Here is a 102,052-nt window from a genome sequence, read left to right on the forward strand (position 1 = left end):
GAAGAAAGCACCCATGTGTTGTACTGCTATAAAGCTATAAAGCTATTATTATTAAAGCTATGATCCATGTCTGAAACATGTACTCATGTAGGTCCTCTCTTATACGTTAAACTCAAAGAATGCTGTGGACTTTTAATAATATGTTCCACTTCATTCTCCATGAGCGAAAGGCAGCAATCGTGTTGGTGGTTATTTTGCCCTATTTGTTCCACAAAATGCAGTTCACATGTGACCACAGAGTATATTATGGGCCAAAATGTAAACATATAAGCCTCCACAAAGTTTAGGCAGCACATGGATTTATGACCTGATTTCAGTGGTATGTCAGTAATGGTTCTGGAAATTGGCACCATATGTATCTGTGAATTAAAATGTGTTCTTTAAATATGAGAACACAGAAGCCTAATCCTACGTTTAATAAAAAAAAATTGTCATTAGAATTGCTTAAGAAAGAGGGGAATTAGCTCGAAGCATAAGCTACAATAGTTTTCTTTCTTTTATTTTTTTAACCCATTTTTTTACTTTTTTACTAAGTTTTACAAGTTCTAAAAGTCAGTAAAAAATATATTTTCAAAACATTTCAAAATGTATATTAATTTATATTAACAATATATTTATATTGCAAAATTTATATTAAGCCTGAAGCAAAGTCACTTTACCTTGATTTAGATGGAGACAGAAAAAGTGATTGACAAGCAAATGAAGAGTTTCTATGAACAGAGTCCTTTTCACTTTGTCCTGAATCCAGAGCTTCCTGTATTGTCTTTTTGTTTCGTATTGATGAAGTTCATGAGATATTGCTTTATTTATTCATAGATCAAAATGATCCACATTGCAGATGTGATTCCTCCAGTTCTTCTGGTTGTTAATGACTCTTCATAAGGTGCAACAAAACCATAAAGGCTTGAGATATTGTTCTCGCAGTTTTGTGGGTTACAGAATTCTTCACAAGCTTCTCTTTCTTTGTTGTTTAATTCCTTCAGAATCCTATCATTTCTCTCCCATCTTTCTTTTCTGGTTCTCCCTGTCTTTCTATCTCTTCTCTCAGCTATTTTCCTCCCTCTCTTGTTCCAAATAAGTTCCAGATGTAGTTATCAGCCCTCCCCTCTCCCTCTTTCCATCTCTCCTCCTCCCGCTGGTCTCCAGAGATCCATCCTTTTCCAAGACCCTCCTCTCCTGAATCTTTCTCCGTCCCCATTTCTCTTGGTTTTGTCCAAACAATCCTGATGGATGTGGCCATCAGACGCACATTTGAGGCTTTGTATCTCTGTGTGTGTCTTTCTGTTTAGACTGCAGATCTTTAATCTATTAAACACAAAGCTAACACTTTGTAGTACCAACAGAAACCTTTTTTTTTTTTGTTATTAACATTTGAAGTTTAATTTATTCATTTGATATAAGAGGAGTAGGTGACTTATTCATATAATTCTATCACACACACATGACATATATATGTATTGCTGAATGCTGAATTTCTTTTAATCTTTTTTTTATTTCATGTAAATGTCAATCAATAGGCTATTAATCACAGCTGAGTGAAATTTGCAGTGAGAATATTTGGCGGAAATCTTGTTGTGCGCTCCATCTGGTGGTCATTTGGAATATAATTTCATTTAGTTGAATATGCCTTACTGTATTTTGACCATTTCAAGGTGAATTGTTTTTTTGTTTTTTGTTTTCTGCAATGATATTTTAAACAATATCTAGCAATGTCTCTGTGTGCTAAAATTTCAGAAATCCCCAATGAAGTATCTTAAAAATATCTTGTTGGATTTTATGTATTTTAAGTATGATATCTTAAATAATAATAATAATAGCCCACTTTTGCACCCTTCCTGTATCACTGAGTGACATTTCTACTTTCCGTTTGGCACACCCTTCCTTTCCAAGATTAGAAGGGTGCTGTCTTCTGATTTTTCTTTTTGATTTAGTGAGGTGTGGACCTGTTGCTAGCTACACCCTGAGCAATATTTTTTTTTGGATCTCTTAATGTAATTATAGGGTAAAAGAGACACAGCTTAATAGTGCTGATTTGAATGTTGTGCCTTAGTAACTTCTACACAGAAGTGTAATGATTATAATTGATCATGTTAAGTGTCTAGAAATTTCTGCTTAACACCAGAGAACATTTAAAAAGACTCTGAAAAGTGTTTGCAATTAAAAAAAATATAAAAATTTATATTGCCAAATATATTGCCATGATCAATATCCTATGCCATAAATCCATGCTTACAGTAAACAAAAGTTTCATTCTCAGAATGTAAGTCTTAAAATCTTAAAGGCTAGCAGTATTGTGTGTCGTAATCAATGAATTTATGTGCACTGTCAATAACCTCATTTCTGTATCTTTAGATGTGGATAAAGATGCAAACTGTGTGATTTTAGCTACATCATATAGCAAACATTTGAAATGGATGAATGATGCTTAATTAATACAGCCATTAATATCTCGTTTTAAAGTGCGGTCACAAATTTTCATTGGTGAAATCCAGTAATTTCAATAGCAATCCATGCAGTCTGCAAATTTGCATGCGGGTTAAAACTTTCCCCACAAATATGTTTCAGTTGGTCATATGAATTCGCCATTTTAACGAATGGACTGCTGCTTGGTTTCAAAGTTAATTTCTATATTAACTGTGATTCACACACCAGCACACTATTGACAATAATTACAATTTTTTACTCTGCAAAATTTACAGAAGTTGCAGAAATATGAGCGCACTTTTAAATATAAACCAACTGATGAATTTAAGGACATCATTAAACGTTGCACCATTACTCATAATGAATTGTGACAGTCAAATAATATATACAAAACTATATTACTTAGTCCTTTTAGTCCTAATTTGTTAACACAAACTACGTAATCATGTTCTTTCAACAGAAGACTTTCAGACAGCTGTGGTGAGACAGAACGTTTCTCCTTCGCTCATCTTCTTCTCTTCCCTTTTTTCAACTCCATTCTGTTTCTCGCCCTCTTCCAGTGTTTGTCCATTCTTGTCTTCATCCACATCCTCATCTATGTAAAACAGAGGCTCCTCCTCGTCCAATTTCTCAGTCTCATTGGGACCACCCCCACCCACTAGACCATTAGATGCATGTCCTGCATCCAGAACAGTGAATGTGCTGAACACCATATCATCTCCATCCTGTTTCCCATTATTAGACATTAGACCCTCCTGTACCAAAGCGTCACATTCATCCCCCACCTCCATTCTGACAGGCCCCGCCCACGCATCATCCTCCACCCCTTTTTTCTTTTTGACCCGTTTACCTTGTCCATTCGTATACATGGGGCTGAAATTCCTTGAGGCGGTTTTCTTTCGCCGCTGGGTGAACACAATTATGCCCACACACAGGGCAAAAATAATGGCCACAGACACTATTATTATTATTATTATTAATAAAAATGTGGATTTCAAGGTCAGAAAACTTCCCTCAGTAATCACGCTGGTTGCTGTGGTGGTGAAATGGGTGGAGACTGATTCTTCGTCAGACCTCGTTGATGGGTAATCAGCAGTATTTTGAGGGAGCTGTGTGGTTGATGATGATGCTGATGATGATGCTGATGCTGATGCTGACGTTGATGCTGACGCTGATGCTGATGTTAATGTTAATGTTGATGGTGATGCTGATGTTGATTCTGATGCTGATGTTGATGTTGATGCTGATATTGATGGTGATGATGATGCTGATATTGATGTTGATGGTGATGGTGATGGTGATGGTGATGGTGATGTTGATGTTGATGCTGATGCTGATGTTGATGCTGATGCTGATGTTGATGTTGATGCTGATGCTGATATTGATGGTGATGATGCTGATATTGATGCTGATGTTGATGGTGATGTTGATGCTGATGCTAATGTTGATGCTGATATTGATGGTGATGATGATTCTGATATTGATGGTGATGTTGATGCTGATGTTGATGCTGATTCTGATTCTGATGTTAATGCTGATATTGATGGTGATGCTGATATTGATGGTGATGTTGATGCTGATGCTGATGTTGATGCTGATGTTGATGCTGATATTGATGGTGATGATGATGCTGATATTGATGTTGATGGTGATGTTGATGCTGATATTGATGCTGATGCTGATTCTGATGTTGATGCTGATATTGATGGTGATGCTGATGCTGATGTTGATGCTGATGATGATGTTGATGCTGATGATGATATTGATGCTGATGATGATGTTGATGAAGTTGAGGTGGAGGTTTCAATGCTGGTGTCCACGGGGTCGGAGACAATGGATGGAGACTCAGTCCAGTCTGCAGGTGGTGTGGTGAGGATGGATGTGGGATTGAGGGCTTCTGATGAATCAGTAGTCATGGCCACAGCTGCTGTGGTGAGTTCATCTGTAGGACGTTCTGTAGGACTGGTCGACTCGGGAGAGGTGAAGCCAACAGTTGTTTCATACTGACTTGTGCTTGGGGTGTCTGAAGTTATCTGTTCAATCACTGTTGTTTCCACATTAACAGGCAAAGTAGAGGTGGACAAAGTTGGGGTGGTCACTGAGGTCAGCTCCGTTTGTACAGTTGTTGATTCAGGAACAGATTCTGGTGATGTTTGTTTAGTACTCAGTGGTGGAGTCCTCTCACCTGTTGGTTCCTCAAACATGGTGTTTGTTTCATTAACAAGTGTTGTTTCTGGATTATCCAGATCCGCTTCTATCTGTAGTTGAATAACTTTATATTCAGGTGCGCCGCTGGTGATTTCAGAACTTAACGTTGACTCCATAGTGTCATTATTTGGTAATGGGATGATGGTGGTGTTTTCATTTATCTCTGTTGTTGTCTCTTGTGCATTAGTGGACTTGAAACTGAGTCCGAGAGCTAGAAACAGAAGCAAATTACTCAAAACAAGCCTCCTGGTGAGCATACTGCCTGAAAACATCACTCAAACTAGAAGCTTCCTATAGCAATTTCAGTGTTTGGGCAACCTAAGTGTTCAGGTGAGCTGATATTGTCTTTGGAGAAACACTTTTGAGCCTCAAAAACTGTTGACTATATGTTAAGGGGAAGCTGTTGGCAGAAGAAATTCATCTTTTTTTACTTGTTCCTTGTGTGGTTGGTGTTTTACAGAGGTAATCTTGGGTGAATCTGGGCCGGAAGTTTTACACAGGCCTGTTCCTTCTTCTTTTTCCCTTTCTCTGTCTCTCTCTCTCAGTGTAGCATGGGCAATTCCAGCTTTCAAATAAACATGTGACAGTAAAATAGACACCGGAAGAAAAAAACAGTTAGTAAAGACAATAAAAAGATAACTCTCAAGAATATGTTTTTTTTTTTAAATATTAAATAAGATTTGGTAATGTTTTTAAAGAAGTCTCTTATGCTCACCAAGGATTTATTTTAATGCTGTCAAATGAATCACATTCAAAATAAAAGTTTTCGTTTACATTATTATATGTAATATGTAAATGTATGTGTATTGTGTATGTTTATTATGTATATGTAAGTGCACACCCATACAACATTATGACATATTTATTCATGTATATATTTATATTCATATTCATATAAATTATATATTTAATAAATAAATGTAGCATATTTTTCTTAAACATATACATGCAGGTGTGTGTATTTATATATACATAATAAATATACACAATACACACAAATATATTATGTAAACATGACATTATTTTGGATGTGATTAATCGTTTGACAGCACTACTTTATTAATATGATCAAAAACTGATTTAAAACAGTAATGTCCTGAAATATTGTTACAATTCAAAATTACTGATTTCTGTTTTACTATATGTGACCCTGGACAACATAACCAGTCTTAAGTGGCAATCATCTGAAAGGTGAATAAATAATCTTTCCATCGATGTATGGTTTGTTGGGATAGGACAATATTTGGCCGAGATACAACTATTTGAAAATCTGGAATCTGAGGCTGCAAAAAAAAAAAAAAATCTAAATACTGAAAAAATCATCTTTAAAGTTGTACAAATGAATTCTTAGCAACGCATATTACTAATCAAAAATTACGTTTTGTTATCTTTACGGTAGGAAATTTACTAAATATCATCATGGAACATGGTCTTTACTAAATATCCTAATGATTTTTGGCATAAAAGAAAATAATTTTGACCTATACCATGTATTTTTGGCTATTGCTACAAATATACCCCAGCCACTTCAGACTGGTTTTGTGCTCCAGGGTCACATAATTAAAGTATAAGTTATTCCTGTGACGGCAGATCTGAATTTTTAGCAGCCATTACTCCAGTCCAGTACTCCAGCCATCACATGATCCTTTAGAAATCATTTTAATATGCTGCTTTACTGCTCAGTAAACATTTACTTTGTTCAGAATGATTCAGAATGCAAATATATATCATTCTAAATAATATTTACTTATTTATTTTTGCTAGAAGGTAGAATTAAGTTCCAATGCTTTTATCCAACTGACGAGTTTTGGGAGCCCCATGAAATTGGCATTGTTTGTGCAACGCTCTACGCTCTGAGCTAAACATCATGTGACGGGCAGAACAGCGGTACATCCTCAGGTTTATTTTAGTGCATATCTACCACATTTACTACAATGCAATTCGAGTGCCAGCATGATGTTAATGTTTCTGTATGCTGCATGTAGTGTTTCTCTTTCTTTTTTGTCTACCTGTCCTCAAGCATCTTACACCATCACAGCCACAAACCGTTTACAGTTTGTCCCCCATTTGCTCCTTTTATGAATAAGTGCATTTGCCACTTACCTTCATGCCTCTGAGAAAAGACACTGAACACTCCAACACCTCCAAGACCAAACTACACACGTGAAATTCTACACACTCCTGCATGCAGAGCACACCGATATCCTGTAAATTTCTCTTCCTCTCTCACTCCTACATGCCCTCTTTCATTTCTCCACCCTCTGAAGAAGTCATATCACTGCTTGCATCTGAGAGAGGCTGCAGCCAAAAGATGATTAAAAAAAACGTGCCAAAAGTGTTAGGTTATGGTATGAATTATTATCTGAGGCTGAAGTAGAAAAAGGGAAGCCAGGCTCGAATGGGAAGCTCTGTGCAGGGTTGACACTTCTGTGGGTTTTGACTATGCTTTGTCTGCACAACTTTGCTGTGTGTTTGAGTGTGTACATGTATATGTGTGTATGTGTTTGTTGGCTGGAGGGTATTGCAAACTTAGAAAAGTGTGAAAATATGTGTCTAAAATAAGGTTTGCTCAAACCGTTCTGAGATGTACATCCTGTCCTTTCCTATTTCATAATCTAAATGACACATATCTAAAATAAATACAGGATTTGGCAACTTTACCAATTGCAACTATCACTGAGGTTCAAGATGGTTCATTTAGGCATTTTACATGAGCACAACATCGTGACTTTGACTTTAATATGTTTTGTTTTGTCTTTTCTTTTCTTTCTGTTGATGTTTAACTTCAGCAGAAAACTGCTGTGACTAATCACTTTCATTTCCTCTTTCTGAACATTTAGCGCCTATTTATGATATTTGTCTCTCACTCTCTTTTTCGCCACTCAAGTACGACGCAAACCTTCATCATCTGTTGTAAAACTTTCAAATGAATGATTCGCACCATCTCAGAATCAATATTTATTTTACTTCACTTTATTTTACAAGATAATCTTAACAAGTGCAAACAAGCACTGTGAGATTTCCAAAGACAATGTGTTATCAGAGATTTCTGCCCCTAGAATTTTTCTTGGGCAAGTTATCGCAAGTCCTGACCTACTGATGGTGGCAACCTCTTTATGGACTGAATAGCTTTTTAAATAATGTTTGCATATCAATAGAAATTGCTTCTTTTTTTTTTTTACTGCATATTATTATTCATTGAAAGGTAACTCACAAATATGTGAATTTCTTTATGTTAATAGAGTGTCATGGCAAGAGAAAGCAATGCTAATGTTTATTTTAGTCTATTTTAATTAGTTTTCAGGGATTGACTTTTTTTTTTTTAACCCCTAAAAAGTTCTGGATATTTCAGCAGTGTATCAACAATGTACTGTATGTGGTTGGTCTGGGCCTCCCCTTCACTTTTCCAAGTAAGAAGAAGTACTGTTTATCTTTCTGGAGTCACTTCACTCTTCTTGTCCAGATTTTAGATCATCTGATGTCTGAGAAGTGTTATTTGACTTACTGACACATGCATTTAATTTCACTCTACAAAAAAAAGTTAGTTGAAAAAACTTGATTATACTTATGGGAAAATGATGTATTAACTTTAATTAATTGGCCTGTGGTTTTATTAAACATAAAATAAGTTCTGTATAATAAACTAATATATAAACTGGTATTTTAAGTTAAGATGACATTAACATTACAAAATAGTGATGTAGAGGCTTCTTAGATTGTGTAGCTTGTGTATTTATTTGTTGAGCAAACTGAAAAGTTTATACGGAGTTATATCTACACACCAAAACAAGTTGTGCATGTGTATGCTCGCATGAAATGGAAGGAACTTCACATTTTAATGGTGACTTGAAACAAAACACAACAAAAATAAAATCAATAAAAAAATCATTCTGTAAAGCAAATATTTGTCATCATAAGTCCCCATGCTTTTACCAAAAACACAAGTTATTGTATCATCAGCGATCAGACTGAGCATGCTCAGCTGCTGTTAGCAGGACCCTCACCACCAAACTTGAGACTGTAACGCTGCCTTCATGTGCAAGCAAAATTTCCAACTTCCCAATTCTGAAGTTGTCACGAGTTAGTTGTGTTTAAGTGTTTTGTTGTTGAAAAGAATAGAAATCAAGGAAGACGGTAGGCTCATTCTTGGCCATTTCTTGAGGATTTTACTGGAGCCAAAATGTATAGAAGACATTTAGTCAATATCTAAAAGATTTTTTAATAAAATATAGCATCCCATTTATTTGCAAGGATATAAACATTACCCACACTATTGTACATAATCACCGTGCTATCTATATAGTCATCTCGTTGGTCAAAAAAAAAAACATTGCTATAGGCAATATGCATCAAATGGTTACTTATGTACTTAAACATACATAAGTTTAACGGTAAGAATAAGCAATGCAAATGTTCTGGGAAAAACAAATAAACCTTAACAGTCACTATCGATGGTTCTCTCCTCCATCACGTTTAAAGCTCATGGCCCACCCAACTCAGAAACTTGTGTATCACAATGATCTAAATATGACTTAGGCCATTAATGTCCCGTTTCTGCTTGGGAAACACACATTTAGGATAATTCCAATAGCATGTGATGGCAGCATAAGCTCTTCCTGTTTCATTCATCATTTAATGTCAGCTTTGTCTATTATGCAATAGTTCAAATAGTTGGTCTTTTTCATTTTTATTTATTGTTTTATCTTTTGGGCACAGCTGAACACAAATTCCTGACGATTAAAGGTGCATGTAGGATCACAAACACATCATTCGGACTTCTTATTCAGACTTTTTTAGTAACTCAAACAAAGGCTCCATCAAAATCCCCTTGTGTTTTAGACATAAGCCTGAAGGCATAGCTGTCCAAATAGATTCCTCTGAAGCCTTTCAAAGTTTGTATCTACGTGTCCTCTGTCCTCTCCTCCTTCGTGCGTCTGTTTGCGTACCAGAACTCAGTTATGTCTTCCACAGTGACTCTAGGCTGAATCCACAAGCTGTTCTCCTCAGTATCCTGTTCCCGTCCTCTCGTCCCCCTCCTCCTCCTGTCCTTCCTGTCGGCCTCCAGCGTGGATCCATTGACGTACCAGAACTCCACTCTGTCCTGAACAGAAGCTTTGGGGTCGGCCCATAGACTCTTCTTCTCACACGTCTGACCTCCTTTTACTCGCCGCTTCATCTTTTTTTTGGAGACCGACAGACGCACCCAAAGAAAAATAGTAATTCCTAGAAATATGGAGGCGGTCATTGCTAAAGTCCACAATATGAGGAAACAGACCAGCTTGGATGGCCAAGAATGGTTTTCTTGTTTTGGGTTCAAACATGGAGGCCTCACTTTGTTTTCTGTGTCATTTGTGTTTGCACTGTAGTTTGTGGCATTCAGGCTGTTGTCAGTTGTGAAAGAGACGTTGATGTTGGTGGCGGTACCACTGGGTGTGTCTGGTTCTGTCCGGTTTTCTCTTCTTGTGGTTTCTGTGGGGTTTGTGAACCTGTATATATTCCCCTGTGTCGTAGAGTGAGTTGAGTTGATCTTGAGATGAGTTGAGTTGAGTGAGAGGGAGTCTCCAGCTGTTGAGGTGTGGTCTTCAGGCGCATCTGTAACCATGGGGTAACCTTGTGCTGTTGTGTAAGACGGTGTGGTCGTGGGAATATCTGTTTTTTGCGGAGTTGACCAGTTGTTAGTCACTGTTGCTGTTGTATCACTGACATTGATTGTATTCGCTGTTGTGTCATAATGTGCCTTGCTGTGTTCACTTGAGAACGTGTAACTTCCCTCAGTGCCTCGTGTTCCTCGCGACTCCTCTGTCATATTTGTAAATGTGGCCAGGGTGGAGTTAGTTTCATAATTTCCTTCATCGGCGTTCTTTCGCTCATCCTCTTTCTCTGTGGAATATCTCCAAGGAACTGTTGAGACACTGTCGACTGGGTCTGAAGAAGTGTCTGTAGTCTGAACGGTGCTCCTGTCAGAGTTGTAACTCACACTTGGCGTTGTTCCTGTCTCATTGCTGTCATTCTTCTGTGGCGTCAGTGTTGCGAAGTTAGTGGAAACTGTTGTATGACTTGTATTCGCATCACTCATAGTCACATTACTAACATTGGTTACGTTCTCGCCATTATCCATCATGTCATGTTGAGATGGAGAACTGCTGTTCAGTTGTTGGAGGGATGCTGTTTCCTGTGTGGGTGTCACATTTGGGGTTATATTTGTCTGTGTTTGCACTACACTGGGCAAATTGGTTATGGTTATATGCGTTGTTGCAGTCAGAGGTGACGAAGGTGTTGCATAAATAAGGGTATTTGGTTCTGGGTATGTTTTTGTTGTTTCTGAAGTTATTTGTGTGGTATCTATGAAGTCACTTGGGGTGTATGTTGGCTGTGTGCTGAAATTAAGAGCCGAGACGATGAGGAACTGAGTGAACCACACTGTGATAAACAATAGAGTCATCTCCATTGTGACTTCTGTAAAGAGCAAGAGACGACATGAGTACAGACAACGTGACACGAAGACAGGAAAACAAATTAAAACACACTAAAACAAAGTTCAGTTCATCAATGCATTAAGTACCTGTCCTCGTTAATTGAAATGTTTGTTTATTAGTGTATATAGAGACTGACGTTAATATTTTCTATCCCCTAACCCTAAACCTACCCCTTACAGAAAACAATTGTTTACTACTTTTAATATTTTCTACCCTTGTGGAGACCGCAATCCCCACAATGTCAAACATTTCAGGTTTTACTATCCCTGTGGGGACTTTTGGTCTCCACAATTTAGCATAAACAAGTACACACAGACACACATATAGTCTTGTAACATGATAAATGTCTGCTCTCTCACTTGTGATACATATTTATTGATAACATTTTTACTATTACTATTATCACAAGTCAACGCTATAACATTGTTAATGCGGCTAAATAACAGTTATTTTAATTTCATTTGACTGATCTGAAATCCAGGCCTACAATGAACGCAACACGTCACAAAACAGCATAAACTTCACACTTTGCTTGAATGTGCTAAATATAAATGAGAACCCTTAGATAAGCTTCGTCTGTATAACTTAACATTCAGTTTTAGGCATTTGATAGAAACAAGTAAACTCTACCTGATGTTCAGAACTCATTACGCCGTGTCTTCCTGATGCACCGTGATTTCTTCGCGTGTGCTGTGGTGCCTTCTGGGATACTTCTCTCCTCTAGATGAAGCTCTCGAATGACATGAGGAAATGACAGTTTGATCACCATGCCAACAGTGGGATGAGGTGAGAGGTTGGGGTAAAGCAGGATGTGGTTCAGTGACTCCGCCTCTTCCCTCCATCAGTGCTGCTGTGGAAAAAAAACTGAGAACAGAGATGTCAACACTTCCTGTTGACTCATATAACATTCAGATTGATCAGTTGCACATCACTAATGAGGACATCAAACTTACCAGAAAGATGCGTTGACAAGGTGACCAAGATGTCACTGCAATTTTGTGGTGCATGTACGTGTATATAAACACACACACACACACACACACACACACTATATAAACTATTTCCAGCAAATTTCTTAACATGTAAATATTTATTTTAACATAAGAAGTTAAACAACTGAACAAGTTTAACAGGTGTTTGACAAACAGAAATGGAAACATGAATCCCTGAAGATCTGTAAATCCTTTACTAAATGATCTTTAGCAGTAGGCTGAATCTTTACCACACACTTAAAAGGGACATTTCTTTTTTGCTGAATTTAAATACGTAATATACCATATTTATCCTCATTGCAAGTGAATCTGTATTTATGTTTGATTTTGCATAGTTTTGTTCATATTATTCATCCTCCCCATGATGACATCTGCCTATTTTGACCAGCCTATACAAAAATCCATCTATCCATCTTCTTTTGCTTATGCGGGGCCGGGTCCCGGGGGCAGCAGTTTAAGCAGAGACGCCCAGACTTCCCTCTCCCTAGACACTTCTTCCAGGGGGATACCGAGGCATTCCCAGGCCAGCCGAGAGACATAGTCCCTCCAGTGTGTCCTCGGTCTTCCCTGGGGCCTCCTCAAGGTGGGACGTGCCCAGAGCAGCTCCCCAGGAAGGCGTCCAGAACAGATGCCTGAGCCACTTCAGCTCCTCCTCTCGAGAAAGAGAAAATCTGAGAAAGCTTATTTCGATTGCCTGTATCTGGGATCTTGTCCTTTCGCTCATGACCAAAGGTGAGAGTAGAAATGTAGGTAGACCGGTAAATCGAGAGCTTCGTCTTGCAGCTCAGCTCACCACGACAGACAGGTACATCGACCGCATCACTGCAGAATCTGCACCTATCCACCTGTCAATCTCCCGCTCCGTCCTTTCCTCACTCCTGAACAAGACCCCAAGATACTTGACCTCCTCCACTTGAGGCAGGAGCTTTCCACCAACCTGAAGGGGACAAGCCACCCTTTTCCGGCTGAGAACCATCGATTGGACTTGGAGGTGCTGATTCAAATCCCAGCCGCTTCACACTCGGCTGCAAACCGTCCCAGCGCAAACTGAAGGTCCTGGTCTGATGAAACCAACATGACAACATCATCTGCAAAAAGCAGAGATGAAATCATGAGGTCCCCAAACCGGACACCCTCCGGTGCCTGGCTGTGCCTAGAAATCCTGTCCATAATAACAGGACCGGTGAATATAATATAATATAATATAATATAATATAATATAATATAATATAATATAATATAATATAATATAATATAATATAATATAATATAATATAATATAATATAATATAATATAATATAATATAATATAATATAATATAATATAATATAATATAATATAATATAATATAATATAATATAATATAATATAATATAATATAATATAATATAATATAATATAATATAATATAATATAATATAAATATTTAAATATTAAATATTAAATATTTCAGCTTTAAATGCATTTTATTCCGAACTTTTCAGCAGTCATTACTCCAGTCTTAACTGTCACATGATCTTTCATAAATCATTCTAATATGATGATTTGGTGCTGAAGAAACATTTATTAACATTTTTGAAAACAACAACTGCACTGCTTCACACTTTCAGGATTTGTTGATGAACAGAAAGAAATTTATATGAAATTGAATACTTTTGTTATGTTTACTATCGCTTTTTTATTAGGAATTTGCATCCTTGCTGCATTATTGCTTTCTTTCAAAATTGTATTACTGAACTCAAACATTTGAATATCAGTGTATGGTAACTTGCTTTTAATTTTTTTGCATTTATTACATTTTGTTCACCTGCTGTTCCCTTTTTAGGCCACGATCCACCAGTTGAGAACCACTTGTGACTTTATTTACAACTTCTCATTTTTATTACACTTCTTTCTGTCATCTCTATTCATTCATTTATTCTAATCTCTATAACATAAATCTGCTATATTACTCCGTTCTATATTTGTCTGTTTATCTCAGATTCCTTTTTGTCCTTTCATTGATGCCATACGTGCTGTGTCCGTGTTTAATTGAGGATTGTCTTGGATTAGCTGTTTGAGAAAGCCTTAATCTGTTTGAGTCACTGAGACACAGTTTATGAGAGAAGAGCTGAGGCTAATCACAGAGAGTGCCTGTGCTAGTTAACCAGAGAGACGTTCGTGGAAAAGCAGATCTCTTTGAGCAAAGACTTCGGATGGACAGCGAGGCTGTCAAAGACTTACAGAGTGAGGAAGACATGGAGCAGGAAATGTCCTCTGAGAAAGAGGAGGACAGCGAACCAGAGGAGGAAGACGAAGCCGAGGAGGATGAGGAGGAAGCAGCAGGAATACAGGGCAGAGGGGATCTGAGGGACATGGAGGTCTGGAATGGGTTTATTTCGGGAGCAGGACTTGCAGCTGAAGAGGAGGCGCTGCTGGACTGGAAACCAGGTGACCCTGTGACCCCTCAGTATGTCCTCAGGCTACCAGGATACACAGACGGTGAGGACACAAGGTTATTTGTGTACTGTTGTTCTTTTACTGCAATACTCTCTGTTCTTTACTGTTATGTGTTATGTGTTCAGACTACCTGTGCTCCCCAGAAGACAATATCTACAATATTAGCTTCTCACGGTTCAAAATCAGAGACCTGGAAGGTGGATCGGTCATACTGGACCTAAAGCGGCACTGTCCAACAGGTGAGCTAGTGCCTTTTAACACTTATTTTCTGTTTCACATGGGTGATTATGTAGAAGACATGTAACTTGGCTGTGTGATATTTCAGATCGTGTTTGAGATAGAAATGTGTTTATGCTAATGAGGAGCCAAACATGTCATTTGACCTCTACATTATGTGCAGAAGCATTTAAAAAATATCTTGTATTTCAGTATAACTCTCTCTTTTTTCGTTCTTTCCTAAATCAGTGTTATGTTAGTATTGTTTTATTTATATACAATTATAGGCTAGTATTTATTTATATTTTGATTAAGCATTTATTTTAATATTTTCAGTTTGTTTCATTCAATATTGTGTTCTTGATTTTATTATGTGCTTTTGTCAAATAATGCAATGTATCAATGCATCGTATATTTATGTACTATTATAGTATTTATTTACACTTTGAATTACCATAAATATCATGTCATGTTTTTTTCAAATAATACAATGTCAAAGCATTGTTTTTTTTTTTTACTAAGATAGTATTTATTAATATTCTGAATTAGCATGTATTTTTACATTTGCAGTTTATTTTGATTTTTGGCCAAGTTGTAATTTGTTTTAATGTGCTTTTGTCATTTTTATTATTAAGTTTTGCTTTAATTATTTATTTATTTATTTCAGATGCAATATTTCTCATTTTCAGTTAAAATCGAACAAGCACTGTCCTAAATATGGTATAAATTCCTCTTCTTTCTCTCACAGAAATAAAGGATGTCATAGAGCTGGATGCAGGCCGTTTCATTCAGTATCATTTCAGTCCTGCTTTTCTCAGTCTCAGGGAGATTGGAGCCACGTATGTTTGTTTTTGTTTTCTTTTTTGCTTTGAGGTCTTTAGAATATAGACTGAATTTTTTTTTTATCCAAATCAATATTTGCATAATGTGCAATCTCTCTTCTGAACAGGCTTGAGTTTACAGTGGGTGGTAAGGCAGTCAACAAGTTTCGGCTGATTGAGAAGCATTACTTCAGGGATCTGCTGCTGAAGACGTTTGACTTTGAGATCGGTTTCTGTATCCCACACAGCAGAAACACCTGTGAACACATCTACTGCTTACCAGATCTGGATGCACACACAAGTGAGTAACACACACAAACTTACAACTTCTTAAAATTTTACAACTGCATGAAAAATATTCACGTGAACATAAGAGTACAGTGCTGACTATGTTGTGTTATTTCAGTTGAGGAGATGATCAACCACCCTTTTGAGACGCGCTCAGACAGCTTCTACTTCGCCAATAACACACTAATCATGCATCATAAAGCAGAGTACTCCTTCAAGCAGTGAGAACTGAACCTAAACATCAATCACAAAATATGGCAGCAGAAGACTGATAACATAATATGCAGAGTAGTGCTGTATATTTGGTTTCATAAACCATAAACTATAGGAAAAGGCATTTCTTTGTTACTTTACCGATGTTTGTGCTGGAGAGATGTTGTGTTGCTTGCACACTAATAAAAAAAACTTTATCAGAGAACATGCTGGTGATTTGATGTTTTGTCAACTCAGCAAGAATAGATGAGATAAAGGGAAACCCTAATGATTAAGAGAACAAATATCTTGAGGTTCCATAATATGCATGGCTTATTTATTTATTGCAATTAATGTTTGCATTTATTCATTCACTTACGCCAAAGCTCATAGCATCCTGTCTTTTTTATCTGTGAAGTTAGTGAAAATGTACTTGATTTTTACTTAGGAACACATTTCTGTCACCGTCTGGATAGGAAAGTGTCCACTGGCTGCACACTTGAGAATCTCAGCTGATGGGTAATATAGAGACTGTTTGTCTGTTTCTTGAATAATGTGTATTCGGGCTGTCTTTTTGCGACATCCTTCTTTCTACAAACTTTAGAGCATACACTGTAGTACACACTATGAATAAGCAGTGTTTATAAGTACACTAGTAGATAGTCTCAAAGCTAACACAGGGGACTAAAAGCTAAAAATAATATTTAAATCAGTATTGGATTCTCTTCTGAAACAAACTATCATTTCAAATAAAGATTTCATGTAATTGGTCTTTCTGTATTAGATTTTACTGACTAATGTAGTAAAATAAAACACATGAGGCTTATTTTCTGTTCGTTGTTTATTTTTGACAAGTTTACATCATTACAAAATGAATTCAGCCAGAAGCACGCTTTATGATTTTTCCTACAAAATTAGCCCACTATTAATAATTTTTGAAGATCATAAAATAAATGCACTTCCTTTTCTTATTTTTTTATCATACTTTTATTCAGCACAGGGATGCAATACATCTATCAAAAGTTCCAGTTATGACATTTATAATGGTACAAAAGATTGTTGAAAAAATGTAGCACAAAAAATATTATTAAGTGTTTTTAACACTGATGATAAGACATGTCTCTTGAGCTCTGATTTATAATGATTTAGAAAGAACAGGGAAGAAAAACAGAAAAAGTGACACTGAAGAGAAGTGACTGTTCAAAATTCAGCTTTGCTATCACAGGAATAAATATATTTTTACTAAAAAAAAAGGAAAAAGCTGATTTAAATTGCTGTTAAATTGACGTTTTTACTGTATGTTTGATCAAATAAACTTAAAAAAACATCTTACTTTGAAGCACAAACACGCTTGCGTGGGTGAAGCGAGTGAGTGGAGTTATGGGAAATGTAGTCCACAGTCAAACCTCGAACTTTATCGCGAGGTCGTCCCGATGACGTCTAAATGAGCGTTATCTGTTCATTCTAGACAACGTTGCGTACATCGTTTTTATTTTACAAGGATTATTTGCTACAGAATCGCTGTGTTTTCGCTCGCTGTGCCACAGTTGCCCGGTGTTTGGCCTGTAACGGTTCCACTGTCGTTCTCTCCCTGAGCGGGATCACAGAGGTACGTAGCTCTCGCGTTAGTGAAGCTTGGCGAGCCGTTAGCATGCTGTCCTGCTAGCGTGAGAACAAGATACAGCTAGCGTGCTGAAACAACTCAAATACTGTTATACCAGGAAACACTGAGAGTATTTAGTGAGTAATTTTGTTACATAAACACTTAAAGTGAAAGAATATCAGCGGGTTGTTGTGTGGAGGAGGCATTGGCAGCACAGAAGGCCTTGGCCTGTTGCTGGCTTCAACAATGTGGGCACGATACAGTGTCTCTAACGTTATTAAAGCACAGTGAACAGGCTACCTAGACAGCATGACATAGTATGGCACGTTTGGAGTGTTTACCTAGGCTTTAAAGCTACATTTTTAACATATGTTTGTTTACAACACAGTCTCTGTAACGTTAATTATTAAACAGCCCATACCTGCTTTTGACCAAAACTGCTTTACTCTCCATATACATACATCTTTCCAGTCATGTCAGAGAAAGTGCTGAATCTTGGTACTTTTGGACCAATGGTGTTAGTGATTCAGCACATTAAAAGATGCACTTAACGTGCATGTCTGTAGAAAGCCATTGGTTTGCATCATGGTGTGATGGTGGAAAAACATTGTAAATTTGCAATTCTGGGCATTTAAGGGTTGCATAAATTCACTGCTATTTTTGAGACATTGAGTACAATACAAGTCACCACAATACAACTACAGCACAATTATGACAATAAATGTCACTATTTGATCATATAAAATAAGAAAGCATATGTTAAATGTGTCATACCTCATAAAACAACTGTGTAATGTTAATTGAATTAAATTGTAATTAATTGAATAGGTTCCCTTTTGTGTGAACAAATAAAAAAAAAAGGAAATAAAATAAAATAAATAGGCCCTTGATTGCATTTTTGCTAAGCTTAAAAATAGGCCTAAAAGTTTTGGTCAAAACTTCAGGGCATTGTAAGCATTTTCCAGTCACTAGGCACATAGAAATAACATTTAAATTATTAAAAACTGTGTTAGTTGCCTGGCACAATTTTGTGTGACCTAAGCAAGTTCTTTATTTACCCCTATTTAGTGTATGTTAGGTATTATTTGTTTTATATTAACTTGCGGTTCTGCTAGGGTCTCTAAATAAAGATAAATCCGCTCAAGATTGGCATTTTTGCATGGTTAAAAATAAAGTCAGCACATTAAGTTGTCATTTCTGTTAAATCTGTTTTTCTTACATTGTGAATGTGATGAGTTGGCAAACAGAAACTAATACTTCTGTAGTTTTAATTCCATTTAGCGTCCTTCTTCTATTTATTCACTTTATTTATTATTTTTATTCTTTCTCTATTAACTGTTTACATGTTTTAGTGTACTCCAAAAAAAAAAAAAGGACCAAAATCGTAATAATTGTTATTTTCATGGTTAAAGCTCAACATTAACCACAGATGCAGAAGGCAGCACTCATTTATTCACATTATTTATTTATCAAATGCTTTTACCCCAGCCAGGCCTCTTATAGTGTTGTGATGTGCAAAGTTGTTCAGTTCAGTGCTCACTCACGAGTTCTCATGCTGTGTCTGGCCTCTCAGCGCAGAGATGTATAACGGTATCGGTTTGACCACGCCGCGAGGCAGTGGCACGAATGGCTACGTTCAGAGGAACCTGTCCAGCGTACGTGTGAAGAAAACCAGGGACGAGCGCGGAGGAGAGCGGGACGAGAAAGACCGAGAGAGACTGGAGAGCCAGCTGAACAGACAACCTAACGCTGATATCCTCGAGCACCAGAGGAAGAGACAGCTGGAGGTGAAATGTGCCGAGCTGCAGGACATGATGGAGGAGCAGGGGTAAGATCAAATAGAATAGGAGAAAGTCCCTGTATTTTTGGTTGCATTTAAAATTAATTAATCTAGGTTCGCATTGTATGAATTTTGTTCGGAGTCTGTAAGGTTTTTAAAAATAATGCAATACTTTTTATTCAACTGTGACTCATTAAATTTATCCAAAGTGACATTAAAAATGATATACAAAATATCTATTTTAAATAAAAGCTGTTTGAACTTTCTTTTCATCAAAGAGTCCAGTAAAGAATTTATCACAGTTTCCACAAAAAAAAAAACAATAAATAGTAAACAGCTGTTTTAAACATTGTTTCTTGAGCATCAAACATCTAAATACTGTAGTAATGGCTGCTGAACATTCAGATTTGCCATCACAGGAATACGTTTTAAGATAGATGACATTTATATTACAATATGTTTGAACAATAAATGCAGCATTGGCAGTAGGGCTGCACAATTATGACAATCATAATTGATGATTATTGCCTTAAAATTGCGATTTATTATGATTATCACAAATTACATTGACGTTTATACCATTGTTTAATGCAACTGCATTGCTGTATTTTTAGATAAAAACAAACTAGCTGAAAACTAAAAAAAACCTTTAGTGCTTTTCTATATAGTATTAAGCCTCAAATGTCAACTATACATCGGATTGGTTTCTTCTTTAAATAAAAAAAAAAAGAAAGGTATTATAATGTTATACTAAAGCTAAAACAATGGAAAAAACCTTAAGATAACTTGTAGAAAGAAAAAAACGCATCTTAAGCATACAGAATAACATAAGTGTACTTTAAATGATTGTCACTTTGAACGATTGTTATTGTGGTATCCATAATTGTAATCACAATTAGAAATTTGATTATTTGTGCAGCCCTACTTGACAGCATAAGAGACTTTTCAAAAACAAAAACATTTTGAACTGTAGTGTTTTTGTGATTTTTCCTGTGCTCTACACTTGCTTGGGTTTGTGTTCTGGAGAACGTTCTTCAGGAGCAGATATTAAGAGCATGCTGTGTGACAGGTACTCTGCAGAGGAGATCGAAGAGAAAGTCAACACCTTCCGCTTGATGCTGCAAGAAAGACAAGAACCTGCCCCTGCTCCAGCAGAGAGGCCAGCGTGAGTATTACTTCAGATCATCCATGACAGACATGAAGGAGCTTTAATTGCCTTTCTGTGCACTGTTAGTAGTTTTATTCCCTTCCATGTTTCGCTCTTTCTCACAGCGTGACTGAGACTCATGCACTGGCAGCTGCTAACCAGCAAAAAAATGACCGTCTGAGAGAAGCGTTCGGGATCAGCTCTGACTACGTTGACGGCTCATCCTTTCATCCTGACCGGAAGGAGCGAGAGAAGGAGAAGAGGGAGCAGGAGAGGCTGGAAAGAGAGAAGCAGCAGCAGCAGAAGTACCAGTGAGTAGACGGAGGGGAGATTGAAGGGGTCTTATCATGAGGAATCACTTTTTCCTTTATCTTGTGAGATAAAAGAGCTTGATGTACTGTAACTTTCAGAAGTACAGACTTTTAACGTCTTGTATCTTATCTGAGGACTTACCTTCTGTTCTGTCTTTCTCTCATCATTTTATTTCAGAATTATTGAGTCTGATAACTCGGATTCATCTCCTGAGCGAAAAAAGAGCCGGAAGAAGAAAAAGAAAAACAAAAGCAGAGAAAGGTAACCTGGAGAACACTTTAAGCGTTAAGAGTTTTATAAGAATAATATATTAATGAGTCAATTTTCACTCTTGTAACAGCTCTGAGAGCCCATCACCTTCTCCTCGACGAGAGAAGAAAAAGGACAAAAAGAAGAAAAAGAAAAGGTTTCATTTAATGCCCTTAAATTACAATATTCTGTTCATTCATACTGGGACTAGATATAGAAAATCTGTTATGTGTTCAAAAAATGTTTTAGCATTAGAAATGCTCCAGAACTTGAGAAGATTCTGGATAATTTTTTAAACTGCTTAAATAAAATATAAATGTTTGCTTTCAGAGAGGAATCCGTAAAGAGTGACACAGAGAGGTAGGATTTCTCCTCCTCATCACTCTGTTACCTCTGATAACTATATGTATTATAATTGAAATGTTATCATTTGTCTTCCCACAGTTCATCAGATGACAGAGAAACAACCAAAAGAAAAAGAAAGAGTGACAATGAGACTCCTCCTCCCAGTAAGAGCCGAAAACGGCAGAGTGCATCCTCCAGCCCAGCTCACAGGTATCATTACGTGCACACCATGTGATCCATAATATAGTGTGCCTTCAGGTTTTACTCTTTATATTCTTATAGCAATTACAAGAACAATTTCCACTATAAACAAAATGTCTCCTTTTAAATGTTTTTTGTTTTAATTGTCCTAAAATACATCAAATATGTATGCTTGCTCAGCGTTTGAAATTTAGTTTATCAAATATTCCTTATTAGTAAAAGTTCATGTAAATATAGATGCATGACTTCTGTTTTCAGCCCGTCCCCTCAAAGAGGGAAACCACAGAATAAATCAGATTCTCGTCCAGACGAGGGGAGGAAAGGGAGATCACCTGACAGAAGGCGTCGTGGCCGTAGTGAGGAAAGTCCAAAACGGGTGGAAGTCCGAGAGGTAATGTGTAGTTTTGGAAGTCACAGAGGCATATGCTGTAATAATTTAATCCTATTTTATTCATTGTTTGTTTCATCCTATTCTTATATATGGTATTTTCTTTTTAAGTAAGCAATATATTTTTAAAGTAAACTTATTATTTGTATGTATTCTATTCTGTAACAACCAAACACATTCAGATGGTCTTTGGCCTTTGTTGCATCTTCTGTCTTGTATTGTTATTTTGAGCCTCTTGCCACGACAAGCATTAAATTTTAATATAGTATGTCAAGATAAAAAATAGTCTGAATTGAATGCAAGAACTTGTCTTGTAAACACTTGATGGCTTGGCCGAGTTATACAGGCCTTCCTTGAACTAGATTAGTTGAGCAGTTGTTCAAGCAACCCTTTTACTAGTTGAAAAAAAAAAAGTTTTGCACCTCTGTAACTCTTTGTCTTCCCCATTTTTAGAGGTCACCAAGACGCTCAAGAACGCCAGAGCACAGTAGAAGAGACAAAGGCAGAGAACACGCAAGAGAAAAAGTGCAAGAAAAACCTCAGAGAAGACGATGCGACTCCTCATCGCCATCTCCTCCACCAAAGCAGCAGCGGGACAGACGACCACGGAGTGAAGAGAGAGAGAAACCCCCTCAGACAAGAAGACATGACTCTTCGCCCTCTCCACCACACAAGCAGCAGAGAGGGCGGCGACAACAGAGCGAAGAGAAAGAGAAACCCTCTCAGCGGAAAAGACCCAACTCTCTGTCTCGCTCTCCGTCTCCTAAGCAGCAGAGAGACAACAACCGAGGGAACAATGAGAGAAAGGACAAAGGTCAAAGAAGACATGACTCATCCTCGTCCCCGTCTCCTCCTCCACGTAAAGATAGAACAAGAAGAGGACACAGTGGAGAGAAAGAGAGAGCTGTTTCCCCCAGGGACAGGGACACAGAGAGACATGGAGAGAGAGCGAGAGACAGACAGAGGAATAGCGATAGAGATACAATCCCATCTAGTAGAAAAGATGACCGAGGACGGGAGAGTGATAAAGGGAAGGTGAGAGACAGAAACCGATCTAGTGACTCAATGTCTCCTGCCAAGCTCTCACCTTACGCCAACGGAAGGCAAAAAGAACGAAATCATGAACTAGAGAAGGAACGAGAAGAACAGCGAGAGAAGGATCGAAGACGGGAGGAGGAGATGAAAGAAGAAGCTTTGAGAAAAGCCAGAGAGAGTGACGGAGCACAGGAGAGAAACCGCAACAGAAGAGAAGAGATGTCTCGATCAGACAGGACGTCCTCCTCTAGCGGTCAGCCTGAGGACAGACGAGGCGCCAGAGGAAGTGAGGCAGAGCAAGAGGTGGCCAAGAAAGACGGGAGAACAGAGAAGAGTCCTCAAGACCAGATGGACAGACAGATGCAAAAGGAAACGCCTGGGAAGAAAGACAAACTAAAAGCTGCGAGCAGCAGCAGTAGTAGCAGCAGCAGCAGTGAAAGTGACAGTGACAGCTCCTCCTCCTCCTCTTCATCATCCTCCTCCTCCTCTTCTTCATCTTCATCCTCCGAAGATGAAATAAAGAAGAAAAGTTCAAAAGAAAGCGGTGCTGCAGGTAGGTCAGTTTCTAATGCTGTCATAGCTCAGGCTATTGCTCGCCGAGAGAAGGAGAACCGAGGAAGGAATGCAGAGAGTGATGAAGGCAGGAAGATGTACCCTCCCACACAAACACAGAGCTCACCTCCTGAGTCCCAGAGAAAAAGGGACGAGCGGAGGCCTGGCCACTCCTCGTCTCCTTCCACAGGAGTCAAAGATCAGGAACGTGGAAAAGAGAGGTACACTCCCACTAGGAGATCAAGCCCACCTCCCTCACCCCCTCAGAGAGTCCGGGACAGAGGAGCCTCAAGTGGGGACAGGTACACACCTCCAGAAGAAGCCAAATCTCAGAGCAGAGATCGAGGAGGCGAGCGATACACCCCGTCAGAGCTGGAACGAGTCTCTTCACTTCCCTCTCCTGGCAGAGGAAGAGACCGACCGAGTGACCGAAAGAAAGATGCATCACCTTTGTCTCAAAGAGGGAAAGGAAGGAACGACGTGCCACCAATCAAACAGACGGCTTCTCGACCTTCACCAAAACGCACTCCACCACGACAGTACCAGGACCCACAACGCTCACGCTCTCCCAGCCCGAGACGAGGAGCGAGGAGACCATCACCTCCACGAAACTCATCACCTTTCCGAAGGGACCGCAGCCGGGAGCGCCTCCGAGAGCGAGAGAGAGACCGATTCAGGGCAAGACCAGTGGACAGAGACCGAGATCGTTCCAGAGAGAGGAGAACAAGGAGCAGCAGATCTAGGAGTCCCCGAAGACCAAGTCCTCTTTACAGGTTAGTCAGAGAACCAGTTTTTGGAAAGCTAAACTCAACCTTAAAAATAGACAATACCGTAGACAATCTGTGGTTTTTATTTTTGTTTTCACAAGAAGTCTAACAACAGTCAGACTCAATCCAGAAGAACTGTGGCAATGTTTCCAAAACATTTACCTGCAAAGCTCCCTGACAAACTATGCCCAAGTGCATCTAGGGCAAAAGCTGCTTTAAACGCAGAGGATGCTCACACCAAATGTTAATTTAATTTAGTTAATAGAAGTTAATTGATAAAGTAAATCTAGTTATGACATTATTTTTGACAGTCTCCTCATTATACAGCATTTTTACACAAGTGCCTAAAACTTTTAGTTTGTAGCTTTGCAGGTTCTTGTAGAGGTTGCCACAATGTACACTTGTCAACATTTACAGTGAATCAAAACCTTTCATCAAAGTTGTCATAAAAGCTAAACCTAAAATGTGTTCTTGTCTCAGCACAACTTTGAGGATCTTTTTTTTTGATCCACTACAAATTTTGACTACTGTATATATTTATGATACATAGACAAGAAAGAGTGACTGAAAGAATGTGGGTTTGCACATGTTTTGCCAGTGACATGCTAGAACTATTTTAAATATATATATATTTTTTCTTTTTTTTACTGCATTTATTTCATTTAAAACCCATTTCAAGGATCACTTGATGCTATAGAAATCATTTTAATATGTTTGTTTGGTACTTGTGGATGGATGTATTATCAATCTTGAAAACAGATCTTCTCTCTCGGCACCCAGGTCTCGGCGTTCACCGTCTCCTGTCCGCCGGCGCAGAAGTCGTTCACTATCGAGAGAGAGAGAGCAGGAGAGGAGGAGGAACCGAGAGCGAGAGAGACAGCGTGAACAGGAGAAAGAAAGAGAACGAGAGCGAGAACAAAGAACGAGGGCGCCCCCCAAAGATCCCACTCCTCCACGCCGCTCTTCGTCATCATCCTCTTCCTCCAGTTCGTCTTCTTCAGCCTCGCCCTCTCCTCAAAGACAGATGAAGGGTGTGAAGTCTACAGATGCAGAGAATGACAGATCAAGGGAAAGTGATGAAAAGCAACCAGAAAGGAACTTGAAACGTCCGTCTCCTTCCCCTCCCAAAGACAGCCGTCTCCATCCCAACCAATCACATCGTGAACCACCTGTCCGTTCTAGATCACCAATGACCAGCCAGTCACACAGCAGGGGTCCACCTGGTGACCGATCAAGAGGCCAGTCCCCATCATCTGTCCCTGAGCGGCACCACGGACCGCCAGCGAGAGGAAAGACTGCCTTGAACGGGAAACCAGAGAAGGAGAGCTCTGGCCAACAGCAGAAGAGAAGCAGCTCAAGCTCTTCTTCATCTTCCTCATCGTCGTCCTCTTCCTCGTCCTCATCTTCATCATCCTCATCCGACAGCTCAGACTCTGAGACAGAGAAATCCAAAGGGTAAGTGCCAAATCATTCTGCATTTATTCAGTTAAATGTGTGTATATATGGTACCCTTAGTTTCAATGTTTGTTTTTCCAGGGGTGTTAAAGCAAGTACAAATAAAGAAGCAAGCAAGAAGGCCAAAAGCCGAGCTTCTTCATCCTCCTCGTCCTCATCCGAAAGTGAACAAGAAGATAAGTCAAAAAGGTAGAATATTTTGCTTGTTTTTTTTTTTTTTTGCTTTTCTCCTCCGTTAAAGAAATGTCGAATTTTCCACTGCATTTAATTCCAATTCAAAATTGACCCTCCAGGTTTGCATGCAAGAACCAACAAACTTACATTTTCAGTCTTAGGTTACTGAAGTATCGAAAAAACAAACTTCACATTGGCTGTGATTTAGTTAAAGAAGGAAATATGTTTTGTGTGCTTCAAAGTAAAACACTGTGTTCTTTTACAAGAGAGCAGCTCTAATCCATTGATTTCAGATTCTCCGAATGGCTTGGTTTACACACATTCTGTTCCTTTCTGCATCTACTCTGAATCTGGGGCACTTGTAATGTGTGTTTGGGAACACAACATGAACCACCATCCCAGACTCATAATGAGGAGTGCTTACAAACTGCCTGTGGTCAACAAACAAGAAGCTTTATGTGCTCTCTGCACCTTTCCACCAAAATAAAATCCAACTTTTATGAAGATTTTATAAAGGTGTGCTGTAAAATAAAATGAATATTATTTTTCTTATTTTTGATTTTACAGTAAATTTACAATAGTCAAATGTTTTCTTCTTCTTTTTTCATAGTCTTATTGACATAATTAACAAGGTTTTGGTCAAATTGTCCAGCCCTTTAAACAGCCACAGGAAACTTGGATCTCTTAAAAAAAAAAAAAAAAAACTTTTTAAGTGTCAGTTGATCATAAAAAAACTTCTGTGAATAATGAACAAGTAAAACAATTACAAGGAAATTAAGTTTTTTTTTTTAATAAAATTCTGTCAAAAGTTAATAGTTGATAAAATATCCAGATGATATCCAGATGATAAAAAAAGTTTATAAGACAAAAAAAATCTATCTTCCCCCATGCATTATTAGATAAACTGTTTACATGAATTACATCCCATTTCACTGCTGTACTCTGAAACACTGTCTCAATCATTTCCTTTGAACTCTGCAGTCCTCCGCGGCCCAAGAGAGTGCCAGCAGACTCACTGAGAGACTCTCGCTCACTCAGTTACTCTCCTCCAGCAAGGCAGCGAAGACCTGGACATTCTCCAGCCTCACGACGGTCAGTTCTGAACAGATCTACATCTCGTTACTGTCATTTTCAACTCTCTGCTCTGGCTGATATTGATCTTCATTTCTGTTTTCCACCAGCACTGCGAGCAGGAAGTCGAGAAGCAGATCTCCAGACAGTCGACGGAGGAAATAAGTGAAGCCTTTTTTGTTTTCTGGACTCTCTTATCTGACCCTCACTGGACTGAATCATCTCCGTATCAGACGGATGAGACTGGAAATGTGACTAGTTTTAATAGTGATAATTTCACCATTAGTGGAGGAAGGTCTCTCGACACCTGGTTCTTTGTAACTCAATTTATTTTTTACTTTTATTATGGTGTAATTAATGGATAAGGAGGAGCCAGCTGAGACACTGAAGATCTTGACAACTATTGTTCTTTGCCAACAGATGCTGGACACTATTTGTACACACACACACACACGCATGCATACACAAACAAATAAAATCACATGAGTCCGGTGGTTTTCTGTCTGCTACATTGTTCTGAATGTAGATGAGCATCTGTAATTTGGGGATCAGAATGGACTATATTCTGTTCCTGCATATGTGGACTGAGTCTGTTCCTTTTTGTTTATTTGTGGAAAAAAAGTTATGAATAATAAAATGGCAGTAGAATCTTCTTGTCTGTAGTTTGTGGCACCGAAGGAGAAGCTGATGCTAATACACAGCACACCAGAAACCGTACATTCACACATACACAAGTTTATATATCCCTTAAAGCTGAAGTGTACATTTTAAATAACAAAAAAAAAGAAAAGAAATTTCTCGTTGGTAAGATGAACGGTTGGTTCAGACCCATTCTCATGTGTTTGATGTTATTATATCAAGATAATAAACGAAATGTATGATAATAAAAAGTGACCTTTTTTTATTTATTTTTATTTTTGCTTATTTTCCCCTCTTGCGTGTTTTAAGGTTAATCGGGGTTTGGAGAAAAAAATTTTTTAACACTGAATTAATTAAATTGAATAAATTAAATCATCTCTCTTAAAAAAACCTGACATGGTGTAAGCGGTTTCCCACAAACACTGGTAAATAATACAAGTGTTGTAATATTTCATACAAAGACCTTATTTCGAAAGATTACTAAAGTATTTTAGCATATTCATGTTTGTTTACGGTCGTAATAGCTGTAATAACGAATAGAGATCGACCGATATGGGTTTTTCTATAGCCGATGCCGATGTTTAGAGGTCAGGGTCAGCCGATGGCCGATATGTGCTGCCGATTTTTAGGGCCGATATCTTGAAGTTTTCCCCTTCATTTGCATGCTAAAATGTCACACTAATAATAAGTGGATGCACAACATTTCTAAACTTATCATCATTTATTGAGCACTGACTTGAACCATCTCTCGAATCTTAATTTTGTGCACTGCACGGTATTAAAATAAAAAATGTATCCAAAGTTAACCAAACAAAATCAATAAACTGACCAATTATTAAATATATAAAACAGGTAATATATATATATAAGTAAATCATTTGCATTAAAGTTTTAGAGCATTTATCAAGTAGAAATTTTCAAGTTTGTTGGAACATAAATGTAAACTTAAATATACATTTAAATAAATACAATTTTAGAAATAAAAATCAATTAAACTGAAAAATATACAAAAATAAATATATAAAAAATAAATAACAGTAGTGCTGCAAACACTAGCAACCAGCAACATTTGTGTTTGGTATAAATGACACAGAACATCTAAAGTGCATTCTAATTTCAAACTTACATCGCAGTCTGTTCATTATTAAAATAAAGTATAGTCAACCAAACATTTAAAAGGTTAAACTGGTCAGTTTAAATAGACCGTAGTATACCGGTCCACTCTGCTGTTATGCCAAGGAGGTTTTTGCTCATGTGTAGAGGATGATCTTTCCGTCTAGTTTACATTAAATAAATAAAAAATATTATAGTTTAACATTCAGATACATTGCGAATATGGAAACATTTGGATATGTGCAGAACGAGACGTGAGCAATAACCTCCAAATACATCGTCAAACCCGCGCTCGCTCGTCTTCGTTTAAATCGGATCATTTTTCGGATCAGCAAAAAAAAAAAGGCCAAGACAAATAAACATACGTTTTGTCTTTTTTTTATTAACATTAAATTATTAAATTAAAATATATGAAATCAACTTAAAGTGCACATAATATCTTCTTTTTAACATAATAGCCCGACTTCTCATTTTCCAGTGTGCTGTGATGAAGTGAGCAGTTATCGTCACAGAGCTCTCCGTCCCCCTGGACGTACACCCGTCTGTCGTGAGCGCTCGGGATAGTTCATCCACAACTTTTTTCTTCTCCTGTTCATAAAGATCTGGCACAATCTTTTCACTCTAACCTCTTTCCTTCATCATTATATCTGACAGGGAATCCAAAATGCGCGGGGCGTTCAAGCTCCTCCGAGTGTGGACTGAACATGCGCAACTTTTTTTTTTTCATAAATCAATCCGCGGGTCACGTGTGCCGACCCGAAGATATTGATCAATGATGATCCGTTGCACCACTACTATAGTGTGTCATTTGAAAACATTGCAGTTGCGTTTTAAAATACAACAACGAGCACCACGAAACCATTTAAAGAGGCGCATTCAGCGATCTTCCTTGACGGGAAACAGTCAACAAAATAAAATGATCTCCAACGTATGGCGCGCTCTCTTCGTTTTATCAAATGATCATAATCACATCTATTCATTTTATAGTCCTGCTACTAGCATTTTATTCAGACTAAAACCCCTTTAATTCGGGTGAGAAAGCTTTTTTTCCAAGTGGCTTTTGCACATAATAATAATACCGCTGCAGACGCATTTTGCAGCATTAAGGTAATTAATTGATCATTAATTTAAACGACGATCGATCATGGAAATTATCGAATATTGACATCCCTAAATACAAATGAGTTGGATGGAAAACTGGTTATTGTCTGCATCAAACCATGCTTCCGAACAAATGTCATTCACCGTTCTTGGCAGCTCCAGGACAGCTGTCTCTCCGAGCGCGGTGCTGTCTGTGAGCGGGGCGGAGTAACGTCAGAGACAGTTTACTTTGGTAACGTCACGCTGCAGTGTTTGTTAGAGCTGTCAACTTCTCCACCCCATTTACAGAGTGAAATTCTCTGACTACCTTTATCTCCCAGGACTGTTGTTGAATCTTCCAAAACTTTTGGCTTGGGGTGCTTCACATGCAGCAGCAGCAGCACTTTCCACCGCACCAATAACACGGGGCTGCCCGCCGACGTGCCTGACTTTAAATCGGCGCTACTAAACACGGATATCGGCCGATATATTAAAAAATGACAAATATCGGCCTGATATATCAGCCGACCGATATATCGGTCGACCTCTAATAACGAAGGTAATGTTTCTGGTCACCGAGGTAACTGAACTGTTGTAGCGCGCGAGTGAGGCCGGTTGTGCGTTGAAAAGGCTTGCCAAAGATTTTCCAAGTTAAATTAATCCTTTAATAAACTCCAGGAAAATGGGTCCAGTTGAGGTAAGTAATATGATCAGGATCTCATTCAATTTATCAGCAAGCAGAATGTTTTAAATCACCGAGAACTATAGAAAGCATCGTTCATATGGAAGCATATGGGTAGCAATATTCAATTTGGGATGATGATGATTCAATTTTGCAAAATGACAATGCAATATGTAAAATGGCAATGCATTTCTGTATTTACATTTACATTTTCCAATACATTTGTGCAACGTTTGGTGCAAAATGAAAATGAAAATTAAATTACATAACAATAACAATAACAATCACTGCGTGAACAAGGCGGGGCTTGCAGAAGGTCAGCGACTCAAATCTCAAGAAGAGGATTCAAGTGAGAGAACACGGACAAGACAGTTGGTCCATGTACGTTTTGATCATTTCGGTTTATGGCTTCAATATTTCATTCGCACTTGTGGGCGGAGCTGAAACGCTGCTTTCATCTGATTGGTCGAATCGCTCCACCTTCAGCTCGGTCTTTTCATTCTTTCAGGCAGAATAAGAGTCAGTGCGATTGAAGCACTGTAATGTCTGAAACCACCGCTCACTGTTAATTAGCATAATATTTGAATCAGATGTAGCTGGGCACATAATTCGTGCTGCTGAGACCTGCAAATTATTTCTAGGTTGTAGTATTGTATGAATATTGTCCCACTCATAAATACAGTGCAGATAGTTCTCTCTCTTTGGATAAAAGTGAAGTGGAAATAAAAATCAATAATAGACTGAACAGTTCCATGTCTGTAACATTTACCACTCTCATCTTTTAAGTCATAAGGCACTAGGTATGTGTGTGTGACATTAATAAATAATTGTAAAAATTAATATAGTTACATTTCTGAAATAAAAATAGTAAAATTAGCTCTATGCTGCTCAGTGCTCCTGTAGTCTACCCCAGAGCGCCCTCTCACGGCTGTAGACGGTAATGTTTTCTCTTGGTTCTGAATAAATGCGACTTATAGTCCAGTGCGACTTATGTTTTTTTCCTCGTCATGACGTATTTTTGGACTGATGCAACTTATACCGAAAAATACGGGTAACATTATTATTATTATTATTATGAGAGTAATTGACACAGACTAGAACTTTAATGTTTCACCAAATTCAGCTCAGATCTTCAAACTCGTCTGACTCATGTTGCTGTATAACTGGCCAGACTTACCTTCCCAAAAAATCCTATTTAATTTTATTTCATAAATGTAACTATATTTATTTCCACTTCACTGTTATCCAAGGAGACAGAACTATTTGCACTGTTTTTATCAGTGGGACAATATTTATACAATACAGTATATACAACCTAGAAATAATTTAACGGGGTCTCTTGCAAGTCGCAGCCGCACGAATTATGTGCCCAGCTACATCTGATTCAAATATTATGCTAATTAACAGTGAGCGGTGGTTTCAGACATCACAGTGCTTCACTCACACTGACTCTTATTCTGCCTGAAAGAATGAAAAGACCGAGCTGAAGGTGGCGCGATTCGACCAATCAGATGAAAGCAGCATTTCAGCGCCGCCCACAAGTGCGAATGAAATATTGAAGCCATAAACCGAAATGATCAAAACGTACACGGACCAACTGTCTTGTCCATGTTCTCTCACTTGAATCCTCTTCTTGAGATTTGAGTCGCTGACCTTCTGCAAGCCCCGCCTTGTTCACTCAGTGATTGACATGGCGCGAGGGGGCGGACACGTGATCAGCTCGGAATGCATTTTCAATGTGCACATTGAATTTTACTACATTCATTGCGGGACATTGAATGAAAATGCAATCGTAAGTGTCTTGACTGTGAGTGTTAATGCATTTAAGAAAAATAGCATTTAAATGATAATTTTGCCACAGTTTTTGCTTGAACATGTTAGACATATCTAATCATTCTGTAATACATTTTCATTTTAATTTTGCAACTTATAAAGCATTAAAATTAGTATTCATTTTACATATTAAAACTGGTGTATGAAATGGCAAATGAAAATTATGTAATTTAATTTTCATTTTCATTTTGCACCAAACGTTGCACAAATGTATTGGAAAATGTAAATGTAAATACAGAAATGCATTGTCATTTTACATATTGCATTGTCATTTTGCATATTACATCCCAAATTGAATATTGCTACCCATATGCTTCCATACGTTCAGCCTGCAGTGAAACGTTACTCATAAAGTTTTAGCAGGTTCCACAAATTCCACAAACTCATATACATTTTTATATGCCAATAATTGAATTTATGCACAACCCTGGTCCGTGACGCGCTCTCTCTCTCTCTCTCTCTCTCTCTCTCTCTCTCTCTCTCTCTCTCTCTCTCTCTCTCTCTCTCTCTCTCTCTCTCCAGCTGCTGCACATGTCCGTGTTCTCTCAGAGTTTCTCTCCCTGCGGTCGTTTCCTCGCAGCGGGTAATAACTACGGAGAGATCGCGGTGTTCAGGTCAGAGAAGAGTTTGATCATGCAGTTATGGTGGCGTTGTTAGCCAGCAGGTCTCTCAATGTTTGTTGATGTGCGTGTGTAAGCTCTTCTGTCTGTATCTAGTGTGTGTTGATGTTGAAGTGTTCTAGTCTTTCAGCTGCTCTGAGTCCAGATGCATCAGAGGTGAGCCAGAAACCCATCCTTAACTTCACTGGTTAGACTCAGATTGAGTTTCTCACAGAGCATTTTACCTATACGGTCCTTGACTATCCGATTCGCAAACATTACAGTTTCCAGTGTTGCATCAATGACAAGTGAAAGGTCTTTTTGATTGTTTCAGCTCACGATGGTCCGTCCGGTGTGCTGGGAACAGAGAGATCTGGAGCTGGCCAGTCAGTCAGTTTTTCAGAAAATGTTTGTGTATTTTTTGGTGTTTTGGGAAATTTTTTGTTTCTTTTTATTGTTGTGCTTAGTACGTATTGATCCTCTAAAAACGCATATTTGATATATGTTTGTCTCCGCAGAGCACCAAAGCTGCATGGACAAGGAAACCCAGGTATGAGTGAGAGACTGATTCTCATATACTGCAGACGCATTAGATAGTGGTAGATGGGTTTGATGACTTTCATTATTGTGGGAACTACCTGAATCTGGTTACAAAAGGTTGTTGCAATGTCTCGTTTCTTACAGGACTAGTCTTGAAATCCCAGAGATCAATGCAATGATCGTTAACCCAAAGGTCTGTACTTCATCTATTTTTGTTGGTTATTCCTAACATGCTCTTCCTTAAGTAATCATGTTTTGTTTTTTTTACTCGTAATAAATGATTTAGTAAGATTAGTATACATTGCTTAATTTCCATGAAGTTTAATTATGTATTTGTGTATGTCTAAGTACCTTAAAGATGATCAATTTAATGCTCTTTTTTTCTATTTTATCACAGGACAACAGCTTGATAGTTGGAGGATGTGACAATAAAATTCACATCATGGACATGGAGACTGGCATCTTTAAGGTTAGTTTGGTTTTGAAGGCTATGATTTTCCTTCTTGCACTTTCTGCTTACAATATATCAAGGGTGCTTGTTGTCAAAAAAAAATATATATATATAATAAAATAATTATCTAATAAAACAAATGATTTGACAAAGCTGAGCAAGCAGATGTTTTTAAAGAATTTTAAAGAATGAAATATTTTTGTTTATTAATTTCTAAGGTTTTTCTAGCTCTGTACATAAAAAACAACAAGAGATAACATATTTTGAGCTTTTGTTTTTGAGAGGGCAAATGGCACACAAAAATGGTCACTATTTTGTGCAAATGCTGAAAAATAAATTGGGAAAAAAATAAAATATATACATATACACACACACACACACACACACTACCGGTCAAAAGTTTGTGATTATTAAGACTTGTGATGTTTTTTTAAAGAAGTCTCTTCTGCTCATCAAGGCTGCATTTCTTTCAAAAATACTGAAAAAACAGTAAACTTCCGAATTGTTATTACAATATAAAATAATGGTTTCTATTTTAATATCCTTTAAAATATAATTTATTTCTGTGATTAGCCATTACTTCAGTATAAAGTGTCACATGATCCTTCAGAAATCTTTCTAATATGCTGATTTAGTATTCAAATTATCAATGTTGGCAACAGTTGTGCTGCCAAATATTTTTTTGGGAAACTGCAATATTTTTTTAAGGATCCTTTGATGAATAAAAAGTTAAAAAGAACAGCATTTGTTGTTGTTATTTTTAATGTCTTGGCTCCAATGGGCTGCATATTCAGCTTTCTAAATTAACAACTTACAGCACAGTAGGATGAGGATCCTCTTAATGTTCGTTTGTCCTGCAGTCTGTTCTGAAGGGCCACACTGACTACATCCACTGCCTGTGCTTTAAAGAAAGGGAAGAGGAGAGCCTCTCTGGTGGGGAGGATGGTGCTGTGAGGATATGGGGTCAGTGAATGACACTGCACCGTTTCTATTTCCCTTACTCTTCTTTGATGAAGATGAAACCAGGAATACAGAAACATCATTTAATAAAAGTATATACTTCCTCCACCAGACTCACGGACAAATTGCCCAGTTCACTGTATTGAAGTTTTCAAATATGAGGTAAAACACTCCTCTGCTTATGATGAAGAATAAACAAATAAGCTAATCAATTCAGTCATGCCTCTAAGAAAAAAATGAAATCCCACTCTCTCGCTTTCAAACTTGCTCTGGAACGGTGGGTCAGGAATGTGCACTCCCCCAGTTTGGGAAGTGGATTAGCTGTCTTGCTACGGACTCTGATTGGATAGTAAGATGGACTTGTGATTGGTTGGCAGGAACAGTGAAGCTATTGTCTTTATTTGTTCTTGTGTATCTCGTGTCTGATTTCAATGCATTTTTCTGCATCTGCATTGACATGCTTGTTTTTAAATGCATGCTTGTAATGGTGTACTGCTCGTCTGGAATGCCCCTCTATGTGTGCTTAGATGGAATGGCATAATGCCCCTATTGTTATAAAATGCTATCTATTTCCTCTGCGGCTCTGTGGTGGAGGCCCATCGCTCTCATTATGGCACCTCCGCTCCATGTCCCCACCTCTGTCTTCCCTTTGCCCGGCTGTCAAAGGGAAGCGGTCTTTCACCAGGACCTGGTGAGAAGGACTAGTGGTCAATTTAACATGACAGAAAAAGCGCAATTATATATATATACACACAATTATGTAGTGGTTGTGTTGAGATTGTGTCAGTTGGTGAGGGTCCATATGTGTCTTACTGTTTACATGGAGGAACAGAGAAAGCTCAGATTCCCTGCACTCCTTCCTCACTCAACACACTGGCTCTCAATCTCAAAAACACTGAACACAGGGTAGGTGCATATATATATACATCTTCATATCTTCATCGGTTATGTGTGTGGAAAGTAAAGACTTGTGAATGGAGTGATCCTAACTTTTCCCAATCTTCATCTTTCAGGTTATGACAGTAGGGGGCAGCAGTCACCAGCTCGTTGTGTTCACCAACTTCAGTTACACAGCCTTTTTTCTCTGTCATTTTGAGCATGTCAACATTTGTCTGAATTGTAATTTGGTTAATTATTGAATTACGATTTGCTAGAATGCAACTAAACAATGTATTTTTATAAAAAATTGTTTTTCGGTTATTTTTTGCCAATTTTTTTATGTGTTTTTTTAGCTTTACATTTGATTCATGCATTTAACCCTGAAAAGGCCTTTGAAGGTGCACTTGGTCGTTTTTTGTGTTAAACTAGTAAAATACACAAAGTATAGTATTACTCATGTACATATATTTTTTTATTATTATAATATACAAAAATTATGTTGGATTTACAATGTTAATAACTGTATCTTAACTGTATTATCTGAGTCTAAGGAAATGGTGAAGACATCAGTAACAGAAATGCGGTGTGTAGTATTCAACAGCAGCCCTGAAGCCACATGGGGCGAGCCGCTCCATCTAAAATACATTTTATTAGGCTGCTGATACAACTGGAAAATTCATTTCATGCATGTGATAATCATTTTAAACATTTTTCTTAAAGTACTATTCATTTCTTTACTCATAAAACTTTTTAAAAGAATTATTAGTGAAGTCTATTTTTAAACATTTGAGGATAAATTTATACTACTTCATATTTTTAAAAATATTTTAGTCTCTGAACCTATTGGTCTGCCTACATTACCAGTCAAAAGGTTAAGAACAGTAAGAATTTTAAAGAATTCCGTTCTTATTCTTTTTTTTTCTTTTTTTTTAAGAATTCTTTTCTGCTCACCAAGCCTGCAATTATTTGATCCAAAATACAGCAAAAACATGAAACATTTCTATTATTTAAAATAGCTATTTTCTATTTGAATATATTTTAAAATGTCATTTATTCCTGTGATTTCAAAGCTGAATTTTAAGCATTATTACCCTAGCCACATGATCCTTCAGAAATCATTCTAATATTCTGATTTGCTGCTCAAAGAACTATTATTATTATTATACTACTATTATTATTATTATTATTATGTTGAAAACGGCAGAGTATAGATTTTTTTCAGGTTTCTTTAATGAATAGAAAGTTCAGAAGTACAGCATTTATGTGAAATAGAAATATTTTGTAACTTTATAAAAGTATTCATTTTGATAATTTACCCCCCCCCCCCATAAATAAATAAAATAAAACACTCTCTCCAAGCTTTTGTATGGTATAGTGATGTTACAAAAGCTTTTTATTACAGATAAATGCTGATCTTTCTATTCATCAATGAATACTGATTAATTTTTTTTTTATAATAATAGATGTTTCTTAAACAGCAAATCATCATTTCAGAATGATTTCTGAAGGATCACGTGACACTGAAGACCGGAGTAATGATGAATTGATAACAGAAATAAATTCAATTTTGAAATATATTCAAACAGAAAGCAGTTATTTTAAATAGTAAAAACATTTCACAATATAACTGCTTTTGCTCTATTTTGGATCAAATAAATGTAGGCTTGGTGAGCAGAAGAGACTGTTTTAAAAACAATTAAACATCTCACTGTTAAAAAACTTTATACATCATTTCTATACGGCAGTCAATGCATTATGGGCAAAACTGCGGTTCCTGAATGCAGTCCTCCCAGTTCTGTGTGCGGCAGGAATGTCATCAGCTGGTGTGTTGCGACAGAATAGCGCAGTCGATCTCAGCAGCAACAGTAGTGTCATGAGGAGGAGGAGACAGAGGAACTCAGGCACATGATGATGAGGAGGAGAGTGACTCAACATTCAGGTGCGGCGGCCTCAGAGGGGCGGATCTGATCTGATCTGATCTGATCTCTGCGGCCGCTGGGGCACTGTCCGAGCTCCCCACTGCCTACAGGACCGACCCCACACCCGACACAAACTTGGACCAAGTCTTCCGTAGTTCCCCAGCGTGCTCGGAGTCCGTGCTTTAACGCGTTCTCGGTGAGCTCTTCTCTAGATCTGAGTTTGATCTGATTATCTCAGAGACTCTGCGGCTAGTTAAGTAGCTAGCCTAGCCGCGTCTCACAAATCACAAGCGAGGAGTCGTCGAGTTGAGTAATGGACACAAGTTTGATGAGGCGGCTAGAAGAAACGGAACTTAAGAAGCAGACCGAGGCAAGAGTTCAACTTGAGGTCTGGTAGGATCGCGTGTTTTTACAACTGTGTGCGTTAAATCGCAGCATTTGCCCGAATTAGAGTTTCTATGGATACGGCGCGTGACCCTTTGATTTCCATACAGTAAAGTCACTCATCTCAGAGGGACAGTTTGTTTATGATAACCCTACACTATAAAGTAGATCTGCTTCGACAAAATTATTAACCCTTAATATTATTTTCCTTCGAATCGACTGTTCAATCCGGTTGTATTGCATGGTTAAAGCGTCGAATAGTTTCGCTTTTAATTGAAGAATATTTGTATTCAGGAATTTAGCTTTGTTGGCACAGAAAACCGTTTCCTCTTCTCGCCTGATAAGCGGATCTCAACCTAGGTGTGTCAGTTTCACTTCTCTTCCACCTTATTTTGTGTTGAAATAGTCCCATGTTCGTGTTTAACATGCTGCCTCCTTTGAGACCAGAAGTGTGGTGTTTTACTGAGGAACCTGTGCCCTCCTCGCCAGGCCCGCTCAGGAACAACACGTCCCTTCCTGTTTTCATGGAACAGTTTTGGCAGTTTGCTAAATCTCTGGCTTTCTCTTGACTCAGCAGCTGGTCTTGTGCGGGCTTTTAATGATTCTGGCCATTGTTTTGGTCTCAGTTGTAAGGAGATGTGTGTGGGCTCATCTCCTAAACTCAGGGGTAAAGCTGGTGACTGTGGTTTCGATCTGTGTCAGAAAGAGTGTCATCTGTCTGTCAAGAGTGAGAGGAGCTAAAATTAGTTCAGCAGCTGCTGTTCTGCTTAATGGGGTGGGGGGAGTAACATTGTCTAAAAAAAAAAAAGCATAATACCTGTCTTTTCCCTTCCTTTTTTTTCAGGTTTAGGGCTTAAAGGGTCCGGCAGGGACTTTTCTCACTTCCGGTTTGAAGCTGCATTCCTGCAGTGTTTTGGGAGTAGCAGTGATCTTTCAAAGTGTGGGAAGCTACCAGTCCCTGCATGCATCGGTTAGACAGGTGAAATGGGATTGTTGTGACTGAGATGCCATCTGTATATCCAAGAAATCAAGATTTGGAGACGAAGCAACTTGGATCTCAAACAAGCTGCCCTGTTTTCCGGATGATTTGGTTCCTGATGCACTCATAGCTCTGCGTTATGAGCGCCACCAGCGATTAAAGAACCGTTTACTTTGTAATCTGAGTCATTTGATACTTAACCACAACAATGTGGTAATGTGTTTGCACTTGAGGGTGAGGCGGCAGAGGAAACTTCACGTAGATTTTAACTGTGGGTCTCTGATGTGGGCTAAAGCAATGGAAATGTAACTGAAAATTGAAAGAGGGTTTTAAGATGAACTAACAATATTGTTACAAACGAGTTACAGACAGTGCAAAATCACTGATTCAGGAATTGGGATACACTGAAATCACACTGATGCATCATTTTGCACTTGAGATTTGAGGAAAACTGGAAAGACGATCGCATGATGCCCTCAGGATTTCACCCAGAACCCTCCGCACTAAACATCCTGGTACTTTAAGACACAGGAAACGTGACTTGAGGACTTGAACGCTGTTGTTTCATGAGGACACATTTTGAACAGTAGAATGGCGGGAAAAGACTACCATCATCTCTTCAAGTTGCTCATCATCGGTGACTCCAGTTAGTATTGTTCTGCTTTTCATACATATGCTAACAAGTTATGTCTTTTTACCAACTTGGATGTGTAGCCTTTTTTAGAAACCCAGCAAAGCATAGTCTCCATTAGAGAATCATTAATATATGGCATAAAATAAGTGATTATTTCTCTTGATTATGCTCATTGTTGGAAAGCTGAAATGAAGCTACTGTGTGTGTGTCCCTCATCCCTTCAGTGCATCGAGTCACTAGGATGAACTTGGGAGGGATGCGTACCATCAACGTTTTGGTCTATGAAACCGCTTTGTCCTAGATTGATTGGAGAATTATGTCGTTTCACTGGAAAGTCCAGTTATGACATTTTGATTAAACATTACCACAGTAAAAAAGAAAGCGTATACATGTATGAATTATTCATAGTAAGATCAGTAACATTAAAAAAAAAAAAAAATAGGGGGATTTTATAATTTAATGCCATCTTTAGCCATCCCTTTTTATACATCCGCTTTCAGATTAGATAACTTTTGTTTGTAAGCAAGTTTCAGTGGTGCTATCTCACAGTTCATGTTTGTAATTTAACTGTTGTATTAACCACAGCCGGCTCATTCAGTCCATTGTGGCCACTTACACTTACACGCTAACAGTTCAGCTAGTGGCATGTCTCTATAAAGACTGTAGGCTTTGGTTAGGATTCTGGTTGGTTTTAAGGCCTTTGTGACAAAAGGACATGTTAAGATTACCTTGCATGCTATAGATGGACTATGTGAGAGATTTGCTAGAGCTATTTACACTGTGCTGTTGTTTTTATTTACTGTAGGGAGTTATTTAAAGTTCACATTATCAGTTTTGTATGTTTACGTTTAACTGTTCATTTAGTTATATCTAAATATTATAAGCATGTTTTATAAAAGAAATGCTTTTTAAAAAGGTATTATGGCTGAACATTTCACACGTCGCTCTGACTCTGTTGCAGATGTAGGGAAAAGCAGTTTGCTCCTACGATTCGCAGACAACTCGTTCTCTGGTGAGTCTGCTTGGCACAAAGTGTGTGTCTGTGTGAGAAAGACATAAAATGAGTCAAAGGGTCTGTAAATATATGATCTAATTCACTGTTCTTAAGCAAAGCAAGACAAAAAAAGAGAGTGTTTGCTTGAAAGTGTTGAGGAAGTTCAAGTGTTATGACTAGATATAAAAACATGCATCTGCACTCTTCACAGGCAGTTACATAACTACTATTGGAGTTGACTTCAAGATCCGCACGGTAGAGATCGATGGAGAAAGAGTTAAACTCCAGATCTGGGACACTGCAGGGCAGGAGAGGTTCAGAACCATCACCTCAACGTAAGCCTCGCTCCCGTCTAACTGCTGATTAAAGATGTGCTGATCTCTGCCAGTCTTCCCCTCACGTGTTTGCTGTACTTCTCTAGGTATTACAGAAACACTCATGGAGTCATCATTGTTTACGATGTCACAAATCCTGAATCGTTTGTCAACGTGAAAAGATGGTTAAATGAGATCTCGCAGAACTGTGACAACGTCTGCAAAGTTTTAGGTTAGATTTTTTAAAGTTGCAATGTGATGAAAATAGATGTTTTGGTTGTATATTCTCAGTTTGTTGTAGTATCGAAAGCAAACCGTTAATATGCCGTTCCACTCTGATCCCTAACAGTGGGAAACAAGAATGATGATCCCTCTAAAAAGCTTGTGGACACTCAAGATGCTCAGCGCTTTGGAGAGTCAGTTGGTGTGCGCTTCTTTGAGACGAGTGCTAAAGAAAATATCAATGTAGAAGAGGTGAGGTGGTATTTCTTAATTGCTGGGATATGTATTGTTAATTTAAACTCAAATTCATTCTAAAATATCAGTATTTAAGATCGTTTAACCCTAAATTAATTGTAAAAATCCACATTAAGTTTCTCCTTTTAAGCCCAATTTCTTAAATGAATCTAAGCCTAAATTTATTTAAAAGTCCTCAGCATTTATGCTCAGTACTTAACCAAAATATTTAATTTTTATGTTGCCTTGAATGGAATAATAGACTATATATCTTTCAACTTATTCATCTTTGTCTCTCTGTGCACTCTGATTTGTTAAAAGTAATATGTACATTTTTTTTCATGGCTTGTATTCTGTTGTGTTTGCAGATGTTCATGGCTTTCACCCACATGGTCCTTCGGGCCAAGAAACAGAGCCAAAATCGAGCGGAAAGAGAGAGGGGGAGAGAAAAGGACACCGTCCATATAAATTCCCACAGAGACAGAGAAAGGAGGAAGAAAGGGAAGAAATGCTGTTAGAGCAGAAGTGCTAGAACAGACGGAAAGAGGGACAAATCAAACACTTTTGCTACTCTGATCCTTTGGGTCACGTTTTCAGCTGTGAAATGTGACTTTTTTTTATTTTAACACTGCTTAGATAAAACCAAGAGGAATAAAAAAAAACTTGCTATTATGTGCCGAACATCAGCGTTTGTTTACACAGATGTTTATCAATGTAGTGTTTAGTTTTTTTTTTTTTTTACAAAAGGGGAATTGACTGGCATAGATTTACACTGGCATCAGAGGCCTGGTCCAGAAAAGACACTATATACAAACGGTCTCATGTATTCCACTGTGATTAGTGAGAGATGTTAATGGTTGGATTAAAACTGACTCGATATATGTCATTAATGTATGCAAATAATAAGTTAGCAATAAAATATGATTTAAAAAATCACAAACCCCACAACATTGTTAATTTCTAACGTTGTGAAAGAGGCATGTCTGTAAGTGACTTCTGCTGGATTGCCTAAACGCTCGCAGTATAAAATGTTAAAATGTATGTTTTTCAGCCAGAATTGTTCCCCAGTTTAACCTACTAAATGGTGGAAGAACCATTTCTTTAGATTATTTAATTTGACCTCTGAGTCATATGTTTATGAATCATATAAATCATGAATCAATGAAATTCCTGTTTGTCAGTCGGCTCTGTCTTCTTTTTTATCATTTTATTTTTTTAAATGTACCAAATAAGTTTTATATCAAATTACACTGAACTGAACAATACATGATAATAAAAAAAAAAGACATTAAGCTACCAGGGAGTCTACATAAAGAAAAAAAACTTAACATGTAGTGTGTTAAGTTTTTTTTCTTTATGTAGACTCCCTGGTAGTTTAATGTCTTTTTTTTTTTTTAAGCAATCAAATATTTCCTGGAAACAGATTCAAGCATAGACAAGAACCAAAGCAATTGGCAATGTATAGTGAGGACATTACTATGCAAATAATCTCTCCATAAAATGGTACAATGTATCATTCGTTTTGTTTCTGATTAATATTAAAGTTTTTTTTTTCATTGACTCCATTTAGAATTACATTTCCATTACTACACTTCCATTAAAAATACATCACAATTAGATATGCGTTTTGCAAACTTTTGTTTGTGGATGTGATATTTACCATGCAAAACATAGAAATTCAAAACATACTCAAACCTTTTACTTTGGTGTGTGAAAGAACATACAGCATCTTTTAGAGACGGAATATAGTTAACATTTTTGGGGAAAATAAAAAAGAACATCAGATAAAATTTTTAAAGACAAATTACATGTATAAAACAAATGAGCCAAAAAAGTGCAGTTGTTGTCGATGTTCATGAATTCCGATAAAAAATATATTACATGGGTACATTTTTGTGAATTTTAAAGTGTAGCCTACACCTTAAACTTGAAAATACCAAACAAAGCATCTTTCTAATTAATATCAGAGATCTGTGCATTCTAATAATAATATTAATAAATAAATGCGGATTTAATGTTTAGATCGAGATGAAGAATGTTTTTACCGTCAGCTCTGTGTCAGCTGACCGATGTCGTGGAAGGAAGGCTGACGTCACCGCGGACATGGCTGCCGAGAGCGAGTGAGTGTTGGGTCTGCCGATAAATACCGCCAGAAACATGTATTTATTTTGAATTCTCATATAAATCAGTAGTAGTTTGATATACAAACTGAAAATATCTCATTTGTAAGACTAAAACTATTTAAATTACACACCACAGTTGGTTACGATAAAGGAGAGCTGTCATAGGTGACATGCCGTTTAAAAAACTAATAGTACATACCTATAAAAGTATGTAAGAAGATAATTTGGTCCGAGGCTAACATAAAGAATCTGTAGTTAGTTAATCAGACTTAACCGGTAGGCGTTAGATAGTCAATGTCGAAGTAAACAAATGGTCGAGTGTGTTAGTGCTGTGTTTATCTTTGGCCCTTTGGCCATCTGATGTGTCATGCTCAGGGTTGTTATAATTACACTAGTTCTACACGAAGTTCAGCTCACATCTGTTTGACCCCACAGTGTCCTGTCTGAAATCGAAGTGCTGCAGTCCATCTACTTGGATGAGCTCAGTGTTGATCAGAGAGATGAGGGGTAAATATTCGAGCATCTATTGCTCTTTTAGTTATTCATGAATTGCTTGAGATAATAATTCTGTATCATTAAAGCGGACAAAAATAAATCTGTCAAATCCGTCTCATTTCTAGAGGGTGGACAGTCAGTCTGGTACTCTATCCTTCCACTGCGGAGGACTGTCTGTCTCAGTTTGTCCGTCTTACTTTGACAATGGATCTGGACTCTCAGGTTTGTTGGTCAAATTGCTGTAATATTATGGTAATGTTACATCTTTACTGGCAACTTTTATGTCCCTGTTGGTGTTCTGAGAGTATTTTTTATTCACTTCCAGTACCCATATTCATCCCCTGGCATCTCTATTCACAATCCACGTGGACTCTCGGATGATAAACTGCTCAGGTGTTTGATTATTATTACAAACTGCTGTTTTAAAACTTTAAAATGTCCTGTTTATCTGTATACTTTCATATCCGCTGTTTTCCTCTGTTAGTTTACAGAGGAGTGTGCAGATGGAGGCAGAGTCATGTATCGGGACAGCTGTACTGTATCAGCTCATAGAGGTTTGGATTCTTCATTCAGTCCAAAAATACACCGCTTGTAGAAATTCAGGCTTTTATTCCGTAGGATGCATTTAATTGATCAAAACTGACAGTCAAGACATTTATAATGTTACAAAATTCTATTTCAAATAAATGGTGTTCTTTTAAACTTTCTATTCATCAATTATTAAGTAGCATAACATACATTGAAAATAGTAAGAAATGTTTCCTGAGCAGCAAATTGAATTATTAAAAGAAATTGCTGATTAAAACTTTGCCATCACGGGAATAAATTACATTTGAAAATATATTTCACAATATTGCTGATTTGCTGCCATTTATATCAAATGAATGCAGCCTTGGTGAGCATTGGACACTTGTTTCAAAAACATCTTTAAAGAGTGAGGTATGTGCCTTCCAACATGTGTTAGTCTCAAACAGTTTCTCTCTGTCATCCTCACAGAGAGCCAAAGAGATCCTGACCGAGAGCAATATTCCCCATGGAAACTGTGTCATCTGTCTGTATGGCTTTAAGGTCTGCTGTTTTCATTGTAACATGCACTTAGTGTGGTTTGTGGCCTGTTTGTAAAAGTTGTAAATATTGTTGCGCTTGTTCCTCCTCTTTCAAAACCATAGGAAGGGGAAGTGTTCACTAAGACCAGCTGCTATCACTATTTCCATTCTCACTGTCTCGGCCGCTACATCACTCACTCTGAGATGGAGCTGAAGGACCGTGAGAGGGAGCTGGAGGAGGACAAAACCAGAGACAGGACGGAGGAACAGGTGCGGCATCTTTTTCTACACGTTCATATGTTTTCCTTACTTCAAGCAAAATGCTACTCATTTGGTTTTCAATAATTTCCAGTCAACAGTTTTGTGTATTACATTATTACTATATAATTTAATTCAGTGTCAAACTGTGAAAGCTTAGCTAATTGCAGTCCATAAAGAGGCAGTGAGGTGAGCTTGAATAACAGGAAGCATTTATAATATTATGTATTTTTCGTTTCATTAACAGGAGTTAGCTGTTGTTTGCCCTGTGTGTAGAGACCCTCTCACCTATGATTTGGATGCCCTAGTTTCCTCTCCTGCTCCAGTTTTCACACAGGTAAGACACTCGGACACACTGTTTCATTCTCCGTGGATTCGGTGTTTGCAGTTGAGTCAAGCTAATCTGGCCTGACGTTTGTCATTGTTAGAAATGTCAAGTGGACAATGTCACCCTTGTGTTCTGTGCCAAGCAGTACACAAGCACTGCCAAGCAGTGCGTCATTGTCCCGTGTGCAGTCTCTCTTGTTAGCTGACTATGCCAGGATGTCTAGTTGGAAAGCTCAGCACCCTCATGTATGCTCACTGATCACATGTTGTGGACACACATGAATGTTGTGTTTATTATTCTTTCACACACAGCAGGACGATGCAGTCATGGGTGGGGAATTTAAAAAGAAATGGGCAGCACTCCAGAAGGTTCTGGAACGGCAGAAGGAAAAGGGCGGAGTTATTGACCCCGAAACAGAGTCCAATAGATTCCTAATTCACATTAATGAGGTAAATCCTAGATGGAACATAGATTACTTTTTATAATATTTTAGTAATAAAGGGGTCATGTACTGGCTTTGTTTTTTTTATTTCATACTGTTCTTTGAGGTCCACTTATGATGTTAGTAATCAAGGTTTTTACAGTAAAAAAAACATCAGAATTTAGAAGTAAGGGTGTATTCACACCAGGCAAGTGGATCAAATACAATGTAGATTTTTTTTTGTTTGGTGCAGTTGGCTTTCACACTGGCATTTTTTTTTGCAAGTGTAAAATTGTAAACGAAGCCACACGTGCCAAGATCCTCCATTCATTGGACAGAAGTTCTCAAGCAGAGAAAAACAGGAAGTTCAAAAACAGGCTAATCATGGAGATCTTTCATGGTGCAATTTCTATTCTTTAATTGATTTGGTGTTATCAGATACTGCCGCAATATGAAGAAATTTATGAGCATCAAATGAGAATGTCATAAAATAAATGAAAACAGTTACTCACACTTGTATGGTACAACATTGGATTCAATAAAACAGTCGGCGCAGCATCATCCGCGGTAAAATGAAATAAACAAAGGAACAAGTTCTTACTGGTCTGGTGCTTCATTAAAAATAAAGTTCATCATAAAAAGTTTATAATTTTTTTTGTTTCTGCGTAGGCCTGCAATTGTCATTTACCAATTATGTGTACAAATCAATGGGCTAAACAGGCAGTGATTTAGAAGCAGGCACTGATCTTCTGCGGAGGCCGAGTTTAGCCACACTATTACATCATAGAGTGGCACATTCTAAAACCTGCAGTTTTGGCTGATTGGCTTTAATAAAAGCTGTTTTTAGACTAACAAGAATGTTTTAAGTTCTGAAACAAACTGAATGTTTTATAGCACTGTGACATCTGATGATAAAGATCAAGGTAATTTTGATTTCTCAGTTCATGACCCCTTTTAATATTTATAATATTTATAAAATTTAACAGGAGCGATGATCGTATTTAGCTGCACTGTGTTCATTGCCTGAGTTCTCAATGTCAGAATGTGAAAAAATAAATGAATGTGGGATGTTTCCTCAGGGTCCAGCTAATGTTTCTGACACTCCTGCAACGGAGGATGCCTCCATTGCCGAATCTTCTCAGTCACTCCCTTCCTTGTCCCAGGATTCTACCGATGCAACCCAAGCCTCTCAAAGTCATCACACTACGGGCCAATCACAGCGCCTGTGCACTCATGAGAGAAGGCAGCAAGGTGACTTCAAGAGAGGTCGTAGAGGAAGAGGAGGCGGAAGAGGGGGATCAGCACGTCACACGATGACTACACCTGGGGTAGAACGACTGGGCAGGCTCATGCATTCTTCTGATAAGATTAATCATGTCAACTCCGGCCCACTGAACCCCACACCGCGGGGAGGAAGTACAGCACAAGGACAGGAATGTGAACTCGGTGATAAAATAACACAGCCTTTGACCAATGAAGAAGAAAAAAACGTTTCTCAAGTGAAGTTTACATCAGAATCCAACAGGGGACAAGATCTGAGCCAACAAAACGTGTGTATTTCAAAAGATGTGACTCAGACAATCTTACAGGAAGGACGCCCAGAAAGGGAACATGTGGGTCGAGGATGGAAGCGTGGCGGTCGTAGCTCCGGACGACAACATGGACACTGGCAGGAGAGGAACTTCAAGGGACCCAGTCACTGGGATACTTCTGGAAGTGTTTGCCACCGTGGAGGAGGACAACGAGCCCGAGAGGGAGGGGCTGGGCATCATCACAGAGGGGGCGGGGCTTATAGGGGTGGTGGCAGGGGTTTGCATCAGAGAGTGGAAAAAGAATTTAGGAAGGAGGGAGTGCTCTGACAATGGGAGAGGGGAGGTACAGGCAGAGGAACAAGCGTACCTCCCAGTTTCACCAGCTGTACCATCATTATGTCTGTGTCTATAATAAAGTTGTCCACAAGCAGTAAACTGGCCCATGTTTTTCCTTCCTCTCTTGGGTTCGTCATTGTTTTTAGTGAAAATAAAGGAGTAGACATTGCAATTAGGAAGGAGTCTAGCCATTGTAGAAGTTCAATGATGTTTAACTTTTTCCAAAGCAATTGTGAAAATGTCCTAAATCCATAAATCAGAACTTTGAAGTAGTTTGTTCTTTCTGTTGCAGGTTAAATAAGATAAAAGTTAAATAAATAGGATAGATGTAGTATTTAAGTATTTAATTTAGACACATATATATATATACACACACATACACGCGCGCGCGCACAGGGGATGTATAATTACAACATTTTAACAAATTTATCAAAATGTATAATGTGTTTATTCTTGTTAAAATACTTTATATAAAATGTGTATCATCTATATAAGTGAAACAAAACAGAGCACTATTACACAAAACAGACCAGGACTAGATTCGTTCTGCGCATGCGCGAGTCAACGCGGCGTGCGCAATGTTTTCAAATAGACAAAGATGTCTTCCGTAGCGATGTCGATGTCAAACAATCGCCACCCAAACATGAACAATTCATACGATAACTGCGGTTCAGAAGAGCGAATGGATGTTGAAATAGACGTTGGTCACGCTGGAAGCGACCGAGGAAGCTTGGAGACGGGAACGCGAGCGACATGTTCATCAAACGGCAGTGGCGGGGAAGAGGACGAGGCGGAGGCCGCGGATCGAGAACGAGAAGCCGCGGGCTCAAGTACTCCGCACTCCGGGGATGGGCTGTCGCACGTCGGCGGCAGAGAGCAGGAGGTGTCCGTAGAAATCGGGGAGACTTATTTGTGTCAGCGTGCGGACAAAACATGGCGTAAGCTCATGGCGTCAAGCAATGCGTAGTATAATATTTTTTCAGAAATAATTAATTTGCCATTTGTGATTAAATTCTGTATTACTTATGTATTATAATTTAATCATTATCGTTATGAAAACATGATTGAGAAATTCATAAGCGACAGCCCATGCAAACCCCAAATGTGCATGCACATACTTTTTATTTATTCATATGTTTTCTTTTTTTCTTTCAGATTCAGCAGAGGTTATTCAGTCTCGGCTGAATGAGCAGGAAGGCAGAGAAGAGTTTTATGTCCACTATGTTGGATGTGAGTGGAACTGCTTTACAGATGCTTTACAGGTTTGTGTATTACAGATTCAGTGAGCACAAGCTCTGTTTTGTCATTGGCAGTTAACAGACGTTTAGATGAGTGGGTTGGAAAGGCACGTTTGGCCCTGACGAAGACTGTGAAAGACGCAGTGAGAAAGAGTGTGGAGGAGGGAGGTGGAGGTGAACTAGTGGACCAGCCTGAGAGGAAGATCACCCGAAACCAGAAGCGTAAACATGACGAGATAAACCACGTTCAGAAGGTACCTGTCATCACGTCTCTGCACACGCTGATCTGTGTTGTTTCTGAGGAAGGCCACATCAGTCTGACAGCAACATGTGTAATTATTTGACTGCTTGTATTCTTCTCTCAGACGTATGCAGAGATGGACCCCACTACAGCAGCCCTGGAGAAAGAGCACGAGGCGGTACGAGGGGGGCAACATTTGCATAACACTCTTGCTTTGCATCCTCACACTGTTTATGGTGTTTTACATCAATATCAGTAACAAACTATGTCTACCCGTTTTCTGATTTTTATCCGAAATGTTGCTTTTATTTTCAGATCACAAAAGTAAAATATGTGGACAAGATTCAGATTGGAAACTTTGAGATTGACGCATGGTACTTCTCTCCTTTCCCTGAGGACTACGGAAAACAGCCCAAGCTCTGGATCTGTGAATACTGCCTGAAGTATATGAAGTATGAGAAGACTTTCAGATACCACCTGGTCAGTCCACACAATGGTTTTGTTGTTGATTTACACAGTAACGTCTGTTATTAAACCATAGGGGGTGCTATACATCTGTGCTGATGAGTTGAATGGCTTGGAATAGAGTGCAGCAGTGACTGCTTCTGTCAACTAAATATCAACAGGATTTTTCCAGTGGATTGTGGATTTTCTTTTTTTAAATAAGCTTTTTGACCAACAAAGGTTGAATAGAGTGTGTATGTATTAGACCTTAATTCAGGCATTTAACCAAAAGCCTATTAAAAAAAAACACTGACTTCGGTACAATGGAACCGGAAGTGCACTTTCTACAAGTATTTGTTCTTAGATCAGTGTTATTCATTGTCGATCAGCTGATTTTGTGTGTGTGTGTGTGTGTTTGTGTGTGTTCGTTTTATAGCATTTCCGTCTTCCCGGAGTAAGGTTAATGTTCTTGCTGAATTTACACTGTCTTTTGTTTTGCTGTTTCTTTGTTTCTCAATGGCTCCTGTTTCAGTCGCAGTGTCAGTGGCGTCAGCCTCCAGGCAAAGAGATTTATCGCAGGAACAATATCTCCGTGTACGAGGTTGATGGGAAGGACCATAAGGTGAGCCAGATCACACCTGCCATTAAAATGAAGCATAGAAACGAATTATTTTGGGACAGATTTCAAATCCCTATGCAGCTGTACCTTTTCCCCACAGTTTGTTGTTGACACTGTCCTTCTCGGTGCAGATCTACTGTCAGAATCTGTGTCTCCTGGCGAAGCTCTTTCTGGATCATAAAACGCTTTACTTCGATGTAGAGCCATTCATCTTCTACATCCTCACTGAAGTCAACAAACAGGGAGCACATATTGTGGGTTACTTCTCTAAGGTGAAGTGTTCCTTTGGTTTGTTTTTAAAGCGTATCTCTGTATGTGTATCTCGATTAACAATGTATTCTTGATGAGCAGGAGAAGGAGTCTCCAGATGGGAACAATGTGGCTTGTATTCTCACTCTTCCTCCATACCAGAGAAGAGGATATGGAAAATTTCTAATTGCATTCAGTAGGTTTCACCCCTGATTCACCTCTCGGCAGATGTTCCCTTCTGATTTAAGCACATACACTGATAACTGGAGTCATACTCTTCTCAGGTTATGAGTTGTCTAAGCTGGAGAGTACGGTGGGGTCTCCAGAGAAGCCTCTGTCAGACTTGGGGAAGTTGAGTTACAGGAGTTACTGGTCTTGGGTACTACTAGAGATTTTGCGAGACTTCAGAGGGACGCTGTCCATCAAAGACCTCAGGTACACATCCAGTCCCAAATACAAGAACAAACCTGCATGTAAACAAATGCATGAGGTTGCATGCAGAGTTAACTGCCAAGGCTTTGATGAAGAGATCTAACTAATGCATAATGTCTGCACCCACAGTCAGATGACCAGCATTACTCAGAGTGACATTATCAGCACGCTACAGTCTCTGAACATGGTCAAGTACTGGAAAGGTCAGCACGTCATCTGTGTCACACCAAAACTTGTCGAGGAGCATCTCAAAAGTGCCCAGTACAAGAAACCACCAATAACAGGTAACAGATCTGCCCCTTGTTCTATTTTGCTTTGTATATGTGTTAACATGCTTTTAAGAGTTTAAAACATTTAAATTTTGTTTCTACAGTGGACACACATTGTTTGAAATGGGCTCCTCCCAAACACAAGCAGGCCAAGTTCCCTAAAAAGTGAACGTGGCAAAAAGGGAGAGTGAAACCGCCCCTTCACCCAAGATGTTTTTCACAGCTAACCTAAATATCATGTAGAAATACTTTCTCCAAGAGGGAAAGGTCTAAGATTGTACATTTGCATTGTAATGAGTCTGTTATTTTTTTTAAATAAATGAATAGTAATATTCATGTCATTGTTTGTGAGTCATCTTTACTTAAAAATGAACATTTCAGTGCAACAGTATGGTAGACCTACTTCAGTTCTGTGTTCTGTGAGCTAGTTTAATATTATACCAGTCTCCCCTCCATCTTCACACAACTTTTGGATGAAGAAAGTTGTAAAGTCAAGCTACATTATGCTGAATTATTCATTTGGCAGTATAGAATTACTGATTCACATGAAGCACCTGTCTGGCTTTTAGGTGAAAGTTGATCCCTATATACAATATACTGAGAATAAGTCTGTATGTATGTGTGTGTGTGTGTGTGTGTGTGTGTGTGTGTGTGTAAGATAAAGAGGGTCAAATGACTGACCCTTCAACTTGAGGAACAATAACTTGGTTACAGTAATACTTAAAGGATACCACTGATACTGAACCTTATACGGTTTCATTCTTATTAATGGCAAATTATTTAATAAAGCTTTATTTATTTATATTTAAATAACATGTTAAATTATGTGTTCTAGATGCTTCAAGGTGTTTTTGGCAGACTTCTTATAACCAGTTATTTGTGAATACAGTGATTCAAATATGGTTACTCTAGTGATACAATGACAAATTAGTTGTTACTGCTGTTTTACAAAAAAAAAAAACATTTTCTTTAGTTTTCATTATGCATCTAAATATAGAAAATGTTGTTACAAGATGTTATATACATTAAAACAAAACGAACTGTATTTAAGTATTTTGAATATTAATCATTTTTCAGACTGTAAAATACTATTGTGTGGCGTGCGAAAAGATTACTCAGAATTCAGTTCATTGTTACCAAAAAGACTCAATCTAACCGAGCGACACGCAGGACTCCGGCGGGACCTGTGCTCTGCTGATGAGTTTTCTCTCTGAAGAGAACAACGGGCTCATTATTCGGGAGGAGATTGAGACGCGCGCTGTGATTGGACGCTGGCAGCAGGTAGAGACGCACAGGTACTTCAACGCATTCTCTGGCAAGTGAAGATTCCTGCGTGTTCACTCGCTGCTCTTTTCTTACTTCTCGAGCACATCACCTTCTTTGTCTTCAGCTCTCAGTAAATGTAAATGAATGTCGGAAAGACACGAATATGTTTCGTTCTCAGAGCGAGGCATCATCACGAATCTCTAACTTGGCTCGACGAGAGCCCTCAGATGTTCGAGGACGTTTTCTTGTGCGTTAGAAGATAACCTTTTAAAGTTGACAGACTTCTTCATTGTTCGTATATAAGTGACTGGATTATTTTTTTGAATAAAGGACCTCTGACATTACAAGTGAGTTTTTGGACCTTAACTGTTGATAACAATGTTGTTGTTTTTTTTATTATTATTATTGAATTAGAGCCCAATAAGTGTAAATTAGTTTATTCATGAACGTGATTATTTACACAAACTTGTCAAACTGAACAGAATGACTGATTCATGGCTGCAGCTCCTTGTCTTGATGTTAACAGGTAAGTCTTTGGGGTGTAGTAAATGTCTATTGCTAACTATTTGATTCAATGCATTCATTAAATTAATCATTTGTCGTTTTGTGTCTTAAAACATCAGGTCTGTCGACATGTGTGGCACAAGGTAATCATATACACACACACACACACACACACATATATATATATATATATATATATATATATATATATATATATATATATATATATATATATATTGTTGTTTTGTTTTGTTAGTAGTTTAATCTTTGTACTCAAGTTGTTTTAATAAGATTTTTTAATAATCATGAGAATTGAATAAAATTATGTAATTAGCCTTAGTACTAAAATACTGGCACCAAATACTTATTTCAATAACAAAAGTCTTCAAATATTTTTCCAGGTATAATAACATTTAAAGGTACACAGTTTAGTACAAATAAGACATAACTTTCTATTATAAAAAAAATTAAATAAAAATAAATCATTTATAATGTCTTGATTGTTTCTGTATTGGTCTAACGTATGTTTTACTGTTTTCTTGTCACATGACTCCAAATTGTCCTTCTATGTCAGTTACAGTTAGAGTTGGGTATCGTCTGAATTTCCTCAATTTCAAATCTGATCCTTATCGATTCCCAGTTTCTATTACAATGTGGTTTAAAAAAAAAATGAAGTCAATCATTTAGATTTAAATTTAGATTTCACACATATTGATTCTGTGTTTTTTTTTTTTTTATATATAATTGCTGCTGAATACCATAAACAAAAATCAGCTAGCTACATAAAAACTGGACTCAATTAAGAGCTGTTTACACTCTTAAAAACAAAGGTGCTTCAGGATGCCATAAAAGAACCTTTTTGTCTAATTGGTTCCATAAAGAACCTTAGAGTCTAAAGAACCTTTCTGTTTCACAAACGGTATGTAAATTGTAGTTCTCATAATTTTGAAGGAAAAAAATTGACAACTAAACAAAATCTCATTGAATTTATGAATGGAATGATTCAATGACTCACTCAAGATTTACCTGTTTCATTACTTGTTTCATTACTGGATACCGGTTTTGTTTGAACAAATCTTCTGAATGAATGATTCAACAGCCCCTTTTCACCACCTAAAGATAGAAGATGCGCACACAGGAATTGATAGGTGCAAATGAAATTGAAATTTTGCAAGAAGTATCCAATTCCTGACCTTAAGTATCTGATTCTGGAAATGGAATTGATTTTAGATTCCCAACCATAGTTACAGTGACTATATCACTTCAAATTTTATATTAATGATACATAACAAAATAAATAAATAAAAATGGATTTTTAATTTCATTTCTTTTTAAATAATAACAAAATGTTATGCTAAATAATTTTTGTCCATTTACATTATAAATTTGCCAGATTTTTATTTTATTTTATCCAAGTGACTTGCATCATATTTAAAGCCTCATTTAGATTAAATCCAAATGACAGACACAAAGTCCAAACTTGACTTGACTTGACTTGAAACTTGATGTTCAGAGTAAAGGAAAGCTCATTTTTGGTATGAATTTCATTTTCGTGCAGTTTTAATAGCTCAAAAAAGCAGAGCATCACGTCGTCACGTCTTTGACCTTTTTAAACCTTCTCCTTCTTACCCACAAGAGTTTTCACTCACACTTATGCTCCTGTCTGTGTAGCTCCTCATTAATACAGTGAGAAGATGTAATGATACTCCAGGGGCGTTGTAGGGCAGATGTGATCTGGTATACACAGTCTCTGTGTATGTACACTAAATCTCCTCTGACCTGTTCACGTTAAGTGTGCGGCAGGCCTCCGCTGGGGAAACGTATCGTGGGAGGAGCTGAAGCAGCAGCAGGGGCGTGGCCATGGCAAGTGGACATTCAGTTGGGAGCCAAAGGCCATGTTTGCGGTGGATCCATAATTGCAAAAAATTGGGTCCTTTCTGCTGCACACTGCTTTCCTAAGTATGTCTTATATCATATAATCAATGACAGTGTACTGTAGATTATAGAGAAGTTAATGTTCTTTATCTTCTATCCTCAGCCCCTCAGACGTGTCTTCGTATCGCCTGTACATGGGACGCCATCTGCTCAATGGCTATAACCAGTTTGAGATGGTCAGTCAGGTGCAGCAAGTGGTCGTTCCAGAAGGATACTCAAGCCCTCAGGAGGGCAGAGATGTAGCCTTAGTGCAGCTGCGCTCTCCAGTCACCTGGTCAGACAGGATCCAGCCTGTGTGTCTGCCATATGCTGGGTTCCAGTTCAACAGTGGAACCTTGTGCTACGTCACGGGCTGGGGATACACTCAGGAGGGTGGTAAGAATCCAAAAGACATAAGGGGAAACTAACAGATTTTACTGTTTAAAGTCATGCCAAATGATGTGGATTTTTTTTTTCTTTGGAGTGACAGCTGGATTTTCGTCTCATTTCTGTAGTGGTAGGAGGAGGAGAAATAGTTAAAAAGCAAGAGCAATGAGTAGAGCACATTTATTTCACTGAACTATTGATTTTTTTTTTCTTTCTACTTGTTTAACAGTATAGGTTCCACATCTGGTGAAGATCTTTAGGGTTGGGACAAACTGACCAAAAATCACGCTGTGAAAATCAAACTTAAAAAAAAAAAAAAGCAAACCTTGAACAATAATACTTCTCACCTATTACGAAAACAAAAACCTGTCTTCAAAACTGAATTTAGAAATAATTTGTACTTTTTTCCAGAAAATGTAAATATTATAAACAGTATTGTAACTGTTTTAAAACATCTTCCTGAAGCTCAAACAGTAGAGCATGTTATAAGCAACACCAAAATCATGGGTTCAGTTTCCAGCGAACTGAACACACACACATTATCTGATAAAAAAACGTATCATGCCTTCAGTGCAATGCAGGTCTTCAGCTGCCATATGTACAATGTATAAATGTAAATATCCTCAGAAGATAGTTTGGACGCTGACATTACGAAATACATAAAAAAGTTTCTATACAGCTGTCTTCAAGGATGAAATAGACAGGTCAGATTGACCCGCAAACATCCTAATCATAGCAGAAATTTTGCATGAACAGTATAATCGACAACACGACAGAGTGCAAGCATGTTCAGGACCCTGAAAAGACACAGTTTGAAGAAAAACATAAGTTTTCCAGTATTTCTAACATCTCTGAAATCAATCCAGAGCATAATATAAGATTCAGAAGATTTATTTATTGTCCTCAAGAGTGAGAAGAAAAATAAGTTTCCTGATGCCTTGCATTTATGCAAATTGCCCATTGCTTCTGCATTGAAAATATTAAAATGATTTGACATGGAAATGAGAGACAAGAGATAAGACTGCTTTCTGTCAGTAGCGAATACATGTATCACATAGCGGTCATGCAAAAAAGGAAAAAAACAATGTCCAGACAAAGACTTCCAGCTTATCACAGATCTATTCCCTATTTTATGTTATGCTACTTTAACAATGTTTTGGACATTTGGTAATTATTTGCATTTTGGGTTTGTCTCTGTTTTGTCTTTAAATAGTTTCTCTCGGTGGAGTCGGGCCGCTACAGGAAGTGCTGGTGCCCATTATCAACCAGTCCTCCTGCCAGTCAATGTATCAGATATTGTCATCTGATTTAGTAACAGTCAATATCTTATCAGACATGATCTGTGCTGGATACATGGAGGGAGGCAAGGATTCCTGTCAGGTATGTGAGACTATCACACTGCGATTGTACTGACTATCTACCATGTAAATAACATGATTTGTCTCTTACAGGGGGACTCTGGAGGCCCTCTGGTTTGTGCTGGTGGCAATGGGACTTGGATTCAAGCTGGAGTTGTAAGTTTTGGACTTGGCTGTGCTCAGAAGAACCGGCCAGGTATCTATTCCAGAGTCTCCAGCTTCGCGAGCCTCATCCGCAGCACAGTTCCAGAAGCTCACTTTCTCGGTCACGCTCAGAGGAGTGAAAGTCAAACGCTTCTGGTTCTTGGCCTCTCTTGTGCATTAGTACTTTTGTGGGGATAGTATATTCTTTAAGTATATATGCAATGCACATGGGAAACACAGTCAAGTTTTGAAAGTTTTGAAGTTTTGAGGTTTTGTTTGTGTGGCATTGATTTGCCATGTTCTACATGCTTTTGTGGAGCACAAAATGTACCCAATGCTGAGCTTCATATGTATTGCAAATTGTTTTTTTAACAATAATGTAATATGTGACATGTTTTATGATAGAGAGATCTGGCTATCTGATCCTTCCTAAGCACAGATCTAGTTGTTATATACTGTTGTTACTGTGAATTATATTTCTTTTATGCAGTTTCAGTAATGTCACCAAGGCATCAGAACACTGTAAAATGCCAATATTCAACATGATAAATACAATATCATTTTGTATTTCTTGTATTGATAATTTGTACTGAAAAATCTAAATGATTTGATTGCATAAGTCATAATATTGCACACTACACCTTTGTTCAACTGCTTTTACTCATTCATTCAGTAACAGTATTGTAACTTCTTAAATAATTATAGGATTTATATTAAATTAGAATGCCACCTGTGTTTTCCCTTTTGCTGCGTTTTTATTTATTGATGTTTATTATCTTTAGGAAGCACAGTTATAGCCATTGCAAAGGCCTTTGAGAGTTTTTTTTTTTAATGCATCATATACTTTTTGGGACTCACATATACCTAAAGATTTAACCCTGTATGGTACAAAGTTGCATTATGGCAATACTTAATTTCTACTTATTTCTTTTTATTCTGAAAAAAATATATATGGGAGATAAATATAATACAATATGGTAATGAAAAGGGATGGCCTTAAGGTAGTCAATGATGTGCTGTTTTTAAGTCAAATGACATTTGAATGTTCCTCCAAAACACTTTTCTCACGGTCACCCTCAACATTTGTTGAAGTGCTCCAGAAATTGCTCTGTTAACCGTATTTCTGATCATCTCATCTCAAGGGCCATTTTTGTATTTATGGCATCATCTTTGGTTAGTAATTTTTTATTCACAAATCAACATGGTTTAACATAGTTTAACTGTAATGATTGCAGTTATTTATTTATTTGAAGTGTTTATTGAAGTATAGTTGTATTTATGTATGAATAAGAAAATTATTTTTGTGTGTGGCAGATTTTGATGGAAATTAGGATTGGATGCATCAATTTTCTGTGCACTTCAAATGAAAAGAAAAGTCATAATTTAATAGAAAAACTAGACTACTTTTTGTCCATTTTCCATTGGCCTGTTTCCTAAACAGTATTTCCTTACTGTATAATGGTAACTTTAGTGTAAATACTGTGTAAACATCCAGAGCTGAACGGATGATAGTGTGTGACATCATCCCCGGTGCCGCCTGCAGGCTCACACCGACACAACCGCGTCCATCTCCGTGCAGCTGCGCAGTTAATATCGGTAACCGAAGGTGACTGACTGTGCAGCATTGCTCAAACTGGTCTTCTGCAGAAGCTTCTAAAACGATTTCCAGCGCGATTATGGCGTCAAATGGTGAGATCTGTTCAGTGCAATATGATTTCGCGTTTATAACAGTCGCTATAGACTTCCTAAACACAGAAACTGATGCAAAATGCTACTCGCGGTTTTCCGCAAATAGGTCACTTGGCATGGGTCACTCGCTCTTGGTGAGGACATTTAGGGATGCTATGTACTTGTTACAGAAGCGACAGACGTATTTAAACCAATTATGGTTTAATTTATGAAAGATAAAAACGAAGAACATGTCGGCACCCGCCATTTTGTTTGCCGCTCTTTGCTGGCTTGTTCTAGTCCTACTGACCTATATTTGCACCGAACCCACTGTATAACAATTTACATTCCGTTTCAATAAATTAATAGTGTTAAATATGATTAACTAGCTCTATCTGGTGTTTTCGACAACCCACATACACTCGACGCGACAAAACTGGAACGCTTCGATGACCATTAGTGCGTTATGTGAGTGACTGTGAGACGGTTATTGTTAGAAACGGGAGCTTGTTTACTTGTATGAAGAGGATAGTTCATCCAAACAATTGTTACCTTTGACTTCTGTTGGCTGGACCAAAACAAACAAACAGCCAAACAGAAGACAGCCCATACAGGTTTAGAATGACATGGAGGAATAAATAATGACATTTCGTTTTGTTGTGAACTATACTCTCTACCTTATCTTCCTAAGGCCTACTTAGACTGATTTCTGATCTCCCAAATACTTGTAAATGACCAAAATAGCCACAATCTATAATGAACGTTGTCTTTTCCCTTTAGATTATGCCCAAACCTCAGGCCATGGGTAAGTTTACAGCATCCTTCCCAAAGTGGTGACATAATATTTAACGATTGCTCACATTTATGATTAAAACAATAAACTAATTATTGCTGTGCCCAGTTACGGTGGTTATGGAGGACAGTCCAACCAGAGTTACAGTCAACCCTCCGGCCAAACCTACAGCCAGCAGAGCTATGGAGGATACAACCAAAACCCAGAGAGCAGTTCTGCTCAGGGTGGATATAGTTCCAGCTATGGACAGTCCCAGTCAGGTATTAGTCATTAATGCCTCCAATTAAACCAAACATATTGTGAATAGGCCATCTTTAGCTATCATATCTAAATCCTTGTGGTTTTATAGGAGGATATGGGTCTCAGCCCCCCTCTCAGGGCTATAATCAGTCCAGTCAGTCCTACAGCTCTGGAGGCTACAGTAACAGCAGCCAGCCTCCTCCAGCTCAAAGTGCAGGCTACAACCAGCAGTCCTCTTATTCGGGCTATAACCAGCATCAGTCTGCTCCTCCATCTGCCTCTAGGTCAGATTTCAGCTGGATGTCAGTGTGTCTAAAGCTAGTTTTGTTAAAGATAATACTAGTGCTCAATGTTGTTGTTTTTTAGTGAACAGAATGTGATGATATTGAGTGGAATATGTTAAACCCATTTTGTGTTTCAGCAGCTATGGCAGCAGCTCGCAGTCATCTGGCTACGGTCAGCAGCAGCAGCAGGAGGGTGGGGGTGGATATGGTGCCAGTGGGGGTCAGTCTGGAGGATACGGGGGCAGTGGAGGACCGAGCGGTGGATACGGGGGTAGTGGGGGGCAGCAGCAGTCCTCTCAGCATGGAGGAGGGCCTTACAACCAATCTCCCAACTACAGCTCTCCTCCACCTCAAAACTATGGGACACAAACTCAGTACGAACAGGGAGGTGAGCTTGAGAGACTCGCTCTGCATATAGAATTTGGTGGTAATAGGATCTAGAGCTGTTCAGTTTGTAGTTCAAAACCTAAAAATAGAATTGGCTTTTTACAACAAGCAACTCAACTTTGCTTAAATATTTGCTTCGTTTGTTTATGTTGTAGAACTAAACAAGTAATTCTAAGCACAACCCTTATTGACTATTAAATGGAAGAAGAAGAAAAAATAGTTTCCAAAGAAATATTACAATTCTGCATCTTGTTACAAAATTAGTACTATAATAAGCTCAAATATCAATTATGTTTAATATCTTCTGACTGGATGGAATCATGGACAAAAAGAACACACAAGAGTCTGTGGCCACCATATGCTGCGTGGTTTTCTGTTGAATCTGTCAACTCAAATATGCAAACTATAATTCGCGTAGTGTCGTGTAGTGTCTTCCAGCATTTATACCACAACAAATGTAATCTAAATGTAAAAGTAGAGGAAATGAGCATGCACAGTTTGTTCTCCAGCTTTGGTCAATATACTTCCAATCATCAATACAGATCAATTAGAAAAAGCTCTTAACATCAGCTGATAAACTATATGGTGTCAACAAGTCCTACATATCTACTCAAAAAGTTCTTTCGAAGTACTAATGGAGTGTCAGGCTGGAATGTTTAAGGCAGACATGATGTATTTCAATCTCAATGTGTTGTATTTTCTGTTGTAGGCTACAGCCAAGATTCCCCACCAATGAGTGGAGGAGGAGGAGGCGGCTATGGGGGCCAGGATGGTGGATATAGCCAGGATGGTCGAGGTGGACGTGGTCGCGGAGGTGGAGGTGGCTTTGGAGGTCGAGGAGCGGGTGGCTTTGACAGAGGTGGTCGTGGAGGACCCCGTGGCAGAGGAGGAATGGGGTAAGCAAATATTCACGTCACGCACTTTCCCCGTCACCTTCACCACATAAAGTCCACCTGTATGCATCTGCGTTTCATTTAGGAAAAAAACAACAGGTAAAAGGTTAAAATAGAGCCAAAGGTGTTGCACCTTATCAACTGGCTAGGCTGATAGTAAATGGTGGCCTTGACCTCGATTAACTACAGTTAAAATGTCTTGAATTGTGGTGTAAAGTCTCGGTCTACACAAAACATTAACTTGGAGTAAAACTCAATGCAGAAATTGCATCCAATTATGAGCCAGAATGGTCTGGTTTATGATTTATTGGTGATTCTCACATTCATGTATTTACTTAAAATGATACATGATGTTAAGCTGGTACCGGTGTGCTGAATATTTCCATGTCTTCACCCTTCACTAGATGGAACCAGCCAAAGGTTCACATAAAATTATACAAAAACGAATCGAAAGTTGCAATAAATGACCAGGTCTTTATGAATGAATTATGGGTTTGGAAGTGAAAATAAGATGATCATTTTACTACTTGTCTGTGGGAGTGCATCACATCACTTTTGCCTTCACACGTCCACATTGCACATTGAGACCAGGAGTTTAAAACTGTTATAATTGATTATATTGTTTTAGGTTTTGTTGACATGTAGTGTTAAAGTATAGTAAATTGTTTTCATTATGATTTCTCATCAGTTATGCTTTTACTATGTTTTAGCTTTCAAGTACTTAGGTATTTAGGTTTAATCCTATGTTAATATGTTCTGATACGATTTAAAAAAGTTAACATGCAGAGTATTGTGAACGACTGTATTGATTTGGCCTTTTTTTTTTTTTAAATCCGCATTGAAGTGTTTGAGTTATCGGTGTAAATTGATTCGGTATGATGTTTTAATGGGAAAAACCTCTTTCAATCACTACTCGAAAGTGAGAACATGAGTCTTAGAGTGCTAAAATGGTTGCTTGTTTCTGCTTCTGCTGCATTTTTCCCCCAGATACCAAAACCAAAGTATTGGCACATGCATAGTATCAAGAACATACAGTCTTTCACAAACATCCCAAAATTGTATTAAAGTGCCCCGTTATGGATTTTTGAAAAAGACCTTTCATGCAGTGTGTAACAGCTCTAAGTGAATGAAAACATCCTGCAGAGTTTTCAATCTGAAAGTGCACCATGTATAATGTTATTGTCTCTCAAGAAAGAGACACCTCTGAATCATTGAAACGAGTCATTTTTTAAAACGAATCCCAAACCATTTCATGTTGACATCAACGCACACTTGTTGCTTGTGCAGACTTGGGAAAACTTTATTTTGGCTTTGGTCTGAATGAAAATGCTAGTTCATTCTTTGCTACTGGGTGCTGCTTTTGGAGCGGTAAAAATAGCTGTTTCCCCAAAGCACACATGCTTTTGTTGTACACAAAGCAGCACTGCGCTCAGAAACACTGATTATCAGGCATTACAGGCAAGATGAAATTAAAATGAGATCAGTCGATCAATCACCGCAGATTAGCGTCACGCAAAGGAGGGGTTTGTAAAAATGAATCGTTGAGCAAATAGTTTGGGAGACATTGACCATATGAGGTAAAAATGTATGCATATTATAAGATAATGAAAGTGTTTTTTGACCTTGCATGCATGTCAACCTGATGTTGGGGACACCCAAAACCAAATTATGAATCTTTCATAACCCATAATAGGGGCACTTTAATGGGAAGGTTAAATTAAGATAACTGTTTGAAGCAGCAGATGGCTGTGATCTCACATTCTGGTCCACACCTTAAGGTGCTGTCATGTAAAAACACCTGTTCTCTAAATCTTCTCCATCCTCTCCTACAGGATAATTGTGTATTGCAATGCTTTAATGAATCTTTAAATCTCCTCCTAGGCTGTTTTCTACAAGGTTCAGCGATTTAGGCTTATCCTTTTGAAGAGGATAAAACAGAAACACAGGCTCTAGAAAGCTGGGAACTGGGAAAGATTAGTTTCAAGAATAAATTAGGCATGTGTGACTATCAATCAAAAATTAAAAAAACTTATGGGCAAAAAAAAGAAAACGAAAAGGTTTTGCATTAGGGAATGTTTAAAGATCCTTTCAAATCTTAAAAGGATCCTAAAACAGTATGGAACAGTTGGTTTCATCCAAAAGGGGGGAGAGTGGTCACATCAGTCATGTCTCTATTAATTTAAATGCAAAACTGAATGCAGTGTGTGCAGTTTCTGTCCAAAGTAACAGAACATGGATATTTTTTGGGTGAAGGTCCTGGGCTAAAGAACTGATAAAAGAAAATAATTAATTTGGTGAAACACAATGATTGAGTTCACAGATGCACTGCAAATCTGTACGGTAAATAAAATATATGGTAATTATTTTGCGCAAAATGGTTATGATATAGGGCCCCCACATGATTTTGGGAAGGATATATCAAAAGGGTTTCCCAGAAGCCCTAATGGGTTATGGGGAAAGGTGAACCTAGTGAGAGGGGACAGCAGGGATGGGGGGCAATGGGGATCTGGTAGAAAAGATGATGGAGATGGGTGGGGCCTTTCCAGCCTCAAGAGTGAAATGGGGCACAACCCTCATCAACCTTCAATTCGTCTCGCTTCTCTCTCCTTCTCCGTCAGAATGGGTGATCGTGGAGGATTCAATAAGTTTGGTGGTAAGTGACAAACTCTTTAAACAAGGAAATTAAGGGGTTTAAAGAGATCCTGGTCAAAGGGGTGGAGTGGGCATCTGGTTGTGTCACAGACAAACCTGCATTAAAAGACTACACTGAAGTGAAAGTGGTAACCTCTTGGTGTGTGTGGTAAACAACTACGCTTTAATAGATTTAGCAAGAGCATGCTCAATATGGATGGTTAAGAAAGAAATGCAAACTAATTTGAAAACCTTCATAGGAAAAAAAATCTTTAATTCTGTAATTTACTTAACCTCATGTTGTTTAAGTGTAAACAACATTTTCTTCTGTTGAACATAACCTGTAATTAAATTTGTGGGGTGACTTACTGCTATTATTTCATCATTCTTTCTTTTGTTAATGTTGCTACACACTTCAAAAACATCCTCAATATAAGGAACAAATATAAGGAATATTTAGGAATAGAAGTCTATTGAATCAGAAGCTATTGAGCAGACTCAGAAACATGGAACAAAATGGTTAATAACGTGACCGTTTTGGTCACTCCAAGTGTATTGTTGTGGTTTATTATGCACTTATTAAAAAAGCACAATTCTGTAGCTGATGTGCAAAAATAGTCAGTTGTGTTGCAAAAAATACTTTATTTTTTTTTTTAGCACTTTTTTTTTTTTTTCTCAATGCTTGCATCTACTGTGGCAGTATCGTTTTGTGGCGGTCGGACAGTAAAAGTGATGCGCACATACCTTTATCAGCTTGACTGTTCTTACAATGCATGTAATGCCTCAATCATTCAAGTCAATTTGAATGAAAAATTTCTATACACTTTACTGATTTTTATTTTACCGGGACCCTTTTTTTTTTTTTTTTTTTTTTTTTTTTTTTAACAACCACACACAAAAAAATATTGTTAGAATTTACCTTGAAGAATCCAATACGTTTTTTAAAATTTGTTTTGAATTTTGAATCTAACTTTTTGTTGCACCCAACTTATACTCTGAGCACTTTTGCTGTTTAAAAGGTGGATTCAGGTGGCCAACAACTGGATTCTAAAGGTAGTCCAAATCCATTGGTGTCAGGTGGTTTTAGTGTTGTACTTGTCCGATAAAGGTCCTGATGGAATAATTCAACAGGAACAAGTTTATGAGCTAAAACAACAGGAATGGAGACCTGGAGATAGAAGGGGTCCATATTGCAAAGCAGGTTCACAATATATAACAATTTGAAACATGCGTAATATGTTCATAATTGCTTGAACATGATCGCATCGGCTGGAAACCAACATGCTGGTATTCTTCACATGGTTTCTAACTGGTAACTACGTCAAATGGCATCTAAAGGTATAACAAGGAGTTTAAACTTATCTGGCTAGCTCAAATACAATTTGATATGCAACCAGATCCAGTGAAAATTGTCATGGGTTTCGTATGGAAAGAATATTTGCTGGAGATGGTGGATTGTATGGGACACTTCAAGATCATTTCAAAGCTTGGGGTAAAGGAACATCAGGCTGTCTAAAACAGTGAGTCATGGTCATATTTCCTAATACTGAAAGTACAACATATGGGTTTATTTTTTTATTTTTTTTTGATAACTTAAGATTAGACTGGTAAGATGGTGGTTCATCGTTGATCATCGTAATCTTCTTAAAACGTCAGTGGTGTTGGTAACTATTCTAAGGGTTTGCCAAATTACTTGCAGTTGTGAAAAATGGTTGCTTAACCTGGGAAAATCCAATATCTAGATGTGCTCAGAAAGCAAAAGCAATGACACAGCCCAGTGTCTGACTGTTTGGAAATCTGCTTTTGTGGGATGGAGGATGAGAACCTTATCATATGGCCAATAAATGTACGGTCATTGATGTAATGTGTCCAAATATCACGTATTACTGTGATGTGCAGTGCTGATGATGGAGTTACTCCTCATTAAAAAGGTGAATGATACTGGTTGCAAATTGGTATCCAGTGGTATTTTAAGGTGGAATATTAAAATTGGCTGTGCATGTTTTAAAGTTGACCAAATACCTACAACTAATAAAGATGACAAGAAACCAACAACAACAAAAGACCCAATCGCTGCTCTGCGCTAAGCTGACAGTAAAAGTATGGTTGCAGGGGTTTGAACTAGACGGTTATTGCATGGTTTCCGCTTTGCAATGAGGGATTAGAAGCCACTACATGGAGTTGTCTGAGATGTATTTCGGATTGCCTATGAGTATAAATCAAGCTACAACTATTGGTACAGAAGGAAAGAATCTCCTACTTGAGACCTCGGACTTACTCAAATGTTGGCCAGTTTTCATCAGTTTTAAAAATGTGTCTTGTTGGTTGGTGCTTGTGTGGTGTTCCTCTCTCAAATATCCAGCTACAGATGTGCATCAGGTCTGGTTTTCTATATCTGGAGCATACATTATATATAACTGATTATGGTACAGAAGTATATGACCGGCAAAATGATTAAGACTGAGTAATATAAGTGTGCGTAATTTGTGTATTTGTGTACATATGTAATATTAATGACCGTTCCTTTCACTTCAAAGGGCCCAGGGATCATGGAGTTGGTGGGCCCAATAGTAAGTCAAAAACATAAACGTGTATATATTTCTTGCATTATTAGACCATTATCCAGCCTGATTATAAATTATTATTTTTTTATACAGTGCAGGAGCAGGATAACTCTGACAACAACACCATCTTTGTACAAGGTCTTGGAGACGACTATACCGTGGAGTCCGTAGCAGATTTCTTCAAACAGATCGGCATCATCAAGGTGGAAAAGAGAGAGAAAACTGTCACTGTGCAGCAAACTGTCTTTGCATAGTTCTCCTTATCTTAATGATTTTGTGTTCTCACACAGGTCAATAAGAAAACAGGATTACCCATGATAAATCTGTACACAGACCGAGAGACAGGGAAGCTTAAAGGGGAGGCTACTGTTTCCTTTGATGACCCTCCTTCTGCAAAAGCAGCCATTGATTGGTTTGATGGTATGTTGCTCAGAGTAGATCATACTACCTTTTCCCTAAAACAAGTTTATTTCCATTTGCTTAATTTTTCCTGCACATCGAAGTCGCATCTTTCCTCCTCAGGTAAGGATTTTAGTGGAAATCCTATCAAGGTGTCCTTCGCTACCCGCAGAGCTGAATTTGGACGCGGCGGCGGCAGCATGAGAGGGGCTCGTGGTCGAGGAGGTAAGATTATAGCTCACTGTGGTGTTTTAAATCATCTCCTTTTTTGTTTAGTTTTCCTGATATGGTTTTCTTCCCCTCTCGCAGGGCCGATGGGCCGTGGAGGATTCGGGGGTGGAAGAGATGCTGGTGGTTTCCCAGGCAACAATGGCGGCGGCAGCGGTGGCCAGCAAAGAGCAGGAGACTGGAAATGTTCAAACCCGTAAGTGTTGGTTTGTAAACACTTACCAAATTGTTTACGGTTACATAATACAAATTATATACAGTACACTCACGTAACGTATTAAATACTACATCAAACATCAACTGGCGGCTTTAACGTTAACATTATTGTAATGTTGCTTTTCTCTCGTGTGGGCAGAACTTGTGGTAATATGAACTTCTCGTGGCGAAATGAGTGTAATCAGTGCAAAGCTCCCAAACCGGAGGGAAGTGGAGGAGGAATGCCACCGATGGGAGGTAAAGAGAAACATTTCTGCCGAAGAGAACAAGATGCTGCAGTCGTGTGTGACCGAGTGAACTCCTGTGTCTGTTTTTGTAGGTGGTTTTGGTGGCGACCGGGGCAGAGGCGGTTTTGATCGAGGTGGTTTCCGCGGCCGTGGTGGCGATCGAGGGGGCTTCAGAGGAGGGAGGGGAGGTGACCGCGGAGGATTTGGATCTGGCAAGATGGACTCAAGGTGAAATTACTGATGATTTACACTCTGGCACATGTTCAAATGTTATTTAGTAGAAAACTGATTTTCAGTATACGCTGTTCATCAGTGAAAAATGTATTTCATTGCCTGCGTTGTGTGTTTTTCAGGGGTGAACACCGACATGACCGCAGAGACCGGCCTTACTAATGGGAGCAATTCTCTTTAGACTTTAATTCGATGTGTGACCAGTATTCACTTCACTTCAACATGTATTACCTTGTTGCTCATGTTTTGTGTTGTATGTTGTCAAAGTGTTTTTGTTTTAGTTCTGGTAATTTTTTTTGTGTGTGTTCTCTCTATTCTGATATTCTTGATCACAAATTTTGTTTTTTCTCTCTGAATTTGCTGGTGTTTAAATCACAGTTGTAATATTTGTGCAGTTTATTAAATGTACTTTCTTTTTGAATATTTTTTAAAACCGTGGTTTAAAATTCTAAACTTGTAATGTGACATTATTTCAACATCTTTTTATCCTATCTAAATTCTTTATCTATGGCATTAAGAAAAACAAACAAATGTTTTTTCTCTAAATATAATGATCAAATCAATTCTCAAAATAATATTTTGTTTAAATTCAGGTTTATTATAGTCGAGTAAAACAAACATTTATTACTTTTCATTACGTTTATTTTCTTTAAAATAAACCCAACCGAGAGTCATTTAATAATAAATTCACTTCATTTCCGGTGTTTGCCAAGTTTCAATTTCATTTTCATTTAGTTTAAAATATAATTGAATAAAACCTATATTCCTAAAAAAAAATTAAAAAAAAAAAAAATATATATATAAAAACAGAAACAGTCAAAATATCAATAAAACCGATCATATTTAAACATCAAATTATACTAAAATAATTACTTAAAGATTAATGGCATTAAGTTTTCACAACAGTAATCTATTTATAGTTTAAATTATAGGAAGGCATTTCACTATGTCAAGTGACAAATGATGGTGAGCTTGAGGTGCGTCCCAGTTACTCAGTGCACACTTGTCTATAGAGAACCAGATGGCTATAAAAGCATAACATGACTCCCCTCAATAGTTATTTCTAATCAGTCCTAGAACAGTGATACTGAAGGGTGAATGAAGGTGAGACCACAACACAACAGTTCAGTTCTTGAGGAAGTGTGAACTCTCAGACCTCCAGCTTGCACCTCAGGAGTGTGTTGTTGTCAGGTTGTTGTGAACATTGGCATGCAAAAATTAGGAGCCAACAAAAGCACAGGTAAAAGAAAGGGATTATACTTACCTACCATTAAATTTACAACCTCACCTCAAGTTGTGGCCTAATGGTTAGAGAGTCGGACTCCCAATCGAAAGGTTGTGAGTTCGAGTCTCGGGCCGGCAGGAATTGTGAGTGGGGGGAGTGCATGTACAGTTCTCTCTCCACCTTCAATACCACGACTTAGGTGCCCTTGAGCAAGGCACCGAACCCCAACTGCTCCCCGGGCGCCGCAGCATAAATGGCTGCCCACTGCTCCGGGTGTGTGTTCACAGTGTGTGTGTGTTACATCTCACTATCAATAAATGTTGAATTACATGTGAGATGGAGCAGCACCACCTGCTGTCCACTAACGTGTAGGGGTATCTGAACTTCTGGACAGAAGAATATAAAATATGTGAAATGTAATTGAATAATAAAGACTAAAAAATGTGATTGGAAAGCTCGGATATTCTCGGACTTGTGTGCTATGTGTAGGTTATAGTGTTTTTTTCTCCATATCTGAAACACGCATGCACCAATATCGTTACATTATGTTGTTCAATGATTAATAATCTCATAATCTTATAAAGCCTCGCAGGAGTCTACGGAGTATAAAACATGCTGCAGAGCTACTTTATATATCACAACTTTATATTTCTTTGTATTGTTTCTTTGACTAAGTTATTATATCGCGATTATACGAGTTATTTAGAAATGCGAGTTACATTTAAATAATTCTTATTATTAAAGTTTATTTTGCAGCTCGTTTTACTCCCAAATTATCGGTTGTATTAGTAGCGCATAACTCCTCATTTATAAGCACCCTTTTTCTAAATGTGTTGTTCTTACCGTTTAATAAAGTACAAATTATTATTAATATGCCGTGCAATTGTTATTCATCTTAACAAAGGTCTTGTGAATAGAAAAAAATCTTTTAAGCACAGGCAGCTATTTCAAGTACGCACTTCGATGACGTAAAAATTAAACGCAAATGCAGATTCGCTTTAAAGAAGTCACGCTTACATCGGTCAAAAATATTTAGAGCAGTTCTGAGAAAAGTAAAGGCAACAAAATAGTTTAATTTGAATGTAATTAAAATTAAAAATTTTATTACAACAAATACCCACAATCTATTTCAACGTTATTGGACAAATATTAGATAGCAAGAGTCACGTAGCCGGGAATAATGTGGAAAGTGCGAGTGCCAATGCAGCGGTTAGTATTTCTAGTGACTGATGGCGAGCAGGCGAGGCTCTCAGGTTAGTTACGCGATGGCAGCTTACTGTATTATGTTATTCTTTTCAGTACATTTCATTTTCTGGCGGATTTTAAAGACGTATGCTGCATCGATATATTACCGGAATACAAGCGGTGCTGCTTTAGAGCAGATTTAGGGCGCATAGTTCAAAACGGAGCCAAATTTGAACTGAGGATTGTGTGTTTTTCTGCGCCGCTGCAGGCCTAGCGTTAGCTGTAACGTTAGCGAGCTAACGATCCTCCTCGAGACGCGCGCTCCGTGCTGTGAGTCCTTTGGTACGCCGTGTAGCAATAATATTTTTTTCGTTTTGGGAATTGGTTTGATTTCGTTTGCTAGAACTATATTTGGCATTGGTTTACTGTCACATCATTTTGAAGTTGAAGTTCAGCTAGCTCGCGCTGGGAGCAGCTAGCAGCTTCAGTGTTTATGTTAGCTTGTTGTTGTTGCTGTTGCTGATGCTGCTAGTCGATGTGTCAGATAACATTTCTAATACAAAACTGCAGTGCTTTAAGTTTATCACTCCGTAAATCACAACGGGGAGCCTTGCTTTTACTTTCCACGCTCTATTGCGTGTGATAAATGTGACATTTAAAGTTGAAAATGGCATATTTATCTAACTCCAATATAAGGGACGTAAAATCAGCTTGACATATTGACTACAAAATATCAGTCAGTGTCTTAATAAAGAGGTGACAACAAATTACAGCTCCTCAAATAGAGACCTCTTTGTGTGTGTCGTTTGCTTCTATTGTTTTGATGATTACAGTGTGAGGTTTTCACAATCATGGTGTCTGCTGCTCTTCTGCATGTGGACTCTGATTGTCAGATTAAATGAGCTTCTCTTACTGTGACTTCACCACGTTGAATGCTGTGAGCCTCTGCACAACATCTTGCTCTGGTCTCTTTCTCTGCAGTGATAGCATGGATCCGGACAGTGGGGCGGACACCCAGAGAACTCTCAGTCTGCAGTGGAAGAGCTATAAGCTCGTACAAGACCCAGCTCTCCGACGGGTGACTCAGAAAATCTACAGATATGACGGGATTCACTTTAGTGCACAGGTACGGACATGCATTTTTAATACACGACGACTGCCAAACAGAGCACACTTGCACACAAAAGTGCATACTTATGTAAAGTCTGTGTGTTCTGCTTGTTTTTAGGATTCAGGATTCCCGCCTGTGGGGGACTTGCGTGATCCAAGACCCCGCAGAATCTGGTCTAGACACACAGAGCTGTCGCTGCCAGTGCCCAAATTCAAGGTATGCCTCTCTTTTATTATCATTTATTATGATTTTCTGGTGAGCACTTTGTGCTTTTCTGTTTTTGTATTGTACATACTAACCCCTTTCTTCATTTCCTTCTTGTTCTTCATAGTTGGACGAGTATTACGTAGGTCCCATACCACTCAAGGAAGTGACGTTTGCGAGGTTGAATGATAACATCAAAGAGCCATTCCTGGCAGAGATGTGCGCCAAGTTTGGGGAGGTTGAGGAAATGGAGATTCTGTTTCATCCCAAGACTCGGAAGCACTTGGGCTTGGCCCGCGTCCTCTTCACCAGCACTAGAGGGGCCAAAGACACCGTCAAACACCTGCACAATACTTCTGTCATGGGAAACATTGTCCATGTCCAGCTAGATATCAAAGGTGTGCTTCTCTCCCGATTGTTTTTGATCATTAATATTTTGAAGTGCTGTTTAGAAGTTCAGGGTCAAGGATTTTTTGTTTTGTTTTGGCAAAAAATGCTTTTATTCAGCAAGGGTGCATTAAATTGTTCACAAGTCACAGTAAAGACTTTGGTAGTGGTACAAAGGATTTTTATTTCAGAGAAATTGTTCTTTTGAACTCTCAGTTAGGCAAATGTGTCTATCATGGTGTCTATCAATAAATGTATTGCAGCACAGCTGTTTTCAATGATGCTGATTATTTAAAAATTTTCTTGAGCACCAGAGCAGCATATTGCAATGAACGTTTAACACTGTAACACTGAAGACTGGCTCACTGGCTGCTGAAAATTCAGCTTGTTAAACACAAAAATAAAATGTAAGTATGTCTCAGTATTAAGCCATATTGTTAATCAAATAAATTCTGCCTTGGTCCAAAGAGACGTCTTTAAAAAAACATGATTAGATATTAAATCCTGATTGCTCTTCTTTCGCCCTGGTGTCATTTTAAATTACTCTTGTTTTCATCTAACTCTAATTAAAAATTAATCTTCAAAACCACAAATAATTTAATAACATTATTAAATGTAATCTTTAGAAAATCTCTAAAAGAGTATCACTTATTCATCCTTTACATTATTCATTTGTAGCATTTAAAATGTTTGGTTTTACTTTAGGTATTTATCATACATTTATTTAGATAATACAGAATAAATAGTACTATCCTGTAGAAGGCTGTGTAGCTGAAACGCGTAGATTTACACTTTCAACAATTTTAATGACTTAGCCCAGATAATGAAAGCATTTCTATCTTTATTATACGAGTTGGAGTATTTAATCTTTCCAATTTCATATTTACCTCCAATTATCCAAAGAGCACCGGTGTCTACCTCAAGAGACCAGAGCAGGATTCTCGCCTTCTGTTGTTTTGCAAAAATTATAATATGTTTGCATCCCTGCTCGCAACGAAATGTCCAAATTCTATTTAGATCAATGCTTGTTTATATCCTTCCGTCTCTTAATTTCTTGAAAATATGAAGCATAGTGATAACAAAAAGTGGGAATGTCCAGCATTGCATGATGGAAATAAATGCACAACACTGTAGTTAAATTTATATTGTGTGTGTCTTCTAGGCCAACAGAGGATGAAGTACTATGACTTAATAGTGAGTGGCTCATACACCCCTCAGACAGTGCCGACTGGAGGCAAAGCCCTCACCGAGAAATTTCAGCCCCCAGTCCCGACTCAGCCAGATACGGTGAGCACACAGACGTACCTTAGCTCAGCCACACTGGAAAGAACGCTTTGCTTTCCTATAAGTGTGTGTGCGGTTACCAGCCAGAGTTTCTTGGCGTCCTTGAAGAGCAACGGCCTTCCTTGGATCGAGTTGTCTTGTAGTTTATTCTACACATTACAGTCACTCTCAAATACCCTGGTCCATGTTATTATCTTGACCACAAGTGGACCACAACAGTTCTGAAAGACAAATGGCCATCACGCCCCTCAGTGCATTCAGATTTTCCAAATGTAGACAAAACTGTTGTGTAGGTAGAAGATGAGACCGTTGAGACTTTTCACCTATTATTAATTGGCCTTTTTTTACCTTGTGTTACCAGCATTATGATATTTAGTTTCCATAACTTAGCTGGAGGAGTTTTTTGATTGCTTTAAATAATGTTTCCCTCAAGTGATCAATTATGGAGCAACACCCTTGTAATAAAACAATATTAGGGGATTCAGTTTTTTTGTAAGACTCTTTTTGTCTTGATTTGAGACCCAGGGATTTTAATTGCTATCTTCCTAAATATTCAGTTTAAGTTGGCCAGTCACAGTTTAGGGATTTAGATTTGAATTTTCTGTGGGTCCTGTTTAGAACAGTATTTACCATATTTTTATTAGAAATGCAATGGTATTAAAGGGATTGTTCACCCAAAAATGATTTACTCACCCCCATGGCATCCTAGGCATGTCTGACACTCCTCTTTCAGATGAACACATTCTGCGTTATATTCGACATTGTCCGGTCTCCTCCAATCTGAATAATTGCAGTGAATGGTGCCCCTGTTTCTGAATCCGAAAATAAAAAGTATCCATCATAAAACTACTCCACACGGCTCCGGGGTCTTATGTTTTTTTCGGATTCAGAAACAGGGGCACTATTCACTGCAATTATTCAGATTGGAGGAGACCGGACAATGTCGAATATAATGCAGAATGTGTTCATCTGAAAGAGAAGTGTCAGATGTGCCTAGGATGCCTTGGGGGTGAGTAAATCTTGGACTATTTTCATTTTTGGGTGAACAGTCCCTTTAAAAGGAATGATGACGCTGATAAAGATAAGTATTTTCATGGCTAATAGCTCATATATTTTTAATATTAAGGTTACTTTTGTAAAAAAAAAATACAGGTGCTTGATGTTAAATATTAGGCTCAGTAAAACTTTTATTTTTTTTGAAAGAAGTGTCATTCACACTAAGTCTGTATTTATTTGATCAGAAATACGGTAAAAGAGTAATGTGAAATATTATTACAATTGAAAATAAGTGTTTGCAGTTTTAATATTTATAACAGGATATTTGGCTATAATTTGTGCTCAATATTTGTGGAAACCCAGATTAATTTAAATTTTTCAGGATTCTTTGAATAGAAATTTCAAAAGCGCAAGTTTTTTGAAAGAGAAATCTTTGTATGGTAATGTAAATGAGCAAAACACTACAAACTAATACTGAATGAGAAATATAAATTTTTAGATTACATTAATAGTGTTTAAAGATTCATACATTTTTGCACTGATAGAATTTAAGTGATTGTTAAATGAAGATCCTAGAAATCTTGAAACTACATATTTGCAGTATCAACAAATACCAATAATGAAAAAAAAATTGTATAACTGATAATTTTTTTAAAAATCCTTTGTAAATGATTCGCTGATATTTAATTATTTTTTCTCTTTTGTTAGTCGTCTGACGTCCGGCGGAGGCTCTCCACAGATCAGATGGCAGCTCCTGCTGCGCCTCTAAACTCTGGCAGCACCACCCCCTGTTCTGTGGACACTGGATTTGCAGACCAGCGCCTCGACACCCCTCCATCCTCACTGGGAGGAGCTTATACGCCGGGCTCCTCTGCTTCTTCACAGGGTGGTGGCACCCCTTACACACCTCGCTCTGGAACCCCTTTCTCGCAAGACTCGGGATACTCTGTGGGCAGGTTGGTTTCCAGAATAAAATTAAACACTGATTAGAAGTTACTTGGTTAAGTTTCTTTAGAGATTTGAGAAAACATCCTTTTCTTTCAGGCACAGTGGCTACAGCAGTACTCAGAGTTATCCCCAGCAGGATATGCTTCCATCTTCCTCCTGCTCCTCTTCAACAGTCTCTTCATCATCAGGATTTAAGCCCCCTCACTTTCATGATGATTTACATGCTCCACCTCCGCAAGAGCCCTCCATGTTCCACAGGGGTCGGCCGGGATATCCTCCTTCAGCGCCCTTCAGACCTAATGAACCTCCCTATCCGTATCCCAGTGTTGGAGGTTCAGGGATGCACATGCCTCTGCATCCACCCATGCCACCTCTAGGGGCTCAGTTTGAGCCACCACCGCTGTCCGACAGAGATAGAGACCGAGATAGAGAAAGGGGACACAGGGATAGGGATCGGGAGAGAGACCCAGGAGGGCGCTATGGAGGTGGGATAAGCTCCCGACGTTCCTCTTACCACTACCAACCGGAAACAAACTCCTTGTCCACATCCAAATCCTTCCATTCACATCACTCGCATCATGCTGATCGGCGGGAGGACAGGGACGGCAGGGGCTACCGGCGCGACAGCTCAGGCTCCCGCTCGGGAGATCACGGAAGGCATCGGAACCACCATCACTCCCACAACCACCACAGCAGCGGCGGAGCGGGAGCGAGCCGGCGGAGGAGCAGCAGAGACCGGGAATGGGAGCGAGACCGAGAAGGAGACTATAACAGCTCCGATCCACGTTATGGAGGCCACTCGAACTCCAGCCAACACTCGTCCAATAGCCTCTCCCCTCCCTCTGCCACCTCCTCTTATGGAGGAAACTCGTCGTCTAAAGACCTGTCCCCCTACGACACACCTTCTTCCTCCCGACTAGAGCCCTCGCCGGCTTTCCGTCCTCAGCAGGGTGCAGGCGAGAGGGGTTTTGGGATGGGAGGAAGCATGGATAATGACTTCCGTGCTCATTCTCACCACACGCCCCTGGCGCCTCCTCCTCCACCTCCTCCCCTCCCTCCAGCCTCCGTCATCGCAGCCGCTGTGGCTGAAACACTTGGCTCTCTTGATTTTGGTCAGGACAGTCCCCTACGAGAAGAACAGTGGACCAAACCCAAACGCTATCCCAGCACCCCGCCCCATCCACCTCGGACACCTCCGACCTCCTCGCCTCCTCACGTCTCAATCCCGTCATCCTCCACCTCTCCATCCTCCACCTCCCTGCCTCACCACCTCCCCTCTTCGACAGCATCCCTGTCTCCGCCTCCTCCACAGCGTGACTCCTCCCCGGAGCCTGACTCCACCAATGAGAGCCTGCCATTCTTGCACCACAGCAGCAGCTTGGACTCGCGTATTGAGATGTTGCTGAAAGAACAAAAAGCCAAGTTTTCTTTCCTTGCCTCAGATGATGAGGACGATGAGAAGGAGGACCGAGAGAGGGGAAAAACAGGCGAGAATGCAGACGGTGGGGGAAAGAAACTCAGAGAGGAGAACGGTGAAAGGCCTAGTCATAAAAGACAAGGAGAGATGGAGGGAGGCCAGCAGAGGAGGAGAGGAGAGAAAGATGGACGCCGCAGCAGGGGAAAAAGGCAAGGGGGTGGAGTCAGTGAAGGCAGGAAAACACCTCCTGAGGTGGCCTCTTCCACTCCCACTACGCACAGTTTGGTGTCAGAGTCTCTTCAGTGCCAAATGCCGCCACCTCAGGAGGAGCACACAACCTCTGACTCGCACAGGGCTCCACACACCCCACCCACCTACAATGGAGAGGCACAGGTGAGACCTCCTTGTTACATGTTATCATTCACCTTATGTTTTAAAAATAAGACTAGGTGCTATCATTTGTAATTTGCTTGTTGATTCTGGTGTCATGAGCCACCATTTCCAGGCTTGGACACTGTCGGATCCCGAAAGCATGCATCAAACAGTGCATGTGTTTAATCATGTTTTGCTGTGGTACTACCAAAAAAACAACAATTCAAACCTTTATCTCCATTCTGAGTACAAGAGTGATTTGACGTTTATCAGTTGTTCAAATGTTTGTGCCTGGGACATCGATAACCTAGAGACTAGTGTACACCAGACATCTTAAAATCTAAACTTAAATGCTTGATGTGGATGAAGAGTACTCCTAAATGACTGTTATGCTTGGAAACCATAATAAAACCAAAAACAATATTCAAAACCTCAAACCTCAACCAGCAGATAGAATCTAATTAATCAGAAGTCTGTGCCATTCAACCTGCGTTGAAAATTAAAGTGAAAATATTAATGCTAGATTACAAAATGCTCTTAATTTTTTTTTTCTGTGGCAATGCTCTGCAACAAACAGTAAGGGAGACATTGCCTCTCATCCTTTTTTAAATCTGATGCTTATTTATTTTGCATTTATAACTATGCACTGTTATTATATGGTTAGTTGTGTTTATTTGCTTTAGCTTTGTTTTTCCTGCCATTCATGAGTCATGACCCTATCAGAACAGATTGTGACCCATTATTGGTAATAAAATGATTTTATTTTTTATATGAAACAGTATTATGTGAAAAAGTAGCTTCATAACTACCTTAAAAGGCCCGTAAGACTTTCATTTATCTTTGAAACAAATTAAGTTACTTTCAGTGAAATCCAATTCACTTGCTTAAGGTTTATATTTTAAAACATCTTCATTTGCGTTCCAAATACAAACCATTTTCTAATGGTTTTGGAATGCATGAGGGTGAGTTAATGATGGAGGAATATTTTTGGTGTACTCTCACTGTTGAAGGCGCGTTTTATTTTTAAAAACTTGGGTAATTTTGAGATGATGTGAAAGATCCAGTAAGTTAACAGAAGTGAAACATGCTTATGCTCTTTTTCATGCTCTGGTAGGCTTAGGCATGCTAATTTCTGCTGTCTGAGAGTAATATTGCTCAGTTTCGGTGCTGCACTATATTTGTTTCTATCTTGAAAATCCCCCCTTCCCCTCAGTGTGTTTAACATGTAATCTTCACATGCTCCTCTCCAGCCTTCACCTCACTCCTCTGGGGAGGATATGGAAATATCTGATGAAGATGACAATGCCATCACCACAGCGACCTCCCATCCTGCTGCCTCTTCATCCTCCTCACCAGCCACCTCCTCGCAATCTGCCCTCCCCTCCCAAACCCCAGACCCCTCTGCGAGTCCTGTCCCGGACACCAGCCAGCACTTCAGTGCCACCATGCCACCTCCGCCTATCCCGTCTTACCCTCCCCACCTCCCACCCCCACCTCTGCCCGGCTTCTCCCTGCAGCCCCCTCCACCCCCTGGCTTACCACCTCCGCTTCCTCACATGGAGCTGCACCCAGAGTACCCTCCTCCGCTGCCACATCACATGTACGACTACGCCAGCTCCATGGAGCTCATGAGCCAGTACTGCGGAGGAGCACCCATGTCATTCCAGATGCAGACACACATGCTCAGTCGCCTCCACCAGATGCGAATGGCTTCCTCCAACAGCTCTACAGTAACCCCTGGAGAAGTCCCGCCCGCCTCTGAATATCCCCCGTCATTTCACCTCCATTCGATACCCCCGCCGCCGCACCACCCACACCACCCATACATGGACCAAGATGGGAATGTTGCCACCCACTATGACCAGGACCACCGCTACATCCCACCTCACTTATCATATGCCTACCCGGACCCTCACGCCGCACAGCTTCCGCACCATCACACCATCCCGCCTCCCCAAAGCCCCTGGCCTCCTCACCTGCTGCCCCAGCAGTTTCCTTCCCACTATCCTCCACCTGGCTTCAGCACAGTGCCTGGCTTAGATGGAGAGTTGTACGGAGTGGCGGATGACCAGATGGCCTTAATGGGCCACAACCCCTACGAGTCGGTAGTGCAGCAGGTACTGGCAGCTTTGATCGAGGAGATGAAGAACATCATGCAGAGGGACCTGAACCGAAAGATGGTAGAAAACGTCGCTTTTGGTACCTTCGACGAGTGGTGGGACCGCAAGGAACAGAAAGCCAAGGTAACTTCAGAGAGTCTTCTAGATGTGACAATGGACAACAAAACTATTCTTAATGCTCATTTCGAATAAATAAGCTTTCCATTGGTGTATGGTTTGGTAGGAGAGGACAGTATTTGGTCGAGATACAACTATTTGAAAATCTGCAATCTGAATGTGCAAAAAAATCGAAATATTGAGAAATTTGCATTTAAAGTTGTCCAAATGAAGTCTTTAGCAATGCATATTACTAACCAAAAATTAAGTTTTGATATATTTATGGTAGGAAGTTTACAAAATATCTTCTTGGAACATGGTCTTTACTTAATATCCTAATGATTTTTGGCATAAAAGAAAAATCAATCATTTTAACCTCTACAATGTATTGTTGGTTATTGCTTCAAATATAGCCGTGCTACTTATGATTGGTTTTGTGGTCCAGGGTTGCATATGTTTTTGCGTATAACCTTCGGTGTTCATGAACTGTACCACCTCTTGCTCTCATTTTCTCAGCCATTCCAGACAGCCATGCGGGGAGTTGCAGTGGTGCGCGAGGAGGACAAGAAAGACGAGAAGACCAGCAACCGACCTCGGGAGCCACTCATGTCTCTGGTAGACTGGGCCAAGAGTGGAGGCATGGAAGGTTTCTCCCTGCGGGGGGCCTTGCGTTTGCCTTCTTTTAAGGTGCTTGATGTTATTTACCAGCTATTAAACATTTAAAATCTATTTCTGACATTCATGTATGATTGTCACATTTCACGGTCTAGTGACCATCACGTGGAGCTTTTAAATTGTTCATAAACCTCTGGGGATTTTTACTCTGTGGGTTGAACTAACAGCCTCCACAGCAAAAAATATGAATGTTGGGATTGTCTAATTCACAAACTCAAACACACGTAACGCCTATCTATGTCTCAATATATGAGGAAGGGGACATATAAACTTTAGGGATGTTTCATTTGATAGAATAGCTACCATCAAATACACATTGAATCCGAATTATCTTCACAACAAACCAGCAAAATAAAAGTTTGGTTGACCTTGAAGAAATTCTAACAGAATTAGAAATTTATTGCAGTTGCATTGATAAGACTGGCGCACTTTATTACCATGATTTGAAATAATCTTGTGAAAATAATGTTACTAATGAGGAATATGTTGTTCAGGTGAAGAGGAAGGAGCCTCAGGAACTTGTGGAGGGTGGTGAGCTGAAGAGAGTCAGGCCTTCCACTCCACCCGATGAGGAAGATGAGGGTATGTCACTAATGCTATGTTTTAAAGCTGGATTAATAAAATGACCTTAAATTCTAATTGCTGTGTACTCTCTTTCTCTCTCAGACTCGTATCAGGGCAAATCTGCCGACACTGCTGCAGGAAGAACCGAAGAGAGGCGTTTGGCAGACAGAAGAGCAGCCAGGAGAAGAAGCAGAGCAAAGGCACGCAAACCATATGACCTGGACAGTGAGGGAGAAGAAACATCAGATGGTTCCTCCTCGGAGAAGGTTGGTTTATTTACCATTATGTCTGTAATTTTTGTGTGTCTGTGTAGTAGTGGGCATGGACTGGTTGGGAGCATCCCATCCACTGCAGCTAGAAGGGTGCATTCGCCCAAAAATTAAAATTAGGCCATAAATGATTTACCCTCAAATCATCCTTGGTATATATGACTTTCTATTATTAGTTATTTAAAAAATTGTCTTTGATTTAATGTTTTAATGGCACTCAGCGAGTGTAACAGTGCATCAGTCCAAAAGTAGTTAAATAAAAAGCGCCCATCCATTAAAAAAGTTTCTCAAATGGCTCTGGGGGTGTTAACAAAGTCCACCTAAAGCGAATCGATGCATTTTTGTAAGAAAAATAACCTCATTTAAAACATAATAATTACAAGAGCTGTTTAAAATTATGACCAACTTAATCGAACAAACTTTTAAATGTTATGTTTTATATATATATATATATATATATATATATGTACATATATATATGTGTATTTATATATGTATGTATATATATGTATGTGTATGTATGTATGTATGTATATGTATGTATATATATATGTATATATATATATGTGTGTGTCTATATATATATATGTGTGTGTATATGTGTGTATATATATATATATATATATATGTGTGTGTATGTATGTATGTATGTATGTGTATGTATGTGTGTGTATGTATATATGTATGTATGTATGTATATGTATTTATGTGTTTGTGTGTGTGGCAATTAGGTGAGTTTTTATCTACAAATGTAAATATTTAAATGCTCATTTAAATATTAATAAAATATCATCATCAATATTAGATCCATTGAACTTGTTACAATACCATGTGTGATGCCCGTGAAGGCAAAAATCTGACAATACACTGAATAATGACTAGATGGCAGCATTTCTTTCTTTTTTTTCTTCAAATGCTGAGGGCAAATCCTCACAACTGTCAACAGTTGAGTTAAAGCATGTTATTGCAACTAGTGATTCCTTGTTGTTTTATTTTTAGGAGGAGGATGAAGACAGTGACAAAGTGGATGAGTCCGAAGGTATGCAGCAGTCTTGTTTTGTCTTTTGTACTGTGCTCATTAATTTGGACTGTTGTTGCTATGTGCACTTTATTTTAGGCTTTTATGCGTCTCTGCAGTCATATCTTGTGAGTCTGTGTTTTGCAATTTAATGCCCCGTTCACACCAAGAATGACAACTATAAAGACAACGATATTAGCATCCACACCAACGAACACTATCGTCTGTTTATTCTAAGCACACACTCGTCTGCCGCTTTAAATTCTCGAGCTTGTGATCGCAAGATTGATTCTGATTGGGGTATCAATGTTTTTATCATTCATCAGCTGGAAAAAAAAAAGTTCTGAAAGTGATTCCAACAATATTGTTTCTCTGTGTCTTTATTGTTATAGCTGTGGTGTGGGGCTATTCTTTAATATTGAGAAGGATTTTTAGAACCTTATATCGTTATCTTTATAGTTATCATGCTTGGTGCGAACGGCCCTTAACTCTTTTCTCTATTTCTCATGCTTCTCAGATGCCCTTAGTGCAGACAGTGATGACGAAAGCATTTCTTCCTCCTCTTCCGAGAGCTCTTCATCATCATCATCCTCAGCATCATCCTCTTCCTCCGATGAGGAGGATGAAGAGGACGGTGAACAGGCCATTGAGAGTGGATCATTGGACACAATGGATGAGTCTACGATGGACAGTGTGACAGCTATAGATGCAGAAAAGGATGATGGGTACGTCCCTCTTTAGAACTGATATTGAGTAGGAAGTTGTGTCTTCACGGATACATTGACATGCATTATGTCTGTTTCTTACAGGGACAAAGCAAATCTTGACCAATCATCAGTGACTGCTGCAGAGATCAAACAAGGTCAGTTAAAGATCACTTTTTACAAAAACAAACCAAAATACAAGGGATAGTCTGCCTAAAGATGAAAGTTGTTTAACTTACTCACCCTCATGTCGTTACAAACCTGTTTGATTATCTTTTTTTCTACAGAACACAAAAGATATTTTGATCCAAACGGTTCTGTTTCACATTGAATTCCATTGTATTTTTTGTCCATGTAGTGGATATCAATGGAACAAAACTGTTTGGTTCGAGTCATTCTTCAGAATATCTTCTTTTGTGTTCCACAAAACAAAGTCAGTCATACAGGTTTGGAACAACATTAGGCAGAGTAAATGATGTTTAATATTCCTGAATTTTATTTTCTAATGTGTGCAGTTTAGTTCACTTTATTTTTTCTTTCACTTCCAGAAGGAGAAAAAACGGCTACAGCTGTGCCTTCATCCTCTCCTTATCCCCGCCCCCCTTCACCCATTCTCCTCCTTCCCCCACTCAAGAAACGACGCAAGACTGTTTCCTTTTCGGTGGAAGAGAGCGAGGTCAAGCCCTCCATTCTGTCACCTTCTGCTCCTTCTCCATCTCCCACTCCTGTCTCACAAGCTTCAGATATTCCTACTTCCTCTTCTCCCTTAAGCACACCCACAGCAGCTGCCTCCTCCAAGCCCGCCCCGATACTCCTTCCGTTTGCTTCTCGTCCTAGCGAGAATAACGCTCTGACCTCCCCTGCTTCCCCTTCCACTGTTCTTACCGTCCCTCCACCGGTGCGTTCTCTGCGGCCTGATGAGCCCAAAAAGAGTCCAGGTCTCCCTCCATCCCCACAAACTCCCATAGCCAAAAACTCCTCCAAACGTGGCAAAGACTCTCCCAGAACGCCCCCGACGCCCGTCTGCGTCACTGTCCAGAACCTTCCGCTGGACCATGCCTCCTTGGTCAAAGTGGCCTACGAGGACCCCGTCCCTACTCCAACCATGCAGAAGGGTCGTGCACGTGGTCGCTCTCGGACACTCAGCCAGTCGGCTTCCGCCCCTCACCTGCATCCCTCTCTGGAGGAAGAGGAGGATGAAGAGGAGCTGGAGCAGCGGCTGAAGCTCAGGGAGCAGCTGGGAGTCTCCAGCCTGCTGCAGCTGGCCTCTGCCCCCAAGCCTGACCTGTCGGTGCTGGCCGATGTGGCACTGAAGATGGACCCGGAGGCAGATATCGACTCGGAAGAAACCGAGACCTCCGATGAGGCAGAGGAGCACAAGCTGGAGGAAGAAGAGGGAGACTTCTTCGCCCCGCACCCACGCCAACCACTCCCGGATCCAGAGGGTCTGTTCGTCATGCAGGAGCACAACTATTCTAAAACTCCTGCTCCTCCGCACCTCACATCTCCACAAAAGAGGACGAAACAGGACCCCACCGTCCTGCTCCCTGCCGACCTCAACCAGCACGGTGTTCAGGAAGCCCCCGAAGAGGTCATCGGGGATGCTCTAGCCGCAAGAGGAGTGGCTCCAGAGCTATACGGGGACCTTTCCGGGATGGGCCTGCTGTGTGATGCCAGGGACACGGCTGAGACGCAGAACAAGACACTCGGCCCACCGCACAAGAGGAAAGGATCGATTAGCATAGAGATGGAGATGGAAGAGAGCGGGAAAGGGAAGAGCAAGAAGAGAAGTAGGAAGGACAAAGAAAATGAGGAACTGCAAATCTCTAAGAGACAGAAGGAGAACCAAATCAAGAAGCAGAGGAAACGGAAGTTAGAGGTATGTGTATCTGTCTGGTTCTCATTTAATAACATGTTGCAAGAGAATTCACCCTTAAGTAATTTTCGTATGAGGATTTTGACTATTTCTCAGCATGTAGTGATAAAACCGGAATAAACTGATGTTGTGGGTTATCACTGTGTTGCATTTATTGCCAGTAGAGCAGAGACAAAAAAAGTCAGATGGGGTGACTAAAGAACTTTCTTATTGATTGTGAATGTCATTTGAAGATTCTATTTTTTTTTATTTTTTTCTTTACAAACTCCCAGGACTGACCTTTTTTAAATGCCTTTTTTTTTTTTTTTTTTGGTAATCATCAATTTCACACCTTTACTTGAATGTATATTCTCTCTCTCTCTCTCTCTCTCTCTCTCTCTCTCTCTCTTTATATATATATAATTTGTTATAGGATATAAAATGAGGGGAACTGACCTACCAGAATGTTTAAGATGTTTCCCGAATAAAAAAAAACTTGATTTCTCAGCTTCTTAGTTTGTTGAATAGGGAGGCATCTAAAGGCATCTAAGGATTTTTGGGAGGTGGGTCCCATGGTCAGTAGTTGCGAAATCACAGAGGCTCAAAATCACTTTCCAGAACATTCTCGTTCATCATTCCTGGCTGGTGGAATGATCTTCACACCCCTATCAGTAATGTTGAATCCCTGACAATTTTCAAGTGACAGCTGAAAACTCATCTCTTTTGATGTTACTTTACTTCATCCTAAAAAAAAAATCGTATTTTTTCCTTCTCTTTCTAGCTTGTACTCCTTGTATTCCTCAACTGTAAGTAGCTTTGGATAAATGCACACTACTGTTCAAAAGTTTAGAGTAAGATCTTGTTTTTAAAAAAGTCTTATTCTCGTGTCTCTATGTGATCAAAATGACTAATATTGTGAAATCTTAAATTTTAAAATAACTGCATTCTACTATAAAAAATATATTTTAAAATGTATTTTATTTCTGTGAAATTGTAAAGTGGAATTTTTAGCAGCCCTTGCAGTCTTAGTGGCCACGTTTACATGCAACCAAGTCATCTGTTAGTAATCAAATTGATGGCTGTCGGACTGAAATGCCTTCATGCAAACACTTAAATCGAGCAGATTGAACCTGAATGGAATTTCTATCGGATTGGGATGGGTGGAGCAGATGTTTTCTAATTCCTTCGAGAGTACATGTAAATACTTGATCAGATTGAATCCAAAACTGGAAAGTATTGTGCTTATGTATTGACGTAACGATGAATGACACATGGAACGAGCTGTTGTTTTTGTAGAATGAAATGTCATAAATAACTCGTGTTATTCTAAAATTCTCCTTCCACTCATTGTCTATGAAGTGGAGCAGAACAACTTCACATCAGTCCTCACTTCAGACTCTTGTGCACAGATGGCTTATTTTGACCACAGTGAGGGGGTTACCGTGATTTTACTCCTTGATAAATCTAAGCTGCACAGCACAAAGCTTCATGTTCGTCATCTCCTACTTAGGACCTAAAAAGAGAAATGTTAACTTCTTTTAAACCAAACAAAGATAAAAGAAGCAGTGTTTGCAGAATATTAGGTACAAACAGTGAGACACTCTGCATATTTGTGGAGTGTGTACAGATCAGAAGATCAAATCCAAAATGTAAGCTTTTGAAAAATACCACAAACACTAAATAAAGTGATCGAGTTGATGTGTGAGTAAACACTGCAATTGGGATTTATCAATCAGAATGGTTGCATTCTGACTTTTTTTAAAAATGTCAATGTAAATAGCCAGTGTCACATGATCCTTCAAAGATCATGCTAAAAAATACTGTTTTTCATGTTATCAGTGTTGAAACACTTGTGCTGTTTATTATTTATGTGGAAACGGTTTCAGAATTCTTTGATATTAATAGAAAAAGTAAATAGTTTAAAAACGTGTAAAATTATAAAGTGTCTTGACTGTCAAACAATTAAATTTGTCGTTGTAGTTTATTATTATTATTATTTATTTTTTTTTACTCATCATAAGCATTTAAACAGGAGTGTTATGCCCCTTAAATCTAATTGTGTTTTGTTAGCAGCTTTTAATCAAAGTCCTTTTAGGCAAGTCGTGCCACTTGGCCGCCATCTTGGTAACGCCTCCAGGCAGCTATTTCGGACTAACAAGACCAGGCTCCTATCTAAATGAATGTGCAGAGAGTCAGAACTGCACTTTCACCGGTTACCGGGACATAAAAACTGCATGTATAGAAACAGCAGTGAAACCAGGTTTAAAACGCCTTTTTCCCCACAGGTTATACTTTTACTACGCATGTGCAAGGGTTCACGACACCAACTTCATTTACGTCTCTATCCAGAATGCCGGTGTTGTGCCAAGCACTTAAACAAATGCTCAATGTCATTTGTTTTATCAGTGTACAGTACAATATATTGAATTATTATTTTTTTTAATTTACTCTTCTATGTGGGTTCCATCTGATCTTGCACACACCACAACTCGCTGTCGCCAAATCGTCTCCGCTGTCGCAAAACCTCAACTGTGCGCATACGTCAGTGGAACCAGACGATAGGCTTCAATGTTTCCCGGCTTGATTGTTAAAAGTAAATCATTGGCTTTCCAGCGGGAGAGGCAGGATATGTGCATACAACCGCTATCTTTGCCGTTACAGGTTTTCCTTATGTAGTTGTATTGAGGATTGAGGAAGTGGCATGTCTCTTATAAATTGTCTCTGTTTTAATGTAACTTTTTATTTTTATGGTTGCTTGACTAACTTTCAGTTTAAATCACTTGAAGCTTAGACAGCTACTCTTTCAAGTGGCTACTTCTTTACCTAGTATTGTTCCTTGTATTGCAACATCTTAGATGATTTTTATGTATGTATGTGTGTGTGTGTATATATATATATATATATATATATATATATATATATATATATATATATATATATATATATATATATATATATATATATATATATATATATATATACACACACACACACACACACACACACACACACACACGCACATGTTCTCAATGATCTATATACTAGTTCAGTGGCACTTTGCATTGTTAATGTAGAACTGTTGCAACAATTTTAACGTGCTGGGATGTTTCAGGCTGTTGCGGTATAACAGTTTGTCCTGCAAACCCACAGAACTTGAACTGCTTTCAACAGTTCTGTATTGTTGGGTAATAGGGTTGATTGCCAAATTGTGCAAGATTATCCCACCATTTGGTCTGCTTTTTGTGTGCATTTTGTCTGTTTTCTAACATTTTCCTATCATACTTTATTGTCAGGAATATGAAGAAGACGTGGATGTAGAACAGCTGGAGTCTGGCGAGCTTTCCAGCTCCAGCTCTGAGTCAGGAGACTCTGACTTCGGTCTGGAGAGATCGCTGGAGTTTGAAAAGGAAGAGGTTCGAAAGAGCGAACGACTTTTCCTGCAGGAAGCAGGCTTGACCCCCTCAACTCAGCGACGGCCCAAACACGTTCCCACCCCAGCTCCCGTACCACAGCCCTCTTATAAGAACCGTAGTGAGTTTGAGCAGATGACCATCCTCTATGACATCTGGAACAGTGGCCTGGACCAGGAAGATATGAGGCTCCTGAAGAGCACCTACGAGAAACTGTTGCAAGATGATCACGGCACTGACTGGCTCAACGACACACACTGGGTCCCTCATACCAATATCCTTACAGCTGCCTAAGAATGAAAATGCAGTTTATACAAACAAACATGTGCTTACTTTGATGCTTATTTCTAAGTACACTTTACCTAAGTTTTGCTCCCTTAACCTCTTGCCTGCACTCACCAACATCCCCAACCCTCGGCGGAAGAAGAAGGCGGCAGTTGGGCAGCTAAGACAGCATGTCACGGGCTGTGCTCGCAGTGAAGGCTACTATGCCATCAGCCGCAAGGAGAAAGACGTCTACCTTGAGCTAGACCAGCCAGTGACTTTCCAGGAAGCTGGAGACTATGATACCTCAGTAGGTTCACTTTAGGTTTTAATAACTCAAATATGTATTTGAGTCTAGTGGAGTTTTTTTAATATGTGTGAAGATGTCAGATTTAAATGCACATAGTGTACTGATGTTAGTGAAAATAAATGACCTTGTTTAGCATGAACATGGCAGACAGTTTGGGTCAGTAGTTTGTGTCCATCTGAGAATCTCTCTCTGTCTGTGTCTGTCATAGGGCTCGAATCGTCTGCTCTCTGAAAGACGCTCCGAGCAGCGGCGTCTCCTCAGCGCTATCGGCACTGCAGCAGTGATGGACTCAGACCTGCTGAAACTGAACCAGCTGAAGGTAAAGCTCTTCAGTTCATTTACACAACCGTGACCTTGATCTATCGACTATCAGCCCTTTTATTACATTGACCTCACCACTCCTTCAATTCCACTTTGGCTTGTTTTCAGAGTAGTACTTTTGGTAAGATCTTTGAGATTGAGTTCATGTGTTCAAAGTTAAAAGGTGTTCCTTTTTAAAGCAGTTGTTCTTTGGACCTCCTTAATTGCATGTTCTTTGAGTAAAGAATTAATGAATGCGCTCCGTATGTTTGGAAATGGCAGACATGTGCTTGGTTGGTTTATTATACATTACTATTATGTTTATTATATGTTATTTTGCACTTTAATCATTGAATTGGATGTATATACTTTCTGCTGTAAAAAAAGCATTTACCAGTCCAATTATCACAGTTACAATCTGTGTGTTTGGAGCGGTTACTAGGAGGAATTGTTTAAACTGTCTGTTTGAAAGATGTGTATAGAACAATGTTTAGACGGATAGGAATGCACTAGCCAGGGGGGTTTTGTGCTAATCTGTGTTTAGTCTGGTACCACTCATGTCTTTCCAGCAAAATCAGTCAGTAGGTTTTTTTTTCCTCACCTAGGAAACATTTAATTGATCACAAGTGACAGTAAAGACATTCATAGTTATAAAGTATTTATATATATATTTTTAAATGCTGTTACTTTGAACTTGCTGTTCATAAAAGAATATTAAATATTAAAGCGGCAACTAGGGATGCACGATCATGATTTTTCATGGCCGATTCCGATTTGTTTTCTTTTTTCTTTTTTTTTATACACATGCAAACTGGCCGATTCTAAAACAGATTTCCCATTTGTTTTTCCCAGATGTTTATTTGGTATGTAATAGGCCAAACTAGTTTTTGGCTATTGAAAGCAATAACCATAACCATCTGAAAGTAGCCTACATTCAATACAAACATAGATGGTATAGACATCAGCATTTAGCTTTTGTTTTTGAATTGGGTTGAAACTACATAGAACTGGCCTGAAATGAAAATATTAACTGTAACTATGTGAAATTAAAGGCAACAACTGCATAGTTCTACAAACCAATCAACACACATTCAATAAGATGTTACTTAATCAACATTGAGTATTTGTTTTAGTTTTTAAATTTGGTTTTAAATTAAAAAAGGTCTTTACCGGTGAGCATAAGAGGCTTCTTTCAAAAAAATTCCAAAATCTTGCTGACCCAAAGCTTTAGAGCAGTAATGTAAAACATGATGAAAAGGTGTGTGCATACTCCAAATTTAAATACATGGATCTCTCTTAAGAATTCAATAACCAACATATTAGAATAATGGTGTTTATACTTTCTGTATTTGGCCAAATTTGGGGTTAATGTTCACATGGTGTTCTTGTGCTTTTAAACATGGCCAGTCCTGAATGTTTACATGTCTTCATGCTTGTAATTCATCTGCCTGCAGTTCCGTAAGAAGAAGCTGAGGTTTGGCCGCAGCCGTATCCATGAATGGGGCCTGTTTGCCATGGAACCCATTGCTGCAGATGAGATGGTCATTGAATATGTGGGACAGAGTATCAGACAGGTACAACTAAAAGCTATTAAAAGATCTCTGCTAGGAAGTGAGTTTGTTTCCTCTTGAGGAACACATACTTGTTCATTCAGTGGCAGTAACTCCTTGTTCAAGCTCTTGCTCTGTCCAAGTTGGACTATTGCAGTGCTCTCTTGGCAGGTCTTCCAGCCAGTTCTTTTAAACCTTTACAATTAATCCAGAACGTGGTAGCAAGTTAAATTTGTAATGAGCCAAAGAATGCACGTCACACCTCTGTTTATCAGTTTGCACTGGCTAGCAATAGCTGCTCGCGTTAAAATTCAAGGCATTGATGTTTGCCCACAAAGCCACCATCCCTTTACCTAAATTAATTACTTCAGACTAATGTGCCCTCTAGAAGCTTGCATTCTGCAAATGAATATCACTAGTTTGTACTATCCCAAAGAAGCACAAATTTACTTTCACTGACTTTTAAATGAACTGTTCCCTCCTGGTGGAATGACCTGCCCTCCTCAATCCCAGCAGCCGAATCCTTAGCCATCTTCAGCAATCAGCTAAAAACACATCTCTTCCATTTTTATTTGATCCTCTAACTCTAGCACTCTCTATTCTAATTCTATTTTTTAAACAAAACCTGCCCCTTTAGTCATGCACTCCATTAATTTACTGCTTTCTGTTTTCTTTTTATTTATTATACACTTAACAAAAGTAAAAAAGGCTTCTAACACTAGCCTGCTCTTTTTCTTTTCTATTCAATCCTTCTTTTTTATTTATTATATATAAAAAATGTGCATTGCAAAATCACATGTTTGTGATTTGTTATAGAACGATCATATCATTGCTCTCTTGTTGATTTTGGTTGCTTCTATTGTCCTCATTTTTAAGTCACTTTGGATAAAAGCATCTTCTAAATGTAATGTAAATGTAATTGTGTTTGCTGCACCATTTGTAGATGGCTGCAGATAATCGGGAGAAGCGATATGCCCAGGAAGGCATCGGGAGCAGTTACCTATTCCGTGTCGATCATGACACTATCATTGATGCCACCAAGTGTGGCAACTTGGCTCGGTTTATTAACCACTGCTGCACGGTAAGTACCCTCCTAGTGACGTATACATATTCATATATCTTAAAAACCACATGATGTCTGATAAGCATATTGCTGCCACTCCCAAAGTCAATAACTGGCACATTTATATAAACCTACCTTCAGTATACTACATGTACATACTAGGATTAGGGTTTGGTTTAGAGTTACTTGCAATTATGCATAATTAATTCCCATTATAATAGTAAGTACACCTCAAAATAAAGTGTTGGCAAATAATCAGTGCTTTAAGGCTTTCAGGCTTTTTTAAGGCTTTTTTGTCAAATCCGGTTGTGAATGTCAATGTTTACGAAAGTTTTCCAGACCTGCAGATTTTTGTCCCCATCTAATGGGCTTAATTATGCTAATGTATTGCTGATAAGACTTGGATAATGTTGCTTCTGGTCTTCCCATGGTTTATAAATGCCAAAAAACGCATGTTGTGTTCTTCATCCAGCTGTAAATGCAATTTGTATTTGCACCATGTTGATAATCCCCTCCAGAAACAGAAATAGCGCTCACATAGAGATATGCTGAACGCAAACAGAAATCTAAATTTCCAACACTCCTATTGGAGGACATGTAATTCAAGAAACCTGCACTTGTTCTGCATCTTATTCATGATTTAATGCATCCTCTCTCACAGCCCAACTGCTACGCCAAAGTGATCACCATCGAGTCGCAGAAGAAGATAGTCATATACTCCAAGCAGCCTATCGGTGTGAACGAGGAGATCACGTATGATTACAAGTTCCCCATTGAAGAGAACAAAATCCCATGTCTGTGTGGCACGGAGAACTGCAGAGGAACCCTCAACTGAAAGTGTCCTAGACCTTCCCCGATACATGACTTGCCAATCCTCTTTCCTGGCCCACAAGCTACTGTTCTCGGCGCACAACAATGTAGATCTCAGCACTGCCGCAACACCTCCAGTTCTTTCTCCTCCTCTGAAGTTTTTCTCTTCTGACCTGGCCCTTATAAATATCCGGAGGTATTTTGTTCCTCCTGTTGCAGCTGTGTTTGGTGATGTTGTTTTGCCAAGGTCCGTGCTTTAAAGTTGTTTAGCGACTGCACACACACATATTCCGCTCACTTATGCACAACGTCTAACAGTGGCAAACACCCTTAAAGTGCTGGGTCTTTTTCTCCAAGGGCAACTTTTAAAGTCCTACCTAAAAACATGGATTTAAGCTTTCACGCCTGTCGTGAGAGAGAGTATTAATTTTAGTTCATTATTTATTGTCCCTGTTCTGAGCCCTGTTCGCTCATGTTTTTTATTTAGGTCAGATCTATTGCTGTAGATTCTTCAGATTATCTGCATAATATCACTTTTTTTTTCGTTGTTGGCTGTTTTGGAGCTATTTTGGCGCTCACATTTCTTTCTAAACTTACTCAAAGTTCAACGGATCTTAATGTCTCCCTTTCCAGCATGATTTGCTGGTATTCAAAAATGGTCTAGTATTGTAAGTTGTTACATTGTACATTTACTACTACTGTTTTTTCACAAATTAGTTGTTACAATGCCAGTGCACTGTAAAAAGTTATTCCAGAGGTCATCATGCACCTGCCATCATTTTAATTCACCCCTTACATGAAATGAGATCCCTTTCGGTCATAGTTTTTAGCAATACATGAAAGATAGGACAGATGAGGTAGTCTTTTTGGCGTGCTGAAATATATGCGCATCGATATTTTAGCGAAAGGATGGCTATATTCATTGGGTTTTCCTTTGGCATTGATATTATTGTAGACCAATGATGAATTGTGGAGGAATTGGGCACATGTTATGAGACCAAGCACTCTAACTCCACTGCTAAAGAGAATATCATAGTAAAATATGTATTTCCTCATAGCTCATTTTCTGAGTGTCCAAGAAGCAAAATTGGGTGTGCATATTTATATATTTCACCACAAAATGAAAGTCCCAATTCCTCTGAGAGATGTGCATGTGCAGAGATTCACTAGAACAGATGGTTGTGTTCTGTCCTTTCATATAACTGGTCGTCTCTCTCTCTCTCTCTCTCTCTCTCTCTCTCTCTACTCCGCTCTGCCATAAATTGTTGTTTTTTTGTCTTTTTCCTCACTTTGTTAGAGGGCCTTGCCAGCATTCTGTTCCTTTGAAAGGAAAACCTGTAAAATATGTAGATTTACTGCAGTCTTTCAGTACAAACTGATCCACAGAAGTGTAACCAAAAAAAAAAAACGAAAATGACAAAAAAGTTCAAAAGAATTACATGTAAATATTGTAGAGGTGTTTGTTTCTCGTAGAAACACACCAGTTCTAGTCTGTAAATATGTTCATCCTTTTCCTACTTCCCATTGCAAGAAAATAATTGTACATACCTATCATTCAGTTATTGGTTTTGTTTTTGTTGTTGTTTTTTCTCCCTTTTAATTTGATTCAAAAGTTTTAATATTATTTGCAATATTTCTCTTGTATTAATGCGTTGGACCCTTTATTAATGGTGCATTAAAATATTTTTTAAAATAATTGCTCAGTTTTTTCTTCCCCCACTTTGAAAAGGTTGAAATAAAACGTGTTTGCACAGTTGCTCATGCATGGGTTTGCAAATGACAGACCGCTGCTGCATCCCTTAAAATAGACGTTTGTCAGACATGACTGCTGCTGCTTTTGTACATTTATATTTGTACGAAATATGACCCATCAAGTTTTGTTACAGTCAGGCATGAGCTCTGCTGGAGCTCCTGCTGCATGGAAATGAAACCAGAAAAAAAAAGATTTGAAGGCCTGTTTTAGGTTAAAGGGACAGAACCAAATAATTTGATTTGTTTAAAAGATACTTGCCTTGGCAAGATTACCTAATATCGACACATATGTGACACATATGTGATATTACAGACTGTAGCTGACTATTATTTTGTTTCACAATCAACTACATCACCCCACTGAAAGAAAAAAAAAAAACGGCACTGAAATGCAATCTCATGGTATGATCCACTTTAACAGTCACTGATCTTTGGTGTCCATGTCAGTATTTTCCACCTCTTTTAGCTCCTGCATTGTGCACTCTGCTGAAGTTCTTTCAGTCTGCGTCATGGCTCCTGGCAAGCATTCCAGTAGGATTAAGCTGGATGTGCATTATTGCTGTTAAAAGAGGCTTGAGCAGATAAAGCATTGAGAGTGAGTAGCATCTAAAATGTCTTCAGATTTTGTAGATTTGGGCTTTTGTTAAAAATAATAGACTATATACTGTAGACGTTCAAGATGAATATGTAATAATGTTAATGGATGCCAAGTTATTTTATTTTGATCCACTAAGGCAGTATAAATAACTTGTCTCGATTTCTTCATCTCCTTCACCATGTTTCTGTATTCGAGCTGCTCAATGTGAGGCGGAAACATGCGGCTTGCAGAGGAAGACACACACCTCCATCTCTAAAATGACACAGGAAACAAACGTCAAGACTGAGCTCACTGGATTCATTGAAGAAAATAAGGAAATCTGCTGAGGTAAGGGGTAATCTCACATAGGAATGCATGTGTTTTGTATAGACCACCTGCCTAATATCTTCTGTGGCTGCAGCTAAACTCACCAAGGGAGGATAAAATGGGTTAAAATATTAATAATGTAGGCCTATTTATTCTGGGTTATAAGTAGTGATTTCTAGTTTACAACAGCGGCCAAACCCGCTGTGTGAAATGTGCGGCTGCTTCTAGATAAACTCAACTGATGTGACAAAAGCCGCCGTCAGTCATCACTCTGTGGTGTTCTGAAACCTGAGTGAGAGCGGGAAATGATGCGATGACCAGCGCCGTTTCGCGACAAAAGACAGGGCAAGTCATTCATTCATTCAATCATTCATGCTTGTTTACTCTGAAACATTTCCTCTCTGTGCGACGTCACATGTACCCGGATCGGAAGCTGTTGTAATTTCCCGAGTCACAGCCGCGTTGCGTGCTTATAAGATGCCAACATCTTACCGTGACCTCTAAACAGTACGTGGATTTAAAATCAAAAACTAAAGCATTCCCTGTAGTTCGCGTTAAATAAATAGGCCTAAAAGAAAACGAAAATAACAATGGAATAATTTGTCTACGTGACATGCATATATATGTATGCAATGGACCGTGGAAGCAATCAAAATCAACAAAAGAGCAATATGCAAGTGTTATGACGAGTCTCAGTTAGCTTAATACAGTAACAAGTTATTTTTTATTTTTTAATTATAATAAATAAAAAGAAAACGATAGAAAAATAATAGAGCAACTTAGTGGTAGAGGACGTTTTGCTTATTTTATCTATATCTAACAACTTTACTAAGAGGTTGCTTAGTAAACTAAAACCTAGAAACCATAACAAATTGTTGCTTAGTAAATTAAAATCTAGAAACCATAACAAATTGTTGCCTAGTAAATTAAATCCTAGAAACCACAAACAATTCCAATCATAGTGGAACTCTCTATGTATGTAAAAGAATACTTCAGTGTTTTACTCTGATTTGTAAAGTTGTTGCTTAGTAAATTAAAACCTTGAATCCATAAAAAATTCCAAGGATACATTATACATTATATTCCCATGTATGGCCCTGTATATCTGCTTGCTGTATGAACACCCACCTGTAAGCTAAAAGGGGTATCAATGTAAAAAAAATATAGTGATTTCTAACTGTTAACCGATTATTAGCTTTTACCTAAGTTTCTGTACTATATGCTGTGAATAACTGTAATTATATTTAATGTAATTTTTCAGTAAAAGTTTGTGGAAGTGAAAGAATAAGTCATTGTAAATTGAAATTCCCTGTATGGCACTTAAAGAGCAGGTCATATATACATTTTTTTTTTTTATATCTAATTTGCGGTTTATATCATAGCTATCCTTAAATGAAAAAAAAATCTACAAAAAGGTTAGTTGAAAAAGTGCATGATAAATAAAAAATTGTCAATTCTGAATTGCCTTAATGAGTCATCATATTGTCAAATTTTTTGCCTGTTTCCAGTATAAGTCACTGGGCAACACATTTGCATAATCCCTGCCTGTCCGTCAAATACAAACACTTCCACTAGTTAGTGTGTTTACATCATGTTGAGAAGATGCTGTGTTTTAAGATTAGATTAAAATCGACTTTATTGTCAGTATGCAGAGTACAAGTACAGATCTAATGGAATTCATTTCAGCATCTAACCAGAAGTGCATGAATATAGTGTTTTATATACATATAAGTGCAGAGTAAGTGAAGCTATGATTTACAGAATTTACAGTGGAGTTACTATACAGTATTTAGCAGAGTATTTTACAGAATATAAATAGAAGTGCAATGTATATATATATGTACATTATGAACCGCAGAAAAATGTTGGAGGATTTCGATATAAAAAATAAAAAAACAGTGGAGACTGGTTCCCTTTCAATTAGGTCACTCTACATTGCTATGGGAATTACCCTTTCCTCTAAATACTACTAAAGCCTTATTGAATCACTCCAGTGAAACTGGCCAATGGTGTTCAAGCAGCAATTGTACGTCATCCATACACAATCTTTGCCTTCAGCAAACCTTCTACAAGAAGCAAAACGCCAATTCAATTCAATACAATTCAATTGAAGTTTACTTGTATAGCACTTTTTACGATACAATCATTGCAAAGCAATTTTACAGATGATTAAGTTTTAACAATGTTTAGTTATTGGTGGTGGTCATTCGGTTTATGTGCATATGGCAGAAATATTCGGAAAAATACAAGACGTAGTGAACCAGATGACACTATTAACAGCAATTATTATATGATGCAATCACACTTGTAGTAATATCTGGTAGTTCTGTTTTAGGGTTAGCGTCCTCTGAGTGGGCGACGACATGTCTTCTCAGGTGTTCTGGATCCAGACTAAAGCCTGTGTAAATCCTAGTTACCACGGGATGGCAATCCTGTGGCAAAACAGAGAAACAAATAAAGACATAATTAGCATAGCTGTTGTTCCAACCAAGTAAAATGAATTAGTTTAACCCAAGCTAAAGAATAATATGCGTATTTGATCAGATACAGCTGCAGTCACAAATTATTGCGGAGCCAATCAAACTATTGGATCTGATATCCACTTATCGTGCAACTTTTGCCTGGGTCGCGCCCACATATAGGCGGCTCTTGGGGAGATCAGACTGCCCCCACTGCAGAGATATGAGCCTTCGGACTCTCAGGGTCCGTGTGGCCATCGTCCGAGATGATGAACCTGCCCAAATAGCTCTGCTGCGCTCTTCCTCTGCAGCCTCTTTTGAGCCAAGGAGTAAAGTGCCGCAAGCTTCCAATTTGGATCTGTCCAGGACACGTGACAAGCACAGTGCCCACCCGCTCCTCACCCACCATTGCTGGTTCCCTTTCAGTGTGCTTCATGACTGCTGATCTCCATCCCTCCCCCAGCATGTGGGATGTGATATCTTTCAGTGCCATGGTACCTCCAGTTGGACCATGACAACATGGGGAATCTTGTATTGTTGGATCATCACCTATGGCTTACCCAGACTGAGTTGAACGACTGAGAGGAGGTGGCTCTTCTGGATGGACCCGTGAATCCATCGGGTCTCTTTGGAGAAGCGGTGGAGATGATCACAGAGCGCTTCATTGAAGTGCAGAAACAGTCTAAGGTTATTAGCCACTTCCTGCCAAACCGAGCTGGCATGAACTCTCCTGCACGTTCCTGCTGCTCCTCAGCACAGATCGTGGGACGACCGCTCGTCTCTTTTGCTGCTGTTCGGCGTGAACCTCAATATCAGGGCAATTTTCCTCCTCTCACCCCCGTCTCCTGCATCACTTACTCTCACACTCGTGTGGTATTAAACTCCCTAGCCCTAACCCCACAGTTCATAGAAGCATGGTAGGCGCTGCCAGGGGTATCGGAGTGGGTTATGAAATCAAAATTAGAGCTACATGCTTCTGTTCTTCTGCAGACCATCTCATTTCAACAGTTTGTAAATGTCCACTGTACGGGAGCAGAATGCTTCAGTTCTGTGAGAGGAAATAATCTTTTTGCATAACGTGCTATAGAGACAGTGCCCCTTGCAGATCACGAGAGCAGCTTCTACAGTCATTATTTTCTGGTACCAAAGAAAGACAGTGGAGTTGCACCTGAGACGGCTGAATCGCGTGTTTTCTAATCACTCGTTCAAAATTATTACACTAAAGCAAATCTTCTCACACATCAGAGTGGGAGATTGGTTTATCTCTGTGAATTTAAAGGGTGCTTATTTCCACATTCAGGTAGCCCCCCACCACAGGCACATTCAAGGGGATAGCGTATCAATTCACGGTCCTACCCTTCGGTTTATCCTTGGCCCCTCGTACCTTTATGAAGTGAATGGATGCTGCTCTCTCTCCTCTAAAGCAGAGCGGAATGTGTATCCTGAACTATCTAGACGATTGACAAGTCTTAGCCCAATCACAGAGTGTGCTGCTCAGTGACAAGCTCAGACTTCTTGTTCATGTTAGGGCTGACTGTGAATATGCAAAAGAGCATGCAGGTACCGAGCCAGAACATCTCCGTTTTAGGAGTGGAGTCAGAGGAGCACACACAAAAACTGATCAGCTCTCTAGCATTCTTCAAGCTATGACACTCTCCCCTGCTGAAATGCTTTCAGAGGACGCTTGGCCAGATGGCTTCCACCTCAACAGTGTGCAAATTAGGACTCCTACATAGGTGACCACTTCAGCTCTGACAATTTTGTTGAAATGAACTTCAACTAGTCTATACATTTAATGATGCTGGTGCTTCCGCCATTTCATATTCCCTTTTTTACCAGCGTTAACTCCGCCCCTGGTGTGATGCGGCATCATCTAGTTGCCTCACCCCCCTTAACTTTACATGGTTTTCACTAGGTCCTGTAGACCTGAGCTGTGTTTAACAAGAGCGCCAATATCATCACCACTCATATTATGGTTCCATATGTGAATCTTGACATTTTCAGTCGAGCCAGGCTCCATCGCTGTGACATGACGGGATTTTATGTTCTCACAGCAATGTAGAGTGACCGAATCAAAAGGGAACGCTCAGGGTTACTCATGTACCCTCTGTTCCCTGGGATGAGGGGATGAGGCATTGCTCTTATTGCCATGTCACATAGCTTAGGATCTTAGGATTCCAAGTTGCTTCAGTCAAGATTCTGAATGGATGACGTACAAGCACTGATTTATATAGAGTGGGAGCCCATCATATTTTGTGCTAAAGTAAGGACAGTTTGCTTCCTTTACTCCTATACACAAACTCACGAGACTAGCACATCGCAGAGGCACGTGCGCTGTGCATACATCTTGTGTCATCCACCGGAGCGGCTATGATAGATAACTGATGGCTGAAAGATAACAGGTATGATAGATACCGGTTTTGAAATATGAATAGTTTTCTTACAAAAATGCTTATATTCCCTAAAGAAGGCCTTTATTTTATGACACGTTTTATGATGAATGCACACGCTTTATTTGACGACTTGTGGACTGTTCAACTGCAACACCCTGCACTGCAATGATAGAGCTTTGAATAGCCAGGACAATTTTTTATATAATTCCGACTGGATTTATCTGAAACAGTCATATACACCTAGGATGCTTTGAGGGTGAGTAAAAAGTCTAACTTTATTTTTTTGGTGAACTAACCCTTTTTTTAGACACCAGTGTCAGACTATTAATAGCTAGCAATATGGCTAGTAAGCTGTGAAAGCTGAGACTGAATATGAAATCAAAATTTAAATTAATTCTTAAGTTTAAACTTTATATTTTAGTTAATTTTATAAAGTAAATTGTGTTAGTAGCAGAATATGTACAGTGAGCACTTTGACAAGACCATGCAAGACTCATTTCACTAACATTACTTAAAGAGTAAGTTTATCATCCCTTGATTATAAGGATTTCTTAGCTCATCATAAACCTGTGGACTAATATTTGATAGATAGATAGATAGATAGATAGATATTATTTTCCCCCTTTTTAGCCAATTGCAAACAGAACAGTGTAAACGTTCAGGAAAGCTGAATAAAGCCTGTTCTCTGCATTTCCAAGAAAGTAGGCTATACTTCCACAGCCTAATGTTATATTTGTACTAGTTAAAACCCAGAATAGCCCTGAATGAATGGCCAGAATGACCTTCAAACCACACACACACACACACACACTCACACACACTCTCCATCTCTCCTCCTCCCCTGACTTTAATAAATTTGTGATTTCTGCATGGGTGTGTGTAATTTGCATTGTCAAGCTTCATCAAGTTGTTCACATTATTTTAACTAATCAAGTTCTTCAGGCTTATTTGAAAGCTTACATGGGCTGCATCCAAAAACTGAAAAATGCTGCCTTCGGAGGACACGTTCCAAGGTACGTCCGAATTCAGTGTTCGCTTCATTTCCTGTTTCCTGAGATGCCTTCATCTGGCCGATTTTTGAAGGCAGCCTAGATGTATCCTTCACTGCCTTGGAGATCCCACAATTCGTGTTCCAGTCGGTGACAGTTAAGACATAAAAATAAAGATGGCACCTGAAAGTTGCAGTTGGTGGTCAGTTTGTGTGTAAATGTATGTTTCTGATTAACGTTTTCCACTTTTTATGTCATTTCTAGTGAGAAATTAATATTGCAGTAATTAAATATCCACTTAGTTATCGCCAAAGATCTCTACAGTATATTGTGCTGTAGATCATTAAACCATTACTCTGCCTCAGAAGCCTGTCCGATATCCGTTTCATAAGGTGCCTTCTTGCAAAAACCTTGCCTGCAAAATCATTGTCTGATTAGACATCAAGGCAGCAAGTCACCTGACTACGTTTTTGGATGCAGCCATGGTATGCGAGTTGAAGCAAGGTTGGAACAAAACTCCGCAGGACTCCAGCCCTCCACAAATTGAATTTGACACCCCTAGTCTATGGTTTCAAGTATACCTAGTAAGAGCTTGATTAGCTGCTTCAGGTGTGTTTAATTAGGGTTGGAGCTAAACTCTGCAGGACACTGGCCCTCCAGCACCGAGATTAACTCTTGTTCTACAGGTGCTGATCATATAATTAGAATATCATCAAAAAGTTGATTTATTTCACTAATTCCATTCAAAAAGTGAAACTTATATATTATATTCATTCATTACACACAGACTGATATATTTCAAATGTTTATTTCTTTTAATTTTAAAATTCCAAATTCAGTATCTCAGAAAATGTGAATATTGTGAAAAGGTTCAATAGTGAAGACACCTGGTGCCACACTCTAATCAGCTAATTAACTCAAAACACCTGCAAAGTCTTTAAATCATCTCTGTCTAGTTCTGTAGGCTACACAATCATGTGGAAGACTGCCGACTTGACAGTTGTCCAAAAGACGACCATTGAGCTGGAGTCAGTGCTTCAAGAACCACTACGCACAGACGTATGCAAGACATGGGTTTCAGCTGTCGCATTCCTTGTGTCAAGCCACTCTTGAACAACAGACAGCGTCAGAAGCGTCTCGCTTCAAAAAGGACTGAACTGCTGCTGAGTGGTCCACAGTTATGTTCTCTGATGAAAGTAAATTTTGCATTTCCTTTGGAAATCAGGGTCCCCCAGTCCAGTGTAAAGTTTCCACAGTCAGTAATGGTTTGGGATGCCATGTCATCTGCTGGTGTTGGTCCACTGTGTATCTGAGGTTCAAGGTCAATGCAGCCGTATACCAGTCAGTTTTAGAGCACTTCATGCTTCCTGCTGCTGACCAACTTTATGGAGATGCAGATTTCATTTTCCAACAGGACTTGGCACCTGCACACAGTGCCAAAGCTTCCAGTACCTGGTTTAA

General features: G+C 38.8%; 10 protein-coding genes and 1 pseudogene across 14 annotated transcripts in view; 9 read left to right on the forward strand and 2 right to left on the reverse strand.

Moving 5' to 3' along the window:
• LOC132145864 (tetraspanin-4-like) overlaps window positions 1-1,015 on the reverse strand; it is a 6,759-nt gene extending 5,744 nt beyond the window's left edge. Inside the window, exon 1 of the mRNA XM_059556971.1 lies at window positions 660-1,015. The gene's annotated coding sequence lies outside the window, so the exon portion shown is untranslated. The remainder of the gene's footprint in view (window positions 1-659) is intronic.
• A 7,760-nt stretch (window positions 1,016-8,775) lies between these two features.
• LOC132145727 (mucin-2-like) lies at window positions 8,776-11,895 on the reverse strand. Its single transcript, XM_059556952.1, has 2 exons — window positions 11,739-11,895; window positions 8,776-11,088 (listed from the first exon to the last, which is right to left on the reverse strand). The coding sequence occupies exon 2, from the start codon at window positions 11,078-11,080 to the stop codon at window positions 9,533-9,535; it is 1,548 nt and encodes a 515-aa protein (XP_059412935.1). The 5' UTR covers window positions 11,081-11,088; window positions 11,739-11,895; the 3' UTR covers window positions 8,776-9,532.
• A 2,281-nt stretch (window positions 11,896-14,176) lies between these two features.
• On the forward strand, window positions 14,177-16,283 carry unc119.2 (unc-119 lipid binding chaperone B homolog 2). Its single transcript, XM_059556970.1, has 5 exons — window positions 14,177-14,582; window positions 14,666-14,779; window positions 15,505-15,595; window positions 15,706-15,878; window positions 15,984-16,283. Exons 1-5 carry the CDS (start codon window positions 14,297-14,299, stop codon window positions 16,088-16,090), a joined length of 771 nt encoding a protein of 256 aa, XP_059412953.1. The 5' UTR covers window positions 14,177-14,296; the 3' UTR covers window positions 16,091-16,283.
• A 1,187-nt stretch (window positions 16,284-17,470) lies between these two features.
• LOC132145696 (serine/arginine repetitive matrix protein 2-like) lies at window positions 17,471-27,784 on the forward strand. Of its 2 annotated transcripts, XM_059556910.1 has the most exons (14): window positions 17,471-17,666; window positions 19,234-19,488; window positions 20,510-20,605; window positions 20,713-20,898; window positions 21,077-21,160; window positions 21,240-21,305; window positions 21,479-21,508; window positions 21,593-21,703; window positions 21,953-22,085; window positions 22,536-24,442; window positions 25,217-25,891; window positions 25,973-26,080; window positions 27,047-27,157; window positions 27,247-27,784. In XM_059556910.1, exons 2-14 carry the CDS (start codon window positions 19,241-19,243, stop codon window positions 27,299-27,301), a joined length of 3,810 nt encoding a protein of 1,269 aa, XP_059412893.1. In that variant the 5' UTR covers window positions 17,471-17,666; window positions 19,234-19,240; the 3' UTR covers window positions 27,302-27,784. The 2 variants fall into 2 exon arrangements, with proteins under 2 accessions (XP_059412893.1, XP_059412902.1); XM_059556919.1 differs by lacking the exon at window positions 21,479-21,508.
• Window positions 27,785-30,650: 2,866 nt separating this feature from the next.
• LOC132134771 (THO complex subunit 6 homolog) lies at window positions 30,651-36,053 on the forward strand (annotated as a pseudogene).
• A 1,773-nt stretch (window positions 36,054-37,826) lies between these two features.
• On the forward strand, window positions 37,827-42,532 carry LOC132145906 (ras-related protein Rab-35-like). Of its 4 annotated transcripts, none has more exons than XM_059556978.1 (7): window positions 37,827-37,851; window positions 39,060-39,840; window positions 40,790-40,840; window positions 41,034-41,157; window positions 41,244-41,368; window positions 41,486-41,610; window positions 41,961-42,532. In XM_059556978.1, the coding sequence occupies exons 2-7, from the start codon at window positions 39,786-39,788 to the stop codon at window positions 42,108-42,110; spliced, it is 630 nt and encodes a 209-aa protein (XP_059412961.1). In that variant the 5' UTR covers window positions 37,827-37,851; window positions 39,060-39,785; the 3' UTR covers window positions 42,111-42,532. The 4 variants fall into 4 exon arrangements, with proteins under 4 accessions (XP_059412961.1, XP_059412959.1, XP_059412958.1 ...); XM_059556976.1 differs by lacking the exon at window positions 37,827-37,851 and adding an exon at window positions 37,861-38,219; XM_059556975.1 differs by lacking the exon at window positions 37,827-37,851 and adding an exon at window positions 37,861-38,027.
• Window positions 42,533-43,605: 1,073 nt separating this feature from the next.
• Window positions 43,606-48,230, forward strand: LOC132145716 (E3 ubiquitin-protein ligase RNF25-like). Its single transcript, XM_059556942.1, has 10 exons — window positions 43,606-43,712; window positions 44,151-44,222; window positions 44,336-44,432; window positions 44,536-44,603; window positions 44,695-44,764; window positions 45,207-45,278; window positions 45,380-45,526; window positions 45,762-45,851; window positions 46,154-46,291; window positions 47,343-48,230. The coding sequence occupies exons 1-10, from the start codon at window positions 43,621-43,623 to the stop codon at window positions 48,120-48,122; spliced, it is 1,626 nt and encodes a 541-aa protein (XP_059412925.1). The 5' UTR covers window positions 43,606-43,620; the 3' UTR covers window positions 48,123-48,230.
• Window positions 48,231-48,676: 446 nt separating this feature from the next.
• On the forward strand, window positions 48,677-51,959 carry LOC132145737 (histone acetyltransferase KAT8-like). Its single transcript, XM_059556961.1, has 11 exons — window positions 48,677-49,069; window positions 49,287-49,361; window positions 49,445-49,623; window positions 49,735-49,788; window positions 49,926-50,090; window positions 50,587-50,676; window positions 50,805-50,945; window positions 51,025-51,118; window positions 51,207-51,357; window positions 51,484-51,638; window positions 51,728-51,959. The coding sequence occupies exons 1-11, from the start codon at window positions 48,730-48,732 to the stop codon at window positions 51,790-51,792; spliced, it is 1,509 nt and encodes a 502-aa protein (XP_059412944.1). The 5' UTR covers window positions 48,677-48,729; the 3' UTR covers window positions 51,793-51,959.
• A 1,392-nt stretch (window positions 51,960-53,351) lies between these two features.
• On the forward strand, window positions 53,352-57,441 carry si:dkey-16l2.17 (serine protease 33). Its single transcript, XM_059556967.1, has 6 exons — window positions 53,352-53,415; window positions 53,513-53,536; window positions 55,187-55,352; window positions 55,432-55,703; window positions 56,908-57,074; window positions 57,146-57,441. Exons 1-6 carry the CDS (start codon window positions 53,373-53,375, stop codon window positions 57,392-57,394), a joined length of 921 nt encoding a protein of 306 aa, XP_059412950.1. The 5' UTR covers window positions 53,352-53,372; the 3' UTR covers window positions 57,395-57,441.
• A 1,280-nt stretch (window positions 57,442-58,721) lies between these two features.
• On the forward strand, window positions 58,722-68,373 carry fus (FUS RNA binding protein). Its single transcript, XM_059556983.1, has 15 exons — window positions 58,722-58,885; window positions 59,645-59,669; window positions 59,766-59,917; window positions 60,007-60,181; window positions 60,322-60,569; window positions 61,278-61,464; window positions 64,080-64,114; window positions 66,630-66,662; window positions 66,750-66,859; window positions 66,947-67,076; window positions 67,179-67,280; window positions 67,365-67,479; window positions 67,639-67,736; window positions 67,819-67,954; window positions 68,080-68,373. The coding sequence occupies exons 1-15, from the start codon at window positions 58,873-58,875 to the stop codon at window positions 68,117-68,119; spliced, it is 1,599 nt and encodes a 532-aa protein (XP_059412966.1). The 5' UTR covers window positions 58,722-58,872; the 3' UTR covers window positions 68,120-68,373.
• Window positions 68,374-70,348: 1,975 nt separating this feature from the next.
• setd1a (SET domain containing 1A, histone lysine methyltransferase) lies at window positions 70,349-93,790 on the forward strand. Its single transcript, XM_059556985.1, has 21 exons — window positions 70,349-70,435; window positions 71,349-71,493; window positions 71,596-71,694; window positions 71,810-72,080; window positions 73,232-73,356; window positions 75,058-75,305; window positions 75,394-77,107; window positions 78,337-79,329; window positions 79,819-79,989; window positions 80,472-80,559; window positions 80,644-80,807; window positions 81,813-81,849; window positions 82,346-82,553; window positions 82,638-82,690; window positions 83,081-84,411; window positions 87,681-88,071; window positions 88,193-88,371; window positions 88,580-88,690; window positions 90,126-90,245; window positions 91,165-91,302; window positions 91,946-93,790. The coding sequence occupies exons 2-21, from the start codon at window positions 71,356-71,358 to the stop codon at window positions 92,117-92,119; spliced, it is 6,753 nt and encodes a 2,250-aa protein (XP_059412968.1). The 5' UTR covers window positions 70,349-70,435; window positions 71,349-71,355; the 3' UTR covers window positions 92,120-93,790.
• Window positions 93,791-102,052: the final 8,262 nt, after the last annotated feature.

Source organism: Carassius carassius, chromosome 1 (assembly GCF_963082965.1).
Source record: "Carassius carassius chromosome 1, fCarCar2.1, whole genome shotgun sequence".
Taxonomy (NCBI): Eukaryota; Metazoa; Chordata; class Actinopteri; order Cypriniformes; family Cyprinidae; genus Carassius; species Carassius carassius.

What these genes read in the sequence shown, in the direction of transcription:
- LOC132145727 (XM_059556952.1), bottom strand. Translation starts at nt 11,080, where the DNA reads ATGGAGATGACTCTATTGTTTATCACAGTGTGGTTCACTCAGTTCCTC.
- unc119.2 (XM_059556970.1), top strand. Translation starts at nt 14,297, where the DNA reads ATGGACAGCGAGGCTGTCAAAGACTTACAGAGTGAGGAAGACATGGAG. An exon ending in CTCAGGGAGATTGGAGCCAC is followed by an intron (nt 15,596 to 15,705) that starts GTATGTTTGTTT and finishes TCTTCTGAACAG; the next exon opens with GCTTGAGTTTACAGTGGGTG. An exon ending in AGATCTGGATGCACACACAA is followed by an intron (nt 15,879 to 15,983) that starts GTGAGTAACACA and finishes GTGTTATTTCAG; the next exon opens with TTGAGGAGATGATCAACCAC.
- LOC132145696 (XM_059556910.1), top strand. Translation starts at nt 19,241, where the DNA reads ATGTATAACGGTATCGGTTTGACCACGCCGCGAGGCAGTGGCACGAAT. An exon ending in TCCTCCAGCCCAGCTCACAG is followed by an intron (nt 21,704 to 21,952) that starts GTATCATTACGT and finishes TTCTGTTTTCAG; the next exon opens with CCCGTCCCCTCAAAGAGGGA. An exon ending in CAAGAAGATAAGTCAAAAAG is followed by an intron (nt 26,081 to 27,046) that starts GTAGAATATTTT and finishes TGAACTCTGCAG; the next exon opens with TCCTCCGCGGCCCAAGAGAG.
- LOC132145906 (XM_059556978.1), top strand. Translation starts at nt 39,786, where the DNA reads ATGGCGGGAAAAGACTACCATCATCTCTTCAAGTTGCTCATCATCGGT. An exon ending in TTCAGAACCATCACCTCAAC is followed by an intron (nt 41,158 to 41,243) that starts GTAAGCCTCGCT and finishes GTACTTCTCTAG; the next exon opens with GTATTACAGAAACACTCATG. An exon ending in AAAATATCAATGTAGAAGAG is followed by an intron (nt 41,611 to 41,960) that starts GTGAGGTGGTAT and finishes TTGTGTTTGCAG; the next exon opens with ATGTTCATGGCTTTCACCCA.
- LOC132145716 (XM_059556942.1), top strand. Translation starts at nt 43,621, where the DNA reads ATGAAGAATGTTTTTACCGTCAGCTCTGTGTCAGCTGACCGATGTCGT. An exon ending in TCGGATGATAAACTGCTCAG is followed by an intron (nt 44,604 to 44,694) that starts GTGTTTGATTAT and finishes TTCCTCTGTTAG; the next exon opens with TTTACAGAGGAGTGTGCAGA. An exon ending in TCTGTCTGTATGGCTTTAAG is followed by an intron (nt 45,279 to 45,379) that starts GTCTGCTGTTTT and finishes TCAAAACCATAG; the next exon opens with GAAGGGGAAGTGTTCACTAA.
- LOC132145737 (XM_059556961.1), top strand. Translation starts at nt 48,730, where the DNA reads ATGTCTTCCGTAGCGATGTCGATGTCAAACAATCGCCACCCAAACATG. An exon ending in TGGAGAAAGAGCACGAGGCG is followed by an intron (nt 49,789 to 49,925) that starts GTACGAGGGGGG and finishes TTTTATTTTCAG; the next exon opens with ATCACAAAAGTAAAATATGT. An exon ending in AAAATTTCTAATTGCATTCA is followed by an intron (nt 51,119 to 51,206) that starts GTAGGTTTCACC and finishes TACTCTTCTCAG; the next exon opens with GTTATGAGTTGTCTAAGCTG.
- si:dkey-16l2.17 (XM_059556967.1), top strand. Translation starts at nt 53,373, where the DNA reads ATGACTGATTCATGGCTGCAGCTCCTTGTCTTGATGTTAACAG. An exon ending in GTCGACATGTGTGGCACAAG is followed by an intron (nt 53,537 to 55,186) that starts GTAATCATATAC and finishes GTTCACGTTAAG; the next exon opens with TGTGCGGCAGGCCTCCGCTG. An exon ending in GGGATACACTCAGGAGGGTG is followed by an intron (nt 55,704 to 56,907) that starts GTAAGAATCCAA and finishes GTCTTTAAATAG; the next exon opens with TTTCTCTCGGTGGAGTCGGG.
- fus (XM_059556983.1), top strand. An exon ending in CTATGGACAGTCCCAGTCAG is followed by an intron (nt 59,918 to 60,006) that starts GTATTAGTCATT and finishes GTGGTTTTATAG; the next exon opens with GAGGATATGGGTCTCAGCCC. An exon ending in AACTCAGTACGAACAGGGAG is followed by an intron (nt 60,570 to 61,277) that starts GTGAGCTTGAGA and finishes TTTCTGTTGTAG; the next exon opens with GCTACAGCCAAGATTCCCCA.
- setd1a (XM_059556985.1), top strand. Translation starts at nt 71,356, where the DNA reads ATGGATCCGGACAGTGGGGCGGACACCCAGAGAACTCTCAGTCTGCAG. An exon ending in GCAAGGAACAGAAAGCCAAG is followed by an intron (nt 79,330 to 79,818) that starts GTAACTTCAGAG and finishes TCATTTTCTCAG; the next exon opens with CCATTCCAGACAGCCATGCG. An exon ending in CTGGAGACTATGATACCTCA is followed by an intron (nt 88,372 to 88,579) that starts GTAGGTTCACTT and finishes TGTCTGTCATAG; the next exon opens with GGCTCGAATCGTCTGCTCTC.